The sequence below is a fragment of the Peromyscus californicus genome, unplaced genomic scaffold (assembly GCF_007827085.1).
Source record: "Peromyscus californicus insignis strain IS unplaced genomic scaffold, ASM782708v3 Scaffold_4__1_contigs__length_199733344, whole genome shotgun sequence".
Classification (NCBI taxonomy): Eukaryota; Metazoa; Chordata; class Mammalia; order Rodentia; family Cricetidae; genus Peromyscus; species Peromyscus californicus.
Window position 1 is genome coordinate 180,802,049 of NW_026294562.1, and position 144,179 is coordinate 180,946,227.

The window sequence follows — 144,179 nt, forward strand, 5'->3', positions numbered from 1 at the left end:
TTTTTCCTCTAGTATAAACATCAGTGCTTTTCTTGTAAGCAAAGTCACGGTTTTGCTCACATTCATATACACAGTTGAAAGACAACTTGTTTCTGTTACTAGCAACTATAGTCCATTGGATCTAAGACAACTCCTTGTTCTTATCCCCTTCCTAAGCAAAGTTGAATGAGTAATCACCTGTGTTTCTAAGAAACACTTTTCTTCTGAGCAAGCTCAATGTTCTAGTAATGTTCCTAAATTCAATAAAATAAGAAGTTCCCTTTCTGAAAAACACAGTGTGTTTCTTTCAAGGGAACTCATTGTTGAATACACATACAAACAAAGTGGAAAAAGATATTGCCTCATGTCTAAGAAATAACAGTGCTTCTCTTGTAAGCAGAGTTATTATTCTTGTCACATTCAAATACAGAGTTGAAAGACAATTAGCATCTGTCAGTGGCAACTACAGTGCATTGAATCTAAGACAACTCATTCTTATTGCATTCTTTTTTTTTTTGTTTTTCGAGACAGGGTTTCTCTGTGTAGCTTTGCGTCTTTCCTGGGACTCACTTGGTAGCCCAGGCTGGCCTCGAACTCACAGAGATCTGCCTGGCTCTGCCTCCCGAGTGCTGGGATTAAAGGCATGCACCACCACCGCCTGACTTCTTATTGCATTCTTAAGCAAAGTTGAAAGAGTAATCACGTGTGTTTCTAGGAAACACAGTTCTCTTATTCTGAGCAACCTTATTGTTCTAGTCACATTGCTAAATACAGTACAATGAGAAGTGTCTCTTTCTAGAAAAAAGAACAATTCTTGTAAGGAACTCACAGTTGTATTCATATTCACAAACACAGTGGAAAGAGATGTTGCCTCTTATAAAGACAAAAATGCTTTTCTTGGAACAAGATTACTTTTTTGCTCACATTTATATACAGAGTTGAAAGAAAACTCCTATCTACTATTAGCAACTACAATGCATTAGACCTAACATAATTCATTGTTCTTATCACATTCTTCAGAAAAGTTGAAAGAGTAATTCCCTCTGTTTCTTGGAAACACACTTCTTTTCTCCTGAGCAACCTCAAAGAACTAGTCACACTAATAAATATAGTACAATCCAAAGTGCCTCTTTATAGAAAACACAGTGCATTTACTGTAAGCAAACTCAGAGTTGTATTCATATTCACAAACACAATTGAAAGAGACCTTGCTTTCATTATAGAAACAACAGTACTTTTCTTGAAATCAAAGTCATTTTTCATCTCACATTCTAATACACAGTTGAAAGATAACTCGTGTCTGTTACTAGCACCTACAGTGCATTTGATCTAAGACAACTCATTGTTCCTATCACTGTCCTAAGCAAAGTTGAAAGAGTGATCACCTGTGCTGGGTTTCTAGGAAACACATGCCTTTTTTATTTTTTATTTTACAATTAATTTAATTTTACACATCAGCCATGGATTCCCCTGTCCTCCCATCCCCCCAAGCCCTTCCCCCCAATCTGCTCCCCACTCACCCTTCCAAGGAAAGGTCTCCCCTGGGGAGTCATCCCAGCTCAGCAGACTCGGTTGAGGCAGGTTCAGTACTCTCTTTCCTACACCAAGGCTGAGCAAAGTGTCCCAGCATAGGCCCTAGGCTCCAAAATGCCAACTCATGCACCAAGGACAGGTCCCAGTCCCACTGCCTGGGGACCTCTCAAACAGATCAAGCCAGTCAACTGTCTAAGCCATCCAGAGGGCCCAGTCTAGTCCCATGGGCGCTCCCCAACTACTGGCTCACAGTTCATGTGTTTCCACTAGTTTGGTTATTTGTCCTGATGCTTTTTCCAATCATGTTCTCAGTATCTCTTTCTCATATAATTCCTCCTCTCTCTCATCAATTGGATTCCTGGAGCTCCACCTGGGGCTTGGCTGTGGATCTCTGCATCTGCTTCCATCAGTCACTGGATGAGAGTTCTATTATGACAGTTAGGGTGTTTGGCCCTCCGACCACTAGAGTAGGTCAGTCCGGGCATTCTCTTGATCATTGCTAGTACTCTATCATGGAGGTGTCTTTGTGGATTTCTGGGGACCTCTCTAGCACTCTGCTTCTTCCTATTCCCATTGGGTTCTCATTTTTCATGGCATCTCCCTTCCCATTCTCCCGCTCAGTTCCTGATCCAGCCAGAACCTCATGCCCCGCCAAGCTCTTTCCCCTGACCCTTGCCGTCCCCCACCCCTCTCACCCCCAGATTGTTCATGTAGATCTCATCCACTTCTCTGTTGTTGGGCAATCCCTGTCTTTCTTAGGGTCCTCTTTACTAGGTAGCCTACCTGAAGTTGTGAGTTGCAGACTGGCTATCCTTTGCTTTACATACACTTATGAATGAGTGAGTACATACCATGTTTGTCTTTCTGAGTCTGGATTACCTCACTCAGGATGATATTTTCTAGTTCCATCCATTTGCCTGCAAACTTCATGTTGTTATTTTTTTCTATGCTCCATTGTGTATATGTACCACATTTTATTTATCAATTCTTCAGTTGAAGGGCATCTAGGTTGTTACCAGGTTCTGGCTATTACAAATAATGCTGCTATGAACATAGTTGAGCATGTGTCCTTGTAGTGTGATTGAGCATTCCTTGGGTATATGTCCAAGAGTGGTATAGCTGGGTATTGAGGGAGGTTGATTCCCAATTTTCTAAGAAAGTGCCATATGTATATCCAAAGTGGCTGTACAAGTTTGCATTCCCACCAGCAGTGGAAGCTTTCAGGTGTGCTGTTAAGTCACTAGTGAGAGATTTCTCCAACTTCTTTATGTGAGCAGTTAGTGCTATGAATTTTCCTCTTAGCACTATTTTTTCATTGCATCCCATATGTTTGGGTATGTGGTATATTCATTTTCATTGATCTCTAGGAAGTCTTTAATTTCTTTCTTTATTTCTTCCTTGACCCATTGATGATTCATTTGAGCATTATTCAGTTTCCATGAGATTGTAGGTTTTGTGTAATTTTTGTTGTTGTTGAAATCTAACTATAAACCATTGAGGCCTGACAGAATACAGTAGGTTATTCTTTTTTTTTCTTTGTATCTGTTGAGATTTGGTTTGTGACTGAGTATGTGGTCAATTTTAGAGAAGGTCCATTCTGTTTGCCTGTGTCTTTTTATAGGTGAATTAATTTCTTTGATATTAAGGGTTATTAATGACCAGTAATTGTTAGTTCCTGTTATGTTTTGGTGGTACTGTGTGTTTACTTCTCTGTGGATTACTGCTGTGGGGTTATCTATTGCCTGTGTTTTTGTGGGTGTATCTGACTTACTTAGGTTGGAATTTTCCTTCTAGTGCTTTCTGTAGGGCTGGATTTATGGGTAGGTATTGTTTAAATCTGGTTCTGTCTTGGAATGTCTTGTTCATTCAGCCTATGATGATTGAAAATTTTACTGAGTATATTAGTCTAGGCTGGCATCTATGGTCTCTTAGTGTCTGCATTGCATCTGTCCAGGTCCTTCTGGATTTCAAAGTCTTCATTGAGAAATCGAATGTTATTCTGATCCATCTGCCTTTATTAGTCACTTGGCCTTTTTCCTTTGCTGCACTTAATAGTCTTTTTTTATTCTGTACATTTAGTTGTTTAATTATTATGTGGTAAGGGGACTTTTTGTGGGAATCTAGTGTGTTTGGTGTTATATACTCTTCTTGTATCTTCATAGGCATTTCTTTCTTTAAGTTGGGAAAGTTTTCTTCTATGATCTTGTTGAATATATTTTCTGTGCCTTTGAGTTTGTATTCTTCTCCTTCCTCTATTCCTATTATTCTTAGGTTTGGTATTTTCATGGTGTTCCATATTTCTTGGACATTTTGTGTTATGACTTTTTGGCTTTGTTTTTTTTCTTTGACTGTCGAATCCATTTCCTCTATTATATCCTCTACACCAGAGATCCTCTCTTCCATCTCTTGTATTCTGTTGGTTTTGCTTGCATTTGTGTTTCCTATTTGTTCACTCAGATTTTTCCAGCATTCCATCTCTTTGTGTCTTCTTCAATGTTTCAATTTCCATTTTCAGGTCTTGAATTGTTTCCCTCACCTATTTAATAACTTTTTCATGGTTTTCTTTAAGGGATTTATTGCTTTCTTCCAATTTTTTATTTGTCTTTTCCTATATTTCTTTATAGATTTCTTCCAATTTTTTGTTTGCCTTTTTCTCAATTTCTTTATTGATTCCTTCTACTTTTTTGTTTGTCTTTTCCTCAATTTTCTTTTCCACTTTTTCTTGAAAGGCCTCTAACATCTTCATGATGCTATTATTAAGATCATTTTTTTTCTGCTTTTTCTCTACCTTGTGATGTTCAGGTCTTGCTGTTGGAGGAGGGCTAGGTTCTCGTGATGCTGTATTGCTCTTTATGTTGTTGTATGTATTTCTGCCTTGACATCTGCCCATCTCCTCATCTAACAGTTATAAGAGGTGACTATATCTGAGTGAGTTGCTGTTGGTCCACTCTGTGCTTGTTGTTTCTGTGTCTCAGGAGGCCCTTCTGGGTCTAATCTTAGCTCTTGGTCCAATTGGAGTAGGCAGATTCTCTGTCTCAGAGAACTGCTCTTGGGTCAACCCAAGCTAGTTGATTCTGTGACTCATGGATCCAATCTTGGTCTTATCAGGGCTCTTGGTCTAGTCAGAGTTGACAGATTCTGTTTTTCAGGAAGCCTCTCTTGGTCCATTGAGAGGTGGCAGATTCTACTTCTCAGAAAGCCACTCTTGGTCTAATAAGGGCTGGCAGATTTCCTGTCTCCTGAGGTTACTCTTGGTGCAATGACAGCTCTTTGTCCAATGAAAGCTCTCTCTCTAGGCACAGTGAGAGCTCTCTAGGCCAGATGAGAGCTCTAGGCTGGATGAAAGCTGAGGGTTGTTTTCCAAGCCTCAGGAAGGGACTAGAGTCTCAGGCAGATGGGTATGGGTGCAGGGCATATAGATTTTTTGGGTCCACTGGGGGCTTAGAGAGTGGGGAGCCTTCCCGCAGGAGCCCTGCCTGCTGGCCATCAATTGTGTCAGAGTTGGGTGGGTGTTCTCTGGGGAATGGTTGAGGCCCATGGAAGGGTCATAGGGGTAAGCCTCACTGGATATGAAAAGAGTCACTCACCTCTAGGACCGAATAGTGCTGGGGGTTTATTTCCAAGCAACTGGAGATGATTAGGGTCTTGGACAGATGGGTATGGGTGCAGGGCATGTAGATTGCAGGGTCCCCTGGGAGGTCTTGTGAGAAGGCTGCCTTATCACAGGAGCTCTGTCTGCTGGCTGGCAACTAGGTGGAAACACATTTCTTTTAAGCAAGCTCACTGTTCTTGTCACATTGCTAAGTATATTACAAAGAGAAGTGCCTCTTTCTAGAAAACATGGTGCATTTATTGTAAAGGAACCAGGGTTGTATTCACATTCACAAGCACAATAGAAAGAGATGTTGCCTTTTGTCATAGAAACAACAGTGCTTTTCTTGTAAACAAGGTCACTGTTTCTGCACACATTAATATACACAGTTGAAAGGAAACTCTTGTCTATTACCGGCAACTACAGTGCATTGTACCTAAGACAACTCATTGTTCTTATCCCCTTCCTAAGCAAAGTTGAGAGTAATCACCTGTGTTTCTAGGAAACACCTTTCTTCTGAGCAATCCCACTATTTTAGTCATATTGTTAAATACAATAAAATGAGGAGTTCTCCTTCTCAAAAAACACAGTTTGTTTCTTTCAAGGGAACTCACTGATGAATTCACATCACAAAAAAGTTGAAAGAGATGTTGCTTCCATTAGAAGCTGTGGTGATATTTTAATTGTGCTGAAATGTGATTTTATTTTTTTGTTAATAAATAAACTTTGCCTGGAGATCAGAGGTCACATAGCAAAGCCATAAGTGAGCAATAAGCAGAGTTAGGCAGAGTTAGGCCACACCCTTAATCCAATCATATGGCAGGCAGAGTCTCAATGTGGTCAAGGTCACTGTTCTGATCACATTGGAAACAGTAAAGAGAAGAGTGCTTCTTTCTTGAAAAGAGAGTATGTTTCTTGTAAAGGAACTTGGTATTGAATTTCCCTACAAAACGGAGTTTGGCCACATGCTGTCCCATGTCCTAGGAACAACAGTTCTTTTCTGGTAAGCAAAGTCACTGTTGAGCTACAATTCACATACATTGTGGAAATATAACTCGCATCTATTCCCAGCAACAACAATGGGTTGGATGTAAAAGTAGCTCCTGTTCTTATAAGTTTCTTGAGCAGAGTTGAATGAGATACTGCCTGTGTTTCTAAGAAGCACTTTTTTTTGTTCTGAGCAAGCTCACTGTTCCAGTCACATTGGAAACAGGTAAAAACAAGAGTGCTTCTTTCTCAAAAACAGAATGTGTTTCTTGTAGGGGACTCAGTGTTGAATTCCTCTTCATAATGGGGTTTAATCACATGCTGTCCCAAGTCCTAGAAACAACAGTTCTTTTCAGGTAAGCAAAGTCACTGTTCCCAACAAGACAGTGCATTTGATGTAAGAGTAGCTCCGTTTCTTATCAGTTTCCTGAGCAGCATTGAGAGAGAAATGGACTGTGTTTCTAGGAAGCCCAGATCTTTTGTTTTGAGCAAGCTCATTGTTCTGGTCCCAGAGGAAACACGTTAAAGAGAAGAGGACTTTTTTTTTCTTGAAAACAAAGTATTTTTCTTGAAAGGGAATTCGGAGATGAATTCCATTTCAGGAATGCAGTTTAACCACATGTTGCCTCTTGTCCTACAAACAGTTCTTCTCTGTTAAGGAAAGTCACTCTTGTGCTCCATTCACACACAAAGTGGAAATACAATACATGTCTCTTAATAGTAAGTACAGTGGGTTGAATGCAAGAGAACCTAATGTTCTAATTAAGTTCCTTAGCAGAGTTGAAAGAATATCCCCTGTGTTTCTAGGATGCACAGTTCTTTTGTTCTGAACAAACTCCCTGTTCTGCTGGCACTGGTAAAACAGAACAGAGATGAGTCTTTTTCAGGAAAACAATGTGTGTCCCTTGTAAGGAAACTCGGTATTGAGCCCTTTTTCATAAAAACAGTATCTCCACATGTTGCCTCATGTCCTACAAACAAAAGTTCTTCTCTGGTAATCAAAGTAATTCTTGTGCTCCCATTGACATACACAGTGGGAATACAACTCATATCTGTCCTTAGCAAGTATAGAGCATTGTATGTAAAACAAGCTACTGTTCTTATCATGTTTCTGAGCAGAGCAGAAATAGATATCACCAAAGTTTTGAGGAAGCACCATTTCTTTTGTACTGAACAATCTCACTGCTCTGGTCACATTGATAACACAGTAAATAGAAGACTGCTTCTTTCTTGAAAACAAAGTTAGTTTCTTGTAAGGGAGTTGAATTTCCTTTCAAAAATGAAGTTTACCCATATGTTGCCTCTTGTCTAATGAATAACAGTTCTTCTCTAGAAAACAAAGTCACTCAAATGCTCCCATTCCTATACAGAGTGAAGATAAAATGTGCATCTGATGCGAGAAAATACGCTGCATTGGATGAACGAAAAGCTAATGTTCTTATCAAGTTCCTCAGCAGAATTGAAGGAGATACCGCCTGTGTTTCTAGGAAGCTGGGTTCTTTAGTTCTGAGAAAGCTCAATGTTCTGGTCGTATAGGAAACAGTAAAGCGAAGAGTGCTACTTTCTTGAAAATAAAGTGTGTTTCTTCTAAGGAAACTCAGTGTTGAATATTCTTTAATAAATGCAGTTCAAGAACATGTAGCCTCTTGTCCTAAAAAACAACAATTCTTCTGCAGTGAGCAAAGTCATTCTTGTGCTTACATTCACATACACAGTGGGACTACAACTTTGGTGTCTTCCCAGCAAGTACAGTGCTTTGGATGTAAAAGAAGCTAGTGTTCTTATCAAGTTCCTGAGCATAGTTGAAAGAGATATCGCCTGTGTTTGTTGGAAACACAGTTCTTTTGTACTGAGAAAAATCATTGTTCAGAACTTATTGATAACACAGCACAGAAAAGAGTGCTTCCTTCTTTTAAACAAAGTGTGTTTCTTGTAAGAGAACTTCATGTTGAATCCTGTTTAATAAAGGCAGTTTAACCACATCTTGCCTCTTGTCCTACAAACAACAGTTTTTCTCTGGAAATCATAGTACACTTGGGCTCACATTCACATACAAAGTGAAACTAGAACATGGATTTGTTCCTAGTAAGGACAGTTCATTGGATGTAAGAAAAGCCACTCTTCTTACCAAGTTCCTGAGCAGACTTGAAAGAGATATTGCTTTGGTTGCTAGGAAACACAATTCTTTTGTTCTGAGCAAACTCACTGTTTTGGTTGCATTGGTAACAGAGTAGAGAAGAATAGTTCTTTCTTGAAACAAAAGTTTTTCTTGTAAGGAAACTCAATGTTGAATTTCCCTTCATAAATGGAGTTTAACCATGTCCTATCTCTTTTCCTACAAACAACCATTCTTTTCTGGTAAGCAAAGACACGGTTGGGCTGCCATTGATATATACAGTGGAAATACCCCTCACTTCTGGTTTCATGAACTACAGGGCATTGGATGTAAGAGAAGTTATTGTTGTCATCAGTTTCCTATGCAGAGTTGAAAGAGATATCACCTGTGTAATTAGAGAGCACAGTTCTTCTGTTCTAAGCAAGCTCACTGTTCTTGCTACACTGGAAATGTAGTAAAGAGAAGAGTGCTTCTTTCTTAAAAACAGAGTGTGTTTCTGGTAAAGTAATTTGGTGTTGAATTCCTCTTCATATTCAAAGTTTAATCACATCCTGTCTCTTGGCTTACAAACAACAGTTTTTTTCTGGTGAACAAGGTCACTATTGGGTTCCCTATGACACACACAGTGGAAAAACCACTTATGTCCTATGATCAACAGTTCTTTATTGTTAAGCAAAGTCACTGTTGCATTCTCATTAAGATACACAGTAGAAATGCCACTTGCCTCTTTTCTCAGCAAGTACAGTGCAGTGGCTGTAACAGAAGCTACTACTCTTTTCAGTTTCCTATATAGAATAGAAAGAGAAATCGCCTGTGTGTCTAGGAGGCACAGTACTTTTGTTCTGAGTAAAATCACTTTTCTGGATGCATTAGAAACATACTAAAGAGAAGATTTCTTCTTTCTTGAAAACAGAGTGTGTTGCTTGTAAGGGAACTTGGTATGGTATTCCTTTTCATAAACTGAGTTTATCCACATACTGTCTCTTGTTCTACAAACAATAGTACTTTTCTGGTAAGAAAAGTCACCATTGGACTCCCATTGAGATGCACAGTGGAAATAAAACTCATGTGTGTTCCAGGCAAGCACAGTGCATTGGATGTAAGATAACCTTCTGTTCTTATCAGTTTTAAATCACAGTTGAAAGAGATATCACATGTGTATCTAGGAATCACATTTCTTTTGTTCTAAGAAAGACCACTTTTCTGGATGCATTTGAAACACAGTAAAGAGAAGAGTGATTCTTTCTCATAAAGCAGAGTGTTTCTTGTAAGGGAACTCAGTGTTGAATTCTCCTTCATAAAATGAGTTAACCACATGCTGAATCTCGTCCTACAAACAACAGTTCGTTTCAGGTAAGCAGAATTGTTATTGGGCACCCAAGGATATACACATTGGAAATACAACTATTGTCTTTTCCCAGCAAGTACAGTGCATTGAATGTAAGAAATGCTACTGTTCTGTTAAGTTTCCTATGGAGAGTTCAATGAGATATCACATGTGTTTTTAGAGAGCATAGTTCTGTTATAAGCAAGATAAGTGTTATGGCTGCATGTGAAACACAGTAAAGAAAAGAGTGCTTCTTTCTCAAAAACAGAGTGTTTTTCTTGTAAGGGAACTTGATGTTGAATTCTCTTTTATAAACCAAGTTTAACCACATGCTGTCTCTTGTCCTATGAACAACAGTTCTTTTCTGGTAAACAAAGTCACTTTGGGCTCCCTTTGACATATACAGTGGAAATACCACTTGCATCTGTTCCCAGCAAGTACAGTGCATTGGATATAAGAGAAGCTACTGTTCTTTTTTTTTTTATTAATTTATTTTGCAATACAATTCAGTTCTACATATCAGTCACGGATTCCCTTGTTCTCCCCCCTCCCGTCCCCCTCACCTTCCCCCCAACCCACCCCATTCCCATCTCCTCCAGGGCAAAGCCTTCCCCACAGACTGAGGTCAACCTGGTAGACTCAGTCCAGGTAGGTCTAGTCCCCTCCTCCCAGGCCGAGCCAAGCAATCCTGCATAGGCCCCAGGTTTCAAACAGCCAACTCATGCAATGAGCACAAGATCTGGTCCCACTGCCTAGATGCCTCCCAAACAGATCAAGCCAATCAACTATCTCATCCATTCAGAGGGCCTGATCCAGTGGGGACCCCTCAGCCATTGGTTCATAGTTCATGTGTTTCCATTCATTTGGCTATTTGTCCCTGTGCTTTATCCAACCTTGGTCTCAACAATTCTCACTCATATAAACCCTCCTCATTCTTGCTAATTGGACTCCCAGAGCTCCACCCGGGGCCTAGTCATGGATCACTGCATTCAGATCCCTCAGTAGTTGGATGAGGTTTCTAGCATGACAATTAGGGTGTTTGGTCATCCCATCACCAGAGTAGGTCAGTTCGGGCTGTCTCTCGACCACTGCCAGCAGTCTGTTGTGTGGGTATCTTTGTGGATTTCTGTGGGCCTCTCTAGCACTTTGCTTCTTCCTATTCTCATGTGGTCTTTATTTACCATGGTCTCCTATTCCTTGTTCTCCCTCTCTGTTGTTGATCCAGCTGGGATCTCCCGCTCCCCCAAGCTCTCTTTCCCTCAACCCTCGCCTTTCATTACCCCCACTCATGTCCAGGCTGTTCATGTAGATCTCCTTCCATTTCTCTGTCATTGGGTGATCCCTGTGTCTTTCTTGGGGTCCTGTTTTCCAGGTAGCCTCCCTGGTGATGTGAGTAGCAGGCAAGTCATCCATGTTTCATGTCTAGTATCCTGCTATGAGTGAGTACATACCATGTTTGTCTTTCTGAGTCTGGGTTACCTCACTCAGGATGATTTTTTCTAGATCCATCCATTTGTCTGCAAACCTCATGATGCCATTGTTTTTCTCTGCTGAGTAGTATTCCATTGTGTATATGTACCACATTTTGTTTATCCATTCTTCAGTTGAAGGGCATCTGGGTTGTTTCCATGTTCTGGCTATTACAAACAATGCTGATATGAACATAACTGAACAAGTGCTCTTATGGTGTGGTTGAGCATTTCTTGGGTATATGCCCAAGAGTGGTATAGCTGGATCTTGGGGGAGATTGATTCCCAATTTTCTAAGAAAGCGCCATATTGATTTCCAAAGTGGTTGTACAAGCTTGCATTCCCACCAGCAGTGGAGGAGAGTTCCCCTAGCTCCACATCCTCTCCAGCATAAGGTGTCTTCAGTGTTTTTGATTTTAGCCATCCTGACAGGCATAAGGTGGTATCTCAGAGTTGTTTTGATTTGCATTTCACTGATGATTAGGGATGTTGAGCAGTTCCTTAAATGTCTTTCGGCCATTTGAGTTTCCTCTGTTGAGAATTCTCTGTTTAGTTCTATAGCCCATTTCTTAATTGGACTGTTGGGCATTTTGAGGTCTAATTTCTTGAATTCCTTATATATTCTGGATATCAGTCCTCTGTCAGATGTGGGGTTGGTGAAGATCTTTTCCCATTCTGTAGGCTGTCGCTTTGCCTTGTTGACCGTATCCTTTGCTCTACAAAAGCTTCTCAGTTTCAAGAGGTCCCATTGATTGATTGTTTGTCTCAGAGTCTGTGCTACTGGTGTTCTATTTAGGAAGTAGTCTCCTATGCCAATGCGTTCAAGACTACTTCCTACTTTCTCTTCTAGCAGGTTCAGAGTAGCTGGATTTATGTTGAGGTCCTTGATCCACTTGGACTTAAGTTTTGTGCACGGTGATAGATATGGATCTATTTGCAGCCTTCTACATGTTGATATCCAGTTTTGCCAGCACCATTTGTTGAAGATGCTTTCTTTTTTCCATTGTGCACTTTTGGCTTCTTTGTCAAAAATTATATGTTCATAGGTGTGCGGATTAATGTCAGGGTCTTCAATTCGATTCCATTTGTCCACATGTCGGTTTTTATGCCAGTACCAAGCTGTTTTTATTACTGTAGCTCTATAGTAGAGCTTGAAGTCAGGGATCGTGATGCCTCCAGAAGTTGTGTTATTGTACAGGATTCCTTTGGCTATCCTGGGTTTTTTGTTTTTCCATATGAAGTTGAGCATTATTTTTTCCAGGTCTGTGAAGAATTGTGTTGGTATTTTGATGGGGATTGCATTGAATCTGTAGATTGCTTTTGGTAAGATTGCCATTTTTACTATGTTAGTCCTGCCTATCCATGAGCATGGGAGATCTTTCCATTTTCTGACATCTTCTTCAATTTCTTTTTTCAGGGACTTAAAGTTCTTGTCATATAGGTCCTTCACTTGCTTGGTTAGTGTTACCCCAAGGTATTTTATGTCATTTGTGGCTATAGTAAAGGGTGATGTATCTCTGATTTCCTTCTCCGCTTCTTTGTCCATTGTATATAGGAGGGCTACTGATTTTTTTGAGTTGATCTTGTATCCTGCTATGTTGCTGAAGGTGTTTATAAGCTGTATCAGTTCCTTGGTGGAATCTTTGGGGTCGCTCAAGTATACTATCATGTCATCTGCAAATAGGGAAAGCTTGACTTCTTCCTTTCCAATTTGTATCCCCTTAATCTCCTTATGTTGTCTTATTGCTCTGGCTAGAACTTCAAGTACTATATTGAATAAGTATGGGGAGAGTGGACAGCCTTGCCTCGTTCCTGATTTTAGTGGAATTGCTTTGAGTTTCTCTCCATTTAATTTGATGTTGGCTGTTGGCTTGCTGTAAATTGCCTTTATTATGTTTAGGTATGTTCCCTGTATTCCTGATCGCTCCAATACCTTTATCATGAAGGGTTGTTGGATTTTGTCAAATGCCTTTTCTGCATCCAGTGAGATGATCATATGGTTTTTTTCTTTGAGTCTGTTTATATGGTGTATTACATTGATGGACTTTCGTATGTTGAACCACCCTTGCATCCCTGGAATGAATCCTACTTGATCATGGTGGATAATTGTTTTGATGTGTTCTTGGAGTCTGTTTGCCAGTATTTTATTGAGTGTTTTTGCATCAATGTTCATGAGGGAGATCGGTCTGTAGTTCTCTTTCTTTGTTGTATCTTTGTTTGGTTTAGGAATTAGGGTAATTGTAGCCTCGTAGAAGGAGTTTGGTAATGTTCCTTCTGTTTCTATTGTGTGGAACAATTTAGAGAGTATTGGTATTAACTCTTCTTTGAAGAATTGGTAGAATTCTGCGCTGAAACCATCTGGTCCTGGGCTTTTTTTGGTTGGGAGACTTTTAATGACTGTTTCTATTTCATTAGGGGTTATTGGACTATTTAAATAGTTTATCTGATCTTGATTTAACTTAGGTATGTGGTACCTATCCAGAAAGTTATCCATTTCTTTTAGGTTTTCCAGTTTTGTCGAATAGAGGTTTTTGAAGTATGACCTGATGATTCTCTGGATTTCCTCAATGTCTGTTGTTATGTCCCCCTTTTCATTTCTGATTTTGTTGATTTGGATGCTCTCTCTCTGTCTTTTGGTTAGTTTGGATAAGGGCTTGTCTATCTTGTTGATTTTCTCAAAGAACCAACTCTTTGTTTCATTAATTTTTTGTATTGTTCTCTTTGTTTCTATTTGATTGATTTCAGCTCTCACTTTGATAATTTCTTGGCGTCTATTTTTCCTGGGAGACTGTGCTTCTTCTTGTTCTAGAGCTTTCAGGTATGCTGTTAAGTCTCTAGTGTGAGATTTCTTCAACTTATTTATGTGGGCATTTAGTGCTATGAATTTCCCTCTTAGTACTGCTTTCATAGTGTCCCATAAATTTGGATATGTGGTGTCTTCATTTTCATTGATCTCTAGGGAGTCTTTAATTTCTTTCTTTATTTCTTCCTTAACCCATTGGTGATTCAGTTGGGTATTATTCAGTTTCCATGAGATTGCAGGTTTTCTGTAGTTTTTGTTGTTGTTGAAATCCAACTTTAGACCATGGTGGTCTGATAGAACACAGGAGGTTATTCCAATTGTTTTGTATCTGTTTAGATTTGTTTTGTGGCTAAGTATGTGGTCAATTTTAGAGAAGGTTCCATGGGGTGCTGAGAAGAAGGTATATTCTTTTTTGTTAGGATGGAATGTTCTGTAGATATCGATTAAGTCCATTTGAGTCATGACATCAGTTAAGTCCTTTATTTCTCTGTTAAGTTTCAATTTGGGAGATCTGTCCAGTGGTGAAAGTGGGGTGTTGAGGTCTCCCACTATTAATGTGTGGGATTTTATATGTGATTTAAGCTTTAGTAATGTTTCTTTTACATATGTGGGTGCCCTTGTGTTTGGGGCATAAATATTCAGAATTGAGACTTCATCTTGGTGGATCTTTCCTGTGATGAGTATGTAATGCCCTTCTTGATCTCTTTTGATTGATTTTAGTTTGAAGTCTATTTTGCTGGATATCAGGATGGCTACACCCGCTTGTTTCTTAAGACCGTTTGATTGGAAAGTCTTTTCCCAGCCTTTTATTTTTAGGTAGTGTCTATCTTTGAATTTGAGATGTGTTTCTTGTATGCAGCAGAAAGATGGGTCCTGCTTTCGTATCCATTCTGTAAGCCTATGTCTTTTTATAGGTGAATTAAGTCCATTGACATTGAGGGAAATTAATGACCAGTGATTGTTCATTCCTGTTATTTTTTGGTGGTGATGTGTGGGTACTTCTATACGTTGGGGTTTACTGCTGTGGCTTTATCTGTTGCCTGTGTTTTCGAGGGTGTATCTGACTTCCTTAGGTTGGAATTTTCCTTCTAGTGCTTTCTGTAGGGCTGGGTTTGTGGATAAGTATTGTTTAAATCTGGCTTTGTCATGGAATGTCTTGTTCACTCCATCTATGGTGATTGAAAGTTTTGCTGGATATATTAGTCTAGGTTGGCATCCATGGTCTCTTAGTGTCTGCATTACATCTGTCCAGGTTCTTCTGGCTTTCAAAGTCTCCATTGAGAAATCGGGTGTTATTCTGATGGGTTTGCCTTTATATGTCACTTGGCCTTTTTCCTTTGCTGCTCTTAATATTCTTTCTTTATTCTGTACGTTTAGTTGTTTAACTATTATGTGGCGAGGGGACTTTTTTTTGGGGTCTAGTCTGTTTGGTGTTCTATAAGCTTCTTGTATAGGCATTTCCTTCTTTAAGTTGGGAAAGTTTTCTTCTATGATCTTGTTGAATATATTTTCTGTGCCCTTGAGTTGGTATTCTTCTCCTTCTTCGACCCCTATTATTCTTAGGTTTGGTCTTTTCATGGTGTCCCAAATTTCTTGGACAATTTGGTTCATGACTTTGTTAGCTTTAGTGTTTTCTTTGACTGATGAATCTCTTTCTTCTACTGTATCTTCAATGCTAGAGATCCTCTCTTCCATCTCTTGCATTCTGTTGATTATACTTGCATCTGAAGTTCCCAATCGTTTTCTCAGATTTTCTATTTCCAGCATTCCCTCTGTTTGTGTCTTCTTCATTTTTTCTATTTCCCTTTTCAGGTCTTGGACTGTTTCCTTCATTTGTTTCATTGATTTTTCTTGATTTTCTCTCAGTATTTTATTGTTTTCTTCCAGGACTTTATTGATTTCTTCTAATTTGTTTGCCCTTTCCTCTAGTTGTTTACAGCGTTCTTCACATTTTTTTTGTCTTTTCCTCTACACAAGCCTCTAGCTTCTTCATGATGTCATTCATAAGGCTGTTTTCTTCTGCTTCTTCCAATTTCTGATGTTCAGGTCTAGGTGTTGGAGGAGGGCTAGGGCCTGGTGATGCTGTATTGCTATTCATTTTGTTGTATATGTTTCTGCCTTGACGTCTGCCCATCTCCTTGTGGTTCGTTCTTGGCCTTATCCGCACACTTGGTTCAGACAGACCAGTGTTCCAAAAGGGAAGTCAGTGTTCCAAAAGGGAAGTCCGGAGCAAGATGGGAGCTGGGGGCCGGCCTCTAAGTCTCAGGAAGAGGCTTGGGGCTCAGGCGGATGGGCGTGGGGGCAGGGCGTGGAGACTGCAGGGTCTGCCAGGAGTCTTGGAGAAGGGGATCCTTCCCGGTGGGGCTAGCAGGGAACCTGCCCGGTGGCCAGAACCTGGGGCCAAGTTGGGCAGGTCTTCCCTGGAGTGGCTGGTGCCCAGGGATGGGGTCTGGGGCAAGGAAGGGTACTCACCAGTATTCCAAAAGGGAAGTCCGGAGCAAGATGGGAGCTGGCGGCCGGCCTCTAAGTCTCAGGAAGAGGCTTGGGGCTCAGGCGGATGGGCGTGGGGGCAGGGCGTGGAGACTGCAGGGTCTGCCAGGGGTCTTGGAGAAGGGGATCCTTCCCGGTGGGGCTAGCAGGGAACCTGCCCGGTGGCCAGAACCTGGGGCCGAGTTGGGCAGGTCTTCCCTGGAGTGGCTGGTGCCCAGGGATGGGGTCTGGGGTAAGGAAGGGTACTCATGAGTGTTCCAAAAGGGACGTCCGGAGCAAGATCGAAGCTACTGTTCTTGTTTGTTTACCAAGTAGAGCTGAAAGCGATATGGCCTGTGTGTGTAGCAAGCACAGTTCTTTTTTTCTGAACAAGCTTACTCTTCTGGCTGCATTGAAAACACAGTAAAGAGAAGAGTGCTTCTTTCTCAAAAACAGAGTGTGTTTCTTGTAAGGGAACTTGGTGTTTGAATTCCCCCTCAAAAATGGAGTTTCAGCACATGCTTCTCTCATTCTATGAACAACAGTTCTTTTCTGGTAAGCAAAGTCACGGTTGGGCTTCATTGTCTCACACTGTGGAAATACCACTCACATCTGTCCCATCAAGTACAGTGCATTGGATATCAGGGAAACTAGTGTTCTTGCCATTTTCCTAAGCAGTGTTGAAATAAGTATGTCCTGTGTGTGTAGGAAGCACAGTCTTTTGTTCAGAGCAAGCTCATTCTTCTGCTTGCATTGGGAACACAGTGAAGAGAAGAGTGATTCTATTTCTGAAACAGAGTGTTTTTCTTGTAAGGGAATTCAGTGTTGATTTCCCTTCATAAAATGCATTTAACCACATGACGTCTCTGGTCCTACAAACAACAGTTCTTTTCTCATATGCAAAGTCACTCTTGGGCTCCCAATAGCATACACAGTGAAAATATCATTGCATCTGGTTCCCACAACTATAGTGCTTTTTTTTGCAAGGAAGCTACTATTCTTATCATTTATCTAAGTGGAGTTGAAAGCAGTATGTCCTGTGAGTGTAGGAAGCACAGTTCTTTTTTTTCTGAGCAAGCTCATTCTGTGGCATTGGAAACACAGTAAAGAGAAGAGTGCTTCTTTCTCAAAACAGAGTATATTTCTTGTATGGGAACTCAGTGTTGAATTCCCCTTTACATACTGATTTTCACCACATGCTGTCTCTTGTCCTGTGAACAACAGTTCTTTTCTGGTAAGCAAATCATTGTTGGAACTCATTGTCATACACAGTGGAAATATCACTCTCATCTGTTCCCAGCAAGTACAGTGCAGTGGATGTAAGAGAAGATACTGTTATTATCAGTTTCCTAAGAGGAGTTGAAAGCAATGTGGCCTGTGTGTGTAGGAAGCACAGTTCTTTTGTTCTGAGTAAGTTCACTCTTCTGCCTGAATTGGAAACTCAGTAAAGAGTGCTTCTTTCTCAAAAAACAGAGTGTGTTTCTAGTAAGAGAACTCAGTATTCAAATCTCCTTCATAAACTGCATTTAACCACATGCTGTCTCTTGTCCTATGAAAAACAGTTCTTTTCTTGTAAGCAAAGTCACCCTGGGCCCCCTTGACATAAACAGTGGAAATACCACTCAGGTCTGTTCCCAGCAAGTACAGTGAATTAGTTGTAAGAGAAGCTACTGTTCTTATCAGTTTCCTAAGCAGAGTTTAAAGCAATATGGCCTGTGCGTTTTGGAAGCACAGTTCTTTTATACTGCACAAGCTCACGCTTCTGACTGCATTAGAAACACTGTAAAGATAAGAGTGATCTTTCTCAAAACCAGAGTGTGTTTCTTGTAACAGAATTCAGTGTTGAATTATATTTCATAAATGAAGTTTATCCACATGCCATCTCTGGTCCTACAAACAACAGTTCTTTCTGGTAAGTAAGGTCACTTTTGGGCTCCCATTGACATAAACAGTTAATATAACCTGCATGTTTTTCCCAGCAAGTACAATGCATTGGATGTAAGAGAAACTATTGTTGTTATCAATTTCTTAAGCAGACTTTAAAGTGATATGAGCTCTGTGTGTAGGAAGCACAGTTCTTTCGTTCTGAGCAAGCTCACTCTTACCCCTGCATTGGAAACACAGTAAAGTGAAGAGTGCTTCTTTCTCAAAAACAGAGTGTGTTCCTTGTCATGAAACTTGGTGATGAATTCCCTTTCATAAATGGAGTTTAATCACATGCACTCTTGTCCTATGAGCAACAATTTTTTTTATGTTAAGCAAAGTCACTATTGGTCTCCCATTGACATACACAGTGAAAATACCACTCATGTATGTTCCCAGCAAGTACAGTGCATTGGATGTAAGAGAAGCTACTGTGATTACCAGTTTCCCAAGCAGAGTTGAAAGCAATATATCGTGGGTTTCAGAAAAGTACAATTCTTTTGTTCTGTGCAAGCTCACTTTTCTGGCTACTTTGGAAACACAGTAAAGAGAAGAGTCCTTTCTTAAAAAGAGAGCGATTTTCTGGTAAGGAAACTGAATTCTCCTTCATAAATTGAATTTAACCACATGCTGTCTCTTGTCCTACATACAACTGGTGTTTTCTTATATGCAAAGGAAATAATAGGATAAATAGGTAGATAACTGAATCTACACTGAAGAAAAAGGGGAAGATATAAAAATGACAAAAGGTAGACTACTGAATGTATTATGAAAAGAAAAAAGAGAATATGGATATGATAAGATAAAAAGGGAGATTATGGAATCTACTTTTAAAAAGGAACTACTTGTTTTAAGTAAGATAAGTAATGAAAATTTTTTGGTCTGAGTTTATCAGATGTTACTGGACTGGACATTGTATATATATGTATATATATAATAGAATTTTTTAATCTGAATCTGTCAAATGTTAATGGACTAGACATTGTTAATGTAATCTTGACTGTGTATATTGTATATATTCCAGGATATAATTTTTCTTGTATTAGTTATAACCTTTTTTAAATTTTAGACAAAAAGAGAGGAAATGTGGTATTGCATTCCCCCAAATATTGTGCATGCTAATAAATCTATCTTAAGCCCCATTGACATACACAGTGGAAATATCACTCATGTCTCTTCCCAGCTAATACAGTGGATTGGTTGTAAGTGAAGCTACTCTTCTTATCAGTTTCCTTGGACGCATTGATAGCATTGTTGCTGGTGTGTGTAGGATGACAAGTTATTTTTTTCTGAGCAAGCTCTCTTTTCTGGCTGCATTGGAAACACAGTACTGAAAAGAGTGCTTCTTTCTCAAAACAGAGTGTGTTTCTAGTAATGGATATCTCTGTTGAATTCTTCATAAATTAATTTCATCAACATGCTGTCTTTTGTGCTATGAGCAACATTTTTTTTTTCTGGTAAGCAAAGTCACGGTTGGGTCCCATTGACATACACAGAGGAAATACCACTGTCATCTGTTCCCACTAAATACAGTGCATTGGATGTAAGTGAAGCTACTGTTCTTGTCAGTTTCCTAAGCAGAGTTGAAAGCAATATTTCATATGAGTGTAGCAATCACAGTTCTTTTGTTCTGTGCAAGCTTCCTCTTGGCTGTATTGGAAACACAGTAAAGAGAAGGGTGCTTATTTTTCCAAAACAGAGTGTATTTCTTTTAATGCTACTCACTATTGAATTCTCCTTCATAAATTGAGTTAACCCATGCTGTCTCTTGTCCTACGATTATTAGTTCTTTTCTGGTAAACAAAGTCACTGTTGGGCCTCAATGACATACACAGTGGAAACACCACACACGTCTGTTTCCAGCAAGTACAGTGCATTGGATGAAGAGAAGCTACTTTTCTTATCACTTTCCTAAGCAAAGTTGAAAGCAATATTGCCTGTGTGTGTAGGAAGCACAGTTCTTTTGTTCTGAGCAAGCTGCCTCTTAATGGCTGCATTGGAAACATATAGAGAGAAGAGTGCTACTTTCTCAAAAAAAAGTGTGTTTCTTGTAAGGGAACTCTATGTTGAATTCCCCTACATAAAATGAGTTTAACCACATGCTGTTTCATTTTTTAAATTTTATTTTATTTTCCTTAATTAAGACATTTTCTGCTCTCTCCTCATGGTATCCACATACCTCCCTCCTCCCTTCTCCCACTCTCCAGCTCTCTTTCCCAAGTCACCCTGCATCCCCACATCCCCCAAATCAAGGTCTCCCATGGGGAGTCAGCAGAGCCCAACTCACTGAGCCTAGGCAGCTCCAAGCCCTTTCCCACTGCACCGTGGCAGTGCAAGGTGTCACACCACAGTCACCAAATTCACAGAAGCCTGTCCATGCACCAGGGATGGATACCAATCCCCCTACCTGGGTGACCCCAATCAGTTCGAGCCAAACAACTATCTTCCATATCCAGAGGGCCTAGTCCAGTCCCATGGGGGCTCCACAGCCACCAGTACACAGTTCATGGGCATCCACTAGTGTGGTCCATCATCTCTGCACATCCTCCCATCATGTTCTTGATGTCCCTCACCTGCAGTATCTCTCCTCTCTCTCATCAATTGGATTCCCGGAACTCAGCCTGGTGCCTGGTTGTGGATGTCTGTATCTGCCTCCATCTGTCACTGAACAAAGGCTCTATGATGACAGCTAGGTTATTTGCTAGGCTGGTCACCAGTGTAGACTGGTACAGGCACCCTCTGTACCACTGCCAGCAGACCAAGGTGGGGTCAACCTTGTGGATTCCTGGAGCCTCCCCAGAACACTGCCTTTTCCTATGTCCATGATGTCCTCATCTATCATGGTATCTTCCTCCCTGCCCTCGCACTCTGTCCCTGTTCCAGCTTGTCCCTCCCATTTCCCTATGTTCTCATCCCCCACTCTTCACCCTCTGCCACCCGCCACACCCAGTCCACTCACATAAATCTTAACCGCTTCTCCCTCACAGGGTCATCCGTGTGTCCCTCCTAGGGTCTTTTCCTGTTAACTAGCCTCTCTGGAGTTGTGGGTTGCAGTCTGGCCATTCCTTCCCTGCCATTTAGTATCCACTTATGAGTGAATACATACTATGTTTGTCCTTCTGAATCTGGATTACCTCACTCAAAATGACATTTTCTAGATCCATCCATTTGCCTGAAATTTCATGATATCATTGTTTTTTACCATTGAGCAGTACTCAATTGTGTATATGTGCATCATTTTCTTTATCCATTCTTCAGTTGAAGGGCATCTAGGTTGTTGCCAGTATCCTGCTATTATGAACAATGCTGCAATGAGCATAGTTGAGTATGTGTCCTTGTGGTAAGATTGAGCATTCCTTGGGTATATGCCCAAGAGTGGGATAACTGGGTCTTGAGGAAGAATTATTCCCAACTTTCTGAGAAACCATCATACTGATTTCCAGAGTGGCTGTACAAGTTTGCATTCCCACCAACAGTGGAGGAGTGTTCCACTTGCTCCTCATCCTCTTCAATGTAAGCTGTCTTCAGTGGTTTTGATCTTATCCATTCAGACAGGTGTAAGATGGTATCTCAGAGTTGTTTCGATTTGCATTTCCCTGATGACTAAGAATGTTGAGCAATTCCTTAAAAGTCTTTCAGCTATTTGAGATTCTTCTGTTGAGAATTCTCTGGTAAGCTCTGTAGCCCATTTTTTAATTGGATTGTTCAGTATTTTGATGTCTATCTTTCTGAGTTCTTTATATATTTTGGAGATCAGCCCTCTATCAGATATGGGGTTGGTGAAGATCTTTTCCCATTCTGTAGGCTGTTGTTTGGTCTTATTGATCGTGTCCTTTGCTCTACAAAAGCTTCTCAGTTTCAGGAGGTCCCATTTATTAATTGTTGCTCTCAGTATCTGAGCTCCTGGTGTTATATTCAGGAAGTGGCCTCCTTTGCCAATTCGTTCCTGACTACTTCCTACTTTGTCTTCTATCAAGTTCAGTGTAACTGGACTATTGAGATCTTTGATCCACTTGGACTTGAGTTTTGTGCATGGTGACAGATATGGATCTATTTGCAGTCTTCTGCATGTTGACATCCTGTTATGCATGCACCATTTGTTGAAGATGCTTTCTTTTTTCTATGATTGTTGAAAATCATATGTTCATAAGTGTGTGGATTAATGTCAGGGTCTTCAATTTGATTCCATTGTTTCACATGTCAGTTTTTATGCCAGTACCAAGTTGTTTTTATTACTATAGCTGTATAGTAGAGCCAGAGGTCAGGGATTATGATGCCTCCAGAGGTTGCTTTATTATTCAGGATTCTTTTAGCTATCCTAGGTTTTTTGTTTTTCCATATAAAGTTAAGTATTGTTCTTTCCAAGTCTGTAAAGAATTGCATTGGGATTTTGATGGGGATTGCATTGAATCTGTATATTGCTTTTGGTAAGATTGCCATTTTTTTAATATGTTGATTGTACCTATCCATTACCATAGGAGATATTTCCAGTTTCTGATATCTTCTTCACTTTCTTTCTTCAGAGAGTTAAAGTTCTTGTCATACAGGTCTTTCACTTGCTTAGTTAGAGTTACCCCAAGGTATTTTATATTGTTTGTGGATATTGTAAAGGGTAATGTTTCCCTGACTTCTTTCTCAGCCTTTTTATCATTTGTGTATGGGAGGTCTACTGATTTTTTGAGTTAATCTTGTATCCTGCCACTTTACTGAAGGAGTTTATCAACTGTAGGAGTTCTCTGGTAGAATTTTTGGGGTCACTTATGTATACTGTCATATCGTCTGTAAATAATGAAAGTTTGACTTTTTCCTTTCCAGTTTGTATCCCATTGATCTCCATTTGTTGTCTTATTGCTCTAGCTAGAACTTCAAGTACTATATTTTATAAGTAGGGAGAGAGTGAGCAGTCTTGTCTTGTTCCTGATTTTAGTGGAATTGCTTTGAGTTTCTCTCCATTTAATTTGATGTTGGCTCTCGGTTTGCTATAAATTGCCTTTATTATGTTTAGGTATGTTCCTTGTATTTCTGATCTCTCCATCCTTTATCATGAAGGGGTGTTGGATTTTGACAAAGGCTTTTTCAGCATCTAATGAGATGATCATGTGTTTTTTTTTCTTCCAGTTTGTTTATATGGTGTATTACATTGACAGATTTTCATATGTTGAACCATTCTTGATTCCCTGGGATGAAGCCTACTTGGTCATAATGGTTAATTGTTTTGATGTGTTCCTGGATTCGTTTTGCCAGTATTTTATTGAGTATTTTTCCATCAATGTTCATGAGGGAGATTGGTCTGTAGTTCTCTTTCTTTGTTGCATCTTTGTGTGGTTTGGATATCAGGGTAACTGTAGCCTCATTAAAAGAATTTGGTAATGTTCCTTCTGTTTCTATGGTATGGACCAATTGAAGAGTATTGGTATTAGCTCTTCTTTGAAAATCTGGTAGAATTCTGTGCTGAGACCATCTGGTCCTGGGTTTTTTTTGGTTGGGAGACTTTTAATGACTGTTTTTAGTTCTTTAGGGGATATTGTTCTATTTAAATAGTTTATATGGTCTTGATTTAACTTTTGTATGGGGTACCTATCCAGAAAATCATCCATTTCTTTCAAATATTCCAATTTTGTGGAGTACAGGTTTTTGTAGTATGACCTGATGATTTTCTGGATTTCCTCATTGTCTGTTGTGATGTCCCCCTATTCATTTATGATTTTGTTAATTTGGATGCTCTCTTGCTTTTTGGTTAATTTGGATAAGGGCTTATCTTGTTGATTTTCTATCTTGTTGATTTTCTCAAAGAACCAACTCTTTATTTCATTGATTCTTTGTATTGTTCTCTTTGTTTCTATTTTATTGGTTTCAGCTCTCAATTTGATCATTTCCTGGCATCTATTCTTCCTAAGTGACTTTGCTTCTTCTTGTTCTAGAGCTTTCAGTTGTGCTGTTAAGTCACTAGTGTGAGATTTCTCCAACTTCTTTATGTGGGCATTTAGAGGTGTGAATTTTCCTCTTAGCACTGCTTTCATGGTGTCCCATAAGTTTGGGTATGTTGTACATTCATTTTCATTGAATTCTTGGAAATCTTTAATTTCTTTCTTTCTTTCTTCCTTGACCCATTGGTGATTCAATTGAGCAATATTCAGTTTCCATGAGATTGTAGGATTTCTTTAATTTTTGTTGTTGTTGAAGTGTAACTTTAAGCCATGGTGGTATGATAAGACACAGGAGGTTATTTTAATTTTTTTTATCTGTTGAGATTTGTCTTGTGACCAAGTATTTGGTCGATTTTGGAGAAGGTTCCATGGGGTTCTGAAAAAAAAGTTATATTCTTTTGTGTAAGGGTGGAATATTCTGTAAATATCTATTAAATCTATTTGAATCATAATGTCTGGTAGTTCCCTTATTTCTCTGTTAAGTTTGTGTCTGGCAGACCTGTCCATTGGTGTGAGTGGGGTGTTGAAGTCTCCCACTACTAGTGTATGGGATTTGATGTGCAATTTAATCTTTACTAATGTTTCTTTTACTAATATCGGTGCTCTTGTATTTGGGTCATCAATATTCAGAATTGAGACTTCATCTTGTCGTATTTTCCCTGTGATAAATATATAGTGTCCTTCCTGATCTCTTTCAATTCATTTTAGTTTGAAGTCTATTTTATTAGATATTAGGGTAGCTACACCAGCTTTCATTTTTAAATCCATTTGATTGGAAAGTCTTTTTCAAGCCTTTTATTCTGAGGTGGTGTCAGTCTTTGAAGTTGTATGCAGCAAATGGATGGATCTTGTTTTCATATCCACTTTGTTAGCCTTTGTCATTTTTCTGCTATATACAGATCCCTCCTACCTCACCCAAGTCACCCCACTTCCTCACATCCCCCAAATCAAGGTCTCCCACTGCACCAAAGCTGTGCAAGGTGTCACACCACAGTCACCAGATTCCAGAAGCATACCCTTTGACCAGGGACAGATCACGATCCCCCTGCCTGGGTGCCCTCCAAAGAGTTCAAGCCAAACAACCATCTTCCATATTCAGCAGGCCTAGTCCAGTCCCATGGGGGCTCCACAGCCACCAGTTCAGAGTTCATGGGCTTCCATTAGTGTGGCCAGTCATCTCTGCCCGTCCTCCCATCATGTTCTTGATGTCCCTCACCTGCAGTATCTCTCTTCTCTCTCATCAATTGGATTCCGGGAGCTCAACCTGGTGCCTGGCCATGGATCTCTGTATCTGCCTCCATCTGTCACTGGACAAAGGCTCTGTTATGACAGTTAGGTTATTTGCTATAGCCTGTGTCTTTTTATAGGTGAACTGAAACTATTGATATTGATGGATACTAAAGACCAGTTATTGTTAATTACTGCTATTTTTTTGGTGGTCGTGTTGTATGTTTCACTTCTTTGATATTTGTTGGTATGGGACTATCTATTGCCTGTGTTATCATTGATTTATCTAGCTTCCTTAGGTTGGATTTTTCCTTCAAGTGCTTTCTGTAGGGCTGGATTGTGGAGAGATAGTGTTTAAATCTGTTTTTATCATGGTCTATTTTGTTTACTCTGTCTATGTTGATTGAGAGTTTTGCTGGGTATAATAGTCTGAGTTGGCATCCATGGTCTCTTAGTATCTGCATAACATCTGTCCAGGGCCTTCTGTCTTTTAGAGTCTCCATTGAGAAGTCAGGTGTTATTCTTATGGGTCTGCCTTTATATGTTCCTTGGACTTTTTCCTTTGCAGCTCTTAATATTTTTTTCTTTATCTCTGTGTTTAGTTGTTTGATTATTATGAGGCAAGGCGACTTTTTTTGGATCCAGTCTATTTGCTGTTCTGTAACCTTCTTGTGTTTTTATAGGCATTTCCTTCTGTAGGTTGGAATAGTTTTCTTCTATGATTTTGTTGAATATATTTTCTGTGCCTTTGAGTTGGTATTCTTCTTCTATCACTATTATTCTTAGGTTTGGTCTTTTCATGGTGTCCCAAATTTTCTGGATATTTTGGGTCATAACTTTGTTGGTTTTAGTGTTTTCTTTGACTGATGAATCTATTTCTTCTACTGTATCTTCAACACCAAATATTCACTCTTCCATCTTTTGCATTCTGTTGGTTATACTTGCATCTGTAGTTCTTGTTCATTTACTCAAATTTTTCACTTCCAGCATTACCTCAGTTTGTGTCTTCTTGAATTCTTGAACTATTTCCCTCATTTGTTTAATTGCTTTCTCTTGGCTTTCAAGGGATTTAATGATTTATTCTCATTTTTTGTTTGACATTTCCTCAATTTTTTTAAGGGAATTTTTCATTTCCTCTTTTAAGATCTCTAATATCTTCTTAAAGTCATTTTTATGGTAGATATCTTCCATTTCCTCTGTGTTGGTATGTTCAGGTCTTTCTGATGTAGGTTCTGATGGAGCCATATTGGCTTTTGTGTTGTTGACTGTATTTTTGCATTGGAATCTACCCATCTCTTTCTCCACTTGGTGCAAGATGTGTCTGTGTCTGAGGGAGCCTGTCTTGGTCTGATTGATAATCTTGATCCTGTGGGAGATCTTGATCTAGCCGATGCTGATGGACTTTTTGTCTCAGGGATCAGCTTTTAGTCCAAATTGCACTAGTGGGCTCTATCTAAGGGAGCAGCTGCTATCTTACCGTGTGATAAATGGTGGTAGTCTGACATGTCTGCAGTATGTCTGCCTGTCAACTGGCCTCTTAGTCCAATTGGGTGTTGGCAGGCTCTAACTCAGGGAACAGTTGCAGTCTTGGAGGGAGGGTGGGATTTAGGGGAGGTGGGGGTTGGGTTACAGGGTCTGATGGGGGATGGGAGTAGTCTGACCTGTGTGCAGGAGGTATGCCTGCCAACTGTCCTGAAGCTGGAACTACAATGGGTGAGGGTGTAGAGGCACAGGTTTGGGCCACTGGGCCCAAAGCCTAGCAGTTGGGGTGTTCGGGTATGAGGATAAAGAAACACCTCTTAGTCCAGTTGGGTGCTGGCAGGCTCTGTCTGGTGGCTCACACTTTTCATTCTAGCACCCAGGAGGCAGAGGCGGGTATATCTCTGTGGGTTCAAGGCTGGCCTGGTCTACAGAGTGAATTTCAGAACAGGTAGGGCTGTTACACACATACAAAAATCCTGTCTCAAAACCCTATCTCCCCCCACCAAAAAAAAAAGAAAGAAAGAAATGCTGTGGGGACCTGCACAGCACTCCTTTAGTGGTTGGGTCATCTTGGGGGTTGAAACATGTATTTGACATAAAAAGTTGGATGCAAAGAAATACCATAAAAGAGCATCAAGCACAGTATTAACCAGGACTGCAAAATAACCTTAGTAAAAAAAGAACCTGTGAAACCTTGGATCAGATCCTGTGCAAGGTACAAAGGCAGGTTCTTGGTGTGGGTAACTCGTACTGCCTTACACAATGCTGTTTAGCAACTGCTTTTCTGACTGAGTAAAAGTGCCACATGAGGCTACTCAGATTTTAAATTAGGATGAACTATTTTAACAAGTTTTTTCCATAGGCCTTAAATTCCAGCCCACATGGAGAGTCACAGATCCATTTGTTCTTAGCCCACACCACACTCAAGTGCAATAACATGAGGCAAAACAAAATCTTGTGCCTGGGGACTAAAGAGAAGGTAAATCATCTGTAAGAGAGCAGACTGAGCAGACCATTAAGAGAAAACCAGTAAGCAGCTCCCCTCTATGACTTCTGCATCAGTTCCCTCCTCCAGGTTCCTACCCTGCATGAGCTTCAGCCTTCACTGATATTGATGATTAAAAATTACATGGAATGTTGAGGAAAATAAATCCTTTCTTCTCCAAGTTGCTTTGCTATCAGTGCTTCATCACAGCAGTAGTAATCCTAAGACACCTTGCTACCACTGCCTTAGCCCACTCCACCTGGAATCTTTTAAACTGTTTTTGTCTAAATAACTTGGGGCTCCTTTGATCCACCTTTGCTGTTCACCTTGTGTCTGCACTAGCATGCCTTATAAATCCAAGCTTTTGTTTTCCTTTTCTAGTTTCTTTGACAACAACACACTAAGGAAATAGGAACATTCTAATACTGTTCTTTTCCCCTTATTTTAGATGTTTTCTGTGTCATCTAAAGTATGAGTGCTTAATTAAAGATTGCTTATGATAAACTATATATGCTTTTTCTAACTAAGGCAGTCTGCCTTACAGAAAGCCACTTTTAAAAAGGGAGATTTGGTCTAGATGCCATTGTGCTTGTCTCTTATCTAGATTGAGAAGTGCAATGATGATTGACAGTTGATAAAGCTGAAGATCATCATCAAGGGAATGTTTAAAGAAGATATTGGAAGTTTAACATGTAAAGGCCAAGACAGAGAAACTCCACTTTGTGATAGGCATCCATCTTAGTGCTTAATGACTGTTTGCCCTAGACTCAAAATTCCAGAATGATGAGTTCCCATAAAACCTTGACTTGGTGACCTCCCAGAAACATACAGCCATGACTATTTACTTGTTATATGATGAATTACTATTTTGGCTTTTGTAACTTGCTTCTGCAGATACCCAAAGATTAATTTATTACGTTATCTAATGTATATAGTTTCTACTTTGCTTTCTTCTATTAAATTTTTGTTGGACAACACTATCATAAGCCAAACAATTGGCATCTTTATAATATCAGCTGCTGTTGCTTACAAAGGATGACCACCACTAGGTTTATTGACTGTTGATATTCTGTCATAGAAGGAGGAGATAATCAGGGTCACTGGAATCACATTGTGAGTATCCAGACTCTTTCCAAGCTAACTGTATGCAGTTCTTCCCTAATGAAGCCCTGTGACTTTGGGGAGGAGCTAAACTATATAGCCTGGGAAAGACAAGGGAGAAAGCAGACTAAACATAAGTAGCTATGGAAAGGCTAAATAAAAATGGGAATTTACTTTGAGTGCTATCATGCAGAATTCTGCCAGACTTTATTCTGGGAAACCAATGAATTTATTGGGCTTCCTTAGAGTGCATCGCTGACACAATACTTATGAAGGCGTGGTGTTCCTCCTACAACCAGTCACATTTGAAAAGCCTTATCCAACACCAGTGTGGTCAATTAACCTGTAGCCCCATAGGTGGGTCCCCTAGCCTACCCTTCCCCAGACTCTATACTTCATGAGCCACGGGCCATGTGCACAGGTACCTGGTGGTAGGGAGTAGCTGGATATCCAGTTGAGGGTGTCTTGCCTTACTTGCCCCTTTATGTGGGGGTGTCCACTGTCAACAGTCCAGCCAGGATAATATTTTGCAAAGTGGGAGGCATAGCTTAACTTCTTAATATGGTGATTCCCTTGCTCAGAGGAAGTCATTCATGACCTATGTGTGTTTTTTCCCAAATATGTAAATACAACTTTTTCAGTGAATATATGGTTATCTATATGTATATGTTTTCAGGGCTGACCACTTGGCATTGGATAAACAATTGGTATGCTCTTCCCTTGGGAAGACTCTTTCTTCAACTCCTTACTTGCCTCTATGTCTAATGTATGGCCTCCTGAGAGTTCCCTCATCTGTATTACCAGATCTATTGGAGTGGTCCTGGTTCATGCTATATTCAGGGAGCCATGTTAGTGAGACTTCATTGTTGTAGTTTCCGACATTTATATAAGACACAATCTCACAACAAATTCTCAATTTTTCTGTCTCTTACAATTTTTCTATTCCCTTGTCTGTACTGTGCCCTGATCCTGAGATGTAGGAGCTGTACTACAGGAGTATCATTTAGGCTCCACAACTCTGTCTTTGGTCATGATTATGGTTTTCAATAAAACTCTCTGACTATTATTGCAAAGAGAAGTTTTCTTCATGCATGATAAAAGTTACATTTATCTTGGGTATAAGGATAATATTTACAATATAGGTAGGGATTATGCTGGATTAGTAAAGTGGAAGTTGTAGTTTCTCCTCCAAGATCCATAACTTCATTTGTTGTTGGGTAGGTTTGAAGTACCACACAGTTCATTCTTGTTGGTAGCATTTAAAATCCAATTAGAGAGCTCTTAGTTACCATTAAGATAAACATGGCACAATTGCACCCTTAAGAGTTATCATGCTTGCTGACTTTAGGCTGGATATGTTGTGCATGCCTTTACTCCCAGCACTCAGGAGGCAAAAGTAGGCAGATCCCTGAATGGTATACCATCCTAGTTTCCATAAAGTTCTAGACTTTTTTTTCTTCACTACATAGTGAAGCCCTGTCTTGAAAAAAAAAAATAAGACAAACAAGAAGAATAAAAAAAAGCTAGGGGAAGTATTGTGAAATTACAAACATCAAGAATTTATTGCACCAATAATGCCTGAAAGAAAAACAATGAATATTGGAAAAGCATACAGTAACTACTGATGAATTCAGAATATATAACTTACCTTTTTATGTTATAGCTGGGATTGCTGTGACTGCCATATCCAGCATATTAGTAGCCCATACTCGTAACTTATTGGAGACGAACTATAGGTCTTGAATTATTATTGTCATTTAATAAAAAAATTGTTTGTATGCATGCATGTAGTTCAATTCCTGAGACCCATATGGTACAAATATCTTTGTGCCATCTTCTGACATTTTCTTGTGTACTGTGGCATGTGCACTCCCTTCTCATGCCACCCTATGTGTGGACACACACAGACAGAAACTCATTGAATACATAAATAATAGTAAAGATGTCAAGTTCCATTCTCTGTGCTCATGAATTACAACGTTCTAATTTCCATCAGTATTGATGGTCTTGACAACATCAATCCCAAATCACCAAGATGGAGTTAATCTAAATTCACAGTTTGCAAGAGCTGGACTCTTTCCATTTTATCTATTTGATTATTTTTATGTAGAATATCCACTATAGTCTAAACTAGTCTGAATATACACCTGACTGTCTTAGACCTCATGGAATCCTCCTAACTCACTATTTTAAGTGGTACAATTGCAGGCATGAGTCTAGATGCCTACTTTCCATCTAGTTAAGAGCAACAAACTCAAAGTAAGACCACTTCTAGAATTTTACCATTTATCTATTTTTGAAAAAAATCCCGTGTCTACAAAGTTGCCATGAATTGATCCAATGACAAGCATGGTATATTAAACTTGTAGCAAGAGGTTAGGGATATATCAAGATTAATATATGAAAGAATCTGGGATGAGGGCTCTTGTGGTAGAGGTCTTGCTTAGGATACACAGAGTCCTGGGTTCCACCCTCAGCATGTCATAAACCAGACATGACAGCTCATGCCTATAATCTCAGTACTCAGGAGGCAGTAATTGGAGGGTCAGGAGTATAAGATCTAAGACTTTTTGGTACCAGGTTTGGGGTATTATTATGAGAGCTTAGGTTTCCATCTACAAATTCTTCTCTTTCTATTTTTCTATTAAGAATATTTTGTTTGAAATTTCTTTTTATTACTTTTAACAAATTCGTTAATTCTAACATGATAAATGATGTTAGAAAGACATAGTTCCTTTTCCTGAACTTCTTATTACTTTGCAACTCTCTAGTACACTGTGCACATATCATTTAGTTTAAGAAATACTCTGTACATACAGCCTGGCCTGCTGTACAGTAGGAATTTTACTTCTTAGCATCTTGTTGAAGTCATATAGCACTATTTGTTTAAGTTCATTTTTGTTCCATTTCAGCCTCTTGGGGTAATTCTATTGTCAATGTTAAGGAATCAACCAGCCCTATCTCTAAGATGCAAGTGACGGATTCACATTTACTTAACAAAACTACAGTCTCCCACTCTGACTTCATGTTCTAGTGTGGTTATTTCTTCTACAGAGTATGTCTGGTTAACCTATGGCCTCTAGCATGGATCCTTGAGAGAATTAGATCTATAGATTACCTTGGAGTTTTGTGACAGATTGTATTATATTCTTTTTTTTTTTGGTTTTCTGAGACAGGGTTTCTCTGTGTAGCTTTGTGCCTTTCCTGGATCTCACTCTGTAGACCAGGCTGGCCTCGAACTCACAAAGATCTGCCTGCCTCTGCCTCCTGAGCGCTGGGATTAAAGGCGTGTGCCACCACTGTCAGACCCTGTATTATATTATTATTGTAATCTCTAGTCACTCATTCTGAATGTTCATATATATAAATATCCATGTGTGTGTTTTCTCTTCTCCACCTGTTGAGTTAGAGGTTCACTTCATGCAAATGTGTTCATTTCTCTTTTTTCTTCAAAGAATACAATGCACACATATTTTATCCAAGTATAGATTCTACTCATCTTTTCCTTTTCTTTATACTTAAGTTTCCAGGCTATGATTTTTTAAACATTGTTTTGATTTTTTCTCCATGTTCTATATTATAATATTAGACTATTATAGATTGAAACACTATCTGACTTTTTAAATAAAATTTAGGTAACTAATGAGTTTATGAATGTATGTGCTAAATTTAATAGACTGGATTTCTTTTATTCATTATATATCTATTATTTATTATTTATATATTACTATTTATATAATATATATATATAATATATATATATATATATATATATATATATATATATATATATATATATATATATATATATATATATATATAATTATTATGTGCAGTTGAAGTTGACTGGCTTACTATTGCTTTGGTGAAACACAATAACCAAAACCAAATTGGTGAAGAAAGGATTTATTTGGCTTACACTTCCACATCATAGTTCATCATTGGAGAAAGTCAGAGCAGAAACTAAGGCTGGGCATGAACCAGGAGGCAGGAGCTGATGCAGAAGTCATGACTGGCTTTTTTCTCACACCCTGCCCAGCATCCTTTCTTATAGAACCCAGGTCCACCATCCCAGGCATGGCACCAACTACAACAGACTGGGGCTTCCCATATAATCACTAATTAAGAAAATGCCTTACAGCCCGATCTTATGGAGTCATTTTCTCAATTGAGGTTCCCTCCTTTCCCATCATTCTAGCTTGTGTTAAGTTGACATGAAACTAGCCATCACAATGACCATGAACTGATCATTCTGCCTTCAACTTCCAAATGGTGGGGTTAAAGATGTTTGCTACCAAGTCCAGCCATATGTTGTATGTATTTTAAATCTGTCTGTCTTTTGAAAAGTCAGTGATTCAGAATGAACTATCTAAAGAAAGATTTTATGGGACTTTCAAACAGTGATTATAATATAGAAATTCTTTGCTGCAGAAGGACAGAATCCCATTTTATTAAGTGTATTCTATTGGGGCTCAGAGTTTAAGAGCATTGGCTGAACTTGGGTATCATTGGCAGCACCACATGCAGCTCACAACAAGTTTTCACTCTGGTTCCAAGGGATATGACATTCTCTTCTGGCCTCTGCAAGCACCAGGCATGTATGTGATACACAGACATGTACAGTAAAAACACTGAAATACATAAAATTAAAGTTTCAAAATGTATTTGATGATTTTGAAGTATAACAATTCATATTTACAAGTAGATAATCATATAAGACAATGTAACAAATGTTAGTAATACACATGGTTTCTGTATAGGGAGTCTGTTTCCACTGTTTTGTTTTCAGCCTGGGTTTCATATGTAACTCTATCTAGCCTGGAACTCACTAAGTAGACCAGGCTGGACTGAAACTGACATGAATCCACATACCTCTGCCTCCCAAGCTCTGAGATTAAAGGACTGTGTCACCAAACCTAGACAGATGTTTTATTTTCAAAGAAACAAGACAGGGCCCCAGACCTCCCATCTGGACAAGAGGTGAGTGCCTGGGCTCAGACCCAGAGAGATTTGCCCCTAGATCCCATTCCTGGGCACCAGCCATTCAGGGGAAGACCTGCCCAACTTGGCCCCAGGTTCTGGCCATCAGGCAGGATCCCCTCCACCCCCAGTGGGAAGGTTCCCCTTCTAAGAGACCACCTGCAGACCCTGAAATCTCCATGCCCTGCCCCCACACCCATCCACCCAAGACCCCAGCCACTTCCTGAGACTTATAGACCAGACCCAATTCCCATCCCGCCCCGGAGCTCCCATCTGGACAAGAGAGAGCGGTTTCCTGAATCTGTAAGCTCTGTCTGGACCAAGAGCGTGAAAAGAACAAGAAGGAATCCACAAGGAGATGGTCAGACATCAAGGCAGAAGTACATACAGCAAAATGAAGAGCAATACAGCATCACCAGAACCTAGCCCTCCTCCAATAAATAGACCTGAACATTACAAAATGGAAGAAGCAAAAGAAAGCAACCTTATGAATAACATCATGAAGAGGGTAGAGGCTTATTAGAACAAATCACAAGTGAAATTGAGGAAAAGACAAATAAAAAATAGGAAGAATTGTATAAAAAACTAGAGGAAAGGATATATACAGCAGAAGAAAACAATAAATCCCTGAAAGAAAATCATGAAAAAGCAATGAAACAGATGAAGGAAACAGTCCAAGAGCTGAAAGGAGAAATAGAAAAACTGAAAAAGACACAAACAGAGGGAATGCTGGAAATAGAAAATTTGAGTAAACAAACGGGAACTTCAGATGCAAGTATAACCAACAGAATGCAAGAGATGGAAGAGAGGATCTCTGGCATTGAAGATACAGTAGAAGAAATAGATTCATCAGTCAAAGAAAACACTAAAGCCAACAAAGTCATTAGCCAAAATGTACAAGAAATTTGGGACACTGTGAAAAGACCAAACCTACAAATAATAGGGATAGAGGAAGGGGAAGAATACAAACTCAAAAGCACAGAAAATATATTCAACAAAATCATTGAAGAAAACTTTTCCAACTTAAAGAAGAAAATGCCTATGAAGATACAAGAAGCCTATAGAACACTAAACAGACTAGACCCCCCAAAAAGTCCCCTCGCCACATAATAATTAAACAACTAAATGTACAGAATAAAGAAAGAATATTAAGAGCGGCAAAGGAAAAAGGCCAAGTGACTTATAAAGGCAAACCCATCGGAATAACACCTGATTTCTCAATGGAGACCATGAAAGCCAGAAGGACCTGGACAGATGTTGTGCATACACTAAGAGACCATGGATGACAGCCTAGACTAATATACCCAGCAAAACTTTCAATCATCATAGATGGAGTAAACAAGACATTCCAAGACAAAGCCAGATTTAATCAATACCTGTCCCCAAACCCAGCCCTACAGAAAGCACTAGAAGGAAAATTACAACCTAAGGAAGTCAGATACATCCTTGAAAACATAGGCACTAGATGATGCCACAGCAGTAAACTCCAAAGAAGAGAAGTACACAACACTACCACCAAAAAATAACAGGAATGAACTATCACTGGTCATTAATATACCTTAATATCAATGGACTTAATTCACCTATAAAAAGACAGAGGCTCACAGAATGAATATGAAAGCAGGAACCAACTTTCTGCTGCATACAAGAAACACACCTCAAATTCAAAAATAGAAACTACCTAAGAATAAAAGGTTGGGAAAAGACTATACAATCAAATGGTCTTAAGAAGCAAGTGGGTGTAGCCATCCTAATATCCAACAAAATAGACTTCAAGTTAAAATCAATCAAAAGAGATCAAGAAGGGCATTACTTACTCATCACAGGAAAGATCCAACAAGATGAAGTTTCAATTCTGAAAATTTATGCCCCAAACACAAGGGCACCCACATATGTAAAAGAAACATTACTAAAGCTTAAATCACATATAAAACCCCACACGTGAATAGTGGGAGACTTCAACACCCCACTTTCACCACTGGACAGATCTTCCAAATTGAGAATTAACAGAGAAATAAAGGACTTAACTGATGTTATGACTCAAATGGACTTAACCAATATCTATAGAACATTCCATCCTAACAAAAAAGAATATTCCTTCTTCTCAGCACGCCGTGGAACCTTCTCTAAAATCAACCACATACTTGGTCACAAACCAAATCTCAACAGATACAAAACAATTGGAATAACCTCCTGTGTTCTATGTCTGCCACCATGGCTTAAAGTTAGATTTCAACAACAACAATAACTACAGAAAACCTACAATCTCATGGAAACTGAATAATGCTCAAATGAATCACCAATGGGTCAAGGAAGAAATAAAGAAATAAATTAAAGACATCCTACAGATCAACGAAAATGAGGACACCACATACCCAAACTTATGGCACACTATGAAAACCGTGCTAAGAGGGGAATTCATAGCACTAAATGCACACATAAACAAGTTGGAGAAATCTCACATTAGTGACTTAACTGCACATCTGAAAGCTCTAGAACAAGATGAAACAAAGTCTCCCAGAAAGAATAGACACCAGGAAATTATCAAATTGAGAAATGAAATCAATAAAATAGAAACAAAGAGAACAATACAAAAATTAATGAAACAAAGAGTTGGTTCTTTAAGAAAATCAATAAGATAGACAAGTCATTATCCAAACTAACCAAAAGACAGAGAGAGAGCATCCAAATTAACAAAATCAGAAATGAAAAGGGAGACATAACAACAGACAATGAAGAAATCCAGAGCATCATCGGGTCATACTTCAAAAACCTCTACTCCACAAAACTGAAAAATCTTAAAGGAAATGGATAATTTTCTGAATAGGTGCCATATACCTAAGTTAAATCAAGACCAGATAAACTATTTAAATAGCTCAATAATCCCTAAGGAAATAGAATCAATCATTAAAAGTCTCCCAACCAAAAAAAGCCCAGGACCAGATAGTTACAGAGGAGAATTCTACCAGAACTTCAAAGAAGAGTTAATACTAATACTCTTTAAATTGTTTCACACAATAGAATAGAAACAGAAGGAACATTACCAAACTCCTTCTTTGAGGCTACAATTACCCTGATTCCTAAACCAAACAGAGATGCAACAAAGAAAGAGAACCTCAGACTGATCTCCCTCATGAACATTGAAGCAAAAATACTCAATAAAATGCTGGAAAACAGACTCCAAGAACACATCAAAACAATTATCCACCATGATCAAGTAAGCTTCATCCCAGGGATGCAAGGGTGATTCAACATATGAAAGTCCGTCAATGTAATACACCATATAAACAAACTCAAAGAAAAAAAAACACATGATCATCTCACTAGATACAAAAAAAGGCATTTGACAAAATCCAACACCCCTTCATGATAAAGGTCTTGGAGCAATCAGGGAACATACCTAAACATAATAAAGGCAATTTACAGCAAGCCAACAGCCAACATCAAATTAAATGGAGAGAAACTCAAAGCGATTCCACTAAAATCAGCAATGAGGCAAGGCTGTCTGCTCTCCACATACTTATTCAATATAGTACTTGAAGTTCTAGCCAAAACAATAAGAGAACATAAGGAGATTCAGGGGATACAAATTGGAAAGGAAGATGTCAAGCTTTCCCTATTTGCAGATGACATGATAGTATACTTGAGTGACCCCAAAGATTCAACCAAGGAACTGATACAGCATAAAAACACCTTCTGCAACATAGCAGGATACAAGATCAACTCAAAAAAAATCAGTAGCCCTCCTATATACAATTGACAAACAGGCTGAGAAGGAAATCAGAGATACATCACCTTTTACAATAGCCACAAATGATATAAAATACCTTGGGGTAACACTAACCAAGCAAATGAACGACCTATATGACAAGAACTTTAAATCCGTGAAAAAAGAAATTGAAGAATATGTCAGAAAATGGAAAGATCTCCCATTCTCATGGATAGGCAGGATTAACATAGTAAAAATGGCAATCTTACCAAAAGCAATCTACAGATTCAATGCAATCCCCATCAAAATACCAACACAATTCTTCACAGACCTGGAAAGAATAATACTCAATTTCCTATGGAAAAACACAAAATGCAGGATAGCCAAAAGAATCCTGTAAAGTAAAACATCTGGAGGCATCGCAATCCCTGACCTCAAGCTCTACTAGAGAGCTACAGTAATAAAAATAGTTTGGAACTGGCATAAAAACTGACATGTGAATCAATGGAATTGAATTGAAGACCCTGACATTAATTCACACACATATGAACATATAATTTTTGACAAAGAAGCCAAAACTATGCAATGGAAAAAAATCATTTTCAACAAATGGTGCTGGCATAACTGGATATCAACATGTAGAAGGCTGCATAGATCTGCATCTGTCATGGTGCACAAAACTTAAGTTCAAGTGGATCAGAGACCTCAACATAAATCCAGCTACTTTGAACCCAATAGAAGAGAAAGTAGGAAGTAGTCTTGAATGCACTGGCATAGGAGATCTTTTCCTAAATATAATACCAGTAGCACAGACACTGAGAGAAACAATCAATCAGTGGGACCTCTTGAAACTGAGAAGCTTTTGTAGAGCAAAGGATACAGTCAACAAGGCAAAATGACAGCCTACAGAATGGGAATAGGTCTTCACCAACTGCACATCTGACAGAGGACTGATATCCACAATATATAAAGAACTCAAGAAATTAGACATCAAAATGCCCAGCAGTCTAATTAAGAAATGGGTTATAGAACTAAACAGAGAATTCTCAACAGAGGAACCTCAAATGGCTGAAAGACATTTAAGGAATTTCTCAACATCCCTAATCATCAGCGAAATGCAAATCAAAACGACTCTGAGATACTACCTTACACCTGTCAGAATGGCTAAGATCAAAAACACTGAAGACAGCTTATGCTGGAGAGGATGTGGAGATAGGGTAACTCTCCTCCACTGCTGGTGGGAATGCAAACTTGTACAACCACTTTGGAAATCAATACAGCGCTTTCTTTGAAAATTGGAAATCAATCTCCCTCAATACCCAGTTATACCACTCTTGGGCATATACCCAAGGAGTGCTCAATCATACCACATGGGCATTTGTTAAGCTATGTTCATATCAGCATTGTTTGTTATAGCTAGAACCTGGAAACAACCTAGGTACCTTTCAACTGAAGAATGCATAAATAAAATGTGATACATATACACAATGGAATACTACTCAACAGAGCAAAACAATGACATCATGAGGTTTACAGGCAAATGTATGGATCTAGAAAAAATCATCCTGAGTGAGGTAACCCAGACTCAGAAAGACAAACATGATATGTACTCACTCATAGGAGGATATTAGATGTAAAACACAGATGACTAGTTGTGACTGCTACTCACAACTCCAGGGAGGCTACCTAGAGAACAGGACCCCAAGAAAGACACAGGGATTGCCCAATGACAGAGAAATGGATGAGATCTACATGAACAACCAGGACATGAGTGGGGGTAATGAAGGGCAAGGGTCAAGGGAAAGAGAGCTGGGGGGAAGGTGGAGGTGGGATGGGGGAGAACAAGGGAATCCGTGGCTGATATGTAAAATTAAATTAAGAGATCTTAGATCCCAGCAGGATTAAGAACAGAGAGGGAGAACAAGGAATAAGAGACCATGATAAATGATGACCACATGAGAATAGGAAGAAGCAAAGTGCTAGCGAGGTCCACCGAAATCCACAAAGATACCTCCACAATAGACTACTGGCAATGGTCGAGAAAAAGCCCAAATTGACCTACTCCGGTGATACGATGGCCAAACACCCTAATTGTCATGCTAGAAACCTCATCCAATGACTGAGGGAACCAGATGCAGAGATCCACAGCCAGGCCCCAGGTGGAGCTCCAGGAGTCCAATTGGTGAGAAAGAGGAGGGTTTGTATGAGCGAGACCAAGGTTGGAAAAAGCACAGGGACAAATAGCCAAATGAATGGAAACACATGAACTATGAACCAACAGCTGAGGAGCCCCAACTGGATAAGGCCCTCTGGATAAGTGAGACAGTGGGTTAGCTTGATCTGTTTGGGAGGCATCCAGGCAGTGGGACCGGGACCTGTCCTCAGTACATGTGCTGGCTGTTTGGAACCTGTGGCTTATACAGGGATATTTGGCTCAGCCTGGGAGGAGGGGACTGGACCTGCCTGCACTGAATCTACCAAGTTGAACTCAATCCTCAGGGGAGTCTTTGCCATGTAGGAGATGGGAATGGGGTGTTGGGCTGGGGGGAAGGTGGAGGTGGGAGGCAGGAGGGTGGAGAACAAGGGAATCCGTGGCTGGTATGTAAAATTAAATTAAATTATAAAATAAAATTTAAAAAAAGAAACGACATTTTGCTATCTTTGCTTTTATTATTTAATCAATATCAATACATTTCATTAAACCTTTGTGAGACTGTATTATCACAATATGACCTTAATTAATAATATTATCTTCTCAACCACTAATGGCCTTCATGTATGGAGAGAGATAGAGAGATTGAAACAGAGTGATAGAGATAATCTATAGTACATTATTTTTCCCTATATATATGAGCAAATGTATCACATGCCATCCATACATTTTTGTTCTCTGTGACCAACATTAATTTCTGTATAAAGATTTGGAAGGTAATCACAGACAGAGTATTTACTTAAGGTACTCTATGTTCTCAATCACATCAAAGCCCCCAAACTCTCAGTATGTACTATCTTTAACATATGCCATTGAAGAGATTAACAGAGATCTGCACTTTTACCCAATAGAACTCTGGGATATGATATACATAATTACCAGAAGAATAAACCTTGGCTTTTGCAGAGTTCCCTCATTTTGCTCACAGCACAAGATACTTAATGACACTTATAGGAGAGAACAAGTCAGTAATAGCACTCCCAGGAACAATGTGGACAATGAAGGCCAGATTGAAACACTAGTGGAACTCTGTTAAATTCCATAGGTAATGAGGGTGGGAAGAAGAAGAGCTGAATCTAAGCTCCTCAAAAGCTATTCTCAGGAGCCTAAAGAAGGTGACAGGAGAGACTGGGTTCATGCACTCCTCACATGTATCTCAGGGATGCCCAGCCTCATATTGAGTCACTCACATCTTCTTTGTCTACAGCAGAGAAGGAGCAAGGGGGATTTATTCAAAATTATTTCCTCAAAAGTTCATAGATAACAAGATCATTCAAAGATGGGGTAAAAATTATCTACCATCACTTTTTCTGCCAGTCCTCTTCCTCACTCTGCTCCAGTTTTTTTTTTATAATTTAGCTTACCTTTGGCTCCTTTGATAGAGTTACATAGTGAAACCCAGACTAAAAGCAAAATAGTGGAAACAAACTATCTATACAGAAACCATGTGTATAACTAACATTAGTTACATTGTCTTATATGATTATTAGCCTGAATAAAAGTGGCCAGTTTCCCTCTTTCTATCAGATGCCCTCAAAGGCACATCACTGAATCTTTGCATGGTTAGTCTATTTGATGCTTCATTTCAGGTGAATCTGGGTGCGGCGGATGATTGAAGAATGTGCAACAGGAGCTAAATTTCTCTCCAGCTTGATAAGAGAGATGGGCAGGAACTGAGTCTGTGTTGTCTTTGTGAGAATGCTCACAAGTGATGTCTCATCACAATACCATATTGAATGAATAAGAATAAAAAGTCTCCCTGGTTTGCAAACAGAAGGGGATAGGTGATATGGGTGGTGAATTTCTAAGAAGGCCTGCTTATTTCTCACCCTTGAGAATAAAAGTCTGGCAGTTTAAAGCAAAGATCTTGTAACCTTTTGTCTCTGACCATCAGGGCCCCTGGCAATGGACTGGCTCAACAAGTTCAAGGCCTGATCAGGACATGATACAAAACAGCTGGCAGTCAATCGACCAACCTATATTTTTCAAACTAAGCAACCATAAATTAAGGGAGGAAAGTTCTTCAGAGACTTTAAAAATTTCAGCCCTTAAGAACAGAGTGAATTTTTTGATTTTCCAAGTCCGTCTTCTGCTTTTCAGAGACTCTTTTTCTCTGTGTCTGCTACATTTTTGTGTTTACTCAAGCCCAATGAACACCTTTCCTTAAGTGTTGATTCTGTCTCCTATTGTTTATGATGTTTGAGATTTCTGAGCTGCTCCCTGTTGCATTTGAAATTTTTTTCTGCCTTTTAATTCTATCACTAACAGAGATAAGGAAGTGGATCAAGGTCCCTAAACTGAATCAATATCAATTATGGGCCAAAGGCACTTTACTAGCCAATGTTACTATTACTTTTACTCCAATAGTGTGACAAATTTGGTAAAATTCATTGGACTATTTTTTGATGTGGACTGGGTAGGTCATAAACTCACAGTGGCAAGTTGCCAACTCTGAGACTCATTTTATACTTCAGTCATTACACAAGAATGACTTTCATTTTTTGAAAGCACCATGAGGGTGTTCCTCATTTTAAACATTTTATTCAAGCATTCAGCCTCCCAAATACCCAGAAGACACTTTCCTCACCCTGGTTTGGTCCCAAAAATTTGATTACTCACATTCTTAGTCTGATTGTACTTTGAAGCTTGTAAACACCTATGCACCACAGACAATAAACTCCCACCCTCCCACACACACACACTGTGCACACACAGCCCCCAAAATAATCCTCAAAAAATAAAACAGTAAATATGTACATAAGGGTTGGGATGTGGTATTGAAAAAGAATATCAATATAAGAAATTTTTATTCAAATCATAGCTACCAATTGGGAAATGGCTGAATGTGACACTAAATCATGACCTGTTGGAATCATTTTCAATAGGCCCTTTTCTATTTTCATGGCTGACCCTTGGCCCAATTTCACAACATATTTATTACTACTTAGATTTGATGTAGAATATTCTGAAACTGACAAGATAACCAACACTTGGTTAATTTGCACAAATACACTTCATGATTATTGAACATGTGATACTTCAATGGTGTGTTCCTTATGCACAGAGAATCGTCCACTGTGCAACATCAGCTCCTATGTGTTTATTATTAAGAAACTGTATTCTTGTATTTTTGGTTGTGAGCCTAGCCTTTAAGGGCTGAGTTGTCTCTCCAGCCCAATCTAGATGTCCTTCAATTGAATAATGGATAAATAAAATGTGGTACATATACATAATAGAGTACTACTCAGCAGAGAAAAAAATGACATCATGAAGTTTGCAGGCAAATGGATGGTACTAGAAAACATCATCCTGAGTGAGGTAACCCAGACTCAGAAAGACAAACATGGTACGTACTCACTAATAGTGGATACTAGCTGTAAAGCAAAGGATAACCAGTCTGCAATGCACAACTCCAGGGAGGCTACCTAGTAAAGAGGACCCTAAGAAAGACACAGGGATCGTCCAATGACAAAGAAATGGATGAGATCTACATGAGCAAACTGGGGTGATGGGGGAGTAATGGAGGGCAAGAGTTGGGGGAAAGAGAGCTTAGGGGAGTGGAATGTCCCAGCTGGATTAGGAACAGAGTGGAAGAACAAGAAAGAGATACCATGATAAATGAAGACCCCATGGGAATAGGAAGAAGCAGAGTGCTAGAGAGGTCCCCAGAAATGCACAAAGATACCTCCACTATAGACCACTGGCAATGGTCGAGAGAGTGCCTGAGCTGACCTGCTATGGTGATAGGATGGCCAAACACCTTAACTGTCATGATAGAACTCTCATCCCATGACTGATGGAAGCAGATGCAGAGATCCATGGCCAAGCCCCAAGTGGAGCTCCAGGAGTCCAATTAGCAAGAGAGAGGAGGGATTATGTGAGCAAGAGATATTGAGATGATGATTGGAAAAAGCACAGGGACAAATAACCAAACTAGTTGAATGTAGTGGGTAGCCATTCCAACTTTAATCTGGAAGTTACTACCCCCACTGAGGCTTTGGCAACTGTCACACCTACAAGGTGGGGCCAAGGGAGGACCCTGGAGACCCGAGATCAGGATGGGCCAGCTCGCTCTCTGTTTCTGGACCCTGGAGGGTGGAGGGTGACTGAGCAGAGCTCCAGAGAACAACACTGGACTGTGATATACCTTCCCTAGACCCTGCGACCTACCTATCCCTTCATTTGTAAGTTACCCACTAAATAAATCTTCCTTTTAACTATGTGGAGTGGCCTTAATAATTTTACCAATATCTGGAGCTCACGTGGGGAAAATTCTAAAGGCCTGGGTGGCTCCCACCCTCAGCCTCCTCCCCGGCTGGTGGGTACCTAAACCCACTTGCAAAGTTCCGTATAACCAGGGAATGCCTACATGGTTCCATTCCTGAAAAAGGGAGCAGCTAGTCCAGTCTCAGTTCTCTGTTTTGTTCAGTTTTGCTGCCCTGAGACCAGCAAAAAGCTGCTGTGAATGAGGCATTCCCCTGCTCCCTGACTCCGGCTCCGCCATCTTGACTCCTTCCTTCAGCAGAAGTCAGCCAAGGTCGCCAGCAGGCCCTACTTTGGAGCTGTACCAACGCCACCTGTTGGCTGAAAAGTGCTACTACAACCCCCCAAAACCACGAAAGGTAAGAGAGGCAAACAGGTGTATTGTTTCAAGTAAAAGTACTTGATAATTTTACACCTTAAAATTGACTAACAAATTTTGAGTAACTCATGTAATGTGGATGACAACATTAACTCACAAGAATTTAAAAACCTTTTGCCTGTATGATGAATGACATCTTCTTGGAAATATACAACCTTCCTAAGGCATATCTGGCCTGTACCATTTTGGCATTCATTGTAATAATTCACACAGTGTTCAAACACTGGTTTAATAACAAGAACAAAGATGAGTCATAATTGGGACTGACACAGGCTTTAAAAAATAGCAATGAAGGCTTATAGAAAAAGATTCTTTCTCTGGAATCTGCTGATCAGGATTTACAAAACATGCTTTTACTGAAAATTGATCTTATTGATAATAAATGTGAATATTTAATGGGCAGAACACTAACTCTCCAGACACTATATAAGGAAGAAAAAGTATCACTAATTGATAAGATAAGGTCCATGGAATCATGTGTTTCTGAGGAACATAAAAACTTCTATGATTCCATGAGAAATCTGGAGTCCCTAGCAAGAGAGGAAGTTCACTCCATAAAACAGACCCTAGGTGCTCGTTTGCAAGTCCTAGAAGAAATTCTCAGTAAACATGACAAGGGACCTAATAAGCAGAAGGGCAAGACCATAGAGATTGTAACATCCCCAAGTGGCTCTCATACAACAGCTTATCCTGTTATCATCCATGAGAAGCCAGCAGATGACACACACCCTGAGCCATATAATACATATACATTACAACCAATTTCAACAAGGGACTTTAAAAATATAAAGGAAGCAGTAGTTACGTATGGGATACACTCCACATACGTAAAACAGATGTTAAATTCGTGGTCTACCTCTCATAGAATCATTCCAGATGAGTGGCATCAGTTAATTTCAGCTGTTCTAGAATACAGCCAGCAGTTACAGTGGAAAAGCTAGTTGAGAGAAGAGGCAAAAAACTTAGAACAACAAGGTAAACTCAGAGGTTTTGTGATCTCCCAAGATCAAATACTTGGTGAGGGATGTTTCTCTGACAGGAATGTGCAAGCCACTTATGATGAGCATACAATATCCCTGTGCCATACACAAGCTCTTAATGTTTGGGAAAAATTCCAGAAACTGGAAAACCAACTTAGGTATACATAAAGATATTTCAGGGACCACAGGAACCCTTCACTGATTTTTTACAAAGGCTGAACACAGCTATAACAAAAGCTGTATCAGATGAAGTATTAAGAAAAGTATTAACTGAGTCCTTGGCATTCAACAATGCTAATGCAGAATGCAGAAGAATACTTACACCATTAAAGATCAGATTGGCTCCTTTGGAAGTATGGATTCAGTATACTAATGGTGTTGAGTTTTGTAACTATAGTAATGAGGCTTAGATAGGAGAGACAAATCCCAGAGGTGAAAGAAGGCCCCGTGGTACCAAAGGTTTTAAATGTGGTACACCAGGTCATATAAGTAAAAACTGTACATGGGGTAGTACTAGAAGTAACACTCCTTTTAGGAATAGCCTAAACAGGAGACCCCAACCACCTCCTGGATTATGTAGAAGGTGTGGCAAAGGCCAACATTGAACCAGTGAGTGCAGATCAAAAATAGATAGATGAGGTAACCCTTTAATGGTGGGAAATGCCTCAGGAGACCTCTTTCAGGCCCCCAAATCAAATGTAGTACAAACTGTGGAAGAAATTCCGCTCCAGTGCAACTGAATAAACAAATGCCTAATGTAAAAATCAATACTGCAATGGATGATAAAATAGCTCTGAAATATGGATCACAGCTTACAAAGAACACTATAAAACAAATATTTTGGCAGACTTTCTTTAAATGAACAAAGACCAAAGCTTAGAATTCCAAGTAATGGCCTGGTTCTAGAGGGCCTGGTAGACACAGGTGCAGATGTGACTGTAATTACACCACAATCATGGCATCTGAATTGGCCTCTTCAAGAGGTAGGTGTCCAACTTTTAGGGATTGGCACCCTATCTCAGATAAAGCAGAGTTCGAGATGGGTTGAATGCATAGGGCCAGAAGGACTGAGAGGAAGGTTGAAGCCATATGTAGCAAATGTAGCAGTAAATCTTTGGGGCTGAGATCTGTTATAACAGTGGAATACCCAGATTAAAATTCTTACACTCTCAGAAAAGGAATACAGACCAATGCATGTTTCTAGGAATAATATCATAACATGCTATAAAAAACAGTCACCGACCATTCAGGCTGTATACAAACAGAGCACAACTGCTGCTGAACTCTCAGAAGTACCAACTGCCTTCCCTTTAAAATGGCTAACAAATAAACCTGTCTGAGTTGGACAATGGCCTTTGACAAAAGAGAAGCTACATGCTTTGGAACAACTGTCTCAAGAGCAGTTAAATGCTCAACACATTGAAGAATCTACCAGGCCTTGGAATTCTCCTGTATTTGTTATTAAAAAAAAGTCTAGTAATTGGAGAATGCTGACAGATCTGAGAGCTATTAATAAAGTAACTCAGCCAATGGGCTCCCAAAAGACTGGGATGCCCTTGCCCTCTCTGCTATCCAAAGAATGGGCTATAATAGTTATTGACTTAAAAGACTGTTTCTTTACCGTACCATTACAAGAAAATGATAGAGAAAAATTTGCCTTCACAGTACCTAATTATAACAATTCTCAGCCAGTCAAGAGATATCAATGGAAGGTCCTCCCACAGGGAATGTTAAACAGCCCTACTTTGTGCCAATACTCTGTGCAGAAACCATTGGAGATGATTCATGTAAAGTTTCCACAATCCACAATTTATCACTATATGGATGATATCCTATTAGCTGATCCAAAGTTAGATACATTAGAAAGCATGTTTGAAGAAGTAAAAAAAGCTTTGCCTCTCTGGGCACTGCAAATTGCTCCTGAAAAAATACAAAGAGGAGATTCTATTAATTATTTAGGATATAAGATAGAGCTACAAAAAATTAGACCCCAAAAGGTACAACTAAGGAGAGATCGATTGAAGACTCTTAATGATTTTCAAAAGTTATTAGGAAGCATTTCCAACTTACTGGGTATCATGGGAATACTAAAAGATGGACTACAAAGTATGGCTAATACACTAGAAGGGGACAAAGAATTAAATAATCCAAGAGAATTATCAGCTGAAACTGAGAAGGAATTGGCTCTAGAAGAAAAGACAATTCAAGAAGAACACATGGATCGTGTGGATCCAGAACTTAAATGCATTCTTGTCATATTCCCCTCCAGACATTACCCCACAGGTATGTTGATGCAGAGGGAAGATATTATATTGGAATGGCTATTCCTATCACGTAAACCAAATAAAAAATTAAAGACTTATATAGAAAAGGTGAGACTGAGCAGGACATCGATAATTGGAATTTGAGAAGGAGAGAATGAGAAGAATATTGAGAAGAAGAGATTGAGAATTCATGAGGAAGGACTTCGAGAAAGGGAGACAGGGAGAGACATTGAAAAGGCAAGTTCGAGAAGGAGAGGAGAAGAATATCGAGATGGACATCGAGAAGAAGAGATTGAAAATTCATCAGGAAGGACATCAAGAAGGGGAGACCGGGGAGGACATAGAGAAGGGGAGATCAAACAGGGGAGAATGAGAACAATATCGAGATGGACATTGAGATGAAAAGATTGAGAATTCATCAGGAAAACATGTAGAAGAGAAGACATTTTGGGAGATCAAGAAGAGGAGATCCAGAAGGAGATAACAAGAAGAATATTGAGACAGACATCAAGAAGAAGAGATATAGAATTCATTGGGAAAGATATGTAGAAGGAGAGACAGGTTGGTAGATTTAGAAGAGGAGATTCAGAAGGAGAGAACAAGAAGAATATCAAAAAGGACATCAAGAAGAAGAAATAGAGAATTTATCGGGAAGGACATCAAGAATGGTAGAGAGGGGAGGACATCGAGAAGGGGAGAACAAGAAGAATATCAAGAAGGACCTCAAGAGATAGAAACCGAGAATTCATCAGGAAGAACATTGAGAATTTGAGATTGGGAAGGAAATTAAGTAGGGGAGATCAATAAGGATAGAATGAGATGAAAAACGAGAATGACTTCTAGAAGAAGAGATTGAGAATTCATCGGGAAGGAGATTGAGAAGTGGAGATCGGGAAGGGGATTGAGAAGTGGAGATCGAGAAGGGAACAACAAAAAAATATCAAGAAGGTCATCAAGAAGAAGAGATAGAGAATACATTGGGAAGGACATTGAGAAGTGGAGATCGGGAAGGACATCGAAACGGGGATTTCGAGAAGAGGAGAATGAGAAGTATATCAAGAAGGACATAGAGAAGAAGAGGTGGAGAATTTAATGGAGAAGAACATGGAGAATTAAAGATCAGGAAGGAAATCTAGAAGGGGAACTCAAGAAGATGAGAACAAGATGACTATCAAGAAGGACATCGAGAAGAAGAGATTGAGAATCCAATGGTAAGGACATCATGAAGGTGAGACTGGGCAGGACATCGGAGGAAAGGAGTTTGGGAAGGGGAGAATGAGAAAAGAGAAGTAGAGATTAAGAATTTAGGCCGGGCGGTGGTGGCGCACGCCTTTAATCCCAGCACTCGGGAGGCAGAGCCAGGCGGATCTCTGTGAGTTCGAGGCCAGCCTGGGCTACCAAGTGAGTCCCAGGAAAGGCGCAAAGCTACACAGAGAAACCCTGTCTCGAAAAACCAAAAAAAAAAAAAAAAAGAATTCATCAGGAAAAACACCAAGAAGTGAAGATCAAAGGACATCTAGAAGAAGAGATCAAGAAGCAAAAAATGGGAAGAATATTGAGAATGATATCGAGAAGAAGAGATTGAGAATTCATTGGGAATAACATCGAGAAGTGGAGATCAGGAAGGACATCATGAAGGGGAGGTTGAGAATGAGACAAGAAGAAGAATATCCAGAATGACAATGAGAAGATATTGAGAATTCATCAGGAAGGACATCGTGAAGGTGAGACCAGGCAGGACATCAAGAAGGGGAGTTCAAGAATGGAAGAACAAGAAGAATATCAAGAAGGACATTGAGGAGAAGTGGACGAGAATCCATTGGGAAGGACATTGAGAAGTGTAGATCAGGAAGGACATCGAGAAGGGGAGACCAGAAGGACATCAAGAATGGGAGATCTAGTAGGGAAGAACAGGAAGAATATCAAGAAGGAGATTGAGAAGTAGACACTGAGAAGTGGAGAATGAGAAGAATATCAAGAAGGATATCCAAAAAAAGAGATTGTGAATTCAAGAAAAACATCAAGAAGGGGAGATTGAGACATACATCGAGAAGGAGATCAAGAAGGAGAGAAAGAGAAGAGGACATTGAGAAAAATATCGAGAAGAGGAGATCAAAAAGAAGACGACTGAGAAGGAGAGATCAGGAAGAGGAGAAAGAGAATATCAATAGGACATTGAGAAGAAGAGATTGAGAATTCATTGGGTATGGCAATGAGAAGGGGAGATCAGGAAGGACATCAAAAGGCAAGTTCGAGAGGGGGAGAACAAGATTATTGAGAATGGCATTGAGAATAAAAGGTCGATAATTCTTTGGAAAGGACATCAAGAAAGAGAGATTAAGAAGGACATCGAGAAGAGAAAATTGAGAAGGGGAGCAGGAGAAGAATATTGAGAAGGACATTGAGAAGGGATCAAGAATTCACAGGGAATGACATCAAGAACAGCAGATCAGGAAATACATTGAGAAGGGGAGATTGAGAAGGGGAAAACAAGAAGAATATTGATAAGAAGTGATTGAGAACTCATCTGAAAGGACATCGAGATTGGAAGATCAGGAAGGACATCAAGAAGGGTAGATCGAGAATTAAACAGGAAGGACATCCAGAAAAGGAGAATGGGAATATTGAGAAGGATATTGAGAAGAAGAATCAAGAATTCATTTGGAAGGACATCGTGAAGGTGAGACTGGGTAGGACATTGAGAAGGGGAGTTCAAGAAGGGGAGAATGAGAAAAATATCAAGGACATCGAGAAAAAGAGAATGAAAATTCATTGAGAAGGAAATCAACAAAGGGAGACAGGGATGGACATTGAGAAGGGGAGATCGAGAAGGAGAGAATGAGAATATCAAGGTGGACATCGAGAAGAACATATTGAGAATTAATCGGGAAGGACATTGAGAAGGGGATAAAAGGGAAGACATTGAGAAGGGGAGATCAAGAAGGGAAGAACAAGAAGAATATCTAGAAAGACATCAAGAAGAAGATATGGAGAATTCATTGGGAAGAAGATCGATAACTGGAGATCCAGAAGTACATCAAGAAGGGGAGATAGAGAAGGGGAGAATGAGAAGAATATTGAGAAGTACATTGAGAAAAAGACATCGAGAATTCTTCAGGAAGGACATTGAGAGGGAGATGGGAAGTACTTTGAGAAGGGTAGATTGAGAAGGGCATAACGAGAAGAATATCAAGAAGGATTTTTGAGGAGGAGAGATCAAGAATTAATTAGGAAGGACATCTATTGGTGAAATAATTAAGGCCACTCCACATAGGTAAAAGGGAAGTTGATTTTGTAGGGTAAGTTACAAGTGAAGGGATAGTTTATAGGGTTTGTGAAAGGTGTGGCACAGTTCAGCAGTGTTCTGTGGAGAACTCTGCTTGGTCTACCTCCAGCGTCCAGGGTGCAGGAAACAAGAAACAAGAAAGGTGGCACATCCGGATCTCAGGTCTTCAGGGCCCTCTTTTGTCCCCGCCTTGTAGGAGTGACAGTTACCGAAGCCTCAATGGGGATTGGAACTTCCAGGCCAAAGCTGGAAGGTCTACCCACTACACATCAGGAAGTATATCGAGAAGAGGAGATAGAAAAGGGGAAAAAGAGAAGAATATCGAAAAATTAAAACCTGGGGACTATGCAGGATCACTTGTCTCGACCTGGGAGGAGGGAACTGGACCTACCTGGACTGAGTCTACCAGGTTGATCTCTGAGGGGAAGGCTTTGCTCTGGAGGAGATGGGAATGGGGGGCAGGCTTGGGGGAATGTGAGGGGGGCGGGAGGGGGGAGAATAAGGGAATCCATGGCTGATATGTAGAACTGAATTGTATTGCAAAATAAAAATTAAAATTAATAAAAGAATATCAAGAAGGATATTGAGAAGAGGTTGAGAATTCATCAAGAAAAACATCGAAAAGTGGAGATCAAGAAGGATATAGAGAAGGAAATTGAGAAGGAGAGATTGAGAAGGGGAGAATGAGAATATCCAGAAGGACAATGAGAAGAGGAGATCGAGAATTCATCTCAAATGATATTGAGAAGTGGAGACTTGGAAGGACATCGAGAAAGAGTGATTAAGATGAGGACAACAAGAAGGATATCAAGAAGGACATTGAGAAGGAGAGATCGAGCAGAGGACATCAGGAAGAATATTGAGAAGGGGAGACTGAGGAGAGGGACATCGAGAAGTGTAGATTGACGTGAACATCGGAAAGGGGAGATTGAGAAGGAGAGAACAAGAAGAATATTGAGAAGTACATCAAGAAGAAGAGATTGAGAATTCATCAGGAAGGACATGGAGAGGGGGAGACCAGGAAGGACATAGAGAAGGGGAGATCAAAAGGGGAGAACAAGAAGAATATGAAGAAGGAAATTAGGAATAAGAAATCAAGAATTCAATGAGAAGGATATAGAGAAGGGGAAATCGAGAAGGGGAGAACAAGAAGAATATCGAGAAGGACATCAAGAAGACAAGATCGAGAATTAATTGAGAAGGACATCAAGAAGGGGAGATCAGGAAGCACAGCAAGAAGGAAAATTCAGAAGGGGAGAATGAGAAGATATCAAGAAAGAAATTGAGAAGAAGAGTTCAAGAATTCATCAGGAAAGACATCAAAAAGGGGAGATCGAGAAAGACATTGAGAAGAGGAGATCAAGAAGGAGAGAATGAAAAGAGTATTGAGAAGAATATTGAGAAGACAAGATGGAGAATTCATCAGGAAAAAACATCAAAAAGGGGAGATCAAGAAGGAGAGATTGAGAAGGGGAGAATGTGAAGAAGGGACCTTGCTCAGAAATAAAGAACTGAGCTTTTCCAAGACCCTGTCGATATCTCTTTCAACTCTGCTTAGGAAACTGATAAGAACAGTAGTTTCTCTTACATACAATGCATTGTAATTGCTGGGAACCCATGCCAGCAATATTTCCACTGTGTGTGTCAATAAGAGCCCAAAAGTGACTTTGCTTACCAGAAAAGAACTGCTGTTCTGGGGACAAGAGACAGCATGTGGTTAAAATCAGTTTAGGAAGGGGAACTTAACCCTGAATTCCCTTACAACAAACACAATCTGTGTTCCAGAAAGAAGCACTATTCTTTTCACTGTTTCAAAGGCAGACAGAAGAGGGAGCTTTCTGAGAACTACATAATGGTGTTTCACCGAGACCCTCGTGATATCTCTTTCAACTCTCCTTAGGAAACAGATAACAGTAGCTTCTCATACATCCAATGCACTGTACTTGCTAGGAAACAAATGGAGTGCTATTTCAACTGTGTTTGTCAATGGGATGAATACAGTGACTTTGCTTACCTAAAAAGAACTGCAGTTCTTAGGACAAGAGAAGGCATGTACTTAAACTCAGGTTCAGAAGAGGAATTCATCTATGAGTTTCCTTTCAAGAAACACACTCTGTGTTCAAGAAAGTCTCTTCTCTTTACTGTGTTTCTAAGTGTGGTGGTATCATGTTCCCCAAAATATTGTGTACCTTAATAAACTTACCTGGGGTCAGAGAACAGAAAAGCCACAAGATACTTAGGCTAGAAATTGTTAGCACACACCATTAATCCTAGCATTCCAGAGACAGGCTAGAAATTGTTAGTGCATGCCATTAATCCTAGCATTCCAGAGACAGAAATCCCTCTGGATCTCTGTGAGTTCAAGGCCGCACTGGAAACAGCCAGGCATGGTGACTCACACCTTTAATCCCAGAAAGCAGCTTTTAATCCCAGGGAGTGGTGGTAGAAAGCAGAAAGGTTTATAAGGTGTGAGGACCAGAAATTGGAAGCATTTTGGCCTGGTTAAGCATTTGGCTGGTTAAGCATTTGGCTGATTAAGCATTCAGGCTTCTAGCAGCAGTTCAGCTGAGAGCCATTGGGATGAGGACACAGAAGCTTCCAGTCTGAGGAAACAGGACCAACTGAGGAATTGGCAAGGTGAGATAGCTCTGGCTTGTCCTGGTACTCTGACCTTCCAGCATTTACCCCAATAACTGGCTTCAGGTTTGATTTTATTAATAAGAACTTTTAAGATTCATGCTACATCTAAGGGAGCCAGAAGGGAAGCTTTGTAGGAAAAAAGAAGTGTGCTTTCCTGAGACCCAGGTAATATTTCTTTCAACTCTGCTTAGGGGACATATAAGAACAGTAACTTCTCTTACATCCAATCCACTTTACTTCCTGGGAACAGAAGTGAGTGGTATTCCACTATGTATGTCAAAGGGATCAAAACAGTGACTTTGCTTACCAGAAAAGAACTGCTGTTCGCAGGACAAGAGATGGCAGGAGGTTAAACTCATTTTGGGAAGGGAATTCAACACTGAGTTCACTTATGAGAAACACACTCTGTGTTTGAGAAAGAAGCCCTCTTCTCTTTACTGTGTTTCCAAAGCAGCCAGAATGGGGCATTTGCTCAGAAAAAAAAAGAACTGTGGTTTACCAAGTTCAGGTGATATTTCTGTCAACTATGCTTAGGTAACTGATAAGAACAGTAGCTTCTCTTACATTTAATGCACTGTACTTGCTGGGAACAGACGAGAGTGTTATATCCACTTCGCATGTCAACAGTGACTTTGCTTGCCTGAAAAGAATTTCTTTTTTTAGGGCAAGAGACAGCATATGGTTAAACTTAAGTATAGGAAGGGGAATTATCCCCGGAGTTCCCTTTTCAGAAACGCACTCTATGTTCCAGAAAGAAGCACTCTTCTCTTTACTGTGTTTCCAATGCAGCCAGAAGAGGGAGCTTGCTCAGAAAAAATGAACTGTGCTTTTCTAAGACCCAGTGATATCTCTTTCAACTCTCCTTAGGAAACTAATAAGAACAGTAGCTTTTCTTACATCCAATTAACTGTACTTGCTTGAAACAGACGGAAGTGGTATTTTCACTGTGTTTGTCATTGGGAGTCCAACAGTGACTTTGACCAGAAAATTACTGTAGTAAGTAGGACAAGAGACAGCATGGAGTCAAACTCAGTTTACGACGGGGAAGTTAACACTGGGTTCCCTTATGAGAAACATGATCTGTGTTGAGAAAGAAGTACTCTTCTCTTAATATGTTTCCAATGCAGCAACCAGAAGGAGGAGATTACTCAGAACTGAAGAATTGTGCTTTTCTGAGACCCTAGCGATACCTCCATCACCTCTGCTTGGGAAACTAATAAGAAGAGTAACTTCTCCTACAACCAATGCACTGTACTTTCTGGGAACAGACGCAAGTGTTATTTCCACTGTGTATGTCAATGGGAGCCCACCAGTAACTATGCTTACCAGAATAATTGCTGTTCATCGGACAAGAGACAGCATGTAGTCAAACTCAGTTTAGGAAGGGGAATTCACTGACTAGTTCCCTTACAAGAAAAACACACTCTGTGTTTGAGAAAGAAGTATTCTTCTCTTATTAAGTTTCCAATGATGCCAGAAGGAGAGGAAAACTCAGAACTACAGAATTGTGCTTTTCTGAGACCCTGGCGCTATCTCTATCACCTCTGCTTGGGAAACTGATAAGAACAGTGGCTTCTCTTACATCCAATGCACTACAATTGCTGGGAACAAACGCAAGTGGTATTTCCACTGTGTATGCCAATGGGAGCCCACCAGTAACTACGCTTACCAGAAATAATTGCTGTTCATAGGACAAGAGACAGAATGTAATCAAACTCAGTTTAGGAATGGGAATTCAGTGCCTAGTTCTCTTACAAGAAAAACACTCTGTGTTTGAGAAAGAATTATTCTCCTCTTACTAAGTTTCCAATGCTGCCAGAAGGAGGAGATTTCTCAGAAGTAAAGAACTGTGCTTTTCTGACACCCTGGGGATATCTCTTTCACCTCTGCTTAGGAAACTGATAAGAACAGTAGGTTCTCTTACATTCAATGCACTGAAAACGAAGTCAAAAGAACAGAGGGGTATTTTCACTGTGTGTGTCAACAGAAGCCTAACAGTGACTCTGCTAACCAGAAAAAAATGCTGTTAGTAGGACAATAGAGAGCTTTGTTTTAACTCAGTTTATTAAGGGGAGTACAACACCGAGTTCCCTTACAAGAAACACACTCTCTGTTTGAGAAGGAAGCACTCTCATTTATGCTGTGCTTCCAAAGTATGCAGAAGAGCAAGCTTGCCTGGAGCCATCTCCAGTTGTGGATGGGTCCTGCAGAGGGTGTAAGGAGTCAGTGGGAGAAGTAAGTGAGCCAGGCCATGGTGGTTGGGATATTCATGCAGCCTGACTGACTAGTATCCAGAGTGTTTCTTTATTTATACAGAATTTAGTTTACAGGGATACCTTCATGATGTTCCAAAACGTAGATCATATCATTTTTGGTTTTGGACATGTGATTTACTTTCTTTTGCTCATCTTTTGTCATCATTAGTAGACTATGACAGGACTGAGTTATCATTTCCAATCATTTTCCTTCAAATTTTGACATCATTAATAATCAGAGTTATCATGCTTACTCATTAACCCCATAACCCAACTTTTGAGAATCTAGAGGGATATGACAGCCTGTGCTCAGTCTGGCTGTTTTGGTTCCTTCAAGGACACTAGAACAAAACAAAATCTTCAACCACCCTGGGCATTTTGCCATGTCTCAAGCAATGTATTATTAACTGTTAGTGGTCAGAGTGCCCAGGAAAAATTCTCAGGCTACAGCTGCTGCTGTTATTATTCAAATTCTGGCAGAATACAATCAATGTTCACATTTACATCTTTATAGAATTTGTCTATATGTCTAATCCTGGCATTCTGTTGTTCCTTGGTCATATGACATAATAGTGGCTCTGCATGAGCTAACTTCTAAGAGAGTGAGCTCCTGACACCTCATATTTTTATTACCTTTCCACTCCATACTTTGCATATCAATATGTCTCTATGTAGGACAGAGTTGTATGTCATGTAATTGTCTGAGGGTACAGTGGGAAGAAGCTTGTAATCTGAACTGTGGCCAACTCCTCTAGCCCACCGGATTTTATTGACCTTTTTGGATTTATTTGTTTTGAATATCTTGTTCCAGTGTAAGTACAGGGACAAATGCAACTCAGAGCAGCAGCCACTAACTCCATAGTCCCACCAATGTTTGTGGCTTGGCCCCAGCGGAAGCTTCTCCTAGGTTGGTCTCAAACTCGGGATCCTCCTGCCTCTACCTCCTTCAGTAAATACAACCAGTGTGCTTCACCAAAATTGCTGAGGGTACATCAGGTATGAGCAGTGGCCCACAAGGCCACAGGATAGCAGCTTTTTCATGAATTCATTCCACGAACTTTGGGCACCAGATGTAGCAGGAACCTTAGAGTCTTATTATCAAACCCAGTTCCAGTTATTGGGGTGAAATGCTGGATGGTCAGAAAGACAGAACAAGCTATAGCTAACCTCACCTGGCCAAGTCCTCAGCTGATCTTGTTTCCTCAGACTGGAAGCCTGTGTGTCCTCATATCCGAATAGCTCTTGGCTGGACTGTGCTGCTCAAAACCTAAAAGCTTAACCAGCCAAATGCTTATTCATCCAATTGCTTAATCACCCAAATGCTTATTCAGCCAAATGCTTAATCAGCCAAATGCTTCTAGTTTCTGGTCCTCACACCTTATATACCTTTCTGCTTTCTACTATCATTCCCTGGGATTAAAGGCTCGCTTTCTGGGAATAAAGGCATGAGTTACCATGCTTGACTGTATCCTTGAACAGAAGGATTTCTGCCTCTGGAATGCTAGGATTAAAGGTGTGTGCTACCACTGCCTATCTTAAGTATCTAGTGGCTTTTCTGTTCTCTGACCCCAGATAAGTTTGTTAGTGTACACAATATTTTGGGGAACACAATACCACCACAGATGATCTTACATCCAATGCCCTCTACTTGCTGGGAACATACAAGAGTGCTTTCTTCCACTGTGTATGTCAATAGGAGCCCAACAGTGACTCTGCTTACCAGAAAAGAACTGTTGTTCCTAAGTCAAGAGACAGCATGTGGTTAATTTGAATTTACAAAGAGGAATTCAATGCTGAGTTCCCTTACTAGAAATGCAGTCTGTGCTCGAGAAAGAAGTACTCTTCTCTTTACTGTGTTTCCTTGCAGGCAGAAGAGGAAACTGGCTCAGAAAATAGAACTGTGCTCATCCCAGATTCAGATGATACTTCTTCAACTCTGCTTAGGAAAGTGATAAGAACTGTAGTTTCTCTTTCATACAGTGCACTATACTTGCTGGGAACAGAGGCGAGTGGTATTTCCACTGTGAATGTCAATGAGAGCCCAACAGTCACTATGCTTACCAGAAAGAAGTGTTGTTTGTAGGACAAGAGACAGCATGTGGTCAAACTCAGTTTAGAAAGTTCCCTTACAAGAAACACTGAAAATGCAGGTAACAGATGTGCATTATATTTCCAGTGTGTATGTAAATGGGAGCCCAAAAGTGACTCTGCATACCAGAAAAGAACTACTATTCATAGGACAAGAGACAGCATGTGGTTAAACTCAGATTAAAAAGTGAAATTTAACCATGATTTCCATGACAAAAAAAACACTGTTTTTGCAAAAGAAGCACTGTTCTCTTTACAGTGTTTTCAGTGCAGCAAGTAGAGGAAGCTTGCTCAGACCAAAAGATCTGTCCTTTCCAAGACCCAGGAAATACCTCTTCAAACTTTGCTTAGGAAATGGATAAGAACAGTAGCTTCTCTTACATCCAATGCACTGTACCTGCAAGGAACAGACGTGAGTGGTATTTTTACTGTGTATGTCAATGGGAGGCCAACAATGACTCTGTTTACCAGAAAAGAACTACTGATCATAGGACAAGAGATAGCATGTCAGTAAATTCAGTTTAGGAAGAGGCATTCAACACCAAGTTCCCTTATAAGAAACACACTCTGTGTTCAAGAAAGAAGAACTCTTCTCTTTACTGTGTTTCAAAAGCATGTAGAAGAGGGAGCTTGCTCACAAAAAAAGTACTATGCTTTTCCAAGACCCAGGTGATACATCTTTCAACTCTGCTTAGGAAACTGTAAGAACAGTAGCTTCTCTTACATGCAATTCACTGTAATGTCAGGATACAGACTTGAGTGTTATTTCTACTGTGTATATCAATGGAAGCCCAAAAGTGACTCCACTTACCTTTTATCATAGGATAAAACACAGCATGTGGTTAAACTCAATTTAGGAAGGGGAATTCATCACCAAGTTCCCTCAGGAGAAAGACGGTCTGTATGTGATAACGAAGCACTCTTGTCTTTACTAGGTTTCCAAAGCAGCCAGAAAATGGAGCTTGCTCAGACCAAAAGAACTTTGCTTTCTGAGACCCAGGCAATACCTATTTCAACTCTTCTTAAGAAACTGAGAAGAACAGTAGCTTCTCTTACATCCAATGACCTGTACTTCCTTGGAACAGACACTAGTGTTATTTCCAATGTGTATGCCAATGGGGGCCTAATAGTGACACTGCTTACCAGAAAAGAACTCCTCTTTATAAAACAAGTGGCATCATATGGCTAAACTCAGTTTAGAAAGGGAAATTTAACCCCGAGTTCCCTTACAAGAAACCCAATAAGTGTTCTAGATTGAAACCCTCATCTCTTTGTTGTGTTTCCAAAGTAGCCCGAAGAAAAGCTTGTTCAGAAAAAAAAAACTGTTCTTATCTGAGACCCAGGCGATGCCTCTAACAACTCTGCTTAGGAAACTGATAAGAACAATAGCTTCTATTTCATCCAATGCACTGTACTTGCTGGGAACAGTCGCAAGTGGTATTTCCACTGTGAATGTCATTGGGAGCCCAACAGTGACTCTGCTTACAAGAAAAGAATGGCTGTTCATAGAACAAGAGACAGGATGTGATTAAACTCCATTTACAAAGGGGAATTCAACACCAAGTTACTTTACAAGAAACACACTCTGTGTCCGAGATAGAAGCACTCTTCTCTTTACTGTGTCTTTAATTCAGCCAGAAGATGAAGCTTGCTCACAAGAAAAGAACAGTGCTCTTCTGAGATACTCGTGATACCCTTTAAACTCTGCTTAGGAAATTGATAAGCACAGTAGGTTCTCTTACATCAAATGCACTGTAAATCCTGGCAACAGAAAAGAGGGTTTTTTTCACTGTGTATGTCAATGGGAGCCCAACAGTGACTCTGATTATCAGAAAAAAAGCTGTTGTGTAGAACAAGAGACAGCATGCATATAAACTTATTTTAGGAAAGAGAATTCAACACCGACTTCCCTTGCAAGAAACACACACTGTGTTTGAGAAAGAAGTACTCTTCTATTTACTGTGTTTCCAAAGCAGGCAGAAGGAGGAGCTTGCTCACAACAAAAGAACTATGCTTTTCCAAGACCCTGATGATAACTGTTTCAACTTTGCTTAGCAAACAGATAAGAACAATACCTTCTCTTACATCCAATGCTCTGAACTTGCTGAAAACAGATGTGAGTTGCTTTTCCACTGTGTATGTCAATGGGAGCCCAACAATGACTCTGCTTACCAGAAAAGAATGGCTGCGTGTTGGAAATGAGTAGGCATGTGGTTAAACTCAGCTTAGGAAGGGGAATTCAACACTGATTTCCCTTACAAGAAACACACTCTGTGTTCAATAAAGAAGCACTCTTCTCTTTACTGTGTTTCCAATGCAGCCAGAAGAAGGAGCTTGCTCTGAACAAAAGATCTATGTTTTTCTGAGACCCAGGAGATTTCTCTATCAACGATAATTAGTAAACTGATAAGATCAGAAGCTTCTCTTACATACAGTGCACTGTACTTGCTGGGAACAGACGTGAATGTTATTGCTACTGTGTATGTCAATAAGAGCCCAACAGTGACTCTGCTTATCAGAAAAGAACTACTGTTCATAAGACAAGAGACAGCATGTTGTTAAACTCAGATTAAAAACTGAAATGGAACCAAGAGTTCCCTGACAAGAAATACACTCTGTGTTCAAGAAAGAAGCACTCTTCTCTTTACTGTTTTTCAAATGCAGCCAGTTGAGGGAGCTTGCTCAGAACAAAAGATCTGTTCTTTCCAAGACCCAGGATATAACTCTTTAAACTCTGCTTAGAAAACAGATAAGAACAGGAGCTTCTCTTACATCCAATGTACTGTACTTTCAAGGAACACATGTGAGTGGTATTTTTACTGTGTATGTCAATGGGAGGCCAACAGTGACTCTGCTTACCAGAAAAGAACTGCTGTTCATAGCACAAGTGACAGCATGTGGTTAAAATCAATTTATGAAGGGGAATTCAGTCCCAAGTTCCCTTACAAGAAACACACTGTGTGTTCGATAAAGAAGAACTCTTTTCTTTACTGTGTTTCAAAAGCAGGTTGAAGAGTGAGATTGCTCACAAAAAAGAATTGTGTTTTTCCAAGACCCAGATGATACTTCTTTCAACTCTGATTAAGAAACTGATAAGAACTGTAGCTTCTCTTACATGCAATTCACTGTGATTTCAGGATACAGACTCGAGTGGTATGTTCACTGTGTATGTCATTGGGAGCCCGAAAGTGACTCTTCTTACCAGAAAATAAGTGCTGTTCTTAGGACAAGGAACAACATGTAGTAAAACTCAGTTTAGGAAGGGGAATTCAACAAGGGAATCTCTTACAAGAAATTCACTCTGTGTTAGAGAAAGAAGCACTCTTTCTTTACTGTGTTTCCCTTGCAGAAAGAAGAGGGAGCTTGCTCAGAACAAAAGTACTGAGCTTTCATGAGACGCAGGCTATAGTTGAGATTGTTAATTCATTGGGAAGGACATCGAGAAGGGGAGATCAGGATGGAAAACAAGAATGGGAGATCGAGGTAGGGAGAATGAGAAGAATATAAAGAAGGGGAGAACGAGTAGGGGTTAACAAGAATATTGAGATGGACATCTAGAAGAACTGATGTAGAATTCATTGAAAAGGACATCACGAACTAGACCAAGAATGGGAGATCGAGAAGAATACAAGAAGAACATCCAGAAGGGGAGAAAAAGAAGGGGAGAATGCCTTGCCCCAGACCCCATCCCTGGGCACCAGCCACTCCAGGGAAGACCTGCCCAACTTGGCCCCAGGTTCTGGCCACTGGGCAGGTTCCCTGCTAGCCCCACCGGGAAGGATCCCCTTCTCCAAGACCCCTGGCAGACCCTGCAGTCTCCACGCCCTGCCCCCACGCCCATCCGCCTGAGCCCCAAGCCTCTTCCTGAGACTTAGAGGCCGGCCCCCAGCTCCCATCTTGCTCCGGACTTCCCTTTTGGAACACTGGTGAGTGGCCTTCCTTGCCCCGAACCCCATCCCTGGGCACCAGCCACTCCAGGGAAGACCTGCCCAATTTGGCCCCAGGTTCTGGCCACCGGGCAGGTTCCCTGCTAACCCCACCGGGAAGGATCCCCTTCTCCAAGACCCCTGGCAGACACTGCAGTCTCCACGCCCTGCCCCCACGCCCATCCGCCTGAGCCCCAAGCCTCTTCCTGAGACTTAGAGGCCGGCCCCCAGCTCCCATCTTGCTCCAGACTTCCCTTTTGGAACACTGGTGAGTGGCCTTCCTTGCCCCGAAACCCATCCCTGGGCACCAGCCACTCCAGGGAAGACCTGCCCAATTTGGCCCCAGGTTCTGGCCACCGGGCAGGTTCCCTGCTAACCCCACCAGGAAGGATCCCCTTCTCCAAGACCCCTGGCAGACCCTGCAGTCTCCACGCCCTGCCCCCACGCCCATCCGCCTGAGCCCCAAGCCTCTTCCTGAGACTTAGAGGCCGGCCCCCAGCTCCCATCTTGCTCCGGACTTCCCTTTTGCAACACTGGTGAGTGCCCTTCCTTGCCCCAGACGCCATCCCTGGGCACCAGCCACTCCAGGGAAGACCTGCCCAACTTGGCCCCAGGTTCTGGCCACCGGGCAGGTTCCCTGCTAGCCCCACCGGGAAGGATCCCCTTCTCCAAGACCCCTGGCAGACCCTGCAGTCTCCACACCCTGCCCCCATACCCATCCGCCTGAGCCCCAAGCCTCTTCCTGAGACTTAGAGGCTGGCCCCCAGCTCCCATCTTGCTCCAGACTTCCCTTTTGGAACACTGGTCTGTCTGAACCAAGTGTGCGGATAAGGCCAAGAAGGAACCACAAGGAGATGGGCAGACGTCAAGGCAGAAACATATACAACAAAATGAATAGCAATACAGCATCACCAGGCCCTAGCCCTCCTCAAACACCTAGACCGGAACATCAGAAATTGGAAGAAGCAGAAGAAAACAGCCTTATCAATGACATCATGAAGAAGCTAGAGGCTTGTGTAGAGGAAAAGACAAAAAATGTGAAGAACGCTGTAAACAACTAGAGGAAAGGGCAAACAAATTAGAAGAAATCAATAAAGTCCTGGAAGAAAACAATAAAATACTGAGAGAAAATCAAGAAAAATCAATGAAACAAATGAAGGAAACAGTCCAAGACCTGAAAAGGGAAATAGAAAAAATGAGGAAGACACAAACAGAGGGAATGCTGGAAATAGAAAATCTGAGAAAACGATTGGGAACTTCAGATGCAAGTATAATCAACAGAATGCAAGAGATGGAAGAGAGGATCTCTAGCGTTGAAGATACAGTAGAAGAAATAGATTCATCAGTCAAAGAAAACACTAAAGCCAACAAAGTCATGAACGAAAATGTCCAAGAAATTTGGGACACCATGAAAAGACCAAACCTAAGAATAATAGGGGTCGAAGAAGGAGAAGAATACCAACTCAAGGGCACAGAAAATATATTCAACAAGATCATAGAAGAAAACTTTCCCAACTTAAAGAAGGAAATGCCTATGAAGATACAAGAAGCTTATAGAACACCAAACAGACTAGACCCCCCAAAAAAGTCCCCTCGCCACATAATAGTTAAACAACTAAACGTACAGAATAAAGAAAGAATATTAAGAGTAGCAAAGGAAAAAGGCCAAGTGACTTAAAGGCAAACCCATCAGAATAACACCCGATTTCTCAATGGAGACTTTGAAAGCCAGAAGAACCTGGACAGATGTAATGCAGACACTAAGAGACCATGGATGTCAGCCTAGACTAATATACCCAGCAAAACTTTCAATCACCATAGATGGAGTGAACAAGACATTCCATGACAAAGCCAGATTTAAACAATACTTATCCACAAACCCAGCCCTACAGAAAGCACTAGAAGGAAAATTCCAACCTAAGGAAGTCAGATACACCCTCGAAAACACAGGCAACAGATAAAGCCACAGCAGTAAACCCCAATGTATAGAAGTACCCACACATCACCACCAAAAATTAACAGGAATGAACAATCACTGGTCATTAATTTCCCCCAATATCAATGGACTTAATTCACCTATAAAAAGACATAGGCTTACAGAATGGATACGAAAGCAGGACCCATCTTTCTGCTGCATACAAGAAACACATCTCAAATTCAAAGATAGACACTACCTAAAAATAAAAGGCTGGGAAAAGACTTTCCAATCAAACGGTCTCAAGATACAAGCAGGTGTAGCCATCCTGATATCCAGCAAAATAGACTTCAAACTAAAATCAATCAAAAGAGATCAAGAAGGGCATTACATACTCATCACAGGAAAGGTCCACCAAGATGAAGTCTCAATTCTGAATATTTATGCCCCAAACACAAGGGCACCCACATATGTAAAAGAAACATTACTAAAGCTTATATCACATATAAAACCCCACACATTAATAGTGGGAGACCTCAACACCCTACTTTCACCACTGGACAGATCTCCCAAATTAAAACTTAACAGAGAAATAAAGGACTTAATTGATGTCATGACTCAAATGGACTTAATCGATATCTACAGAACATTCCATCCTAACAAAAAAGAATATACCTTCTTCTCAGCACCCCATGGAACCTTCTCTAAAATTGACCACATACTTAGCCACAAAACAAATCTAAACAGATACAAAACAGTTGGAATAACCTCCTGTGTTCTATCAGACCACCATGGTCTAAAGTTGGATTTCAACAACAACAAAAACTACAGAAAACCTGCAATCTCATGGAAACTGAATAATACCCAACTGAATCACCAATGGGTTAAGGAAGAAATAAAGATAGAAATTAAAGACTTCCTAGAGATCAATGAAAATGAAGACACCACATATCCAAATTTATGGGACACTATGAAAGCAGTACTAAGAGGGAAATTCATAGCACTAAATGCCCACATAAATAAGTTGGAGAAATCTCACACTAGAGACTTAACAGCATACCTGAAAGCTCTAGAACAAGAAGAAGCACAGTCTCCCAGGAAAAATAGACGCCAGGAAAATATCAAACTGAGAGCTGAAATCAATAAAATAGAAACAAAGAGAACAATACAAAAAATGAATGAAACAAAGAGTTGTTTCTTTGAGAAAATCAACAAGATAGACAAGCCCTTATCCAAACTAGCCAAAAGACAAAGAGAGAGCATCCAAATCAACAAAATCAGAAATGAAAAGGGGGACATAACAACAGACATTGAGGAAATCCAGAGAATCATCAGGTCATACTTCAAAAACCTCTATTCGACAAAGCTGGAAAACCTAAAAGAAATGGATAACTTTCTGGATAGGTACCACATACCTAAGTTAAATCAAGACCAGATAAACTATTTAAATAGTCCAATAACCCCTAATGAAATAGAAACAGTCATTAAAAGTCTCCCAACCAAAAAAGCCCAGGACCAGATGGTTTCAGCGCAGAATTCTACCAGATCTTCAAAGAAGAGTTAATACCAATACTCTCTAAATTGTTCCACACAATAGAAACAGTAGGAACATTACCAAACTCCTTCTACGAGGCTACAATTACCCTAATTCCTAAACCAAACAAGGATACAACAAAGAAAGAGAACTACAGACCGATCTCCCTCATGAACATTGATGCAAAAATACTCAATAAAATACTGGCAAACAGACTCCAAGAACACATCAAAACAATTATCCACCATGATCAAGTAGGATTCATTCCAGGGATGCAAGGGTGGTTCAACATACGAAAGTCCGTCAATGTAATACACCATATAAACAAACTCAAAGAAAAAAAACCATATGATCATCTCACTGGATGCAGAAAAGGCATTTGACAAAATCCAACACCCCTTCATGATAAAGGTATTGGAGTGATCAGGAATACAGGGAACATACCTAAACATAATAAAGGCAATTTACAGCAAGCCAACAGCCAACATCAAATTAAATGGAGAGAAACTCAAAGCAATTCCACTAAAATCAGGAACGAGGCAAGGCTGTCCACTCTCCCCATACTTATTCAATATAGTACTTGAAGTTCTAGCCAGAGCAATAAGACAACATAAGGAGATTAAGGGGATACAAATTGGAAAGGAAGAAGTCAAGCTGTCCCTATTTGCAGATGACCTGATAGTATACTTGAGCAACCCCAAAGATTCCACCAAGGAACTGATACAGCTTATAAACACCTTCAGCAACATAGCAGGATACAAGATCAACTCAAAAAAATCAGTAGCCCTCCTATATACAATGGACAAAGAAGCAGAGAAAGAAATCAGAGATACATCACCCTTTACTATAGCCACAAATGACATAAAATACCTTGGGGTAACACTAACCAAGCAAGTGAAGGACCTATATGACAAGAACTTTAAGTCCCTGAAAAAAGAAATTGAAGAAGATGTCAGAAAATGGAAAGATCTCCCATGCTCATGGATAGACAGGACTAACATAGTAAAAATGGCAATCTTACCAAAAGCAATCTACAGATTCAATGCAATCCCCATCAAAATACCAACACAATTCTTCACAGACCTGGAAACAATAATACTCAACTTCATATGGAAAAACAAAAATCCCAGGATAGCCAAAGGAATCCTGTACAATAACACAACTTCTGGAGGCATCACGATCCCTGACTTCAAGCTCTACTATAGAGCTACAGTAATAAAAACAGCTTGGTACTGGCATAAAAACCGACATGTGGACAAATGGAATCGAATTGAAGACCCTGACATTAATCCGCACACCTATGAACATATAATTTTTGACAAAGAAGCCAAAAGTGCACAATGGAAAAAAGAAAGCATCTTCAACAAATGGTGCTGGCAAAACTGGATATCAACATGTAGAAGGCTGCAAATAGATCCATGTCTATCACCGTGCACAAAACTTAAGTCCAAGTGGATCAAGGACCTCAACATAAATCCAGCTACTCTGAACCTGCTAGAAGAGAAAGTAGGAAGTAGTCTTGAACGCATTGGCATAGGAGACTACTTCCTAAACAGAACACCAGTAGTACAGACTCTGAGAGAAACAATCAATCAATGGGACCTCTTGAAACTGAGAAGCTTTTGTAGAGCAAAGGATACGGTCAACAAGGCAAAGCGACAGCCTACAGAATGGGAAAAGATCTTCACCAACCCCACATCTGACAGAGGACTGATATCCAGAATATATAAGGAATTCAAGAAATTAGACATCAAAATGCCCAACAGTCCAATTAAGAAATGGGCTATAGAACTTAACAGAGAATTCTCAACAGAGGAAACTCAAATGGCCAAAAGACATTTAAGGAATTGCTCAACATCCCTAATCATCAGGGAAATGCAAATCAAAACAACTCTGAGTTACCACCTTACGCCTGTCAGAATGGCTAAGATCAAAACCACTGAAGACAGCTTATGCTGGAGAGGATGTGGAGCTAGGGGAACTCTCCTCCACTGCTGGTGGGAATGCAAGCTTGTACAATCACTTTGGAAATCAATATGGCGCTTTCTTAGAAAATTGGGAATCAATTTCCCCCAAGATCCAGCTATACCACTCTTGGGCATATACCCAAGAAATGCTCAACCACACCATAAGAGCACTTGTTCAGCTATGTTCATATCAGCATTGTTTGTAATAGCCAGAACATGGAAACAACCTAGATGCCCTTCAACTGAAGAATGGATAAACAAAATGTGGTACATATACACAATGGAATACTACTCAGCAGAGAAAAACAATGGCATCATGAGGTTTGCAGACAAATGGATGGATCTAGAAAAAATCATCCTGAGTGAGGTAACCCAGACTCAGAAAGACAAACATGGTATGTACTCACTCATAGCAGGATACTAGACATGAAACAAGGATGACTTGTCTACTACTCACATCACCAGGGAGGCTACCTGGAAAACAGAACCCCAAGAAAGACACAGGGATCGCCCAATGACAGAGAAATGGAATGAGATATACATGAACAGCCTGGACATGAGTGGGGGTAATGAAAGGCAAGGGTTGAGGGAAAGAGAGCTTGGGGGAGCGGGAGATCCCAGCTGGATCAACACCAGAGAGGGAGAACAAGGAATAGGAGACCATGGTAAATGAAGACCACATGAGAATAGGAAGAAGCAAAGTGCTAGAGAGGCCCACAGAAATCCACAAAGATACCCACACAACAGACTGCTGGCAATGGCCGAGAGACTGCCCGATCTGACCTACTCTGGTGATGGGATGGCCAAACACCCTAATTGTTGTGCTAGAAACCTCATCCAACTACTGAGGGATCTGGATGCAGAGATCCATGACTAGGCCCTGGGTGGATCTCTGGGAGTCCAATTAGCAAGAATGAGGAGGGTTTATATGAGCGAGAATTGTTGAGACCAAGGTTGGATAAAGCACAGGGACAAATAGCCAAATGAATGGAAACACATGAACTATGAACCAATGGCTGAGGGGTCCCCACTGGATCAGGCCCTCCGAATGGGTGAGACAGTTGATTGGCTTGATCTGTTTGGGAGGCATCCAGGCAGTGGGGCCAGATCTTGTGCTCATTGCATGAGTTGGCTGTTTGAAACCTGGGGCCTATGCAGGATTGTTTGGCTCGGCCTGGGAGGAGGGGACTAGACCTACCTGGACTGAGTCTACCAGGTTGACCTCAGTCTGTGGGGAAGGCTTTGCCCTGGAGGAGATGGGAATGGGGGGGGTTGGAGGGAAGGTGAGGGGGACGGGAGGGGGGAGAACAAGGGAATCTGTGGCTGATATGTAGAACTGAATTGTATTGCAAAATAAAGTAAAATAAATTTAAAAAAAAGAAATGAAAGTTAGTAGTTAGACATTACAATAGAACTTGTAGTCATATTAGATATGTTTTAAAAATTGAGCAGATATATTTTAGACAGGTCATCTTCAAACCCTTCTGAGATCTACAGAATATGGCATTTAAAATGTTTTAATAACTTAGAAAATTTTTCTTTTTTGTTATGATTATGAGACATGTCGGCTCCTGGCAGTACCAATCTACTTCAGAGAAAAAAAATATGGGCATTGAAGAAACTGCATATGGAGTTAACTTTCATTGTGGCAAAAGTTAGCCACTGGACAACAAAGTATCCTCGAATTAACTGCTGACAAAATGGACAGACAGGACATGAAACAAAGGACTACTGATTCTTGCCAAAACAAGTGTGGTTATGGCTTTATCAAAAGGCATCTTCTGAGGCCAGGACAATATGTCACCATCCCTGAAGTGGCCTTCGCATTTCGGAAAAGGTACAGTGCCCTTTTCTTCGAAGGCAGCTGAACAGGCAGTGGGCCGATGGCTTCTGATGTACAATGGAACAGCAGCTGAAACAGTTATTCTTGAAGAGTAACTAAGCTCATGCCCCTCAATAGTAGACTGGCATTTGATAGAGGGAAGTGGAGAAGAGCAGGATGCTAGATGAAGCCATATATACACAGCCAAGAAAAATGGACAGCTGAATTAAAAAACCAACAACAATTTCCAGAATTTAAAATCCTGAATCATGACATGACACTAGTGGAATTCAGGTGTTTCTGGTATATGGACTGCTCCCAGCCAATGTGAGGTTGAACAGTTGACCTTGTGTACATCCTACTTCACAAATGAGTCTGTCAGATATGTTAAGTCTATAGGCTGAAGATGATGCCCCAGCATTGCAGAGAAACCTCAGGTGACTGTCCAGGCAGCTGGCTGTTTCTGTCAACTCACAAATTTTTTGGAAGTTGCTTGCATGCACTTTGTTTTTATTTTTGTTAGCTAATATTATTTCCTTCTTGGGTCTCTGAGGGAGTTGAAGATTAGTTAGTTATAGTTGAATGTTAGTTATAGTTGAAGATTAATTAGGATAGAAAGTGAATTAGATACATTTTGGACTTAACAAAACAGGATAGATAATGAAATTATTTTCTCTGAATTTGTCAAATACAAATGGACTAGACATTGTTTAGACATTTATTACTTGTATATATTGTATATAGTCATTGTCCTTTTGTATATAGTTTTTCTTTTGTTAGTTATAACCTTTTTCTTTTTTTTCCTTTTTATTAAAATAGGAAAGGGGAAAAAAAGGAAATGAGCTATATGATTTTTAAATATTTACAACTGTAAATCATAGAGAAAATATGTTCTTAGTTGGTTCTCAGACAAGCAGGTAGATGAACTCTCAAAATACTAAACTTTTACTTTCATTCACTATATTCAACTTCCTAATGCTGTATGAGACGACGGAATTATAAACATACCAATATCACTTTGAAAGAATTCTGAATCACACCCCTCTGTATTTTGGCAAAGCAACTAACAACAGAAATGTAGAAGCTAATATCTTTAAATATATTACATTATGAAATGCAAATTAAATTATTCTTAACAAAGAAAAAAAAGGAAGGGGAGAATGAGAAGAATATTGAGAAGGAGGTCGAGAAGAAGGTATTGAGAATTCATCAGAAAGGAATTCAACAAGGGGAGATCAGGAAGGACATGGAGAAGAATAGATTGAGAAGGAGAGAACAAAGAGAATATCAAAAAGGAAATCAATAAGAAGATATCGAGCATTCATCAGGAAGGACATTAAAAAGGGGAGATCAGGAAGCACAATGAGAAGGACAGATGAAGAAGGGGATTAAAGGAGGAATATAAAGAAGGAAATTGAGAACAGATCCAGAATTCATCAGGAAAGACAAGAAGAGGGGTAGATCGAGCAGGGGAGAATGAGAAAATATAGAAAATTATATAGAAAAGAAGAGATCTATAATTCATTGGGAAGAACTTCAAAATGAGAGATCAAAAAGGATAATTGAATAGAGGAGATTGAGAAAGGGAGACCTAGAAGAATATCAAGAAGGTCTTGGAGAAGAAGAGATCCTGAATTTATTGGTAAGGACATTGAGAAGGGGATATCGAGAATGGGAGAACAAAAAAATATCAAGAAGATAATTGAGAAGAAGAGATCAAAAACTCATCAGAAAAGACATCTAGAAGGGGAGATCAAGAAGGGGAAATTGAGAAAAATATCTAAAATAACATGTAGAATGGGAGATCAAGAAGGGGAGAATGATGAGAAAGTCGAGAAGGATATTGAGAGGGGAAGATTGTGAAAGGAAGAATGAGAAGAATATCAAGAGGGACGTCAAGAAGAAGAGATCAAGAATTTATCAGGAAGGACGTTGACAATGGAAGACTGAGAAGGACATCAAGAAGGGAAGATCGTGAAGGGGAAAATGAGAAGATTATTGAGAGGACATCAAGAAGGGCAGATCAAGAAGGGGTGAACAAGAAGAACATCGAGAAGGACATCACTAAGAAGTGATGTAGAATTCATTGAGAAGGACATCAAGAACTAGATCAAGAATTGAATATCAAGAAGAATAAGAGAAGGACATCGAGAAGGCGAGTTCAAGAAGGGGAGAATGAGAAGAAGTTTACAAGGAAAATGAAAAGAAGAGGTCGAGAATTCATGGGGAAAGACATCAAGAAGGGGAGATCGAGAACTGCAGAATGAGAAAAATATCAAGAAATACATCAAGAAGAAGAGATAGAGAATTCATCGGGAAGGACATAAAGGAGGGGGTATCGAGAAGGACATCAATAATGGGAGATTGAGAAGAATGTCAAGAAGGCATGGAGAAGAAGTAATTGAGAATTCACTGAAAGGACATCGTGAAGGGGATATCAGGAAGCACAACAAGAGGGGGAGAATGAGAATGGTAGTTTGAGAAGAATATCAAGAAGGACATTGATAAGGGGAGATTGAGAAGGTGAGAACAAGAAGAATATTGAGAAGGACATGGAGAAGTAGAGAATGAGAAATCATTGGGAAGGACATAGAGAAGGTGACATCAGGAAGGACATCAAGAAGGGGAGATTGAGAAAAGGAGAACAAGAAGAAAACCAAGAAGGATATCTTGAAAAAGTGATCGAGAATTCATTCAGATATACATCGAATAGGATAGATGGGGATGAACATCGAGAAGGGGAGATTGAGAAAGGTAGAACAAGAAGAATGTCAAGTAGGACATCAAGAAGAGATCCAGAATTGATTGGGAAGGACAATAAGAAGGGGAGATCAAGAAGCTTAGAATAAATAGAATATCAAGGACATTAAAAAGTAGAGATCAAGAATTCATCTTGAAGGACATTGAGAATGGGAGATCGGGAAGGACATTGAGAAGGGGAATTTGAGAAGGGGTGAAAAAGAAAACTGAGAAGAGCATCAAGAACAAGTGTTGGAGAATTCATTGAGAAGGACATTGAGAAGGATAGGTCAGGAGGGTCATCAAGAAGTGGAGATTGAAAAGGGTAGAATGAGAGGAATATTGAGAAGGACCTCATGAAGAAGAGATAGAGAATTTATTGGGAATGACATCAAGAAAGGGAGATGAGAAGCAGAGAATAAGAAGAATATTGAGAAGGTCATAGAAAAGGGGAGATAGAGAAGGGAAAATGAGAAGAATATCGAGAATGACACTGAGAAGAACAGATCGAGAATTCATCAGTAAGCACATCAAGAAGGGGAGTTTGGGAAGCACATGAAGAAAGGGAGATTAAGAAGGGGTGAACAAGAAAAACGTCAAGAATGACATCGAGAAGAAGTTTTCGAGAATTCATTGAGAAGGATATCAAAAAGTACAGATTGGGACAGACATTGAGAGGGGAGATTGAGAATTCACCAGGAAGGACATCAAGAAGGGGAGATCGAGAAGGAGAAATTGAGATGAATATTGAGAAGGACATCTAGAAGGGGAGATTTAGGAATGGAGCCTGAGAAGGATATTTAGAAGGACATCAAGAAATAGAGATCGTGAATTAAATGGCAAGTACATCAAGAATGGTAGTTCTGGAAGGACATCGAGAAGGGGAGAATAAGAAAAATAACAAGAAGTACATCAAGAAGATAGATCGAGATAACATCAGGAAGGACATTGTGAAGGGTAGATCGGGAAGGACATAAAGAAGTAGAGGTCAAGTTGGGTAGAACAAGAAGAATATCAAGAATGACATCGAGTCGAAGAGATTGATAATTCATTGGGAAGGACATCGAGAAAGGGAGATCAGGAAGGAAAACAAGAATGGGAGATGGAGAAAGGGAGAATGAGAAAAATATTGAGAAGGACATCAAGAAGGGCAGATCGAGAAGGGGTGAACAAGAAGAACATTGAGAAGGACAACAAGAGGAAGTGATGTAGAATTCATTGAGAAGGACATCATGAACTGGATTGAGAATGGGAGATCGAGAGGAATCTGAGAAGCACACTAAGAAGGGGAGATCGAGAAGGAAAGAATGAGAAGAATATCGAGAAGGAGGTCGAGAAGAAGGTATCGAGAATTCATCGGGAAAAACTTCAAGAAGGGCTATCAGGAAGGACATCAAGAAGAGTAGATTGAGAAGGAGAGAACAAAAAGAATATCAAAAAAGACAACAATAAGAAGATATCAAGAATTCATCAGAAAGGACATCAAGAAGGGGAGATCAGGAAGCACAATGAGAAGGGGAGATGAAAAAAGGAAGAACAAGAGGAATATGAAGAAGGAAATAAGAAGAAGAGATCGAGAATTCATCAGGAAAGACAGGAAGAGGGGTAGATCGAGAAGGGGAAAATTAGAAAAATATAGAGAATTATGTCAAGAAGAAGAGATCTATAATTCATTGGGAAGAACTTTGATAGTCTGAGATCGAGAAGAATAATTGAAAAGAGGGGATCGAGAAGGGGAGAGATACCAGAATATCAAGAAGGACTTGGAGAAGAAGAGATCCTGAATTTATTGGAAAGGACATCAGGAAGGGGAGATTGCAAAGGACATAAAGAAGGGGATATTGAGAATGGGAGAACAAGAAAATATCAAGAAGATAATCGAGAAGAAGAGATCAAGAACTCATGGGAAAAGACATCTAGAAGGGGAGATTGAGAAGAGGAGGATGAGAAAAATATCAAGAAGGACATGTAGAAGGGGAGATGGAGAAATGGGAAAAATGAGAAGAATATCAAGAAGGAAATTGAGAAGATGAGATCAAGAATTCATTAGGAAAGACATGGAGAAGGAGAGATCAAGAAGGGTAGACTGAGAAGAATATCGAGATTGAGATCAAGAAGAATATATTGAGATTTCATCGGGAAGGATATTGAGAAGGGGAGACTGAAAATGGGAGATTGAGAAGAATATCGAGAAGGACATTAAGATGAAGTGATTGAGAATTTATTAGAAAGGACATCCAGAAGGATAGATCAGGAAGGACATCGAGTATGGAAGATCAAGAATGGTAGAATAAGAAGAATTTTTAAAAGGACATTGAGAAGTGGAAAGCAAGAATGAGATGAATATTGAGAAGGACATCTAGAAGAAGAGATAAAGAAATCATTGGAAAGGACATCGAGAATGGGAGATTGGGGATGACATCGGGATGGAGAAATCGAAAATTGGAGAATTAGAAGACTATCAAGAAGGAAATTGAGAGGAGATAGAGAATTCATCATGAAAGACCTCAAGAAGGGGAGTTCGAGAAGGGAAAAACAAGAATATCGTGAAGATACCAAGAAGAGGAGATAAAAAATTCTCAGGAAGGACATCGAAAAGGATATTGAGAAGAAGTGTTCGTGAATTCATTGGGAAGGACATCAAGAAGGGGAGATCAAGAAGGGGAGAATGAGAAGAATATTGAGAATGATATCGAGAAGAAGAGATTGAGAATTCATCTGGAAGGACACTGACGATTGGAGGTCAAGAAGAACATTGAGAAGAAGAGTTTGAGAAGGGGAGAACTAGAAGAAAATTGAGAAGAACAAAGAGAAGAAGGCATTGAGAATTCCTTGGGAAGGATATCAAAAAGGGGATTTTTGGAAGGACATGGAGAAGGGAAGACTGAAAAGGGGAGATTGAGGATAATAACGAGAAGGACATTGAGAAGGGGAGATCGAGAATGGGAGAACAAGAAGAATATCAAGAAGGAAATCGAGAATTCATTGGGAAAGAATTTGAGAAGGGGAGAATGAGAAGTATATTGAGAAAAAGAGATTGAGAATTCATTGGGTATGACATCAAGAATGGAAGATTGAGAAGGGAAGAATGATCAGAATATAAAGCAGGACGTCGAGAAGAAGATATCGAAACTTCATCGGGAAGGACGTCGACAATGGAAGACCGAGAAGGTCATCAAGAAGAGAAAATCATGAAGGGAATGATGAGAAGAATATTGAGAAGGACATTGAGACGGGCAGATCGAGAAGGGGTGAACAAGAAGAATATTGAGAAGGACATTGAGAAGTGATGTAGAATTCATTGAGAAGGACATCAAGAACTAGATCAGCAATAGGAGATCAAGAAGAATATGAAAAGGATATCAAGAAGAGGAGAACGAGAAGGGGAGAAAGAGAAGAAGATCAAGAAAGAAAATGAGAAGAAGAGATGGAGATTCATCAGGAAAGACATCAAGAAGGGGAGATCGAGAAGTGCAGAATGAGAAAAATTTTGAGAAGGACATCAAGAAGAAGTGATCAAGAATTCATCGGGAAGGACATTGATAATGGGAGATCAAGAAGACTATCAAGAAGGCACAGAGAAGAAGTGATCGAGAATCATCAGGAAGGACATCGTGAAGGGGAGATCAGGTAGGACAACAAGAATCAGAGATCGAGAAAGGTATATTGAGAAGAATATCAAGAAGGGCATTGATAATGGAAGATTGAGAAGGGAAGAATGAGAAGAATATCAAGAAGGACATCGAGAAGTAGAGAATGAGAATTTATTGGGAAGGTCATAGAGAAGGGGACATCAGGAAGGACATCAAGAAGGGGAAATAGAGAAAAGGAGATCAAGAAGAACATCAAGAAGTATATCTTGAAAAAGTGATCAAGCCGGGCGGTGGTGGCGCACGCCTTTAATCCCAGCACTCGGGAGGCAGAGCCAGGCGGATCTCTGTGAGTTCGAGGCCAGCCTGGACTACCAAGTGAGTTCCAGGAAAGGCGCAAAGCTACACAGAGAAACCCTGTCTCGAAAAACCAAAAAAAAAAAAAAAAAAGAAAAAGTGATCAAGAATTCATTGAGATGGACATCGAGAAGGACAGATGGAGAAAAACATCAAGAAGGGGAGATCAAGAAGGGTAGAACAAGAAAAATATCAGAAGGACATTGAGAAGAAGAGATCAAGAATTGATTGGGAAGGACACCAAGAAGTGGGAGATGGGGAATGGTAGAATGAGTGAATATTGAGTAGGACATCAAAAAGAAGAAATCGAGAATTCATTGGGAAAGACATCAACATTCAGACATCAGGTAGGACATCGAGAAGGGGAGATTGAGAAGGGTAAAATGAGAAGAATATCACGAAGTACATCAAGAATGGAAAATTGAGAAGGGTAGAATGAGAAGAATATCGAGAAAGATATCTATAAGGGTAGGTCAAGAAATGAAGCATGAGAAGAATATTGAGATGGACATTGAGAAGTAGAGATTGGGAATTCAATGGAAAGGACATCGAGAAGGAGAGATCAGGAAGGAGATAGAGAATTGGAAGTCGAAAAGGGGAGATCGAGAAGAATATCAGGAAGTACATTGAGAAGAAGAGATCTAGAAATCATAGGGAAGGACATTGAGAAGGAGTGATCAGAAAAGACATCGAGAATTGGAGATCGAAAAGGGGAGAAGGAGAAGAATATGGAGAAGGACATTTTGAAAGGGATTTCAAGAATTGATCTAGGAGGATATTGAGAAGGGGAGATCAAAGAAGGAAATTGAGAAGGGGAGATAGAGAAGAGTGGAATGAGAAGAATATCGAGAAGGACACAGATAATATGAGATCAAGAATTCATTGGGAAGGTCATCAAGAAGGGGTGATCGAGCCGGGTGGTGGTGGCGCACGCCTTTAATCCCAGCACTCGGGAGGCAGAGCCAGGCGGATCTCTGTGAGTTCGAGGCCAGCCTGGTCTCCAAAGCGAGTTCCAGGAAAGGCGCAAAGCTACACAGAGAAACCCTGTCTCGAAAAAGAAAAAAAAAAGAAGGGGTGATCGAGAAGGAGGACATCGAAAATGGGAGATAGAGAATGGGAGAATGAGAAGCATATTGAGGACATCGAAAAGATGAGATCAAAAATTCATTGGGAAGGACATTCACAATGGGAGACTGAAAAGGACATCTAGAAGAGGAAATCATGAAGGCAAGAATGAGAAGAATATTGATAAGGACATCGAGAAGGAGTGATCATAAATTTATTGGGGAGGACATCAAGGATAGATCAGGAAGGACACTGAGAAGGGGAGATCAAGAAGGGGAGAATGAGAAGAATATCAAAAGGGACGTTGAGAAGAAGAGATCGAGAATACATCAGGAAGCACATCAATAAGGGGAGATCAGGAAAAACATCAAGAAAGGGAGATTGAGAAGGGCAGAACAAGAAAAGTATCAAGGAAAAAATCAAGAAGAGATAAAGAATTCATTGGGAAAGACATCGAGAAGGGGAGTTCAAGAAGGGGAGAATAATAAAATATCGAGAATGACATCTAGAATTAGAGATTGAGAATTCATAGGCCATGACATTGACAATGTGAGATAGAGAAGGACATCAAGAAGAGATCGAGAAGGTGATAACTAAAAGAATATTGGGAAGGATATAAAAAAAAGATCAAGAATTCTATGAGATGGACATCAAGAAGGATAGTTTGGGAAGAACATCAAAAATGGGTGATCGAGAAGGGTAGAAGGAGAAGAATATCAAATAGGACATTGAGAAGAAGAGATCGAGAATTCATCAGGAAGAACACAAAAGAAGGAGAGATCAAGAAGGGGAAAATGAGATGAATATTGAGAAGAACATTGAGAAGGGGAGAACATGAAGGAAAGAATGAGAAGATTATTGAGAATGACATCAAGAAGAAGTGAGCAAGCACATTGAGAAGGATAGATCAGGAAGGACACCAAGAAGGGGAGATCAAGAAGGTTAGAATGAAAAGAATATCAAAAAACACATCGAAAATAAGTCAATAATGCATTGGGAAAGTCATTGAGAAGGGGAGATTGGGAAGGACAACAAGAAGGGGAGTTCAAAAAGAGGAGAATGAGAAGAATATTGAGAAGGACATCAAGAAGGGGAGAATGTGAAGAATATTGAGAAGGACATCGAGAAGGTGAGATTGTGAATTTATATTGAAGGACATCCAGAAGGGGAAATCGGGAAGGATATTGAGAGGGGAAGATTGAAAATGGGAGATCAAGAATAATATTGAACTCCTGGAGCTCCACTTGGGGCCTGGCTATGGATCTCTGCATCCAGTTCCCTCAGTCATTGGATGAGGTTTCTAGCATGACAATTAGGGTGTTTGGTCATCCTATCACCAGAGTAGGTCAGATTTGGCTTTCTCTCGACCATTGCCAGTAGTCTATTGTGGAGGTATCTTTGTGGATTTCTGTGGACCTCTCTAGCACTTTGCTTCTTCCTGTTCTCATGTGGTCTTCATTTATCATGGTCTCTTATTCCTTGTTCTCCCTCTCTGTTCTTGATCCAGCTGGGATCTCCCGCTCCCCTAAGCTCTCTTTCCCTCGACCTTTGCCCTTCATTTCCCCCACTCACATCCAGTTTGTTCATGAAGATCTCATCCATTTCTCTGTCATTGGGTGATCCCCGTGTCTTTCTTAGGGTCTTGTTTTCTAGATAGCCTCCCTGGAGTTGTGAGTAGCAGTCTAGTCATCTTTGTTTTACATCTAGTGTCCTTCTATGAGCAAGGAGGGTTTGTATGAGCGAGAATTGTTGAGACCAAAATTGGAAAAAGCACAGGGACAAATAGCCAAACCAATGGAAACTCAATAACTATGAACCAATAGCTGAGGAGCCCACAACTGGATCAGGCCCTCTGGATAAAAGAGAGAGTTGATCAGCTTGATAGAGAAGGGGAGAACTAGAAGGAGTGAATGAGCAGAATATCATGAAGGACATCAAGAAGACGAGATCAAGAATTCATTGGGAAGCATGTCGAGAAGGGGATATTGGGAAGGAAAAAAAGAAGGGGAAATCGAGAAGAACAGAACAAGAAGAACTGAAGAGGACATTGAGAAGGGGAGATCTAGAAGGTAAGATCGAAAAGAATATTGAGAAGGTCATCAAGAAGAAGAGATCGAGAATTCATCGGGAACAACATCGAGAAAAGGAGATCAGATGGACAATGAGGATGAGAGACTGAGAAAGCTAGGACAAGAAGAATATTGAGAAGGATATCAAGAAGAGGAAATGGAGAATTAATTGGGAAGGGCATCTAGCAGGGGAGATCAGAAGAGTCATTGAGAAGGGTAGATCGGGAAGGTCATCAAGAAGAGGAATTTGAAAAGGGGAGAATAAGAATATCAAGAAGGACACTGAGAAGTAAAGATCAAGAATTCATCTGGAAGGATTTTGAGAAGGGTAGATCAAGAAGGGGTGAACAAGAAGAACATCCAAGAAGGACACCGAGAAGAAGTTTTTGAGAATTCATTGAGAAGGACATTGAGAAGTATAGAATGAAAAGGACATCAAGAAGCAGAGATTGAGAAGAGGAAAACAAGAAGAATACCGAGAAGGACATTGGGAAGAAGAGATCAAGAATTCATTGGGAAGGACATGAAGAAGAAGTGATTGAGAAAGGGAGAAGAAAAAGAATATAGAGAAGACTTTGAGAAGGGGAGATCAAGAAAGGGAGAATGAGAATAATTCTCAAGAATTATAATATTCAAGAAAAATATTGATAAGAACAGAATGAGAATTCATCAGGAATGGCATCGAGAAGGGGAGATAGAAAATGGGAGAACAAGAAGAATATCAAGAAGGTCATTGAGAAGACATTGAGAACTCTATGAGATGGACATTGAGAAGGATAGATCGGGAAGGATATTGAGAAGGAGAAATCAGGAAGCACATTGAGATGGGGAGATCGACAAGGGGAGAACAAAAGAATATCGAGGGAGACATTGAGAAGGGTTGATCTAGAATTCATCAAGGAGGATATCAAGAAGGGGATATTGGGAAGGAAATCGAGAGGGGGAGATCAAAAAGGGTAGAATAAGAAGAATATCAAGAAGGACATTGGAAAGTAGAGAATGAGAAATCATCTGGAAGAACATTGAGAAGGGGATATAAGGAAGGACATCAAAAACGGGAGGTTGAGTAGAATATCAATAACAGTAGATTGAAAAGGAGAGAATGAGAAATATATGGAGAAGGACATTGAGAAGAAGAGATCGTGAATTCATTGGGAAGGACATTGAGAAGGGAAGATCGAGAAGGGGAGAATGAGAAAAGTATCTAGAAGGTCATTGAGAAGAAGAGATCAAGAATTAATCAGGAAGGACATCAAGAAGGAGTAGTTGAGAAGGAGAAAACTAGAATAATATCAAGAAGGACATCTAGAAGGGGAGATCGAGAAATGAAGCCTGAGAATTATATTGAGAAGGCTCTCGAGAAGTAGAAATTGCGAATTCAATGGAAACGACATCGAGAAGGGGATATCGGAAAGGAGAATAAGAACAGGAGATCGAAAAGGGAAGACTGAGAAGAATATCGAGAAGAAAAGCTCAAGAATTCATTGGGAAGGACATTGAGAAGTGGAGATCGAGAATGGGAGAATAAGTAGAATATCAAGAAGAATGCTGAGAAGAAGAGATCAAAAATTCATTGGGAAGGACATCAAGAAGGGGAGATCAGGAAGAACTTCAAGAAGGGGAGATCTAGAAGGGTGAAAGTGAAGAATATGGAGAAGGACATAGAAAAGGGGAGATCAAGAATACATCGAGGAGGATATTGAGAAGGGGAGACCAAGAAGGAAATTGAGAAAGGGAGATTGAGAATAGTTGAATGAACAGAATATCAGAAGGACTTTGAGAAGAAGAAAATGAGAATTCATTGGGAAAGACATCGAGAATTGGAGATCAGGAAGGTCATCAAGAAAGGGAGATCGAGCCGGGTGGTGGCGGCACACGCCTTTAATCCCAGCACTCGGGAGGCACAGCCAGGCAGATCTCTGTGAGTTTGAGGCCAGCCTGGACTACCAAGTGAGTTCCAGGAAAGGTGCAAAGCTACACAGAGAAACCCTGTCTCAAAAGACCAAAAAGAAAAAGAAAGGGAGATCAAGAGGGGGAGAACAGAAGAATATCCACAAGGATATTGAGAAGGGGAGGTGGAGAAGGGGAGAAATGGAAATATATCGAGAAGTACATCAAGAAAAAGAGATCGGGAATTCATTGGAAGGACATTGAGATGGGAAGATCAGGAAGGACATCGAGAAGGGGAAAGTGAGAATGAGAGAATGAGAAGAATATTGAGAAGGACATCGAGAAGAGATTGCAAATTAATTGGGAAGGTCATCAAGAATTGTAGATCGTGAAGAGTAAGAGAAGAGTATCGAGAAGGACGTTGAGAAAGGGAGATCAAGAAGGGGAGATTGAGAAGGACATCAAGAATAGGAGATCAAGGATTCATTGGGGAGGACATCAAGAAGGGGAGATCAGGGAGGACATTAAGATTGGGAGATCAAGAAGGGAAAAATGAGAAGAATATTGAGATGGACATCGAGAAAAAGAGATCAAGGATTCATTGGGAAGGACATCAAGAAGGGGAGATCAGGGAGGACATTGAGATTGGGAGATCAAGAAGGGAAAAATGAGAAGAATATTGAGATGGACATCGAGAAAAAGAGATCAAGAATTCATTAGAAAGGACACTGAAAATGATAGATCAGGAAGGACAGTGAGAAGGGGAGAATGAGAAGGGTAGAATGAGAAAAATATCAAAAAATACATCCGGAAGTGGAGATTGAGAATGGGAGAATGAGAAGAATATTGTGAAGGACATCGAGAAGAAGAGATCAGGAATTCATCTGTAAGGACACCAAGAAGGGGAAATCAGGAAAGACATTGAGAAGAGAAAATCGAGAAGGAGAGAAAAAGAAGAATATCTGGAAGGTAATTGAGATACAGAGAACTAGATTTCATCAGGAAAGACACCAAGAAGGGGAGATTGAGAGGGGAGAAGGAGAATTATATTTAGAAGGACAACAAGAAGTAGAGCTCCTGAATTCAACAGGAAGGACATCGAGAAGGGGAGATCAGGAAAGAAATTGAGAAAGCGACATCAACAAGGGGAGAACGAGAACATCAAGAAGGACACTGAGAAGAAGAGATCAAGAATTTATCAGGAAGGACATAGAGAAGGGGAAATAGGGAAGGACATCGAGACAGGGAGATCAAGAAGGAAAGATTGAGAAGGGTATAATGAGAAGAATATTGAATATGATATCGTGAGGGGGAATTTGAGAAGTGGAGAACGAGAATAATATCAACAAGGAAATTAAGAAGAAGAGATTGAGAATTCATTGGGAAAGACATGAAGAAGGCGTGATCGGGAGGCACATCAAGAAGGGGAGATCGGGAAGGAAATTGAGAAGGGGAGTTCGAGAATGGAAAAATGAGAAGAATATTGAGATGGACATTGTGAAGAGAAGATTGAGAATTAATAGGGAATGTCATCAAGAAGGAAGATAGAGAAGAAGAGAAAGAGAAGAGTATCGAGAAGGAATTTAAGTAGGTGATATCAAGAAGGGGAGAATGAGAAATAAATTAAGAAGGACATGGAGAAGAAGATTGAGAATTCATCAGGAAGGGCATCGAAAAGGATAGATCAGGAAGGAGAGTGAGAAGTGGAGATCGAGAAGGACGTCAAGAAAAAGAGATCAGTTATTCATCAGGGAGGACATCAAGAAGGGGAGATCGGGACATAGAGAATGGCAGTTTGAGAAGGGGAAAACAAGAAAATATCGAGAAGGATATTGAGAAGAAGAGATTGAGAATTCATTAGAAAGAACATCAAAAAGGATAGATCAGGAAGGAGTGTGAGAAGGGGAGATTGAGATGGGTAGAATGAGAAGAATATCAAAAAGAACATTGAAGCCGGGCGGTGGTGGCACACGCCTTTAATCCCAGCACTCGGGAGGCAGAGCCAGGCGGATCTCTGTGAGTTCGAGGCCAGCCTGGGCTACCAAGTGAGTTCCAGGAAAGGCGCAAAGCTACACAGAGAAACCCTGTCTCGAAAAACCAAAAAAAAAAAAAAAAAAAAGAACATTGAGAAGGGCAGATCGAGAATGGGAGAAATGGAGAATATCAATAAGGACATCAAGTAGAAGAGATCAAAAATTCATTGGGAAGGACATTGAGAAGGGGAGATTGGGAACCACACTGAGAAAAAAATCAAGAATGGGAGAACGAGAAGAATATCAAGAAGGAAATCCAGATGAAGTAAAAGAGAATTCGTTGGGAAGGACATCAACAATGAGAGACTGAGGATATCAAGAAGAGGAGATAAAAAAAGGGGAGAATTAGAAGAATATTGAGAAGGATATTGAAAAGAAGAGACCAAGAATTCAATGGGAAAGACAACGCAAAGGGGAGATTGAGAAGGACATGGAGAAGAGGAGAACGAGAATAATATCAAGAACGGTATCGAGAAGAAGACATTGAGAATACATTGGGATGGACATGGAGGATGGGAGATTGGGAGGACATTGAGGAGGGAAGATCTGGAACGGTATTGAGAAGGGGAGATCAAGAAGGCTAGAATGAGAAGAACATTGAAAGAAGCAATTGAGAATTCATCTGTATATAAATCCAGAATGGGAGATCAAGAATGTATCTATAAGAACGTCTAGATCAAGCCAATCAACGGTCTCACCCATTCAGAGGGCCTGATCCAGTTGGGGACCCCTCAGCAATAGGTTCATAGTTCATGTGTTTCCATTCGTTTGGCTATTTGTCCCTGTGTTTTATCCAACCTTGATTGGCTTGATCTGTTTGGGAGGTATCCAGGCAGTGGGACCAGGTCCTGTGCTCATTGCATGAATTGGCTGTTTGAAGCCTGGGGCCTATGCAGGGTCACATGACTCGGCCTGGGAGGAGGGGACTGGACCTGCCTGGACTGAGTCTACCAGGTTGATCCCAGTCCGTGGGGGAGGCTTTGCCCTGGAGGAGGTGGGAGTGGGGGGTGGGCTGGGGGTAAGATGAGGGGGGGTGGGAGGGGGGAGAACAGGGGAATCGGTGGCTGATATGTAGAACTGAACTATATTGCAAAATAAAATAAAAAAGAGAAAAAAAAGAACGTCTAGAAGATGAGATCAAGAAATCATCAGGAAGGACATGGAGAAGGGAAGAATGGGAAGTACATTGAGAAGGGGAGAACATAAAGAATATTATGAAGGACATTGAGAAAATAGATCGAGAATTCATTGGGAAAGAAATCGAGAAGGGAATATCAGGAAGGACATTGAGAAAGGGAGATTTTGAAGGAGAGAACAAGAAGGGAAGAATGAGAAGAATATCATAAAGGACATCTAGAAGAAGAGATAATTCATCGAAAAGTACAATAAGGAGGGGAGATCAAGAATGGGAAAAAAAGAATATCAAGAGGTCATCAAGAAGGGGAGCTCAAGAAGGGAAGAATGAGAAGAATATCAATAAGGATATCAAGAAGAAGAGAGCAAGAAATCATCAGGAAGAACATCAAGAATGAGAGATCAGGAAGGACATAGAGAAGAAGAGATCAACAAGTGGAGGACTAGAAGAATATTGATAAGGACAAGGAGATGAAGCGTATGAGAATTCATCAGGAATGACATCGAGAAGGGAAGATCGGGAAGAACATCGAGACGGGGCAATCAAGAATGGTAGAACAAAAAGAATATCGAGGCTGGGCGGTGGTGGCGCATGCCTTTAATCCCAGCACTCGGGAGGCAGAGCCAGGCGGATCTCTGTGAGTTCGAGGCCAGCCTGGACTACCAAGTGAGTTCCAGGAAAGGCGCAAAGCTACACAGAGAAACCCTGTCTCGAAAAATCAAAAAAAAAAAAAAAAAAAAAGAATATCGAAAAGGACAGTGAGAAGGGGACATCGAGAAGGGGAGACTGAGAAGAATATCGAGAACGACATCGAGAAGAAGAGATTAAGAATTCATCAGGAAGGACATTGAGAAGGGGAGATAGGGAATGGAGATTGAGAAGAATTTCAAGAATGAAATCAATAAGAAGAGATCGAGAATTCATCAGGAAAGTAAACAAGAAGGGAAGATCATGAAGGGGAGAAAGAGAAGAATATCATGAAGGACATTGAGAAAATAGATCGAAAAGTGGACAATGAGAAGAACATCAAGAAGGAAAGAATGAGAAGAATATCAAGATAAACATCAAGAAGCAGAGATCGAGAATTCATTGGGAAGGACATTGAGAAGGGGAGATTGGGAAGCACATTGAGAATGGGAGATTGAGAAGTGGAGAACTAGAAAATGAGAACAAGAAGAATATCGACAAAGACCTCAAGAAGAAGAGATGAAGTATTAATTGGGAAGGTCATCAAGAAGGTGAGATCAAGAAGGAGAGAAACAGAAGAATATCCACAATGACTTTGAAAGGGGAGATTGAGGGGAGGGATGAAAATTATATAGAAGACAACAAGAAGAAAAAATCAAGAATTCATTGGGAAGGACAGAGAGAAAGGGAGATTGGAATGGACATAGAGATGGAGATCGAGAATGGGAGTACGAGAAGAATATTGACAAGGACATCAAGAAGAAGAGATCAAGAATTCATCAGGAAGAACATGGAGAATGGGAAATCAAGAATGGGGGTACAAGGAGAATATCGAAAAGGTCATCGAGAAGAAGAGATCAAGAATTCATCAGGAATGACATTGAGAATGGAATATTAGGAAGGACATAAAGATGGTGTGATAGAGAAGAATGTCAAGAAGGACATCAGGAAGATGAGATCGAGTATTAATAGGGAAGGTCATCAAGAAGGGGAGATCGAGAAAGACATTGAGAAGGGAAGATCGGGAAGGACATCGAGAATGGGAGATTGAGAAGGGGAGAATGAAGAATATCATGAAAAACATCGAGAAGGGAAGATCAAGAAGAGGAGAATGAGTAGCATATCAAGAAGGACGTCCAGAGGAAGAGATTGAAAATTCATTGGGAATGATATTGTGAAGGATTGATCAGGAAGGACATCAGGAAGGAGAGCTCAAGGAGGGAGGTACAAGAAGAATATTGAAAAGGACATCGAGAAGAAGAGTACGAGAACACATCAGGAACAACATCGTGAAGAAGAGATGGAAACACCTATCAAGAAGGGGAGATTGAGAAGAGAATAATAAAAAGAATATAAAAAGGAAATATAGAAGAATAGATTGAAAAATTCATTGGGAAAGACTTCCCGAAGGAGATATTGAGGTGGGGAGAATGAGAAGAATATTGAGAATGACAATGAGAATGAAAGAGAGAGGACATCAAGAAAGGGATAATGAGAAGAATATCAAGAAGGACATCAAGAAGAAGAGATCCAGAATTCATCAGGAAGGACATGGAGAAGGGGAGATCATGACGTGGAGAAAGAGAAGAATATCATGAAGGACATTGAGAAAATAGATCGGGAATTCATTGGGAAGGACACCAAAAAGGAGAGATCGGGAAGCACATGGAGAATGAGAGATTGAGAAGTGGAAAACAAGAAAAGGAGAATGAGAAGAATATCAAGATGGACCTCAAGAAGAAGAGATCGAGAATTAATCGAGAAGGTCATCAAGAAGGGGGAGATTGAGAAGGAGAGAAACAAAAATATCCAGAAGGGCTTAAAGAATGGGAGATCGAGAGCGGGGAATAAGAATGATATTGAGAAGGACAAGGAGAAGAAAAGATCAAGAATTCATTGGGAAGTACATAGAGAAGGGGCAATTGGAAAGGGCATAGAGAGATGGAGATCAAGAATGGGAGAACAAGAAGAATATCAAGAATGACATCAAGAAGAAGAAATCGAGAATTCATTGGGAAGTATATTGACAAGGGGAGACAAGGAAGGATATCGAGAAGGGGAGATTGAGAAGGAGAGAACCAGAAGAATTTTGAGAAGGACATTGAGAAGAAGAGATCGAGAATTCATTGGGAAGGAAAGTGAGATGGGGGGATTGGGTAGCACAATGAGAAGGGGAGATCGAGAAGGAGAGAACAAAAAGAATATCGAGAAGGACATTGAGAAGAAGAGATAGAGAATTCATTGGCAAAGAAATCGTGAAGATGTGACCAGTAAGGACATTGAGAAGGGGAATTCCAGAAGTGGAGAACAAGGAGAATATCAAGAAAGACATCGAGAGGAAGAGATCAAGAATTCATCAGGAAGGACATCCAGAAGGGGAGGCAGGGAGGGACATCGAGAAGGGAAGATCAAGTAGGAGAGTATGAGAAGAATATCAAGGACATCCAGAAGAAGAAATCAAGAATTCATCGGGAAGGACTTTGAGAAGTGGAGATCAGGAAGGACATCAAGAAAAGGAGATTGAGAAGGGGAGAAAAAGAAGAATATCAAAAAGGACATTGATAAGATACCGAGAATTCATCAGGAAGCACATCAAGAAGGGGAGAACAAGAGGAATATCAAGACAGAAATTCAGAAGAAGAGATCCAGAATTCATCAGAAAAGACAAGAAGAGGAGGAGATCATGAAAGGGATAATGAGAACTATATAGAGAATTCTGTCAAGAAGAAGAGATCTATAATTCATTGGGAAGAACTTTGACAATGAGAGATCGAGAAGAATAATTGAAAAGAGGAGATCGAGAAGGGGAGACATACCAGAATATCAAGAAGGACTTGGAGAAGAGATCCTGAATTCATTGGAAAGGACATCAGCAAAGGAAGATGGTGAAGGACATCAAGAAGGGGATATTGAGGATGGGAGAACAAGAAAATATCAAGAAGATAATCGAGAAGAAGAGATCAAGAACTCATGGGAAAAGACATCTAGAAGGGGAGACTGAGAAAAGGAGGATGAGAAAAATATCAAGAAGGACATGTAGAATGGGAGATCAAGAAATGGGGAGAATGAGAAGAATATCAAGAAGGACGTTGAGAAGAGATAAAAAATTCATGAAGGACATCCATAAGAGGAGATCAGGAATGACATGGAGAAGGAGAGATCAAGAAAGAGAGAAGAATATCAAACAGGACAATGAGAAGAAGAGATCAAGAATTCATCAGGAAGGACATTGAGAAAGGGAGATCGGGAAGCATATTGAGAAGGGGATTTCAAGAAGGGAAGAATATCAAAAAAGAAATCGTGAAGAAGCAATCAAGAATTCATTGGGAATGACATCGAGAAGGAGAGATCGAAATGGTAGAACGAGAACAATATCAAGAATGATTTCGAGAAGAAAAGAAGGAGAATTCATGGGGAAGAATATGGAGGGGAGATCAGGAAAGACACAAAAGTAGAGACTGAAAATGGGAGATCAAGAAGATTATTGAGAAGGGCATCAAGAAAAAGCGATCGAAAATTTATTAGGAAGGACATTCAGATGGATAGATCAGGAAGGACATCCAGAAGAGGCTATCGAGAAGGGCAGAATGAGATGAATATTGAAAAGGACATGGAGAAGGGGAGAATGAGAATATTGAGAAGGACATCTAGAAGAATAGATCAAGAAATAATTGTTAAGGACATCATGAATGGGAGATTTTTAACCACATCGGGAAGGGGAAATCAAGAACTGGAGAACTAGAAGAATATCAAGAAGGACATCGAGGAGAGATTGAGAGTCCATCGGGTAGAACATTGACAAGGGGAAATCGAGAAAAACATCAAGATGGAGAGGTGAAGAAGGGGAGTATGAGAAGAATAACGAGAAGAACATCATGAAGAAGAGATCAAGAATTCATTGGGTGGGAATCAATCTCCCCCAAGATCCAGCTATACCACTCTTGGGCATATACCCAAGAAATGCTCAACCACACCATAAGAGCACTTGTTCAGCTATGTTCATATCAGCATTGTTTGTAATAGCCAGAACATGGAAACAACCCAGATGCCCTTCAACTGAAGAATGGATAAACAAAATGTGGTACATATACACAATGGAATACTACTCAGCAGAAAAAAACAATGGCATCATGAGGTTTGCAGACAAATGGATGGATCTAGAAAAAATCATCCTGAGTGAGGTAACCCAGACTCAGAAAGACAAACATGGTATGTACTCACTCATAGCAGGATACTAGACATGAAACAAGGATGAATTGTCTGCTATTCACATCACCAGGGAGGCTACCCGGAAAACAGGACCCCAAGAAAGACACAGGGATCGCCCAATGACAGAGAAATGGAATGAGATCTACATGAACAGCCTGGACATGAGTGGGGGTAATGAAAGGCGAGGGTCGAGGGAAAGAGAGCTTGGGGGAGCGGGAGATCCCAGCTGGATCAACAACAGAGAGGGAGAACAAGGAATAGGAGACCATGGTAAATGAAGACCACATGAGAACAGGAAGAAGCAAAGTGCTAGAGAGGCCCACAGAAATCCACAAAGATACCCACACAACAGACTGCCGGCAATGGTCGAGAGACAGCCCGAACTGACCTACTCTGGTGATGGGATGGCCAAACACCCTAATTGTTGTGCTAGAAACCTCATCCAACTACTGAGGGATCTGGATGCAGAGATCCATGACTAGGCCCTGGGTGGATCTCTGGGAGTCCAATCAATGAGAATGAGGAGGGTTTATATGAGTGAGAATTGTTGAGACCAAGGTTGGATAAAGCACAGGGACAAATAGCCAAATGAATGGAAACACATGAACTATGAACCAATGGCTGAGGGGTCCACACTGGATCAGGCCCTCCGAATGGGTGAGACAGTTGATTGGCTTGATCTGTTTGGGAGGCATCCAGGCAGTGGGACCAGATCTTGTGCTCATTGCATGAGTTGGCTGTTTGAAACCTGGGGCCTATGCAGGATTGTTTGGCTTGGCCTGGGAGGAGGGGACTAGACCTACCTGGACTGAGTCTACCAGGTTGACCTCAGTCTGTGGGGAAGGCTTTGCCCTGCAGGAGATGGGAATGGGGGGGGCGTTGGGGGGAAGGTGAGGGGGACGGGAGGGGGGAGAACAAGGGAATCCGTGACCGATATGTAGAACTGAATTGTATTGCAAAATAAATTAAAATAAATTAAAAAAAAAAGAATTCATTGGGAAGCACATCAAGAAGGGGAGACCAGGAAGGATATCAAAAAGAGGATTTCGAGAAGGTGAGAAAGAGAAGAATAAGGAGAAGGACATCAAGAAAAAGAGATCAAGAATTCATCAGGAAAGACATCGAGCAGGAAATATCAGGAAGGACAACAAAAAGGGGAGTTTGAGAGGGGGAGATCCAGATGAATATTGAGAAGGGCAATGAGAAGAGATTGAGAATTCACTGGGAAGGACATTGAGAAGGACATCAAAAAGGGGAGATCGAGAAGGAGAAAATGAGAAAAATATTGAGAAGGACATCGAGAAAAAGATATTGAGAATTACCTGGAAGGACATCAAGAAGGGAAGATCAAAAATGACATCGAGAAGGGGAGATCGAGAAGGGTAGAGTGAGAAGAATATCGAGAAGGACATTGAGAAGAATATATCAAGAATTCATCGGGAGGGACAGCATGAAGGTGAGACTGGATAGGACATAGAGAAGGGGAGTTCGAGAAGGGGAGAATAAGAAGAATATTGAGAAGTACATCAAGAAGAAGAGATCAAGAAAACATCAGGAACGATATCTAGAAGAAGAGACCTGGGATGACATGAAGAAGGGGACATTTTGAAGGGGAAAATGAAAATAATATCAAGAAAGCCATCAAGAAGAAGAGATCAAGAATTCATTGGTAAGGGCATAGAGAAGGAGAGACCAGAGGAACCTTGAGAAGGTGAGATTGAGAAGGGGAGAATGAGAAAAATATCAAGTTGGACATGGAGAAGAAGAGATCAAAAATTCATTAGGAATGGGATTGAGTTTTGGAGATCAGGATGGATATTGATAATGCGAGATTGAGAAGGGGAGAACAAGAAGAATATTGAGAAGGACATCGAGAATAATAAATTGACAATTCATTGGGAAGAACAACAAGAAGGACATCAAGAAGGGGAGATCAAGAAGGGGAGAATAAGAATATCAAGAAGGACATTGAGAAGAATAGATCAAGAATATATTGGGAAGGACATTGAGAAATACATCAAGTAGGGAAAGATCAAAAAGGAAAGATTGAGAAGAATATCGAGAAGGACTTTGAAAAGATGAGATTAAGAATTCATAGTGAAGGACATTGAGAAAACGAATTGGGGAAGGACATTGAGAATGCTAGATCCAGAAAGAGAGAATGAGAATTCAGTGGGAAGGGCATCTAGAAGTGAAGAACTAGAAGGATATCAAGGAGGGGAGTTCGAAGGGGAGAATGAGAAGAATTTCAAAAAGGACGTCAGGAAGAAGAGATTGAGGATTCACTGAGAAAACATTGAGAAAGGGGCATCAAGAATTCTTTGTGAAGGACATCTAGAAGGAAAGAATGGGAAAGATATCGAGAATGGGAAATCAAGAAGGGAAGATCGAGAAGGACATCAAAAAGGAGAGTTCAAGAAGAGGATAATAAGAGATATATTTAGAAATACATCAAGAAGAAGAGATCAAGAATTTATGGGGAAGGACATCGAAAACTGGAGATCAGTAATGACATCAAGAAAGGGCGATCAAGAAGGGGAGGAAAAAATAATGATGAGATGGACATGTAGAAGAAGATATCGAGATTTAATAGGAAAAGACATTGAGAAGGGCAGACCAGGAAAAACATAGAGAAGGCAAGCTCGAGAAGGGGAGAACAACAAGAATATTAGGAAGGACATCAAGAAAGGGAGAGAGTGAGGGACATCGAAAAGGGGAGATCAAGAAGAAGAGAACAAGAACAATATCAAGACAGACATAGAGAAGAAGATACCAAGAATTAATCGGGAAAAACATTGATAAATGTGAGACTGCAGAGAACATCAAGAAGAGGAGATCGAAAAGGGGAGAATAAGAAGAATATTGAGAACATTGAGAAGAAGAGACCAAGAATGCAACAGGAATGACATTGAGAAGGGGAGATTGGGAAATATATCTAGAAGCAGAGACAGAGAACGGGAGAACAAGAAAAATATCGAGGACATTGAGAAGAAGACATCAAAAATTCATTGGAAGGAAACCATGAGGGTTAGACCAGGGAAGACATAGAAAAGAGGAATTTGAGAAGTGGAGAACAAGACAACATCAAGAAGGATATCAAGAAGAAGAGATTTAGAATTCTTGGGGAAGGACATCGAGAAGGGGAGACTGGGAGAGACATCAAGAAGGGGAGATTCAGAAGGAGAGAACAAGAAGAATATGGACATGGACATAAAAAAGTTGAGATCGAGAATTCATTGGAAAGGACATCAAGAAGGGGGAACAGGGAGGACATCAAGAAAGGGAGATCGAGAAGGGGAGAATGAAAAGAATATCAAGAAGGACATTGAGAAGAAGATAGTGAAAATTCATCATGAAGGACATCAATTAGTGGAGATTAAGAAGGACATCGAGAAGGAGAGATCAAGGAGGGGAGAACCAGAAGAATATCAAGATCGAGATTGGGATGAAGAAATTGAGAATATATTGGGAAGGACATGGAGAAATGGACATTGAGAAGTCCATCTAGAAGTGGAAGATTGAAAAGGGAGAGCAAGAATTCATTGGGAAAGACCTCTAGAAGGGGAGACATAAAAGGGTATTGAGAAGGGGAGTTATAGAATGAGAGAACGAGAATACTGAATAATATATCGGGAAAAAGAGATAGAGAATTAATTGGGAAGGACATTGAGAATTGGAGTTCAGTCAGGACATCTAGAATGGGAGATTGAGAAGGGGAGATCAAGAAGAATGACGAGAAGGACATTGAGAAGAAGCGATCAAGAATTAAGAAGGCAGAGAAGGGGAGACTGGAGGGAGATCGAGAAGGGGAGATCAAGAAGGGGAGAAGGAAAAGAATATGGAGACACACAACAAGAAGAAGAAATCAAGAATACATCAGGAACAAGATTGAGATTTGGAGACTGAGGACATCAAGAAGGGGAGATTGAGAAGGGGAAAATGAGAAGAATATCGAAGAGGACATCAAGAATAAGAGATGGATAATTCTTCGGGGAGGGCATCAAGAAGGGAAGAACGTGAAGGATATCAAGAATGGTAGTTCAAGAAGGGGAGAAGAGATTGAGAATTCATCTTGAAAGACATCAAGAAGTGGAGACAGGCAGGGACATAGAGAGGGGAGATGGAGAGGAGAGAATGAGAAGAATATCGAGAGATATTGAGAAGTAGAGATTGAGAATTCATCAGGATGGACATCAAGAAGGGAAGACACGGAGGGACATCGAGAAGGGGAGAATGAGAAGAATATTAAGAAGAACCTTGAGAAGAAGTTATTGGGAATTTATGAGGAAGGATATCGATAAGAGGATATGGAGAAGGACATCAAGAAAGGGAAATGGAGAAAGGGAGAATGATAAGAATATCAAGAAGGTCTTCTAGAAGAAATGATTGAGAATTCATCAGGAAGTACATTGATAAGAGAGGATTGAGAATTCTTCAAGAATGAGAAATGGACAATTCATTGGGAAGGAAAATAAGAAGGGGAGAATGGGAAGGACATTGAGAAGGAGAGTTCAAGAAGGGGAGAACAAGAAGAATATTGAGAAGTGGCACAGCCATATCTGAATGGAATGGCAGAAGTCATAAAGCCAGCTCAGCTGCTTGAGAAAGATCCAGCAAAGCTGAGTTGCATGATGGCTGCCATGCCAAGTTGGGTTTTCATCTCTCCCTGTTACATACTTGGGACATTGTTAATATTTGTACAATTTTGGGATGTTGAGTTGATGCAAAATTCCTTATGAATCATTTATGCCTTCTCCCAAGAATGCTGTTTCTAAGCTTATCCATGTAAGTACTGAAAATACTATCCCCCCCTTTGAGGGAGATATCCTTATCTACTTGAAGGTTTTCCTTATGCCTTGGAGGTTGTGACACATAAAGAAGAGGCCAGAGGAGGCTATGAGATATTATTAAAACATCTGTTCCTGTACTTATACTGGAAAAAGATATTGAAAACAAAGTAAAATTTAAAATGTCAACAAGATTCAGTGGACTAGAGGAATTGTCCACAGTTGAGATTACAAGGCTCTTCCCACTGTACACTCAGACAATTACATGGCATACAACTCTACCCTACATAGAGACATACTGATAAGTAAAATATGGAGTGAAAAGATGATAAAAGTATGAGATGTTAGGACCTCCTCTCTTCGAAGTTAGCTCATATATAGCCACTATAATGTAATATGACCAAGGAACAACAAAATGCCAGGATTAAACTTTTAGACAAATTCTATAAGTATATAAATGTAAACATTGTATTATGCCAGTATTTGAATAATAACTATAGCAGTATTAGCTTGAGGATTTTTCCTGGGCACTCTGACCATTAAGAGTTAATAATACATTGTTTGAGACATGGCAAAATACCCAGGGTGGTTTAAGTTTTTTTTTTGGCCTAGTGTCCTTGTAGCAACCAAAACAAGTAGTCTGAGCACAGGCTGTCATATGCCTCTAGATTCTCAAAAATTGGGTTATGGGTTTATGAGTAAGAATGACAACTCTGTTTATTAATGGTATCAAAACTTGAGGGAAAATGATTGGAAATGATAACTCTGTTCTGTCATAGTTTATTAATGACTAAAAGATAAGCAAAAGGAAGTGAAACACATGTCCAAAAACAAAAATGATATGATCTGTTTTGGAACATCATGAATATATCCCTGCTAACTAAACTCTGTATAAATAAGCACTCTGGATGCTAGTCAGTTGGGCTGCAAAATTATCCCAACCACCATGGCATGGCTCAATTCCTTTCCCTGCTGAATCCTTATACCCTCTGCAGGACCCATCACCACCAGAGAATGGCTCCCGGCAGAGAAGGACATTGAGAAGAATAGATTGAGAACATATTGGGAAGCACATCGAGAAGTGGATATTGAGAAATACATCAAGAAGGGGAAGATTGAAAATGGGAGATCAAGAATTCATCGGGAAGGAAATAAAAAGCAGAGATCAGGACAGATATCAAGAAGGGGAGATCGAGAAAGGGAAAATAAAAAGAATATCAAGAAGATATAGAGAAGAAGAGTTTGATAATTCATCAGGAAGGAAATCGTGAAGGTGTGACCAGTCACGACATTGACAAGGGGAGATCGAGAAGGAGAGAATGAGAAGAATATTGAGAGAAACATCGAGAGAAAGAGATCAAGAGTTCATTGACAAAGACATTGAAAAGGGGAATCAGGGGAGGACATCAAGAGGGGAGATTGAGAAGGTAAGAACAAGAAGAATATCAAGGAGGACATCGAGAAGAAGATATCAAGAATTCATCTGGAAGTACATTGAGAAGTGGTGATCAGGAAGAAGAGAACAAGAAAATATCAAGACAGACATCAAGAAGATGAGATTGAGTATTCATAGGGAAGGACATCGATAAGGGGAGACTGGGGAGAACATCAAGTAGAGGAGATCAAAAAGGGAAGAACAAGAAGAATATTGATAAGGACCTTGAGAAGAAGAGATTTAAAATTCTTCAGGAAGGACATTGAGAAGGGTAGACTGGAAAGGACATCGAGAATGGGAGATTGAAAAGGAGAGAATGAGAAGACATTGAGAAGTAGAGATTGAGAATTCATCGAGAATGACATCAAGAGGGGGGAACAGGGAGAACACCAGGAAATGGAGATCAAGAATGGGAGAATGAGAAGAATATCAAGAAGGACTTTAAGAAGAAGAGATCAAGAATTAATCGGGAAGATCATTGAGAAGGGGAGATCGAGAAGGACATCAAGACAGGGAGATGGAGAAGGGAGGAATGAGAAGAATAAAAAGAAGAACATCATCAAGAAGAGATCAATAATTCATTGTGAAGCACATCTGGAAGGAGAGACCAAGAAAGACATAGAAAAGGAGATTTTGAGAGTTGTGGAAAGAAAAGAATAAGGAGAAGGACATCAAGAAGAAGATACTGAGAATTCATCTGGAAGGACATCGATAAGTGGAGATTGAAAAGTACATCAAGAAGGGAGATCAAGGAGGGAAGAATGAGAAGAATTTTGAGAAAGATGGTGAGAAGATCTTAAGAATTCATGGAGAAGGACATGAAGTAGGGGATGGAGAATTCTTCAAGAAGGACATCTAGAAAGAAATACATCACAAAAGGTAGATACAGAAGGGGAGATTGAGAAGGACATCAAAAAGGACAGTTAGAGAAGGAGAAAACAAGAAGAATATTGAGACATAAATCAAGAAGAAGAGATCAAGAATTCATAGGGTAAGACATCGAGAATTGGAAGTCGGTAAGGACATCAAGAAAGGGAGATCAAGAAGGAAGAAACAAGAAAAATGATGAGGAGGTCACGGAGAAGAAGAGATCGAGATTCAATATGGATGGACATCAAGAAGGGGAGAAATGGTTGAAAATTGAGAATGGGTGTTTGAGAAGGGGAGAACTACAAGATTATCAGCAAGGACATAGAGATGAAGACATTAAGAATTCATTGGGAAGGACATTGAGAAGGGGAGAGTTGGAAGGACATTGAGAAGGATATATTGAGAAGGGAGAAAAAGAAGAATATTGAGAAGAAGAGAACAAGAATTCATGGGGATGGACACTGAGAAGAGGAGATCTGGAAGGACATTGAGAAGGGCAAAATGAAAAGAATATCAAGAATGACATTGAGAAGAAGAGATCGAGAACTCTTTTGAAGGACATGCAGAAGGAGAGCCCAGGAAGGACATTGAGAAAGGGAGCTTGAGAAGGGCAGAATGAGAAAAATATCAAGACTGACATCAAGAAGAGACTGAGAATTGTTTTGGAACAAAATCGAGTTTTGGAGATCAGGTAGAACATCAAGAAGGAGATATAAAGAAGGAGGTTATGAGAAGAATATCGAGAAGGACATTGTGCAGAAGAGATCGAGAATTAATCTGGAAGGACATTGATAAGCAGAGAGCAGAGAGACCATCCAGAAGAGGACATCAAGAAGGGGAGAATGAGATGAATATTGAGGACAATGAGAAGAAGAGATTGAGAATGCATCATGAAGGACATTGATAAGGGCAGTTTGGGAAGGACATCAAGAAAGAGATCAAGAAGGAGAGATTGGGAATCCCTCAAGAAAAACATCAAGAAAGGGAGATGGAGAAGGACATTGAGAAGGAGATTAAGAATGAGAGATCCAGAAGAGGAAAACGAGAAGAATATTGAGAAGGACATTGAAAAGAAGAGATCAAGAATTTATCTGGAAGGACATTGAGAAGGGAAGATTGAAAAAAACATTGAGAAATGATGATCGAGAAGGGAACAACAAGAAGAATATTGAGAAGAACAGATTAAGAATTAATTGGGAGGGACAGAATGAAAGACCAGGTAAGACATCGAGAAGTTTGAGAAGGGGAGAACAAGAACCATATGGAGAAGTACATCGAGAAGAGATTGAGAATTCAATGGGAAAAACATCTAGAAGTTGAGATGGGAAAGGATATCATAAAGGGGAGATCAAGAAGGGGAGAATGAGAAGAATGATGAGAAGGGCATCAAGAAGAAGACATCAAGAATTCATCAGGAAGTACATCGAGAAGAGGAGACCTGGGAGGAGATTGAGAAGGGGAAAACAAGAAAATATCAAGAAGGACATTGATAAGAAGAGATCAAGAATTTATTGGGAAGGACATAGAGAAAAGGAGATGTGTAAAGACATCAAGAAGAGTAGATTGAGAAGGGGAGAACAAAAATTTATTGGGAAAGACATCTAGAAGAGGAAACTTGGAAGGATATTGAGAAGAGGAGTTTGAGAAGGGGAGAACAAGAAGAATACCGAGTAATACAATGAGAAGAAGTGATAGAGAATTTATTGGGAAGGACATTGAGAATTGGAGATCAGTAAGGACATCGAGAATTGGAGATTGAGAAGGGGAGATCAAGACAATGACAAGAAGGACATCAAGAAGAAGAGATCAAGAATTAAGCAGGCAGGACATAGAGAAGGGGAGACCAGAGGGAGATTGAGAAGAGGAGATCAAGAAGGTGAGAAGGAAAAGAATATGGGGATGCACATTGAGAAGAAGAGATCAAGAATCCATCAAAAAGAAGATTGAGATTTGGAGATTGGGAAGGACATCGATAAGGGGAGATCAAGAAGGACAAAATGAGAAGAATATCAAGAAGAACATCAAAAAGAAGCAATTAAGAATTCATCAAGAAGGACACCAAGAAGAGGACACCAGGGAGGACATTGAGAGGGGAGACTGAGAAGGGAAAAATGAGAAGAATATCGAAGAGGACATCAAGAATAAGAAATTTATAATTCTTGAGGAAGGACACTCAGAAGGGAAGAATGTGAATGACATCAAAAATGGTAGTTTGAGAAGAGAAGAAGAGAATATCAATAAGGACATTGACAAGAAGAGATTGAGAATTCATCTTGAAGGACACTGAGAAGGGGAGACAGGCAGGGACATCGAGAAGGGGAGATTGTAGATGTATCCAACCTTCCCATCAAACAATAAACACAGAACCAATGCAAAGAAGAAAGCCAAGAGGTCAGAGCCAAGAGCCAAAACCTTACCCTTCCTCCTGCAGTGGTACTACCTCTCCGAACCAGAGCTACCCCTGTGTTAAAGTCTTTATATAGAGTTCCTGTCCTGCCTTCTCATTGGTTGTAAACCCAACCACATGACCGCCTCCTCACAGCCTGTCTGTATAGGCCTCCAGGTTTTCCATGATTGGTATTAAGATTAAAGGCATGTGTATCCAATAATGGCTGTATCCCTGAACACACAGAGACTTACCCAGCTCTGCCTACTAAGTGCTGGAATTACAAGCATATGCTACCACTGCCCTGCTTTCCTATGGCTTGCTAATAGCTCTGACCCCCAGGCAACTTTATTTATTAACATACAAATAACATTTTAATACAAATAAAATATCACCATATTTCCCCTTTTCTACTTTAATAAAAAGGAAAAAAAAGAAAAAGCTTATAACTAATATAAGAAAAATATATACAAAAGTACAATAACTATATACAATATATACAAGTAATAAATACCTAAACAATGTCTAGTCCATTTGTATTTGACAAATTCAGAGAAAATAATTTCATTATCTATCCTATTTTGGTAAGTCCAAAATGTATCCTAATTAATCTTCAACTATAACTAACTAACCTTCAACTATAACTAACTAATCTTCAACTCCCTCAGAGACCCAAGAAGGAAATAATATTAGCTAACAAAAATAAAAACAGGAAGTGCACATAAGCAACCTCCAAAAAATTTGTGAGTTGACAGAAACAGACAGCTGTCTGGACAGTCACCTGAGGTTTCTCCAAAGTGCTGGGGCATCATCTTCAGCCTATAGGCTTAGCATATCCGACAGACTCATTTGTGAAGCAGAATGTACACAAGGTCAACAGTTCAACCTCACATTGAGTGAGAGTAGTCCATGTACCAGAAACACCTGAATTCCACCAGTGTCATGTCATGATTCAGGATTTCAAATTCTGGAAATTGCTGATGGTTTTCCAACTCAGCTGTCCATTCTTCCTGGCTGTGTATATATGGCTTCATCTCAGCATCCCATTCTTCTCCATATCCCTCCATCAAATGCCAGTCTACTATTGAGAGGCGTGAGCTTAGTTACTCTTCAAGAATAACTGTTTCAGCTGCTGTTCCATTGCACATCAGAGGCCATCGGCCCACTGCCTGTTCAGCTGCCTTCGAAGAAAAGGGCACTGTACCTTTTTCGAATTGCGAAGGCCACTTCAGGGATGGTGCCATATTGTCCTGGCCTCTGAAGATGCCTTTTGATAAAGCCATAACCACACTTGTTTTGGCAAGAATCAGTAATCCTTTGTTTTATGTCCTGTCTGTCCATTTTGTCCTGTTGATTCGAGGATACTTTGTTGTCCAGTGGCTAACTTTTGCCACAATGAAAGTTAACTCCATATGCAGTTTCTTCAATGCCCATATTTTCTCTGAAGTAGATTGGTACTGCCAGGAGCCGACATGTCTCATAGTCATAACAAAAAAGAAAAATTTTCTAAGTTATTAAAACATTTTAAATGCCATATTCTGTAGATCTCTGAAGGGTTTGAAGATAACCTGTCTATCTAAAATATATCTACTCAATCTTGAAAACATACCTAATATAACTACAAGTTCTATTATAATATCTAACTACTAACTTTCATTTCTTTATATCCTAATAGTTGGTAATAACATTCAAGGATCAGAAAATTGCATTACATTGTTAGATGAATGGTACAATTAGAAAAATATATATAACATTTTCTAACAATATCAATTTCAATATATATAATTTGTATACAATATAAAACAATCCAATCCAATGTAAAGTATTTACATTTTTCTTTTCTTTCTTTCTTTCTTTTTTTTTTAAATAAGAACCTTAAATCTAATCTCCTTTGCTTAGCCTTTTTCCTAACCCTTGACAACAACTTGTAACCAACTCCCCTAATCAATGAAAATTATCCCAGACCCAAAACCCATTAAAAGACCAAAAAAACCAACCGCCCCACACCACCTCTTTGGGAATGTGGGCGTCGTATTCTTGAAATTGCTTCCTGCTGGGTATGGGCGAAGGTATCTTTATCCTGAAAGAAAAATTTTAGGTTAATTGTCAAATTCTAGGAAAGGTAAATATATCCTTCGTTATCCAGTCTGTGTATAATGCCAAAATTCAGGGTTTATCTCAAATCCTTATTCAAGTAGTCTTTGAGACTGGATCATCTCAGCTAGCTCTTCTCAAAATTGCTCTGAGCACTTTGTAGTTCAAAGCTGATCTGTAGATGATGTTTGTCAGCGTAGTGATGTTATTATTGTCCACGTGGAATTGTTGTTGTTGTGGGGCCCCATCTTCTTCCTGGAGACTTCAGTTGATGTTAGGCCTAATCGTGATTTCCTGCAAAAAACTGATAAGAGACTCGAACACAAAGACTATATATGCGACTTTTTAGAATTAGTTAGTACTCTATATGACCATTTATATCTTAACAAAGTTTAAAATGTATATATATCTATATATATTGATCTTGTAAATTTTGATATAAAATTCATACTTTAAGAAAAGTTTAAAGAATCAGAATAGAATCAAAGAGTTGAGATTCGTAATAGAATAGTCCCTTAATTAATTTGGCTTTTCTCCTGTCCCATAGCAGAAGATGGCTCTTTTCTTCTGGCATGATACAGGGAGTTTGCATTTTCCTTTTAACACCATGCTTGAGTTTAAAGAAGGAGAGAGCCATTCTCCAACTCCAAAGTCAGCTTTAAATTTTAATTGAACTGGGACTATTAGAAGTTAAATAGTGTTAAATCTTTAAAGAAAAGCAGAAACAAACATTTAGGAAGACATAAAATTTTTTTAGATAACATACCCATACGCCATTTCACTCTGTTTCTTAGGATAGATGATTTGTTCCTTTTCTTCAGTTGTCTCATTTGTCCAGTGTTCTTCAAATTCGTTAACCTTCATTCTCCTAAAAGACAAAAACAAAAACCTTTCCCCAAGGTTTTTTTGGGGATGTTCCTTTTTGACAAGCTATCTGATTAAATGAAAAGGCATGTGTTACTGGTGTAAGTTAGTTTAAATTGGATGTTTACGATAGTTGATGAACTATCACCTCCTCTAATTAAGAGGTCTCTCTTGTTCAAATCGAACCTTTATCAATTTTGATGGTACCCACAGCTTATCTTCTCCTGTAGAAACAAAAGCAAAACGTCGTCCCCAATGTAACACATATCCTGGTTTCCATTCTGAGGTCAGCACATCCTTAAAGTATATAGGTTGATTTAATTCTGTAGTTTTTTCTACTATCCAATGTCTCTCTGCAGCTGTTGTTCCTTTCTCATTGGCATTGAGAAAATTCAAAGTTAATAGAGCATTATGTAGTCTATTTCTGGGGTTTTTTGTTACTCCTTTTTGTTTATTTAGCATATCCTTTAGAGTTCTGTTTGATCTTTCTATAACTGCTTGACCTGTAGGATTATGTGGTACACCTGTAACATGGTTTATATTATAATAAGCAAAAAACTGTTTCATTTTAACAGAGACATATGATGGAGCATTATCAGTTTTGATTTGTGCAGGTATACCCATAATGGCCATAACTTCTAGCAAATGAGTGATTACAGAATCAGTTTTTTCAGAACTCAAAGCAGTTGCCCATTGAAATCCTGAATAAGTATCGATAGTGTGGTGTACATATTTCAGTTTTCCAAATTCTGCAAAGTGAAACACGTCCATCTGCCAGATTTCATTCCTCTGAGTACCCTTTGAGTTACATCCTGCTGGTAATGGTGTTTGATTGTAGAAGGAACAAGTGGGACATTTCTTTACTATTTCTTTGGCTTGTTGCCAGGTTATGGAAAAATCCTTTTTAAACCTTTACTATTTACATGATGTTTTTTATGAAATTCTGAGGCCTCCAGCACATTTCCTATCAATAATTTATCAATCTCATCATTGCCTTGTGCTAGAGGGCCTGGCAGACCAGTATGGGATCGGATGTGAGTTATATATAAAGGATGACTCCTTTTTCTGATTGTATCTTGTAATTGAATAAATAATGAAGTTAATTCTGAAGCATCGTGGATAAATTCTGCAGTCTCAATATGTAATACTACTCTTTCAGCATACTGAGAGTCAGTTACTATATTGAGAGGTTCTGAAAAATCCATTAATACCAACAGAATAGCATACAATTCTGATTTTTGAACTGAATTATAAGGACTTTGAACCACTTTACTTAAATTTTCTGATTTGTAACCTGCCTTTCCTTGTTTGTTGGCATCTGTATAAAATGTACGAACTCCAGATATGGGTTTTCTCCTCACAATTCGAGGCAAGATCCAATCAGCTCTCTTTATAAGATCAATTCTATTGCTTTTGGGATATTTGCTGTTAATTTCTCCCAAAAAATTACTACAAGCTTTTTGCCAAGCTTCATTTTCTATCCATAATTTTCAATGTCCTCCTTAGTTAAAGGTACGACAATTTCTGCTGGGTCTATTCCTGCTAATTGACGAAGTCTCAATTTTCCTTTCCAAATCAAGTCAGAGATTTTTTCCACATAAGTTTTTAATTTTTTATTTGGTTTATTTGGTAAAAATATCCATTCCAATATATTATCTTCCCTTTGCATTAATATTCCTGTTGGGGAATGCCTAGAAGGTAAAATAACCAAAATGCAATCCAGCTTTGGATCAATATGATCTACGTGCCCTTCATGTACTTTCTTTTCTACCAAGGCCAATTCTTTCTCAGCTTCAGGTGATAATTCTCTTGGATTATTTAAGTCCTTATCACCTTCTAAGGTTTTAAACAAATTATTCAGTTCATCATTTTTTACCCCAACAATAGTTCTTAGATGAGAAATGTCTCCAAATAATCTTTGAAAGTCATTAAGAGTCTGTAGTCGATCTCTCCTAATTTGCACTTTTTGAGGTCTAATTTTTTGAAGTTCTATTTTATATCCTAAATAATTAATAGAATCTCCTCTTTGTACCTTTTCTAAAGCAATTTGTAATCCCCAGCAAGGCAAAATTTTCTTTACTTTTTCAAACATTCTTTCTAAAGTATCTGTATTTGAATCAGCCAATAAAATGTCATCCATATAATGATAAATTATAGATTTAGGAAATTTTTTACGTACCACTTCTAATGGCTGTTTTACAAAATATTGGCACAAAGTTGGGCTATTCAACATTCCCTGTGGGAGAACCCTCCATTGAAATCTTTTAACCGGTTGAGAATTATTATAAGTAGGCACTGTGAAAGCAAATCTTTCTCTGTCTTTTTCTTGTAAGGGTATTGAAAAGAAACAGTCTTTTAAATCAATAACTATGAGAGGCCAGCCTTTTGGTAACAGAGTAGGTAAAGGAATTCCAGATTGTAAAGAGCCCATTGGCTGAATTACTTTGTTAATTGCTCTAAGGTCTGTTACCATTCCCCATTTACCAGATTTTTTTTTTATAACAAATACAGGAGAATTCCAAGGGCTGGTTGATTCTTCAATATGATGAGCATTTAACTGTTCTTCCACCAGCTCTTGTAAAGCCTGGAGTTTCTCTGTTGTTAAAGGCCATTGCTGAACCCATACAGGCTTGTCTGTTGACCATTTTAAAGGTAGAGCTGTTAATGTTTTTGGAAGATTATCAGTTGTTGTGCCCTGTTCTTGTATGACATGGATGGCTGGTGAGCACTCATTAGAATAATATCTTTTAATATTTCTCTCAGAAACATGTACTAATTTATGATTTGTTTCTGAGATTGGAGGGATATTAATCTGAGTATTCCACTGTTGTAACAACTCTCGACCCCACAGGTTCATAGCTATGTTAGCCATATATGGTTTTAATTTTCCTTTCTGTCCTTCTGGACCTATACATTCAAGCCATCTTACACTTTGTTTCACTCTAGATAATGACCCAATTCCTAAGAGTTGAATGTTTACCTCCTGAAGAGGCCAAGTTGGATGCCAAAATTCTGGTGCAATTATGGTAATGTCAGCACCTGTGTCTACCAGACCAGACAACAAAACACCATTTATTTTTACTGCTAGTTTTGGTCTTTGTTCATTAATAGAAGTTTGCCAAAAAATTTTCTTTATGTTTTTTCCTGTATTTCCTATTTTCTCTGTTTCATCATCTCGACTAACATGATTTATTCCAATAGACATTTGGTTATTTAGTTGCTTTGAGTAGGGGTTTCCTCTACAACTGCAGGAAAGGTTTGAACTGGATTTACTGTGGGGGCCTGCCTGAGGCCCCTCTGGGAGTTTCCCGAAGCTCGAGGCAGAGGGTTACCCTGTCTGTCCCTTGTTGATCTACATTCGTTGGTCCAGTGTTTTCCCTTACCACACCTTCTGCATACTCCAGAAGGAAGGGGCATTCTGTTGTCAGTGTTCCTTGAAGAAACATTATTTCTAGGAATGACCTGTTTACAATCCCTTTTCAAATGTCCTTGCTTTCCACATTCAAAACATCTAACATTGCTCAAACCTTTTGAAATTGCTTTTCCTACCCACATATCATCATGGTCATAAGCCTCTACATTAACTGTATCTCTAATCCAATCTTCCAAAGGTGCAGATCTTGCCTTTAATGGCCTAATTATTCTTTTGCACGCTGCATTTGCATTCTCAAGGGCTAAAGATTCAATTATTATCTGACTAGCCTCTGAATTTGGGACCATTTTTTGTATTGCTGAAGTCAATCTTTGTAAGAAATCTGTGAAAGATTCTTTGGGGCCCTGTATAATCTTTGTAAATGACTCAGTTTTTTTCCCTGGTTCTTCAACTCTGTCCCATGCATTCAAAGCTGCTGTTTTACATAGAACTAGGGTTTGGACATCATATGAACATTGTGTTTGTACTGAAGCATATTGGCCTTCGCCAATAAGCTGATCCTGGCAGACTTGTATTCCGCTATCCCTCCATTGTCTTTCTATATTTTTAGCCTCATTACTGAACCACATTTTCCACTGGAGATTTTGTCCAGGTTCAAGAACAGCCTGTGCCAATTCCCGCCAGTCCTTTGGTATAATCCTATTACAAGTTGACCAGGTGTTTAACATTTGCTTTACATATGGGGAGTGCATGCCATAAGATGCTATTGCCTCCTTAAATCTTCGTAAGTCTAACATTTCAACTGGAACCCAAGTATTTTGTTCATTCTCTTCATCAGGTAGCTGCTGTATGGCTACTGGATAAATTAAGGGTGATTGTGTGAAAACTGGCTTTCTTTCTATAACCTTATGATCCAATTTTGAAACAACTTCACTATTTATTTCTTCTGTCTGAATTTGAATTTCTCTATAATTCATTTTTACCGATTTAACAAGTTTTTCTTAGACTGTTATCCTGGCACTTAAGTTGACGATCTTTTTAAATAGTAAAATGAGGATAAGAAAAGTAATAAACTGAATAATTCGATCAATATTAATATTTTCATATAGTTGTTCCATTGTCAGAGTGCCTAAAATTTCAAACAAAGCCCAATTTTCTTCCAATGTACACATAAAGCCCATTGTTTTTTTTTTAATGTAAAAAAATTCTCTTTTAAATAGATATGTTAATTGACTTACCAAGTGTGGGTAGAACAGTAGAATCCTAGGGAATTTCACAGCTACCTGGTGTTCGAGGTGTGAATCCAGCGAGAGAGAGAGAGAGAGAGAGAGAGAGAGAGAGAGAGAGAGTAGCCGCTTGAGCCGAGTCAAGCCTTGGCTTTACAGGCAGGGGCCCTGTTCAGCAGGGCAGGTCTGAATTGTTTGTAGCAGTTGCAAGTAGCTCCAGCTGCGGGTCAGTCAGGCCTGGGCCCAAGCTAGGCAGCCAGGCCGCCCAGGCTGGAAACCGGACCTGCCGCCAAGCCAAGCCAAGCTGTTTTTAATGAATTCTTGCCCCACGTTGGGCGCCAAATGTAGATGTATCCAACCTTCTTATTAAATAATAAACACAGAACCAATGAAAAGAAGAAAGCCAAGAGGTCAGAGCTAAGAGCTAAAACCTTACCCTTCCTCCTGCGGTGGTCCTACCTCTCCAAACCAGAGCTATCCCTGTGTTAAAGTCTTTATATAGAGTTCCTGTCCTGCCTTCTCATTGGTTGTAAACCCAACCACATGACCGCCTCCTCACAGCCTGTCTGTATAGGCCTCCAGGTTTTCCATGATTGGTATTAAGATTAAAGGCATGTGTATCCAATAATGGCTGTATCCCTGAACACACAGAGACTTACCCAGCTCTGCTTACCAAGTGCTGGAATTACAAGCGTACGCTACCACTGCCCTGTTTCCTATGGCTTGCTAATAGCTCTGACCCCCCGGCAACTTTATTTATTAACATACAAATAATATTTTAATACAAATAAAATATCACCATATGAGATCATAAACGGGAGTATGGTGTTTGGGGCATAAATGTTCAGAATTGAGACTTCATCTTGTTGAAGGACCAGATGGTTTCAGCACAGAATTCTACCAGATCTTTAAATAAGAGTTAATACAAATACTCTTTAAATTGTTCCACACAATAGAAACAGAAGGAACATTACCAAACTCCTTCTATGTGGCTACAATTACCCTGATTCCTAAACTAAACAAAGATGCAACAAAGGAAGAGGACTACAGACAGATCTCCCTCATGAACATTGATGCAAAAATGCTCAATAAAATACTGGCAAACAGACCCCAAGAACATATCAAAACAATTATCCAACATGATCAAGTAGGCTTCATCCCAGGGATACAAGGGTGGTTCAACACATGAAAGTCCATCAATGTAATACACCATATAAAAAATCTCAAAGAAAAAAACACATGATCATCTCACTAGATGTAGAAAAGGCATTTGACAAAATCCAACACTCCTTAATGATATAGGTTTTGGAGTGATCAGGAATACAGGGAACATACCTAAACATAATAAAGGCAATTTACAACAAGCCAACAGTTAACATCAAATTAAATGGAGAGAAACTCAAAGCGATTCCAATAAAATCAGGAACAAGGAAAGGCTATCTGCTCTCCTCATATTAATTCAATATAGTACTTGAAGTTCTAGCCAGAGCAATAAGACAACATAAGGAGATTAAGGGGAAACAAATTGGAAATGAAGAAGTCAAGCTTTCCCCATTCCTGATGACATGATAGCATACTTGAGTGACCCCAAAGATTCAACCAAGGAACTGACACAGCTTATAAACACCTTCAGCAACATAGCAGGATACAAGATCAACTCAAAAACATCAGTAGTCCTCCTATATACAATTAACAAACAGGATGATAAGGAAGTCAGAGATACATCACCCTTTACAATAGCCACAAGTGATATAAAATACCTTGGGGTAACACTAACTAAGCAAGTGAAAGACCTATATGACAAGAACTTTAAGTCCCTGAAAAAAGAAATTGAAGATGTCAGAAAATGGAAAGATATCCCATGCTCATGGATAGGCAGATTAACATAGTAAAAATGGCAATCTTGCCAAAAGCAATCTACAGATTCAATGCAATCTCCATCAAAATACCAACACAATTCTTCACAGAACTGGAAAGAATACTCAACTTCATATGGAAAAACAAAAAACCCAGGATAGCCAAAAGAATCCTATACAATAAAACAACCTCTGGAGGCATCACAATCCCTGACCTCAATCTCTACTATAGAGCTACAGTAATAAAAACTGCTTGGTACTTGCATAAAAACTGACATTTGGAAAAATGGAATCAAATTGAAGACCCTGACATTAATCTACACACCTATGAATATATAATTTTTGACAAAGTAGCCAAAACTGTACCATGGAGAAAAGAAAGCATCTTCAACAAATGGTGCTGGAAAAACTGGATATCAACATGTAGAAGGCTGCAAAAAGATCCACATCTGTCACCGTGAACAAAACTTAAGTCCAAGTGGATCAAAGACCTCAACATAAATCCAGTTACTCTGAACCTGATAGAAGAGAAAGTAGGAAGTAGTCTTGAATACATTGGCATAGGAGATCCCTTCCTAAATATAACACCAGTAGCACAGACACAGAAAGAAACAGTTAATCAATGGGACCTCTTGAAAATGAGAAGCTTTTTTAGAGCAAAGGATATGGTCAACAAGGCAAAGCGAGGGCCTACAGAATGGGAAAAGGTCTTCAACAACCCCACATCTGAGAGAGGGCTCATATCCAGAATATATACAGAACTCAAGAAATTAGACCTCAAAACGCCCAACAGTCCAATTAGGAAATGGGCTACAGAACTAAACAGAGAATTCTCAGCAGAGGAAGCTCAAATGGCTGAAAGACATTTAAGGAATTGCTCAACATCCTTAATCATCAGGGAAATGCAAATCAAAACAACTCTGAGACACCGCTTTACACCTGTCAGAATAGCTAAGATGAAAAAAGACTGAAGACAGCTTATACTGGAGAGGCTATGGAGCAAGGGGAACTCTCCTCCACTGCTAGTGGGAATGCAAGCTTGTACAACCACTTTGGAAATCAATATGGCGCTTTCTTAGAATATTGGGCATCTATCTCCGCCAAGACCCAGCTATACCACTCAATGAGAATTCATTGAGAAAGACATCAAGAAGGGGAGATTGAGAGGGGTGAAATAGAAGAATATTGAGAAGGATTGTGAGAAGATCGGATAGAGAATTCATCAGAAAGGACATCAAGAAGAGGAGATCGGGAAGGTCATTGTGAAGGGGAGAATGAGAAGAATATCAAGAAGGACATTAAGAAGGACTTTGAGAAGGACTGATTGAGAAACAGAGATCGAGAAGAGGAGAATGATAAGAGATAAAGAATTCATCCAGAAGAACATCATGAAGTAGAGACCAGGAAAGACATCAAGGAGGGGAGATTGAGAAGAATATCAAGAAGGACTTCGAGAAGAAGGGATCAAGAATTCATCAGTAAGGACATCAAGAAGGGCAGATCGGGAAGGTCATCCAGAAATGGAGAATGAGAAGAATATCAAGAAGGACATGACGAAGGAGCGATTGAGAATGCTTTTGGAAGGACATCGAGAAGGGGTGATTGTGAAGGACATTGAAAATGGGAGTGCGAGGGTGAGAATGAGAAGAATAATGAGAAGGGCATTGAGAAGGAGAGATCGAGTATTCATCAGAGGGACAATGAAGAGAAGAGATTGAGAAGGGGAAATTGAGTAGGGGAGAAAGAGAATAACATCAAGAAGGACATGGAGAAGGGAAGATTGACAAGGGGAGAATGAGAATAATTTCAAGAGGAAATTGAGAAGGGGAGATAGAGATGGACATTGAGAAAGAGATCTAGAAGGAGAGATCGAGAAATGTTGAACGAGAAGAATATTGAGGAGGATATCAAGAAGAAGAGATCTAAAATTCCTTGAGAAAGACATCGAGAAGGGGAAATCAAGGAAGACAAGGGGAAGGCAATTGAGAAGGAGAGAAGGAGAAGTGGAGAACAAGAAAAATATTGATAAAAGTTTGAGAATTCATCGAAATGATCATTGAAAAGGGGAGATCAAATAGGACATCGAGAAAGGGGAAATTGAGAAGGGGAGAATGAGAAGGATATGAAGGAGGACATCAAGAAGGTAAGATTGAGAATTCATCATGAAGGATAGATTGAGAAGGACATGGAGAAAGGGAGATAGAGAAGGGGGAGACAAGAAGCATATTGAGAAGAACATCAAGAAGGAGTGATTGAAATTCATCCAGAAGGACATTGAGAAGTGGAGATCAAGAATTGGAAAATGAGACTATTGAGAAGAACATTAAGAAGAAGAGATTGAGAATTCATTGAGAAGGACATTGAGAAGGGGAAATTGGGAATGTCATCAAAAAGGGAAGTTTTAGAGGGGGAAAATGAGAAGAATATCGAGAAGGGCATTGAGAAGATGAAATAAAAAATTCATCGAGAACATCAAGAAGGGGAGATCCACAAGGAGAAAACAAGAAGAATATTGAGAAGGATATCGAGAAGAAGAGATTGAGAAGGACATCAAGATGGAAATCAAGAAAAACAGGTCGAGAAGGGAAGAATGAGAAGAATATCAAGGAGGATATCTAGAAAAAGAGATCGAGAATTCATTGAGAATTCATTGAGAAGGGGAGATAGAGAAGGATAATGAGAAAGTAATCGAGAAGGAAAGATTGAGAAGATGAGAACAAGAAGAATATTGAGAATGATATCAAGAAGAAAATATCGAGAATTCATTGAGAAGGACATCGTGAAGTGGAGATAGAGATGGACAATGAGAAAGTGATCAAGGAGAGATCAAGATAATGAGAATGAGAAGAATATTGAGAAAAATATCGAGAAGAGATTGAGAATTCATCGAGAAGGACATCAAGAAGGGACGATTGAGAAGGACAATGAGAAAGAGATCGAAATGGGGAGAATGAGAAGCATATTGAAAATGACATCAAAAAGGGGATATCGAGAATTCAACAAGAAGGACTATGGTGATATTTTATTTGTATTAAAATGTTATTTGTATGTTAATAAATAAAGTTGCCCGGGGGTCAGAGCTATTAGCAAGCCATAGGAAAGCAGGGCAGTGGTAGCGTATGCTTGTAATTCCAGCACTTGGTAGGCAGAGCTGGGTAAGTCTCTGTGTGTTCAGGGATACAGCCATTATTGGATACACATGCCTTTAATCTTAATACCAATCATGGAAAACCTGGAGGCCTATACAGACAGGCTGTGAGGAGGCGGTCATGTGGTTGGGTTTACAACCAATGAGAAGGCAGGACAGGAACTCTATATAAAGACTTTAACACAGGGATAGCTCTGGTTCGGAGAGGTAGGACCACCGCAGGAGGAAGGGTAAGGTTTTAGCTCTTAGCTCTGACCTCTTGGCTTTCTTCTTTGCATTGGTTCCGTGTTTATTATTTAATAAGAAGGTTGGATACATCTACAAAGGACATTTAGGAGATTTCATCTAAAGGGCATTGAGAAGGGGAGACTGAGATGGGGAGAACGAGAAGAATATCAAGCAAAACATCGAGAAGGGGAGATTGAGAGGCAAACATTGAGAAGATTATGAAGAGAGATATTGAGAAGAGGAGATCTAGAAGGAAATCAAGAAAGAGAACAAGAAGAGGAGAATGAGAATATCGAAAATGATATTGAGAAGAGGAGATCGAGAAGGACATTGAGAAGTACATCAAGAAGGAGAGTTCAAGAAATTGAGAAAGAGAAGACTATCAAGAAAGACCTTGAGAAGGGGAGTCGAGAAGGGGGAAACTACAAAAATATTGAGACAGATATCAAGTACAACAGATCAACAATTCATCAGGAAGGGCATAGAGAAGGGGAGATTGCAAAGGACATTGAGAATAGGAAATAAAGAATGGAAGAATGAGAAGAATTTTGAGAAGGTCATTGAAAAGAAGAGATTGATAATTTATCAGGAAGGACATCAAGAACGGCCAATCGTCAAGGACATCAAGAAGGGGAAATCTAGAAAGGGAGAATGATAAGAATATGGAGACGGACATTAAGAAGTGAATGAGAATTCAATGTGAAGGCCATCGAGAAGGGGAGATTGTGTAGGACATCGAGAAGTGAAAAATGAGAATATTGAGAAGGACATAGAAAAGAAAAGATTGAGAATTCATCAGGAAGGAAATCGAGAAGGGGTATTGGGAAGGACATCAAAAATGTGAGATTGAGAGTGGGAGAATGAGAATAATATCAAGAAGGCATTGAGAAGAAGAAATCAAAATTTCATGGAGAGGAATATCGAGAAGGGAAGATCAAGAAGGGGAGAATGAGAAGAATATTGAGAAGGACATTAAGAAGAAGAGATCGAGAATCCATTGGGAAGGACATTGAGAAGTGTAGATCAGGAGGGACATCAAGAAGGGGAGAACAGAAGGACATCGAGAATGGGAGATCTAGTAGGGGAGAGCAGGAAGAATAGTGACAAGGAGATCAAGAAGTAGAGATCGAGAAGTGGAGAATGAGAAGAATATAAGAAAGGATATCCAATAAAATAGATCAAGAATTCATCAAGAAAAACTTCAAGAAGGGGATATCGAGACAAACATCAAGAAAGAGATCAAGAAGGAGAGAAGGAGAAGAGGACAAAGAGAAGATTATCAAGAGGGGCATGAAAAAAGAAGAGATTGAGAATTGATTTGGCAGGACAATGAGAAGGAGAGTTCAGGAAGGACATTGAAAAGGGAGGTTTGAGGGGGGAGAACAAGAAGATTAGAGAAATGCACAGAGAAGAAGAGATTGAGAATTCTTTGGAAAGGACATGAGATGGATATCAAAATGGGAGATCGAGAAGGGGAGCATGAAAAGAATATCGAGAAGGATATTGAGAAGAATGGATTGAGAATTTATAGGGAATGAAATCAAGAAGGGCAGAACAGGAAATACATTGGGAAGGGGAGATCGAGAAGGGGAAAACAAGAAGAATATAGATAAGAATTGACTGAGAATTCCTCTGAAATGACATCGAGATTGGGAGATCAGGAAGGACATCGAGAAGGGGAGATTGAGAATTCATCATGAAGGTCTTTCGAGAAGGGGAGAATGGGAAGGATATCAAATAGAAAAGATCAAGAATTCATTGGGAAGGACATCCAAAAGGTGAGATCAAGAAGGACAATGAGAAGGGGAGTAAGAAATGGAGAGACCGAGAAAAAGAGATTGAGAATTCATCAGAAGGGAAATCAAGAAAGGCAGATCGAGAAGCACATTGAGAAGGGGTGATAAAGAAGGGGAGAATTAGAAGAATATCGAGAAGGACATCCAAAAGAAGAGAACTGTGTTTCCTACACACACAGGTGATATGGTTTTCAACTCTGCTTAGAAAACTGATAAGAACAGTAGCTTTTCTTACATCCAATGCACTATACTTGTTGGGAAAAGACGCGAGTGGTATTTCCACTGTGTAAGTCAATGGGGCACAACAGTGACTTTGCTTATCATAAAAGAACTGTTGTTCATAGACAAGAGACAGCATGTGGTTAAACTCAGTTCATGAAGGGGAATTTATCAGTGATTTCCCTTACAAAAAAGACACTATGTTTTTGAGAAAGAAGTACTGTTCTCTTTACTGTGCTTCCATTAAATCCCGAAGAGGGAGCTTACTCAGAACAAAAGAACAGTGCTTCCTACACACACAGGCAATATAGTTTTCAACTCTGCTCAGGAAACTGATAAGAACAGTAGGTTCTCTTACATTGTATGCACTGTACTTGCTGGGAACATATGTGAATGGTATTTCTACTGGGTATGTCAAAACATCACAACAGTGTCTTTGCTGACCAGAAAAGAACTGTTGTTTGTAGGACAAGGGAAAGCATGTGGTTAAACTCATTTTATGTAGGGAAATTCAACTACTAGTTGTCTTACAAGAAACAAACCCTGGTTTTCAGACAGAATCAGTCTTCTCTTTACTGTGTTTCCAATTAAGTGAGAAGAGGGAACGTGCTCAGCACAAAAGAACTGCTTCATACACACACAGACAATATCGCTTTGAACTACGCACAGGAAACTTATAAAAAGGGTAACTTCTCTTTCATCCAATGGACTGTCCTTGTTGAGAACAGACATGAGAGGTATTTCCACTGTGTATGTGAAATGAGCCCAACAGTTTTCTTTTTTTGCTTACCAGGAAAGAACTGTTGTTCATAGGAAAAGAGAGACTATGTGGTTTAAGTAAGTTTATGAAGGAGAATTAAAGAGCAAAATCCATAACAAGAAACACACTTCGTTTTTGTGACAGGGCTCTCTTCTCTTTACTCTGTTTTCAATGCAGCCAGTAGAGGTAGCTTGCTCTGACAAAAAAAAATTGTGCTTCCTGCACACAACGGGGATATAGCTTTCAAATCTGCTTAGGAAACTGATAAGAACAGTACCTTCTCTTACATCCTATGCACTGTACTTGCTAGGAACAGACGCAAGTGGTATTTAGACTGTTTGTCAAAGGGAGCCCAGCAGTGACTTTGCTTACCCAACAAAAACTGAGGTTTGTAGGACAAGAGACAGCATGTACTTAAATTCGGTTTATGAAGGGGAATTGAACTTCGAGTTCCCTTACAAGAAACGCACTCTTTTTGAGAAAGAAGTATTCTTTTAGTTACTATGTGCCCAATGCAGCCTGAAGAGGGAGCTTGCTAAGAACAAAAGAACTGTGCTTTCTCCACACACAGGCGATATCACTTTCAACTCTGCTTAGGAAACTGATAAGAACTTTAGCTTCTATTACATCCTATGCACTGTACTTGCTAGGAACAGATGTGAGTGGTATTTAAACTGTGTATGTCAAAGGGAGCCCAGCAGTGACTTTACTTACCAGAAAAGAACAGCTGTTTGTAGGACAAGAGACAGCATATAGTCAAACTCAGTTTAGGACGGGGAATTGAACACTGACTTCCTCTATTAATAACTCACTCTGTGTTCCGAAAAGAAGCGTTCTTCTCTTTACTGTGTTTCCAAGTCAGCCAGAATGGCTAGTTTGCGGAGAACAAAAGAACTATGCTTTTCATGAAACCCAGATAATGTCTTTTTATACTGTGCTTAGTAAACCGATAAGAACAGTAGGTAGTCTTATATCCAATGTTCTGTACTTATTGGAGACAGACAGGAGTGGTATTTCCACTGTATGTCAATGGAAGCCCAACAGTGACTTTGCCTACAAGAAAATAACTTCTGTTCGCAGGACAAGAGGCAGCATGTACTCAAACTCAGTTTATGAAGCGGAATTCAACACCAAGTTTCCTTTAAAATAACACACTATGTGTTTGAGAAAGAAATACACTTCTCTTTGTTTTTTTTTTTCAATGCAGCCAGAAGGGGCCTTGCTCACAAATAAAAACTGCGCTTTTCCGAGACCATGTTGATATTTCTTTTAGCTCAGCTTAGGAAACTGATAAGAACAGTAGCTTGTCTTACATCAAATGCACTGTAAATGCTGGGAACACACGACAGTGTTATTTCCACAGTAATGTCAATAAGAGCCCAAAATTGACTTTGCTTACCAGAAAATAACTGCTGTTCTTTCAACAAGAGACAGCATGTGGTTACACTCAGTTTAGGAAGAATTCATTTCCCAGTTCCCTTCTAAGAAACACACTCTGTGTTGGAGAAATAAACACTCTTCTCTTTTTTTGTGTTTCAAAGACAGCCAGAAGGGGGAACTTACTCAGTACCAAAGAACTATGCTTTTCCCAGAACCAAGCGATATCACTTTCAACTCTGTTTAGAAAACTGATAAGAACTGTAGCTTCTCTTACATCCAATGCACTGTACTTGCTGATAACAAATGCGGGAGGTACTAACACTGTGTATGTCAATATGAGCCCAACAGTGACTTTGCTTACCAGAATATAACTGCTGTTCGCAGGATAAGAGACAGAATGTAGTCAAAGTCAGCTTAGCACAGGGAATGCTACCACATGTTCCCTTTTTAGAAACACATTTTGTGTGGCAGAATGATGCAGCCTTCTTGATACTGTGTTTCCAAGTCATCCAGAAGGAAGAGCTTGATCAGAACAAAAGAACTGTGCTTTTCTGACCCAGGCAATATCTCTTTACACTCTCATAGGAAACTGATAAGAACAGTAGCTTCTCTTACATCCAATGCACTGTACTTGCTGGGAGCAGACTTGAGTGGTATTTCAACTGTGAATCTCAATAGGAGACCAATATTGACTTTGCTTACCAAAAAAAAACCCTGTTGTTCAGAGGACAAGAGACAGCATATGATTACACTCCATTTATGAAGGGGAATTCAACACTGAGTTAACTTAAAAGAAACACATTCTGCTTTTCAGAAAGGAGCACTCTTCTATTCTACTGAGTTTCTGATACAGCCAGAACAGTGAGCTTGCTCAGAGCAAGAGAACTGTGCTTCCTACACACATGGGCCATATGTAGTTCAACTCTGTTTAGGAAACTGATAAGAACAGTAGCTTGTCTTACATCCAGTGCACTGTAATTGCTGGTAACAGATGCGGGTGGTATTTCCACTGTGTATTACAATGGGAGCCCAATAGTGACTTTGCTTACCAGAAAAGAACTGTTGTTTCTTGGACAAGAGACAGCATGTGATTCAACTCCATTTATGAAGCATAATTCAATACTGATTTCTCTTTTATGACACTCACTCTGCTTTTGAGATAGGAGCACTTTTCCACTTTACTATATTTCCAGTACAGCCAGAACAGTGAGCTCACTCAGAATGAAGGAACTGTGCTTCCTACACTCGGGCCATTTCTAATTCAACTCTGCTTAGTAAACTGATAAGAATAATAGCTTCTCTTACATCCAAAGCTCTGTTCGCTGGGAACAGATGCGAGTGGTATATCCACTGTTTATCTCAATGGGAACTAAATAGTGACTTTGCTTACCTGAAAAGAACTGTTGCTAATAGGAGAAGAGACAGCATGTGATTAAACTCTGTTTATGAAGGGGAATTCCACACTGAGTTCCCTTACAAGAAACACACTCTGCTATTGAGACAGAAGTACTCATCTTCTCTGCTATGTTTCCAATACAGCCAGAACAGTGAGCTTGTTCTGAATGATGATCGGCAAGGACATTGAGAATTGGAGATTGAATAGGGCAGAATGTGAAAAATATCAAGATGCACACCACAATGAAGAGATCAAGAATTCATTGGGAAATTAATCAAGAAGGGAAGATCTGGAAGGACAACAAGTTGGGTAGATTGAAAAATTGAGAATAAGAAGAATATCAAGAAGGACAGTGAGAAGTAGAGATTGAGAATTCATCTGGAAGAATATCTAAAAGGGGAGATTTGGAAGGACATCAAGAATGGGAGATCGAGAAAGGTTGAACAAGAAGATCAAGAAGGACACTGAGAAAAATTGATCAAGAATTCATTGAAAAGGACATTGAGAAGTACATATTGGGAAGGTCATAGAGAAAGGGAGATTGAGAAGAGTAGAACTAGAAGAATACTGAGAAGGCCATTGTGAAGAAGAAATCGAGAATTCATCGGGAATGACATCAAGAAGGGGAATTGAGAAGGTTAGAATGAGAATATTGAGAATGACATCATGAAGAAGTGATTGAGAAAGCATCAGAATTGACATCTAGAAGGGTGACATCAGGAATGACACTGAGAATGGCAGATCAAGAAGGGGAGAAGAAGTATTTCAAAGAGGATATCCAGAAGAAGAGTTCAAGAATTCATTGGGAATGTCATCAATTATGAGAGATCGAAACAAGGAGAAATTGAAGAATGTTGAGATGGACATCGAGCAGGGGAGATTGTGAATTGGAGAATGAGAAGTATATTGAGAAGGATATTAAGAAGTAGAGATTGCGAATTCACTGGGAAGAACATTAAGAAAAGAAGATAGGGAAGGATATTGAGAAGGGGTCAAGATGGGGAGAATGAGAAGAATATTGAGAAGGATATCAAGAAGAAGAAATCAAGATTTCATCAGGAAGAACATCGAACAAGGGACATTGAGAATGGAAGATTGAAATGGGAATTAGAAGAAGAATATTGAGAAGGACATCGAGAATGAGAGATCAGGAATTAATCTTGGAGGATATGGAGAACAGGAGATTGGGAAAAAATTGAGAATGGTAGATCTGGAAGGATATCGAGAAGGGGAGATCAAGAAAAATATCAAGAAGGACATTCTGAAGAAGAGATCAAGAATTCATCTGGAAGGTGTTTGACAATGGGAAATTGACAAGAACATCAACAAGAAGAGATGGAGAAGGGGCAAACTAGAAGAATACTGAGAAGGACAAGGAGATGAAGAGGGTAGGACATTGAGAAGGGGAGATCTGGATGGGTGGCGAGAAGGAGAGATTGAAAAGGGGAGATTGAGAAGAATATTGAGAAGGACATTGAGAAAAAGTGATCTAGAAATCATTAGAAAGGACATTGAGGATAGATCAGGAAGGACAGTGAGAACAGGAGATCGATAAACATAGAACGAGAAGAATATCAAAAGGACATGGAGAACAGGAGATTGAGAAGGATTGAACAAGAAGTACATTGTGAAGGACATCAAGAAGAAGTGATTGAGAATACATTGAGAAGGACATCGAGAAGGATAGATTGGGACAGTCATAGAGATAGGGCGATCAAGAAGGGGAGAATGAGAAGAATATTGAGAAAGGAATATCGAGAAGGGGAGCATGAGAAGAATATCGAGAAGGACATTGAGAAGAAGAGATCTAGAATTCATTGGGAAGGACATCTAGAAGGTGATATTGGTAAGGACATTGAGAAGGGGAGAATGAGAAGAATATCGAGAAGGACATACAGAAGAAGAGTTCGAGAATTCATTGGGAATGCAATAAAAAAGGAGAGATCGAGAAGGGGAGAAAGAGAAGAATATCGAGATGGACATCAAGAAGAGGAGATCAAGAATTCATCATGGAAGATATGGAGAACAAGAGATCAGGAAGTAAGTCGAGAAGAATATTGAAAAGGACATGGAGAATGGGTTATTGAGAAGAGGAGAGGAAGAATGGCAAGAAGAACGACAGGAAGAAGACATCAAGAATTCATTGGGAATGACATCAATAAGGGGAGATTGGGAACCACATCAAGAACAGAAGACGGAGAAGGGGAGAAGGAGAAGAATTTCAAGAAGCATATCGAAAAGAAGAGATCAAGAATTCATTGGGAAAGTCATCAAAAAGGGGAGATCAGGAAAGATATCAATAAGGGGAAATTGAGTAGGGGAGAATGAGAAGAATATCGAGAAGGACATCAAGAAGAAGAGATCAAGAATTTATCAGGAAGGACATCGAGTAGGGCACTTTGGGAAGGACATCGAGAATGGGAGCTTGAGAAGGGGATTAGGAGAAGAATATGGAGGAGGACATCAAAAAGGGGAGATCAAGAATTCATCATGCATGATATGGAAAATGGGAAATTGGGAAGGACATTGAGAAGGGGAGATCAAGGAAGAATCTTGAGAAGGATATCCTGAAGAAGAGATTGAGAATTCATCAGGAAGGACTTTCACTATGGAAGACTGACAAGGATATCAATAAGAAGAGATCAAGAAGGAGAGAACTAGAAAAATATTGAGAAGGAAAACGAGAAGAGGTTGATCATTCTTTTGGAAGGACATTGAGAATGGGAGATTGATACGTTTAGAATGAAAGGAATCTCGAAAAGGACATGTAGATGGGGAGATCAAGAAGAGGAGAAAGAGAAGAATATGGAGAATGACGATGAGAAGAAGAGATAAAGAATTTATTGGGAAGGACATTGATAAGTGGAAATCGGTAATAACATTGAGGAGGGAAGATGGAGAAGGGGAGAATCAGAACAATATCAAGAAGCACATTGAAAAGAAGAGATCAAGAATTCATTGGGAAAGTCATTGAGAATGGGAGATTGGGAAAGACAACAGGAAGGGGAGATTGAGAAGGGTAGAACAAGAAGAATATCAAGAAGGACATTGAAAATAAGAGATCGAGAATTCATTGGGAAGGACATCAATATGGGGAGATCAGGAAGGAAAACAAGAAGGGAACATCAGAAAAGGGAGAACAAGATGAATATCAAGAAAGACATAGAAAAGGAGAGATTGAGGAGGGGAGAACAAGAAGAATATCCAGAAGGACATTGAGAAGAAGAGATTGAGCATTCATCTGGAAGGATATCCAGAAGGGGAGATCAGGAAAGCCATCAAGAAGGTTTGATTGATTGGGGGTGAATAAGAAGAACTTAGAGAAGGACATCGAAAAGTAGTGATCAAGAAATCATTGAGAAGGGCATCAAGAAGGGGAGATTGGGAGGAAATCAAAAAGGAGTGATCAACAAAGGGAGAACAAGAGTAACATTCAGAAGATCACCAATAAGTTGTGATCATGAATTTATGAAATGTTCATCAAGAAGTACAGTTTGGGAAAGACATCAAGAAGGGGAGATCCAAAAGAGTAGATCAATAAGAATATTGAGTAGGACATCTAGAAGAAGAGATTGAGAATTCATTTGGAAGAACATTGTCAATAGGAGACAAAGAAGGACGTAGAAAAGAGATCATGAGGGGGAGAATGAGAAGAATTTTGAAAATGACATGGAGAAGAATTGATCTAGAATTAATCAGGAAAACTTCAAGAGGGTGAGATCGGAAAGGACCTCAACAAGTGGACATCAAGAAGAATATCGAGAAGGACATCAAGAAGAAGTGATTATGAATTCATTGGGAAGGACATTGAGGATAGATCAGGGAGGACATCGAAAATGGGAAATGGAGAAGGGTAGAACAAGAAAGGGAGAACAAGAACAATATTGAGAATGACATTGTAAAAAAGAGGTCGAGAATACATCGGAAAGGATATTGACAACAAGATTGAGAAGGACAACACAAAGAAGAGATAGAGAATTAATCGGAAAAGACATCATGAAGGAAAATCAAGAAGGGGAGAAAAAGAAAAATATAGAGGACATCGAGAATGGAAAATCGAGAAAGGGAGAATGAGAAGAATATCGAGAAGGATGTTGAGAAGAGGAGATCGAGAATTCATTGAAGAGGACATCAAGAAGGGGAGAACAAGAATAATATGAGGACATCGAAAAGAATTCATCAAAGAGAATATCAAGAAGAGGAGATCAGGAAGGAAATTGAGAAGTGGAGATTGAGAAGGGGAGAATGAGAAGAATATCATGAAGGACATCGAGAAGTAGAGAACTAGAAAACTTTGGGAGGACATCAAGAAGAGGATATCAGGAAGGACATTGAGAATGGTAGAAAAAGAAGAATATCAAGAAGCAGAAATCCAGAAGTCATTGGGAAGGACATCGAGAATCAAAAATAAGAGGGACATTGAAAACAGGAGATTGAGAAGGGGAGAACAAGAAGAATATTTAGAAGGACATCGAGAAGGGTAGATCGAGAAGCAGAGAATGAGAAGAATACTGAAAAGGACATCAAAAGATGTGATTGAGAATTCATGGGGTAGGACAAGGGGAAAGAGAGATTGGCAAGGATATTGAGATTGGGAGATTGAGGCGGGTAGAATGAGAAGAATATCAAGAAGCACATCAAAAAGAGATAAAAAATTCATTGGGAAGGACATCAAGAAGAGATCAGGAGGGACATTGAGAAGGGGAGAACGAATAAGGGTGAACAAGAAGCACATCGAGAAGTATGTCAAGAAGTAGTGTTCGAGAATTTATTGAGAACGACATCAAGAAGGATAGATCAGGTTGGACATTTTGAAAATGGGTGATTGATAAGGGTATAACAAGGAGAATATTGACAAAGACATCATGAAGAAGAAATCAAGAATTCATCAGGAAAGAATTCAAGATGGGGAGTTTGAGAGGGGAAGAATGAGAAGAATATCAAGAGGGATGTTGAGAAGAACACATTGAGAATTCATTGGGAAGGACATTGAGAAGGGGATATCAGGAAGGACATCCAGAAGGGGTGATCAAAAAGGGAGAACAATAAGTTATCAAAAAGGTCATCGAGAAGAAGAGATCGAGAATTTATCAGGAAAAACATCAAGATGGAGAGATCAGGAAGGAAAACATGAAGGGGAGTTCGAGAAGGGGATAATGAGAAGAATATCTAGAAGGACATTGAGAATTTATTGGGAAGGACACCAAGGAGGGGAGATCAGGAAGGAAAACAAATAGAGAAATTCAAGAAGGAGAGAATGAGAAGAATATCTAGAAGGACATCGAGAAGGTGAGATCAGGAAGGAAATCGAGAAGGGGAGATTGAGAAGGGGAGAATTAGAAAAATATGGAGAAGAACATCAAGACGAAGAGATAAAGAACTCATTAGGAAAGACACCAAGAAAGGGAGATAGGTAAAGACATTGAGAAGGGGAGATTGGGAAAGAGACAGTGAGAAGAATATCAAGAAGGACAATGAGAAGAGGTAATCGAGAATACATCAGGAAGGAAATCAAGAAGGTGAGATAGAGTAGGGGAAAACGAGGCAAATATTGAGACGGACATGGAGAATGGGAGATTGAGAATGGGAGAATGAGAAGTATATTGAGAAGGACTTCGATAAGTAGAAATCATGAATTACATGAGAAGTACATGTAAAAGTAGATATCAGGAAGGATATAGAGAATGGGAGATCAAGAAATGGAGACAGAAAAATATTGAGTAGCAGTGATCATGAATTCTTCATGAAGGACATCAAGAAGGGGACATTGAGAAGGAGAAATAGAGATGAATATCGAGAAGGGGAGATATAGAAGGGGAGAATGAGAAATATACTTAGAAGGTCATCAAGAAAGAGAAGTGATTTGAATAGGGAGGACATCCAGAATGGGAGATTGGGAAGGACATCGAGAATTGGAGATCTAGAAGGGGAGAACGAGAAGAAAAAATAGAAGTACATCTAGAAGAGGAGATCGAAAATTCATCAAGGAGGATATTGAGAAGGGGAGATGGGGAAAGACATCGAGAGGGTGAAATCAAGAAGGGTAGAATGAGAGAAACATCGAGAAGGACATTCAAAAGAAGAAATCGAGAATTCATTGGGAAGGACATCGACATTCAGAGATTGGGAAGCACATCGAGAAAGGGAGATAGAGAAAGAGAGAACTAAAGAATATTGAGAAGGACATTGAGAGGAAAAGATTGAAAATTCATGGGGGAGGACATTAAGAAGACCAGATCAGGAAGGATATTGAAAAGAAGAGATTATGAATGGGAGAACAAAAAGAACATTGAGAAGGCCATAAAGAAGTGATTAAAAATTCTATGAGATGGACAGCGAAAAGGCTAGATTAGAAAGGACATCAAGAAGTGGAGAATGAGAAGGGGAAAAGGAGAAGAATATCGAGAAGGACATCGAAGAGGAGATCACGAAAGGGAAAAAGAGAAGTATATTGACAAGTACATCGAGAAAGAGATCGAGAATTGACCTGGAAGCCAAATAGAAGGGTAGAACAGGAGGACACCAAAAATGGTAGATGGAGAAGGGTAGAATGAGAAGATTATCGACAAGGACATTGAGAATGGAGAACAAGAGGGGAAGAATGAGAAGAATATCAAGAAGGTCATTGAGAAGAGATTGAAAATTCATCAGGAAAGACATCCAGAATTGGAGATCAGGAAGTACATCCAGAAGGAGGGATCGAGAAGGGGAGTAAAAAAAGAATATTGAAAAGGATATCAAGAAGAAGTTATTGAGAATTCAATGGAAGAATATCGAGAAGAGCAGATTGAAACATTTATTGAGAAGAGGGGCTCAAGAAGAGAAGAATGAAAAGAATATCAAGAAGAAAATCGAAAAGAAGAGATCGAGAATTCATTGGGAATGAGATCGAGAAAGGGGAATTGAAACGGGGAGACCAAGAAGAATATCAAGAAAGTCATCTAGAAAAAGTGATCGAGAATTCATTAGAAAGGACGTCTATAAGGATAGATCAGAAAGGACAGCAAAAAGGGGAGGTCACGAAGGGAAGAAAGAGAAAAATATTGAATCGGGCATCCAGAAGGGGAGATTGAGGAGAGAACAAGAGGAATATCGACAAGGACATCAAGAAGAAGAGAACAAAAATTCATCAGATAGGACACTGAGAATAGGAGATCTAATGGGACATCCAAAAAGGGAGATTGAGAAAGGGAGAATGAGGAGAATATTGAGAAGGACATTGAGAGGAAGAGATCCAGAATTCATTGGGAAGTACATCAAAAATGGGAGACTGAGAAGAACATAGAGAAGAGGGGATAATGAAGGGGAGAATGAGAAGAAAAGTGAAAAGGACATCGAGAAGAAGAAAAGGAGAAAGGACCTCAAGAAGGGGGAATCGAGAAAGGGAGAACAAGAAGAATATTGAGACGGATATTGAAAAGAAGAGATCGAGAATTCAACAAGAAGGACATCGAAAAGCGGACATTGGGAAGGACATCGAGAAGGGGAGAACAAGAAGAATATTGAAAAGGACATTGAGAAGAAGAGATCAAGAATTCATCAGGAAGGACATCAAGTAGGGGAGAACAAGAAGGGAGACTGAGAAGAATATCAAGAAGGATGTCGAGAAGAAGAGATGGAAAATTCATCGGGAAGGACATTGAGAAGGGGAGATCAGGAAGGACATCACAAATGAGATACCGAGAAGGGGAGAACAAGAAGAATATTGAAAAAGACATCCAGAAGGGGAGATCCAGAAGGGGAGAATGAAAAGAATAGCAAGAAGGACATCAAGAAGAAAAGTTCAGGAATTCAACTTGAAGAACATTGATAAGTAGAGATTGAGAAGGGGAGAATGAGAAGAATATCAAAAAGGACATTGAGATGAAGAGATTGAGTATTCATTAGGAAAGACATTGACAATGAAAGAATAAGAAGGACATTGAGAAGAGGAGATCATAAAGGGTACAATGAAAAGACTATCAAGAAACATTGAGAAGAAGAGACCAAGAAATCATTTGGAAGGTCATTAAGAAGGGGAGATTGGGAAGGATATGGAGAATGGAAGATTGAGAAGGGTAGAACAAGATGAATACTGAGAAGGACATCGAGAAGAAGAGATCTAGCATTTATTGGTAAAGACATAGAGAAGGTGAGATTGGGAAGGAAATTGAGGTCAGACTGAGAAGGGGAGAATGAGAAGAATATTGAAAAGGTCATCAATATGGGGAGATTAGAAGGGGAGAATGAGAAGAATATGGAGAAGGACGTTGAGAGGAAGAGATAAAGAATTCATCAGAATGGACAACAAGAAGTGATGATCTGGAAGGAAAAGAAGAAAGGGAGATCGAGAAGAGGAGAACAAGAAGAATATCGAGAAGGATGTTGAGAAGATGACATTGAGAATTCATCAGGAAGGACATCCAGAAGGGGAGATCAGGAAGGAAACAAGAATGGGAGATCAAGAATGGGAGAATAAGAAGAATATCAAGAATGATATCGAGAAAAAGAGATCAAGAATTCATTAGGAAGGACATCAGTAAGGGGAGATCAGGAATGACATCAAAAAGGGGAGAACGAGAAGAATATGGAGAAGAATATTGAGACGGCGAGATCAAGAATTCATCGAGAAGGATATCGAGAAGGGAAGATCAAAAAGGAAATTAAGAGTGGGAGATCAAGAAAAGTAGAATGAGAAGACTATCAAGAAGGACATCAAGAAGAAGAAAATGATAATTCATTGGGAAAGACATCGAGAATCAGAGATCAGGAAGTTCATCAAGATGGGAACTTTGAGAAGGGCAGAAAGAGAAGAATATCCACAAGGACATCAAGAAGGCGAAATGTAGAAGGGGAGAAATAGAAGTATAATGAGAAGGACATCAAGAAGAAGATATTGAGAATTCATTGGAAGGACAAAGAGATGGGAAGATTGGGAAGGACATCAAGAAGAAGAGAGGGAGATGAGAACAAAAAGAATATCAAGAAGGACATCAAGAAGAAGCAATCAAGAATTCATCAGGCAGGACATCGAGAAGGGAAGATCCGGTAGAGCATTGAGAATGGATGATCAAGAAAAATATCAAGAAGAAGTGATAGAAAATTCATTGGGAAGGACATGGAGAAGGATAGATCGGGAAGGACATCAAGTAGAAGAGATCAAGAATTCATTGGGAAGGACATGGAGAAGGATAGATCAAGAAGGTGAACAGAAGAACATCGAGATGGACATTGAGAAGAAATTTTCAAAAATTCATTGAGAATGACATGAGAAGAATACATAGGGAAGGACATTGAGAAGGGGAGATTGTGAAGGGAAAAATGAGAAGAATATCCAGAAGGACATCATGAAAAAGAGATTGAGAATTAATCAGGAAGGACATCAAGAAGGGGAGATCAAGGAGGGGAATATGAGAACATAGAGGACATGGAGAATGGGAGATTGAGAAAAGGAGATCGGAAAGGACATCAAAAGGGGAGATCAGGCAGGGCGGTGGTGTTGCACATCTTTAATCCCAGCACTTGGGAGGCAGAGCCAGGTGGATCTTTGAGAGTTCAAGGCCAGCCTGGTCTACAGAGCGAGTTCCTGGAAAGGTGCAAAGCTACACTGAGAAATTCTTTCTTGAAAAACCAAAAAAAAGAAACAGAAGAAGAAAAGAGGAGACTTGAAAAGGACAAATGAGAAGAATATCAAGAAGGACATCGAGAAGTGCTGATTGAGAATACTTCACAAAGGACATCAATAAAGTGAAATTGAGTAGGGGAAAATGAGAACAATATCAAGAAGGACATCGAGAATGGAAGATTGGAAAGTATATTGAGAAGATATCAAGAATTAGAAATTGCGAATTCAATGAGAATTACATCGAGAAGGGGAGATATGGAAGGATATCGACAATGGGAGATCGAGAAAGGGAGAAAGAGAAAAATATCAGGAAGCAGTGATCAGGAATTCTTCAAGAAGGACATCAAGAAGGGGAGATTGAGAAAGAGAAAACTACAAGAATATCAAGAAAGACATCCAGAAGGGGAGATCAAGAAGGGGAGAATGAAAAACATATTTAGAAGGTCATCGAGAAGAAGAGATTGCAATTTGAACAGGAAGGACATCCAGAATGTGAGATCAGGAAGAACATCAAGAATAGGAGATTGATTAGGGGAAAAACAGAAGAATTAAGGGAAAGATATTGAAAAGGGAGATCAAGAAAGTGAGAACAAGAAGAATATTGAGGAGGATATCAAAAAGAAGAAATTGAGAATTCATTTGGAAGGACATCGTGAAGGGGAGATTGAGAAGGGGAGAATGAGATGAATATTGAAAAGTACATCAAGAATGTGAGATCGAGAAGGGTAGGACAAGAAAAATATAGAGAAGGACATCTAGAAGAAGAGATTGAGAAATGAAGCATGAGAAGTATATTGAGAAGGACATCGAGAAGTAGAGATTGCAAATTCAATGGAAAAGACATCAAGAAGAGCAGATCAGGAAGGAGATCGAGAATGGGAGATTGAAAAGGGGAAATCTCAAGGAATATAAAGAAGTAAATTGAGAAGAAGAGATCGATAATTCATCGGGAAGGACATCGAGAAGGGGAGATCAGGAAGGCCATTGATAATTGGAAATAGAGAAGGGGAGAAGGAGAAGAATGTGAAAAAAGGACATTTAGAAGGGGATATCGAGAATTCATTGAGGAGGATATCAAGAAGGAAATCAAGAAGGGGAGATCATGAAGGAGAGAATGATAAGAATATCAAGAATGACACAGAGAAGAAGTGAGTGAGAGTTCATTGGGAAGCACATTGAGAAGGATAAATCGGGAAGAACACTGAGAAGGAGAGATCAAGAAGGGTAGAATGAAATGAATATCAAAAGCACATTGAAAATAAGAGATCAATGATTCATTGGCAAAGTCATCAATAAGGGGAGATTGTGAAGGAAAACAAGAAGGTGAGACCTAGGCGGGGATCATGAGAAGAATATTGAGAAGGACATCAAGAAGGGGAGATAAAGAAGGGGAGAATGGGAAAAAATATCGAGAAGGACATTGAAAAGGGGAAATCGAGAAGGACATTGAGAAGGGGAGATTGAAAAAGGGTGAACAAGAAGAATATTGAGAAGGACATCAAAAAGAAGTGATTGAAAATTCATTGAGAAGTACATAAAAAATAGATTGGCAAGGACATGGAGAAGGTGAGGTTGAGAATTTATCTGTAAGGACATCGAGAATGGGAGATAGAGATGGAAATCAAGAAGGCTAGATTGAGAAGAGGTGAACAAGAAGAATATCGAGGAGGACTAGAAAGGACATTGAGAAGTTGAGATTGAGAATTTTTCTGGAAGAACATTGTGAAGGGGAGATGGAGAAGGACATGGAGAAGGGGAAATCAAGAAGGGGAGAATGAGAAGAATATAAAGAAAGATGTCGAGAAGAAAAGATCGTGAATTCATTGGGAAGTACATCAAGAACCAGAGATTGGGTAAAACATCAAGAAGGGGAGACCGAGAAGGAGAGAACAAGAAGAATATCATGAAGAACTTTCAGAAGACGAAATTGACAATTATTTGGAAAGAACATTGAGAAGGGGAAATTGGGAAGGAAAAGAAGAAAGGGAGATCATGAAGGGTAGAACAAGAAGAATATAGAGGAGGACATCAAGAGGGGGAGATTGAGAAGGGAGAAATGAGAAGAATATTGAGAAAAACATCGAGAAGTGGAAATTGAGAAAAGGAGAATGAGAAGTACATTGAGAATGACATAAAAGTAGAGATTGCAAATTCAATGGGAACAACATCAAGAAAGGGAGATCAAGAAGAATAGAATGAGAAAAATTTTGAAAAGGATATCTAGAAGGCAAGATGAAGAATTCATTGAGGAGCACATCAAAAAGGGGAGATCAGGATGGAAATCAAGAAGGCAAGATTGAGAAGGGAATAATGAGAAGAATATCACAAGGGACATGGAGAAAGGGAGATCGAGAAGGGGAGAATGAGAGATCAAAAATTTATCGAGAAGTTCATCGAGAACCAGAGATCGGGTAAAACATCAAGAAGGGGAGATCAAGAAATGGAGAACCAGAAGAATATCATGGAGGACTTTGAGAAGACGACATTGAGAATTCACTGGAAAGGACTTTGAAAGGGGGAAACAGGAAGGAAAACAAGAAGGGGAAATCAAGAAGGAGAGAACAAGAAGAATATCACGAAGTACATTGAGAAGTGTAGATCAAAAAGGGAAGAATGAGAAGAATATCGAGAAAGACATCAAGAAGAAGAGATTGAGAATTCTTTGGGAAGGACATGGAGAAGGGGAGATCGGGAAGAATAGAATGAGAAGAATTTCGAAAAGGATATTGAGAAGACAAAATAAAGAATTCATTGAGGAGCATATCAAGAAGGGGAGATCAGGATGGAAATCAAGAAGGCAGATTGAGAAGGGAATAATGAGAAGAATATCACAAAGGACATGGAGAAAGGGAGATTGAGAAAGGGAGAATTAGATGTATATTTAGAAGGACTTCAAGAAGTAGAGATCACAAATTTAATGGGAATGACATCACGAAGGAGTGATCAGGAAAGATATCAAGAAGGGTAGTTGAGTAGGGAAGAACGAGGAGAATATTGAGAAATACATTAAGAAGAGGATATCAAGAATTCATCTAGGAGGATATCAAGAAGGAGTTTTCGGGAAGGAACTCGAGAAAGGGAGATCAAGAAGGGGAGAGCCAAAAGAATATTATGAATGACATCAAGAAGTAGAGATCATAAAGGACATTGAAAACAGGAGATGGAGAAGGGCAGATCAAGAATAATATCAAGAAGGACATTAAGAAGAAAAATCAAGAATTCATTGGGAAGGATATAAAGAATCAGAGATCAAGAAGTATATCAAGAAGGGGAGATATAGATCAGAATAAGAAGAATATAAAGAAGAATGTAGACAAGAAGAGATCGAGAATTCAGCAGGAAGGACATCAAGAAGGGGAGATCAAGAAGAGGAGAATGAGAATATCAAGAAGGACATCGAGAAGAAGAGATCAAGTTTTCTTCAGGAAGGACATCAAGAAGGGGAGATCGGGAAGGACATAAAGAAGGGGAAATCGAGAAGGGAAGAATGAGAAAAATATCAAGAAGCACATAGAAAAAAGAGATCGAGAATTCAACAGGAAGGATATCAAGAAGGGGAGATTCAAAAGGGGAGATCAAGAAGAATATTGAGAAGGACATTGAGAAGAAGTGATTTAGAATTCATGTGAAAGAACACCAAGAAGGATAGATCAGGAAGGAAATCTAGAAGGGAAGATTGGGAAGGACACCAATAATGGGAGATCGAAAAAGTTAGAACCAGAAGAATATCAAGAAGGATATTGAGAACAAAAGTTTGAGAATTCATTGGAAAGGACATCGAGAATCGGAGATAGGGAAGGACATCGAGGAGGGTAGATTGAGAAGGGGAGAATGAGAAGAATATCAAGAATTACATCGAGATGGGTGACTGAGAAGGTGAGAATGAAAAGAATACCAAGAAGGATATAGAGAAGAAGAAATCGAGAATTCATCAGGAAATAAATCTCAAAGGAGAGATCAGGAAGGATCTCGAGAAGGAGAGATCAAGAAGCAGAAAACAATAAAAATATCGAAAATGGCATTGAGAAGATGAGATCAAGAATTCATTGGGAAGGACATTAAAAATGGGAGATCAAAAAGAATATCAAAATGAAGATCTCGAAAGTTGGAGAACTAGAAGAATTTTGAAAAGAACATCAAATAGAAGTGATCCAGAATACATTAGAAAGGACATTGAGAATGATAGATCAGGAAGGACATTGAGAAGAGGAGATCAAGATGGATAGAAAAAGAAGAAAATCAAAAAGGACATGGAGAAGGGGAAAACGAAAAGGGGAGAAAAAGTAGAATATCAAGAAGGACATTGAGAAGAAGAGATAAAGAATTCATCGGGATAAACATCATGAATGGGAGATTGGGATGCACCTTGATAAAGCTATAACGAGAAAGGGGAGAACAAGAATATCAAGAAGGAAATCAAGAAGAAGAGTTTGAGAATTCATTGGAAAAGACATTGAGAAGGGGAAATTGAGAAGGGGAGAATGAGAAAATTATTGAGAAGGACATTGAGAAGAAGAGATTGAGAACTAATGGGGAAAGACATCGAGGAAGTGATATTGGGAAGGATATCGAGAAGGGGAGAGCAGGAAGAATATTATGGAGGACATTGATAAGAAGAGATTGAGAATTCATTGTTAAAGACATAGAGATAGGGACATCAGGAAGGAAAACAATAAGCGGAGATCAAGAAAAGGAGAATGAGAATATCTAGAAAAACATATCGATGGGGAGATTGAGAAGGGGAGAATGAGAAGAATTTCCAGAAGGATATCAAGAAAAGATATCGAGAATTTCTCTGGAAGTACATTCAGAAGGAGATTGGGAAGACATAGAAAAAGGCAGATCGAGGAGGGATGAATAAGAAGAACATTGAGAAGAACGTATTGAGAAATCATTTATAAGGACATCAAGAAGGGGAGATCAGGAAGGACATCAAGAAAGGAAGTTTGAGAAGGGGTGAACAAGAAGAACATTAAGAAGGACATGGAGACAGAGTTTTTTTCGTAATGTGTTTTTATCTTTATAGTTTAAGCTTAATTGGGAAGGATTTCGAGAAGGGGAAATTGGGAAGGATATCGAGATGGGGAGATCGAGAAGCAGAGATCAAGTAGGGGAGAATGAGAAGAATATCAAGAAAGAAATCGAGAAGAAATGATGGAGAGTTCACAAGAAGGTACATCAAGAAGGAGAGATCAAGAAGCACATCGAGAAGGGGAGATGGAGAAGAGAAGGACGAGAATAATACTGAGAAGGACATCAAGAAGAGATCAGGAATTCACCTGGCAGACCGTGGTGTGGTATTGTGTTGCCCCAAATATTGTTCATGCTAATAAACTTATCTGGGGTCAGAGACAGAGCAGCCACAATATTAAACATAAAGGATAGGCAGTGGTAGCACATGCCTTTAATCCTAGCATTCCAGAGGCAGAAATCCATGTGTTCAGGATACAGACAGGCATGGTGACTCATCAGGCCTTTAATCCAAGAAAGCAAGCCTTTAATCCCAGGGAGTGGTAGTAGAAAACAGAAAGGTGTATAAGGTGTGAGGACCAGAAACTAGAAGCATTTGGCCTGGTTAAGCATTTGGCTGGTTAAGCTTTCAGGGTTTGGAGCAACACAGTTCAGATGAGATTCATTCTGGATGAGGACTCAGAGGCTTCCAGTCTGAGGAAACAGGACCAGCTGAGGAATTGGCCAGGTGAGGTTAGCTGTGGCTAGTTCTGTCTCTCTGATCTATCAGCATTAACCCCAATAACTGGCCTCAGGTTTGATTTTAATAAGAAGAATTCTTTTTTTTCCCCTTTTCTATTTTAATAAAAAGGAAAAAAAAGAAAAAGGTTATAACTAACAAAAGAAAAACTATATACAAAAGTACAATGACTATATACAATATATACAAGTAATAAATGTCTAAACAATGTCTAGTCCATTTGTATTTGACAAATTCAGAGAAAATAATTTCATTATCTATCCTATTTTGTTAAGTCCAAAATGTATCTAATTCACTTTCTATCCTAATTAATCTTCAACTATAACTAACTAACCTTCAACTATAACTAACTAATCTTCAACTCCCTCAGAGACCCAAGAAGGAAATAATATTAGCTAACAAAAATAAAAACAGAAAGTGCATGCAAGCAACTTCCAAAAAATTTGTGAGTTGACAGAAACAGTCAGCTGCCTGGACAGTCACCTGAGGTTTCTCCACAGTGTTGGGGCATCATCTTCAGCCTATAGGCTTAGCATATCTGACAGACTCATTTGTGAAGTAGGATGTACACAAGGTCGACAGTTCAACCTCACATTGGGTGAGAGCAGTCCATGTACCAGAAACACCTGAATTCCACTAGTGTCATGTCATGATTCAGGATTTTAAATTCTGGAAATTGTTGTTGATTTTTTAATTCAGCTGTCCATTCTTCTTGGCTGTGTATATATGGCTTCATCTTAGCATCCCGTTCTTCTCCACATCCCTCTGTCAAATGCCAGTTTACTATTGCGAGGCGTGAGCTTAGTTACTCTTCAAGAATAACTGTTTCAGCTGCTGTTCCATTGCACATCAGAAGCCATCGGCCCACTGCCTATTCAGCTGCCTTCAAAGAAAAGGGCACTGTACCTTTTCCGAATTGCAAAGGCAACTTCAGGGATGGTGCCATAGGAATAAGAAGAATTCTTAAGATTCATGCTACACCATGGAGAAGGAGAGATGGGGAAACACTTCAAGAAGGGGAGATAAAGAAGGGCAGAATGAGAAGAATATAAAGAAGGAAATTGAGATGAAGAGTTCGAGAATTCATAGAGAAAGACATGAAGAAGGGGTGATCAGGAAGCCCATTAAGAAGGGGAGTTCGGGAATGAGAGAATGAGAAAAGTATCGAGGACATTGTGAAGAAGAGGATGAGAATTAATCAGGAAGTTCATCAAGAAGGTTGATCGAGAAGAAGAGAAAGATAAAGGTATTGAGAAGGACTTCGTGAAGTTGAGATCAGGAAGGGGAGAATGAGAAATATATCAACAAGGACACGGAGAAGAAGAGATTGAGAATTCATTAGCAAGGGCATCAAATAGGTTAGATCAGGATGGTCAGTCAGAAGGGATTTGGAGAATGGGAAAACAATAAGAGTAATGAGAAGGACATCAAGGAGAAGAGATCGAGAATTCATTAGAAAGGTCATTGAGAAGAATAGATCAGGAAAGACAGTGAGAATTGGACATTGAGAAGGGGAGAATGAGAATATTTTTGAGAATGACATCAAGAAGAAGCTATCAAGAATTTATCAGGGAGAATATTGAGAAGGGGAGATGAGGGAGGACATTGAGATTGGGAGATCCAGAGGGAAAAAGGAGAAGAATATCAAGGACATCGAAAAGAAGAGATTGAGAATTCATTAGAAAGGACATCGAAAAGGATCGATTGGGAAAGACAGTGAGAAGGGGGATCAAGAAGGTTAGAATGAGAATATCCAAAAGTACATCTAGAAGTGGAGATTGAGAATGGGAGAACAAGAAGAATATCGAGAAGGACATCGAGAAGAAGAGATTCATCAGGAAGGACATCTAGAAGGGGAGATTGGGAACCACGTCAATAAAAGGAAATCGAGAAGGGGAGAATGAGAAGAATATCAAGAAGGAAATCAAGATGAAGAAAATGAGAATTCATCGGGAAGGAAATCGACAATGGGAGACTGAGGAAAACGATAAGACGAGATATAAAAGGGGAGAATGAGAAGAATATTCTGAAGGACATTGAAAAGAAGAGAACAAGAATTTATCAGGAAGGACATCAAAAAGGGGAGATCAAGAAGGACATCAAGAAGAGGAGATCGAGAATAATATCGAGAATGACATTGAGAAGAAGACATCGAGAACACATCGGGCAGGACATTGAGGAGGGGAAATCAAGAAGAATATCGAGAAGGACACCGTGAAAAAGCGATTGAGAATTCTTTGGGAAATTAATCCAGAATGGGAGATCGAGAAGGTGAGAATGTGAAGAGTCACTACAAGAAAGTCTAGAAGATGAGATTGAGAAATCATCAGGAAGGACATCGAGAAGGGAAGATCTGGAAGTACATTGAGAATGGGAGATCGAGAAGGGGAGAACGAAAAGAATATTATGAAGGACATCGAGAATTCATTGAAAAAAATGAGAAGGGGATATCGGGAAGGACATTGAGAAGGGGAGAATGAGAAGCATATCAGGAAGGACATCTAGAAGAAAACATGGAGAATTAATTGGGAAGTTCATCAATAATGAGAGATCAAGAAGCGGAGAAAGAGAAGAATATCTAGAAGGACTTTGAGAGGGGCAGTTCGAGAATTCATGGTCAGGGATATTGAAAAGAGGAAATTGGGAAGGACATTGAGAATGAGAGATTGAGAAGGGGAGAGCTAAAAGAACTACTAGAAGGACATGGATAAAAAGTGATCAAGAATTCTAGGAGATGGACATCGAGAAGGACAGATTGGGAATGACATCGCAAACGGGAGATCAAGAAGGGTATAATGAGAACAATATAGAGAAGGACATCTAGCAGAAAAGATGAAGAATTCATTGGGAAGGATTTCAAAAAGAGGACATCAAGAATAGGAAAACAAAATGAACATAGAGAAGGACGCCAAGAAGGCAGGATCAAGAAGAAGAGAATGAGAAGAATATTGATAAGTACATCAAGAATAAGATATCAGAAAGCACATTGAGAAGGGGAGATCGAGAAGGGGAGAATGACAAGAATATGGAGAAGGACACTGAGAAGAAGATATCGAGAATTAATTGGGAATAACATCGAGAAAGGGGAGAAACAGAAAAATATCAAGAAGGACTTTGCAAGTAGAGATCGATATGGGGGAAGGAGAATTATATCAAGAAGGACATTGAGAAGAAAAGATAAAGAATTAATCAGGAAGGACATAGAGAAGGGGAGAGAAGAATATCGAGAAGGACATCAGGAAGATGTGTTCAAGAATTCTAGGGATGAACAACAGGAAGGATAAATCTGGAAGGATTTCGAGAAGGGGATATCGAGAAGGGTACAACAAGAGGAATATAGAGAAGAACATATAGAAGAAGAGATCGAAAATTCATTGGAAAATACATCATGAAGGGGAGATCAAGAATGGGAAAAAGAAAAGAATATCAAGAAAGATATCAAGAAGGGGAGATAGAGAAGGGGAGAACAAGAAGAATATTGATAAGGACATTGAGATGAGATCAATAAATCATTGGGAAGAACAACGAGAATGGGATATTGGGAAGGACATCGAGAAGAAGAGATCAACAAGGTGAGGACTAGAAGAATATTGAGAAAGACAAGGAGAAGAAGAGATCAAGAATTCATTGGAAATGACATTGAGAAGGGGAGATCAGCAAGGATATCGAGAAGGGGAGATTCATAAGGGAAGAATGAGAAGAATATGAAGAAGCACATAAAAAAGAAGAGATCACAAATATATTGGAAAAGTCATTCGAGAAGGAGATAAGGGGAAAGACAACAAGAAGGGGAGATAGAGAAGGGTTGTACTAGAAGAATATCAAGAAGGACAATGGGAGGTAGAGATCGCAAATTCATCTGGTAGCTCATCCAGAAGGAGACATCAAGAAAGATATCAGGAAGCAGAAATTGAGAATGGGTGAAAATGCAGAACATCAATAAGGACATCAAGAAGACATCATCAAGTATTCATTGCAAAGGACATTGAGAAGAACAGATCAGGAAGGACATCGAGAAGTTGACACATAAAGGGTAGAAGAGATTTAGAATTCATTGGAAAGGAAATCATGAGGTGTGAGACCAGACAGGATATCGAGAAGGGGAGTTCGAGAAGGGGAGAATGAGAAGAATATCGAGAAAGACATTGAGAGAAAGAGACCGAGAATTCATCAGAAAAGACATTGATAAGGGGAGGCAGGGAGGGATAATGAGAAGGGAGATCCAGAAGGAGAGAGCAAGAAGAATATAGAAATGAACATCAAGAATAAGAGATAGAGAATTCCTCGGAAAGACATCGAGAAGGCAAGTATGAGAGGACATCGAGAAGGGGAGACTGGGGAGAACATTGAGAAGAGGAGATCAAAAATTGGAGAATGCAAAGAATATCAAGAAGAACATCAAGGAGAAGAGATTTAAAATTCTCCGGTAAAGACATTGACAAGGGGGGAATAGGGAGGACATCAAGAAGGGGAGATCAAGAAAGAGAGAATGAGAAGAATATCAAGATGGACATCAAGAAGTAGAGATTGAGAATTCATTGGGAAAAACGTCAAAAAGGGGAGATCAAGAAGGGGATAATAAGAAGAATCTGAGAAATACATTGAAAACAAGAGATCGAGAATTTATCAGGAAATATATTGAGAATTGGAGATCAGTAAGGACATCATGAAGGGGAGATCGAGAAAGGGAGATTAAGAAGAATATCAAAAAGGACATCAATAGGAAGAGATCGAGAATTCATTGGGAAGAACATCAAGAAGGGAAGTTCAAGAAGGACATCAAGAAGGGGAGATCAAGAAGGGAAGTATGAGAAGAACATCATGAAGAAGAGATTGAGAATTCATTGGGAAGCACATGGAGAAGGGGAGCCTGGGAAGCACATCAAAAGGGGATTTTGGAATGGTGAGAAAGAAGAATAAGGAGAAAGACATCAAGAAGAAGAGATCGAGAATTCATCAGGAAAGACATCCAGCAGGAAACATCAGGATGGACAATGAAAAGGGGAGATCGAGAGGGGGAGTTCAAGATGAATATTGAACAGGGCATCAAGTAGAAGAGATTGAGAAGGAGAAAATGAGAAGAATATTGAGAAGAACATTGAGAAGTAGAGATCGAAAATTAATCTGGAAGGACATCAGAAAGGTAAAATGAAAACATTCAGAAGGGGAAATTGAGAAGGGCAGAATGAGAAGAATATCAAGAAGGACATTGAGAAGAACAGATCAAGAATTCATTGGGAGGGAGAGCATGAAGGTGAGACCAGACAGGTCATTGAGTAGGGGAGTTCAAGAAGGGGAGAGCAAGAAGAATATTGAAAAGAAGAGATCAAGAATCCATCAGGAGGGAAATCAAGAAGAGGAGACCTGGGATGACATCAAAAAGGAGACACTGAGAAGGGGAATATGAGAAAAATGTCAAGAAGGGCATCGAGAAGAAGAGATCAAGAATTCATTGGGAAGGACACTGAGAAAGGGGGACTGGAGGGACATCAAGAAGTGGAGATTGAGAAGTATATCAAGATGGACATTGAGAAATATGGATTGAGAAGTCATTGGAAAGAACATCGAGAAGGGGGGAACAGGGAGGACATAATGAAGGAGAGATGGAAAAGGGGAGAATGAGAAGAATATCAAGAAGGACTTAATTAAGAGATCTATAATTAGTAAGGAAGAATTTGGAGAAGTGGACAATGAGAAGGAGATCAAGAAGGAGAGATCTGGAAGAGGAGAATGAGAAGAATATCAAGAAGAATATCTGGAACAAGAGATCAAGAATTCATCTAGAACAACATAGAGAAGAGGCAATCGAGAATGATAATGAGATGGAGCTCGAGATGGGGAGAATGAGAAGCACATAAGAAATGAATTCGAGAAGGGGAGATCAGGAATTACTCGAGAAGGACATTGAAAAGGTTTCATCTAGAGGGCATCAAGAAGGGGAGATTGAGATGGGGAGATCGAGAAGAATATCAAAAACACATCGGGAAGGGGAGATTGATAAGTGGACATCAAGATGAATATCAAGAAGGATATGGAGAAGAGGAGATCAAGAAGGAAATCAAGAAGGAGAGATGAAGAAAAGGAAAATGAGATGAATAATAATAAGGATATCATGAAGAAGAGATCAAGAAATCATTGGGAAGCACATTCAGAACGGGAGACCAGGAGAGATGTAGAAAAAGAGATTTTGAGAGGGGCAGAAAGTGAATATGGAGAAGGACATCAAGAAGATATGGAGAATTCATCGTGAAGGACATCAATAAGTGGAGATCGAAAAGTACATTGAGAAGGGGAGAATGAGGAGGGAAGAATGAGAAGAATTTTGAGAAGGACGTGTTGAAGAAGAGATTGAAAATTCATTAAGAAGGACCTCAACAAGGGGGGATTGAGAATTCTTCGAGAAGGACATGTAGAAGTAAAGAATGGGAAAGTTATTGCAAATGGGAGATGGAGAAGGGGAGATTGTGAAGGACACCAAGAAAGGGCGATCGAGAAAGGGAGAATGAAAAGAAGGAAATTGTGAAGAAGAAATCGAGAATTCTTTGGGAAACACATCAAGAAGGGGAGACCAGGAAGGACATCAAAAGGAAGATTTTGAGGAGAGAAAGAGAAGAATAAGGAGAAGAACATCAAGAAGAAGAGATCCAAAATTCATCTGGAAAGACGTCTAGCAGGGGATATCAGGAAAGAAAATGAAAATGGGAGTTCTTGAGGGGGGAGAACAAGATGAATATTGAGAAGAGCATTGAGAAGAAGAGATCAAGAATACATCCAGAAGGACATTGAGAAGGAGGAATGGAGAATTCTTTGGGAAAGACTTCTAGAAGTTGAGATGGGGAATGATATCCAAAATGGGAGATCAAGAAGGGGAGAATGAGAAGAATGATGAGATCGAGAATTCATCAAGAAGAACATCAAGAAGAGGAGACCTGGGAGGACATCGAGAAGGGGAGATTGAGAACAGGAAAACAAGAATATATCAAGAAGAACATCGAGAAGAAAGATCAAGAATTCATTAGGAAGGACATTGAGAAGGAGAGACTGGGGGGACATCGAAAGGGGAGATTGAGGAGGGTAGACCAAGAAGAATATTGAGATGGACATCAAGAAGTAGAGATCGAGAATTCATCAGCAATAGGATCAAGTTTTTGAGATGAGGATGGACATAGAGAAGGGGAGATCAAGAAGGGGAGAATGACAAGAATATTGAGAATAAGAAATGGATATTTCAAAGGGAAGGACAACAAGAAGGGGAGAATGAAAAAGACATCGAGAAGGGGAGTTTCAGAAGGGGAAAACAAGAATATCAAGAAGGACATCGAGAAGAATAGATGGAGAATATACTGGGAAGGACATCAAGAAGTGGATATTAGAAGTACATCGAGAAGGGGAAGATCAAAAAGGGGAGATCAAGAAGAATAGCAAGAAGGATATTAAGAAGATGAAATTGAGAATTTATTGTGAAGGACATCAAGAAAAGGAGATGGGGAACAACATCAAGAAGGGTAGATCTAGAAGGGGGAGAACAATAATTCATTGTGAAAGACATCTAGAAGGGGAGAACTGGAAGGATATTAAGAAGGGGAGTTCAAGAAGGGGAGAATGAGAAGAATTTCGATTGGAGATCTAGAAGGACATCGAGAAGAAGAGATAAAGAATGGAAAAACTAGAAGAATATTGAGAATGAAAATGAGAAGAAGAGATTGAGAATTCTCGGGAAGCACATCAAAAAGTGGAATTCAGGAAGGACATTGTGAAGTAAGATTTAAAAGGGGAGATCAGGAAGAATAATGAGAAGGACAATGAGAAAAAGTGATCGAGAATTCAATAGAAAGTACATTGCGAAGGATACATCAGGAAGCACAGCAAGAAGGGGAGATTGAGAAGGGAAGAATTTGAAAAATATCGAAAAGGATATCGAGAATGGGAGATCAGGAAACACATTGAGAAGGAGAGAACTTGAACAATATCAAGAAGTAAATTGAGAAGAAGAGATAAAGAATTCATCAGGAAAGACATCAAGGAGAGATAGAGAAGGGGAGAATGAGAAAAATTCCCAGAAGCTAGAGTTTTCCTGCCTGGCCCACAGTCAGGACAAATCTCTCTCACCTGCCAGTCCCACAGCCACTCAGACCCAACCAAGTAAACACAGAGACTTATATTGCTTACAAACTGTATGGCCATGGCAGACTTCTTGCTAACTGTTCTTACAGCTTAAATTAATCCATTTCTATAAATCTATACCTTGCCATGTGGCCTTACCAGCGTCTTCACATGCTGCTTGTCATGGTGGTGGCTGGCAGTGCCCTCCTTCTGCCTTCCTGTTCTCTCAATTCTTCTCTCTGTTAGTCCTACCTATACTTCCTGCCTGGCCACTGGCCAATCAGTGATTTATTTATTGACCGATCAGCAACACATTTGACATACAGACCATCCCACAGCAGTCATCAAGAAGCTGAGATTGAGAATGGGAGAATGAGAAGAAGATAAAGAAGGAAAATAAGAAGAGAGATCGAGAATTCATTGGGAAAGATGTCAAGAAGGGGAGATCGAGAAGAGCAGAATGAGAAAAATATCGAGAAGGTCATCAAGAAGAGATCAAGAATTCATCTGGAAGGACATAAAGAAGGGGATATCTGGAAGGGCATCAATAATGGAAGATCAAGAAAAATATCGAGAAGGTATGGAGAAGAAGTGATCGAGAATTCATTGGGAAGGACATCTTAAAGGGGAGATCAGGAATTACAACAAAAAGGGGAGATCGAGAAAGGGAGAATGAGAAGAACATCGAGAAGTAGAGAAAGAGAATTCATTGGAAAGGATCAACAGTAGGTTATTGAGAAAGACATTGTGAAAAGGAGACCATGAAGGGGAGAATGAGAAGAATAATAAGAAGGACATCAAGAGGATAGATCAAGATTTCATTGGGAAGGACATTGAGAAGGGTATATCGGAAGGACATTGAGAAGGAAATATCAAGATGGGTAGAACAAGAAAAATATCAAGAATGACATCGAGAAGAATTGATTGATAATTCATTGGAAAGGACATTGAGAAGGGGAGATCAGAAAGGAAAACAAGAATGGGAGATAAAGGGAGAACGAGAAGAATATTGAGAAGTACATCGAGAAGAAGTGATGTAGAATTCATTGAGAAGGACATCAAGAACTAGATTGAGAATGGGAGATCAAGAACAATACAAGAAGGATATCGAGAAGGGGAGATCAAGAAGGGGAGAATGAGAAGATTATTGAGAGGGAGGTCAAGAAGGAGGTATCAAGAATTCATTGGGAAGGACTTCGAGAAGGGGAGATCAGGAATGACATCGAGAAGAGGAGAACAAGAAGAATATCAAAAAGGACATCGATAAGAAGATATTGAGAATTCATGAAGAAGGACATCAAGATGGAGAGGTCAGGAAGCACAACGAGAAGGGGAGATCAAGAAGGAGAGATCAAGAAGAATATCAAGAAGGAAATTCAGAGGAAGAGATCCAGAATTCATCAGGAAAGACATAAAGAAGGGTAGATCGAGAAGGGGAGAATGAGAAAAAAATAGAGAATTATGTCGAGAAGAATAGATCTATAATTCATTGGGAAGAACTTCAACAATGAGAGATCAAGAAGGATAATCAAAAAGAGGAGATCAAGAAAGGGAGAACTAGAAGAATATCAAGAAGGACTTGGACAAGTAGAAATACAGAATTCATCAGGAAGAACATCAGAATGGGGAGATCAGGAAGGACATCGAGAAGGGGATATCAAGAATAGGAAAACTAGAAAATATCAAGAAGATAATCGAGAAGTAGAGATAGAGAAGGGAAGAATGAGAAGAATATCTAGAAGGAGATCGAGAAGAAGAGATCAAGAATTCATTGGGAAAGACATCCAGAAGGAGACATTGAGTAGGGTAGAATGAGAAGAATATCGAGAATGACATCAAGAAGAAAAGATCGAGAATTCATAATCGAGAAGGGGAGATTGGGAAGGACATCAAGAAGGTGATACTGATAATGGGAGATCAGGAGAAATATCGAGAAGAATTGATCGAAAATTTATTTGAAAGGACATTCAGAAGGGTAGATCAAGAAAGACATCAAGAAGAGGAGATTGAGAAAGGTAGAACAAGAAAAAATTTGAAAAGGACATTGAGAAGGGGAAATTGAGAAGTGGAGAATGAGAAGAATTATGAGAAGGACATTTGGAAGAAGAGATCAAGAATTCATTGTGAAGGATATTGACAAGGGGATAGTGAGTAGGGAAAAATAGGAAGAATATCAAGAAGGACACCAAGAAGAAGAGATGGAAATTAATCAGGAAGGACAACAAAAAGGGGAGATCGAGGAGAATGAGAAGAACATAGAGGACATTGAGAATAGGAGATTGAGAAGGGGATATCAGGAAGGAGATTGAGAAGGGGAGATCTAAAAGGGGAGAATTAGTAGAATATCAAGAAGTACATCGAGAAGTGGTCATCAAGAACATATTGTGAAGGATATCAAGAAAGTGAGATCAAGTAGGGGAAAATGAGAACAATATTGAGAAGGACATCGAGAATGGAAGATCGAGAAGATGAGCATGAGAAGTACATTGAGAAGGAAATAAAGATATTGAAATCGTGAATTCAATGAGAAGTACATCGAGAAGAGGAGATCAGGAAGGATATTGAGAATGGGAGATCAAGAAGGGGAGAAAGAGAAAATTATCAAGAAGAAGAGATCAATAATTCTTCAGGAAAGACATCAAGAAGGGGAGATTGGGAAGGAGAAAATGAGTAGAATGTCAAAAAGGACATAGAGAAAGAATTATCTAGAAGGGGAGAATGAGAAATATATTTAAAAAGTAGTCAAGAAATAGAGATTGCTATTTGACTGGGAAGGAGATACAGAATGGGAGACGAGGAAGGACATGGAGAATTGAAAATCGAGAAGGGAAAAAGCAGAAGAATAAAGAGGATGCTGAGAAGGGGAGATTGAGAATTCTTTGAGGGGAATATGTAGAAGGAGAGATCAGGAAGGAAATTGAGAAGGGTAGATCAAGTGGGTGAGATTGAGAAGAAAATTGAGAAGCACATCAAGAAGGGGAGATTGAGAAGTTGAGATGGAGAAGTATATCAAGAAGGACATCGAGAATAAGAGATTGAGAAATCATCGGGAAGGACATTGAGAAGGGGAGATCAGGAAGGACATCGAGAAGGGGAGATTGAGAGCAAGAGATGGAGAAGTATATCAAGAAAGACATCTACAAGAAGAGATTGAGAATTCATCAAGAAGAACATCAAGAAGGTATAATCGAGGAGGGGAAAATGAGAAGAATATCGAGAAGGACATCTTGAAGGGGAGATCGAGAAATGAAGCATGAGAATTGTATTCAGAAGGACATAAAAAAGTAGAGATCACAAATTCAATGGAAAGGAGATCGAAAAGGGGAGATCAGAAAGGAGATTGAGAATGCGAGATCAAAAAGGGCAGAACGAGAAGAACATCGAGTAGTACATCAAGAAGAAGCAATTGAGAATTCATCAGGAATGACATCGAAAAGGGGAGATCAAGAATGGGAGAATAAAAGAATATCAAGAAGGATGTCGAGAAGAAGAGATGGAGAATTCATTAGGAAGGACATCAATAAGGGGATATCAGGATGGGCATCAAGAAGGGGAGATCAAAAGGGGAGAATGAGAAGAATATAGAGAAAGATATCGAGAAGGGCGGATCAAAATGGAAATTGAGAGGGGGAGATTGAGAAGAGTAGAATGAGAAGAATATCAAGAAAAACATCAAGAAGAAGAAAATGAGAATTCATTGGGAAAACCTCAAGAACCAGAGATTGGAAAGGTCATCAAGAAGGGGAGATCAAGAAGGGGAGAAAGAGAAGAATATCCAAAAGGACATCGAGAAGGTGATATGGAGAAGGGGAGAAGTAGGAGTATATCAAGAAGGACATCAAGAAGAAGATATTGAGAATTCATTGGAAGGACATTGAGATGGGAAGTGGGGAAGAACATTGAGAAGGAGAGAGTGAGACGACAAGAATAAGAAGTATATCAAGAAGGACATCAAGAAGAAGTGATCAAGAATACATTGGGGAGGACATTGAGAAGAGAAGATTGGGTAGAACACTGAGAAGGTGTGATC